Genomic DNA, 144,179 nt, shown 5'->3' with positions numbered 1-144,179 from the left:
AATGAGAGCAATGCAGATAAATCATGAAAAGCAATTTAGCAACTTGGTGAAAAAAATACTAAAAAATACTGAAGAAAATAATATGTTAAAAACCAGTGTAGACCAAATCGGAAAAAAAGCAACACAAAAGGCAAATGAGGAGAATGCTTTAAAAAGAAAAACTGGCCAGCTGGAAAAGGGGATAAAAAAACTCTCTGAAGAAAATAAGCCCTTCAAATGCAAAATGCAACTAAGGGAAACTGATGACTTTGAAAGAACTCAGGAAGAAATAAAACTGCACCAAAACCAACCCAAATTAGAAGAAAATGTGAAATATCTCATTGGAGAAACAACTGACCTTGAAAACAAATCCAGAAGAGATAATTTAAAAATTATTGGACAACCTGACAGTCATGACCAGAAAAAGAGCCTAGACTTCATTCTTCAAGTAATAATACAGCCAAATTGCCCTGAGATCTTAGAAACAGAGGGTAAAATAGAAACAGAGGGAATTTACCAATCCCCTCTTGAAAGAGATCCCAAAAGGAAAAACTTCTGTGATTGTTATAGCCAAATTCCAAAACTCCCAAGTCAAAGAGAAAATATTAAAGCTGCCAGAAGCAAGCAATTCAACTACCGTGGCTCTATAGTCAGGTTATACACAGGATCTGGCATCTACATTAAAGGCTCATAGGGATTGAAATATGATATTCCAGAAGGCAAAAGATCTTGGGTTACAACTGAGAATCAACTACCCAGCAAAATTGAACATCCTTTTTCAGGGGAAACGATGGTCTTTCAATGAAACAGGGGGCTTTCAAACATTCATATTTAAACAACCAGAGCTGAACAGAAAGTTTGATTTCTAAGTATAGGACTCAGGTGAAGCATAAAGGGAGTGGAAGAGAAGGACTAACTATGAGGAACTTAATGATGTTGAACTGTTTGTTTTCCTGCATGGGAAGAAGATACTGATAACTCATATGAATTTTCTCATTCACAAGAGCAGTTAGAGGGGGCGGCTAGGTGATGTAGTGGATAAAGCACTGGCCCTGGAGTCAGGAGTCCCTGAGTCCAAATCCAGCTTTAGACACTTAATAATTACCTAGCTGTGTGGCCTTGGGCAAGCCACTTAACCCCTTTTGCCTTGCAAAAAACCAAGAGCAGTTAGAAGGAGTTTGTTTAGATAGGGCCACAGGAAAGAGCAGAATACAATAGTATAATATGGTAAAAAGATGGAGTAACTGGGTGATAAAGGGAAGTACTGAGAGAAAGAGAAAGGAGAGGAAGAAGGGTCTAAGATATAAAACATAAGAATGAGTGAGCCTTCATTCTCATCAGAAATGGTTCAGAGCAGAAATACCACACACAAATAATAGGGTATAGAAATGTATCTTACCCTAGAGAGAAACATGAGAGGAAAGAGATGGGATAAAGGGGAATGGGGTGGGGGAGGGAAGAGGGGAGTAGCTGATAGAAGAGAGGGAAGATGGTGGGAAAGGGTACTCAGAACACTTTTCTGAGCAGGGACAAGATGAAAGGAGAGATAGAATGGAATGGATGAGAGGGAGGAGGAATAGAGTAGAGGGAAATCCAGGTAGTGATAGCACCTGTGGGGAAAATATTGAACCAACTTCTCAGGTGGCTATGATGGGGAAGGCAACTCATCCCAGAGACAGAGCCATTGGAATCTGAACACAGGCTGAAGCACGCTTTCTTTTTCTTTCTCTCTGTTCTTGAAGTTTCTCCTCTTTTTTGTAGAGGTGCGAGGGGGTTATGATTACACTCACAACAAGATTATTGTGATAATAAGCAAATAAACAGAATGACATAACTAATAAAAAGAAGAGTGGACATACATAACTGAAGCGATTGAATAAAAATAACAAGAATGAAATTGAGAGTAATTGGATAAAGCAAAGGAGAAGGATGAGGTCAATGGATAAAATCATAATATGTAAACTTTTCCCTATGTTGCTGACTGGATATAGCTGGTTGGTATCTGAGTTAGGAAAGTAATTACCTTACATCCAGGAACTTTTAAGATTCAAGAACCTAGCAGAACCAGCCAATATAATGATTGTACTTAAGCATAAATAAGCAGATGGTAGCAGAGATCACCCAGTAGAGAGCAGTGAGGCAGACATAACAGACTAACAGAAGAACTCAGTTGAGCAGGAAAAAAAAGTTATTAAATTGTCATGCCAACAGACAACTCTCCCAAATCATGAGTTATCCCCTTGACATTCATGTGGCAGGTCAACACATATATCCTATATATGCATCCTCCATGATTGTGTCTCAATACTTACATGCTTGTTCATATGTATTGGCTTGTTTCTACATATTTCCTACCCTATTGATTATATGATAATCTATGGAAAATTGAAACTTGCTGAGTAAATTGTAACTTTTCATTTATATTTCTATATTGCTAAATTCAATCCATTTGATTTTCTTATAAGGTGGCCTCTATTTGGTTAACATATGAAACCCATCAGTGGGGACTTATGAGTTATAATTTTGAGTGAATGCTTGTCTATACCCACACTATATTTCAAGTCAAGAGTAGCTTTCCCAGTCTAGGTGTGATAGCTACCTGAATAAGTCTTATGGTATGGGCACTGTTTGGCAGAAAGTCCGTTTGATCTAGCAGGTTATTGCCAGACAGCATAATGCTAGTCACAACACTAGAGCCCATATTCAGAAGATGATAACAAATTTGAAAATTCTGTTCTTGAGAATGTGTAATATTAGAATGATGTCTCTCTGTCATCTACTTATCCTCCTTCAAAAAAGTCTAAATAAACCTTCAGAACCACTTGAACTGCTTAAATTTTATTCTTAATATCATTCATTATAATATAATTCATCTTAAGCATAGCTTTTGAGGAAAGAAACTTCTCTCTCAAGTCTACCCCCTCTCTTAAGATCAGACTGCAGTAGTCTTAGGAGAGGCTGTACTGTCTATTCACATGGTATGCTAAGCATGACATTTGCTTAAAGGTCAAGATCCTGACTGCTCACTTTTCCAGAGTCACTTTATTTCTAAAGGGAGTTACTAAATTAACAAAACAAAAAAGAAGTTAGTTCACTGCTAACAAGTTATGTAAAAAAAATTGTCAACCAAATGCCTTTCTCCCTATATTGCTTACAGTGGAGAGTTGAAATGGTCAGATGGGAGTCATTGATTTGAAAATCAGGGTAGAATTCAAGGTTTTGGCTGTAAAGAGAACAGTACTGAAACTTGTTGATAGAAATACATTTAAAATACAAGTCATTTTGAACCTAGAACTCTAGGTCTGTCTTATTTTCTTCTACTTCTAAATTATAGTAGGAATTAACGTCACTGTAAAGATCTCTGGGCAAGTTAGGTATTGCTAACCTGAAGAAATTATGAGAAACAGTTTCCTTGAGAATGCTATCCTTAATTAAGACAATGGACAGCAACTATTTAGTTCATAGTTTTTGTTTCTAGAATGTGGCAATCACGACTTGGTTACTGTGCTCTGTTTATGATACTCTCATCTATAACCTAAATTTGAATTACCCATATTTATTCTTTGTATTCTCAACCCATTTGTAATTCTATAAATTAGTCAGTTATATTCCACCTAGTTGGAAAGATGGCCATGATACCTACTTGCTTGCCCATAGTCTTTTATGTATGTGAGTGATAAAAATGTTTTGTCTAACAAGGAAAACTTTCACAGAATTGAAATAATTTTTCAACAACAATATAACCTAAGATTTATTGTTTTAGTTCAATGATGCCTTTTGATTTTTATACCATTTATTTCCTATATTCCCCAATATAATATCTCTACCTTAACCCAAACTGAACCCTCACTTATAAACATTTTTTAAAAAGTGAGACAACAATGTTTTATGACCATACCAACATTCCAGAACTCTCCACCAATATGGCAAGAGAATATAAGCTCTCTGAGAAGGGGGAGATGTTTTGTTTTCGTATGTGCAGTTAGCAGAGGGTCTTAACATATAATAAATAATAGTTGAATTGAGGAAAGAATTTCATCCACTATTCTCCTGAATCCCTCATGACCATTGTTTTTAATAGAACAATAAAATTCATACTGTGATTTGTTCAACCCTTCCTCCAGATGATTTCTTTGAGCCTCCCTCCACACTATAAAGCAGAGTAACAGGGCTAAACAAACTCAGTTTGATCTGTAACATCTGTCTTCAACTCCCATATACTTGGTAATTAGACTGCTAGGTGGTGCAGGGGGGATAGAGTTTTAGGTCTGGAGTCAGAAAGGCTCATCGTTCTAGTCTCAGTCACATATAAGTTGTGTAATTCTGGGCAAGTCACTTCACCCTTTGTTGCCTTGGTTTCCTCATCAGTAAAATGAACTGGGAAGGAAATGGGAAACCACTTTAGTATCTTTGCCAAGAAAACACTAAATGAATGTGTTTAACATGATTATATATATATATATATATGTATATATATATATATATATATCTATAGATATAGATATATATATAGATATATGTAACCTATATCAGATTGTATGTTGTTTTAAAGAGAGTAGAGGGAAGAGAGGAAGAGAAAAAAATTGGAACTCAAAATATTGCCAAAATAAATGTTGAAAACTCTATTTCCATGTAATATGAAGAAATAGAATAGTAATAAGGAAAAAACTACAAATGGAGTCACGGAGAGTCAGACATAACAGAAGACGACTGAACAACAATAACGTCTGGTCTTTAGGAAATGGGTTGGGAGGTTTTGCTACCCGAAACCTAGAAAAGTGCTTTTGACATAATATAATTCTGACAACGGTTGGCCCAAAGGGAAAGTAACTGCCTTAAAGGGATACAATTTCCTTTCATTTTGTTCCTACCAGAATTTGTCATCACTGTGTGATAAGTCCAGGGTATTCCATTTTTCCTCAAGTGGGAACTAATGTTGCTTATAAGTTAACAAAATGTTCCCCAGGTTTAGATGGACTACTGCCTTTTTGACTCAAAGGTCACTAAAAGTCATCCCTTGTAAGGAGTTGGAATACTTCCAGATTGGTAGACATGTGAAGTCTGTAGAAGTAGGCACTCTATCCTTCTACAGACCTGCATGGAGTCACATTATAAAGGCTAAATCCTACTGTTTTTTTGTTGCATTGCCTTTTTACATTTCACCTAAGTAAACCTTGTGTTGATTATTTAGTGACTTAAGAATGCCTCATTTTGTCCCCAAATCAGACCTGAACTAACAAGGTTTCGTCATCATACCCACTTCTACCTTGAGTGATGCATTGGTCTTTAGCAATCTTGCCTGGTAATGAAAATTAAAGGTCTTTGAGAGTAAGTAGGCTAGTATTTAATCAGTTATGGTTGATTATTAGCCTCTTTCATTATTTTGGTCTTCACAGATAGATTATAGGCAGATCATTGTTTCCACAAAAATATTTGTCCTCCCAGCAAGATTCCACCTTGCTGAACATCCTTTTCATCTCAATTTAGGAAGGATGGCACTTTCCTTCTTTAAATGTCCAGTCCAACAAAACTACATGGAAGCACAGCTGGCACATGTCACTCTCTTTGCTTATCTTTCTAAAATTGGGGCATGGCTACCCATGAACATGATTCTTTTCCTCCTTTGTGCAATCTCTAATTTTATCGAACAATTGTCAGTTGGCAATGTGGAATTGCCAACTGGGCACCAAAAATAGAATGAAGGCAATTACCTCAGTAAAGATTAATGCAGGTGGTAAAATTGCACTTATGTAATGTTCATCTTCTGGCCATATGCCATAGCTTATAGCCCCATTCTGTGTATCTTATTCATAATATAAACAAGGGAAAAATGACCAGTATCCCTTTCATGGGAATTCAGTCTCTAAGATATATTCTTGTTTCAGTTTCCATAAACCTTTGCTCAGAACAATGCCTAAGGTGTAGTATCATTTTATAGCTCTCTTCACTGAAATCTTAGTGAAATGCTGAAAAGAAAGCAGATGAAAAGACATATTTATTATTAAACTGCCTTGGAGTCTGGAATCTGATCATCACTTAATATGATTCCAGGGATGAATAGGGCTGAACTTCCCATTCCAACTTCTAGGGAATTGGGTCAATGTAATCAGTGTGATGGAAGAGTAGTTATATGTAGTACTCTCCAACATAAATAACCTCAGACACAGGAATTATGGGTCAAGGATATAATAATTAAAACTGAATCCAGGGACAGCTGGGTGTTGCAGTGAACTGAGGACCATCCCTGGAGTCAGGAGGACCTGAGATCAAATCTGACCTGAGACACTTAATCATTACCTAGCTGTGTGACTTTGGGCAAGTCGTTTAGCTCCATTGCAACCCCGCCTGCTAAAAAAATCCAAAAAATTGAACCCACAAGAAGATGGAGAAAGTAAATAAGGTTAGAATTTCATGGAAAAAAGCAATCAACAGCACCCTGGACAATTCAAATGTCAAAAGCTCTCACTCAGCATCCTCATCTTCACATATAAAGACCAGATGGGAAAGAGACTGAAAACCCAACCTAGGTCAGTCATCTCCACATGGAGATTACTCTGGTCAATGAATCAGCCAATGAATCAGCTGGATCTTGGATCCTGATGGATCTTGGATCAGCTTGGATGCCTCAAACCCAAGAAGGACATTGAGCCTTAAGTCTGTATGGCAGCTGACAAGTAGAAACTGAAGAAAGGGGAATCGATCCAGACAAGTAAATGCAAGGAAAAATACAAAAAGAACAATAAAAGAGAAGAGTTCAGTGTAAGTTTAGTTTTCAAGTAGATAAGACAACAGTAAAACTCATAAATACAGATAGTAAAATGATGAGGAAAAATTATAAAGGCCACAAGATGATTAACCACCTATTTCAAAGGCAAAAATGAACCAAAACTGTGCAGTAACAAAAACAATTCTGTAAACTTCTCAGAACTCATGGAGCAGCAAACATGACATTTCAGAATAGTCCAAAAGAAAAATAATTTTTTTTCTTTTTTAGATTTTTCAAGGCAATGGGGTTAAGTAGCTTGCCCAAGGCCACACAGCTAGGTAATTAGTAAGTGTCTGAGGTCAGATTTGAACCCAGGTCCTCCTGACTCCAAGGCCGGTGCTCTATCCACTGTGCCACCTAGCTGCCCCCCAAAATAAAATTTAAAATGAAGATACTTGGATAGAAATTTATTAGTTACAAGTGTTTTCAAAGCAGAATTAATGAAGACAAGAAACCATTGTATTCTAGTGAAACTCATAGAGTTTCACAGAGAATATCTCCCAAGAATAAAGGATCTGAAAAGAAAGATGATCATTTTGTAATTCAAAAATACAGAAGTAAAAGAAAACTTGGTAAAAGAGAAGGAAAGGGTCAGAGATACTTTAGAACACAAACCTCAATGCCACATTGGAGAATACAATTTTAAAATTCCCCCAACTTTTGAATATAAATGAAAAAGTATTGATTGATTGTATCAATAAATCAATTCCAAAGGAAAACCCTATGCTTACATTTCCAAAACATGAGATATTTATATTTCAGAATTTGTCTCAAATGACAACTTTTGCAAACAGAATTTCAAATATAAAGATCTAGCTCTTTAAATAAGATAAGATTATTTCATAGCCATAAGAAATCAGGAAAACACATAGAATATTTCAAAAAATCAAAAAAGCTCAAATTATAATCTAGAATATCACATCCTCAAAAAGTTACACTTTATAATTAGGGGGAAATATTGAAATTCTACAAAAAAGAGAAGCATTGAAGGCATTCCTACCAACCCTTCATAATCCAGTTCTCAGCAGAACAGTTGACTTGTTAAAGTAGAAACTTTTTGATAAGAAAAAAAACAAGAAATATAAATAAATGCAATTATTAAGAAATTATCAGGCAATTAAGTTAATTTCTATCTTTTTACAAGGTATTTTTAAAAACTGAACAATGGGATAAAAGAAAGAACAAAGAAACATCACCAACAGAGCAAAAAGAAAAAAAAAACTCTAAAAGATATAAAATGGTTTCAAAGAATGACATCTATAGACATACAGTTAGCTATGTGTGTGCATAAATGCTATTGGATTTAATTTAGGAGGAATGGGTACAACATGAGAACACCTTACTCAAAGAAGGTTAGTGCTTCTCAGAACTGGATACCATGCTAGAAGAACAGATAAATGGCCAGAACTAGAAATAGACAAAGATAGAACCAGAGATGGAAGGTTCTCTCACCTTAGGATGAGGATGATCATTGTGACTAAACCACATGCCTTGGAATACAGAATAATTCACAATGTACGACATCCTTTCTTTGATAAATTTGTATCTATGAGAGAAAGGCAAAGCAGAAAAAGCCCCCCAAAAATTGCCCCCAAAGACTATATCTACATATTTGAAAATATGTCTATCTATATGTATATGTAAAAAAATATATGTAATTATATATGTGTGTGTATATATATACACAGACATACATACACATATTATGTATGAAGTTAAAGCAGGATGAAGTGACATCTTCAATTACAATAACAAGGGAAATATGCAAAGAAGGTGGTTCATTTTGGCATCTTAAAGCTCTATCTCCAAGAGTTACATAAAGAAAGAAAATATATAGAGCATGAATGGGGAAAATTAAGTACAGAGAAGGTTGGAGGGGAATAGAAATGAGTAGGATAACCAAATAACTTCTTCAGAGAGTGTCACAAAATATTTTTTAAAGCTAAGATGTTTTAAAGAGATAAAGGGAATATCTTGAAGCATATTCTTATCTTGTTGGGAGAAGGGTAAAAAAGGGGGATAAGACAAAATAGAAAAAATAAATGAATACCCACTACATGAATAGTTTATATAAATATATAAAATGTTAAGAAAGGAAAAAAAAAACATTTGATCTCCAACTGAAAAATAAAAAACCCATACTTTTCATTAATGTGATATAATATCATTATGAAAGAAATTATGATGAAAATTAGGGAAAGAGAGAAACATGGCAAGATGTGCTTAAACTGATGCAGTCATTTAGATTTATTTTTTACAATATAGATTCTACAGATTACAAAGAATGATATTGATTATATGAATCCTGCAATGAATATGAAAAGAAAATGAACTAGAAGCAAATGAAGAATATAATGGTTCCTGAAAATGGATCTTATCTCTCTGTCTTTTGTTTGTTTCTTTTTTTGCAAGGCAATGGGGGGTTAAGTGGCTTGCCAAAGGCCACACAGCTAGGTAATTATTAAGTGCCTGAGGCCAGATTTGAACTCAGGTACTCCTGACTCCAGGGTTGGTGCTTTATCCACTGTGCCACCTAGCCACCCCCTCTCTGTCTTTTCAATAGCAAGATCAGTGACTACTAGGGCATAATGTTGCATATATTGTGAAAAGCAGTCACTCTATTGAATGGCTTTATTTAAATGCTCTTCTTGGTTACAAGGGAGGGTCCATTGTTAGGAAATATTTCCAGAAAGGACCATGATGTTAAACAAAGAGCATCAATAAAATTTTAAAACACAAAAAACAAAACGTAGGGGAAATTTCTTAAAGGAAGTGAGATGTGATCTTGGCTTTGCAATAAGGCCTTGATAAGATTTAGAGATAGAAACAAAAGGCAGGAAATTTCAAGTATAAAGAACAGAGAGAACAAAAGCACAGGATCAACATCTTTCCTTTATAATAAGTGTTTCACCCAGCTGCCAAAATAACATTTCTGGGTAAAAGTTTGTCTCATGTTACTCCCCATTTTAAAAACTTTCACTACTTCCTTTTTCCTTCTAGGATAAAATACAAACTCCTTGGTTTGACATTTGAGTTCCTTTACAATCAGGCTCTAAACTATCATTTCTGTCTTAATTACTTCCCTCAAGGGCACTAAAGGGATAGCATTAAGATTGGCAATAGGAATAGAGACAGTCACAGTATAAGGATAAAGATAGTTATTGATTCTATGAATAGTTGTGATTGCTATAGGGAATTCCCAGGTGAGGGATTTTCCTCTTCCAGTACAGGGTGGCATCTTTTCTTTGAAACTTCCAGTCTTAGAGAGTTAAACTAGAGCATTGTGAGATCAAGTGACTTATTCAGGGTCACATATTCTCTATTTTTGCCAAACTGGGTAGACTATCTTTTGTCACCTTATATTCGAATAGTCTATCCTTCATGCTTTAAAGATTCTCCTTTTTTTCTCCACTTTCTTCAAGACTCAGTTTAAGGAACTCCTTGCAACTTTCCTTGGACCCTCCATCTTATGTTCTCTCCTTCCTCACACATTCTCAAAGTTCCCTGACTGGGGGTGGGGTGGGAAGATCCTATCCTTGGTTTGTTTCACTCTCTATCCTTTATTATACTTGGTGTTGTAGAGAACTACTGGATACTACACAATCCTGGATTATTGGAATCTCGATTTAGCGCTGCAAAGTCTCTTGGAGTTCATCTAATCCAATTCCTACATTTAAAATGAAGAAACTGAGGATCAGAGAAAGGCAACTCAAGGACATATAGATAATAAGTAGCAGAGGCAGAATATAAATCCAAATCCTCTGATTTCATTTGAATAAAGTTCACTACCTTTCAGGCAGGAAGAACTGGATTCTATATTTGATTCATTGATCTTTGAACTTAACCCATAGGGATTTGTTTGCCTTGAATATGTATTTTTGTTACAAGGGTTTTGTTTTTATTTTTTTTTTTCATTCAGGTAAAAGAGAATGAAGAGGGGGAGAAAAGAAAAAAATCTGTTAATTAAAAAGTGAAATAAAACAAAAATTACATATTGAAAATATCATCTCTGGCACTTAGTAAGTGGCTGTCCCTGGAAAAGTCACTTACCGTCTTTCAGCATCACTCAGTATCGGCAGTGATAACTGCAGCCCTTCATTTTGTTGTTCTGAAACTCAAATGGGACAAAGTAAATAAAACTGAACATACAGTTCTGGGATCCCTTTCTCCCCACTTGTCAAGTACACAGCAAGTTGGAGGGGAATAGAAATGAGTAGGACACTCAGAGAGAGGGTCACAAAATACTTTCTTCTGAGGACTCAGGGTGTGTTTGCAGGCACCTCGGTGGTATTAGTCGATTGAATGTTGGACTTGGGTTAAAAAAGACTAGAGTTCAAATCCTGCCTGAGCTTCAAGTCACTTCTCTTGCTCCAGGTTCCTCAAATGATGGTAATGATAATAGCATCCACCTTCCAGGGTTTAGATTTGATGAGTTAAACTATGAAAAGCATCTTGAAAACCTTAAATTGCTATATAAATGCTAGCTATCATCATCATCATCATCATCATCATCATCATCACCATCATCATCATCATCACCATCATCAACATCATCATCATCATCATCATCAGGACCTAGAAGTGCCCGAGGGGTTGCCTCACAAGGAGTGATGAATTTTCTGTCCTTGGAGGTCTTCAAGAAGATTCTAGATTATTTTTCTATATAATTTCTACATAGGTTAGACTAGATGGCCAATGAGGTTCTTACCAGCTATTGTGAGATTCTGATTTTGGTGTTTCCATGACAGAGATAACTAGGGTTTTTTTCTTTATCTTCCCATGGCATTGTTTCCCACTTAGTAAATTATTTAAGGTGCCATTAAATATTACCTATTATATAGCTAAAGATCTATATACCTACATATTACTATTATATATCTATATCTAACAAATATCTAGATATACATTTGTCTATAGATGAATGCTTACATTTATGCATATGCAACTATGTATATATAAATTCATATTTACATGATGTTGGTCCTTAACTCCTTGAAGAAGTTTATGACATCAGGGGAGGTGACACCATGACAAGTTCATGAATTGGGATTAGAGTGAGGGGGGCTTGTACAAAGCCCCCAACCTCACTTTCTCCTCCAAAATCATCTGGGTCCAGTGGCCGGATATGAATCAAGACAACTGGAGATGACCCTGGATATGAGGCAATCTGGGCTGAGTGACTCACCCAGCTCACATGTATCCAGTGTCTGAGGTTCCTGTCCTCCTGATTACAAGACCTGTGCTCACCTCACTGCGTCATCTAGACACACATGTCATTATGTCAATATGTATCTGCTTATATGAACATCCATATAGGCATAAGTGAATATGGATATGATTACATTTTAAATTATATGCCCTAGTATGCATATATCTAGATATATACATGTATATGATTGCAAGTATATAATCATTGCTAGCACCTTAAAGAAAGCATATCATTTATAGATATAAATATAATACTTTAAAGATGCAGATGGACAATAGGAAATATGCATATCATATGCAGACATGATTATCCATGCACATATATGCAAGTATATGTGTGTATACTGTGTGTAAATATGCTGAAATGCATGAAAAGCACTTTATTTAAGTGTTTATCCACTGAATGATCCTCTTGACATCCCCCTGCCTCTTTCCTCCACTTAACGCTAAAGTGCTTTACACACAGTAGGTCCTCCACCAATATTCATTGAGTTAAATCCAAAGTGTCTGGAACCACTTCCTTGCCAAATCCCTCCAGTGCCCTTTGTGTGATGCTAGGAAAAAAGTCTTAATATAAAAGAGAAAACCCACACCCATAATTACCCACAGAATTGACTCCCAGATCAAGTAACAAAAATATCCCCACTGGCATCTATAACCATTGAAAGCCAGAGAAGATGTCCGCCTCAGCAGCGCGGGGCTTAGATGCAGGTTTGTATAGAACGGAAGTATTTTCATAAAATACAGATAAAGAAAAAGGCCATGACAGAATCTCCAAAATGCAAGAACAAATAATTACTGAGGGAAGCCAGAAGGCAGAATGTTTGTCCACTTCTTTTCAACCTTAACTGTGAATGTTCTGCAGTTTTCACATCCATCTTTGGCTTTTCCTGGGAGTGTGGCCTCCGGAAACACACCAAATTGGAGTAACAAGAGTATTGACCTTATGTTTCTGAGTCAAGGCCTACATCTGGAACTTAGGAGGGAAAATTAAAACATCACTGAGCTCTTAAAAGGAAATGGGCCATGTATCAGCAGCTGCCTGAAGTAGAGTTGACTTGTTGCCATATACACAAATTATGATATCATATGTTTAGAACCAGAAGGATCCTTAGAATACATTCATCTCAAATTATGTTTGAGGAAATTGAGGCAAGAAGAGGTTATGTGAGTTTCTTAGGATGACACAACTAGTAACTATGTGAGGTGGGATTTAAATCGAGTATACATGACTCCAGGTCACCACTGCCAACAACAAACATTTATGAAACTTAGCATAAGCAATTCAAAGAAAGGCAAAAATGCCTATCTACTTACAAGCACCCTTGCAACAAGCCAAAGATTTAGTAAAATTTTGTTTATTCAGGCTTAAGAACTGGAGGAACAAAGAGGAGGAGGGGCAGGAACATGGGATGAGAGGTGGGAGTCTCTCAAATGGAGGGCTCATATTTGCTATCAGTTCATTTACCTGGTGTTTCGTGTCCCTGTTTGAATGAATGAATGAATCAATTATTCGATCAATGAATCAGTATCTATTAAGTGTACCTAAGTGCAAAAGGCAAAAAACTAAAAAGATACAGTCCCTGTCCACGGATCTTAGAATCGATAGAACCGGCAGATCTATAACACTACAAGAATAAAGTAACAATACTATACAAAAATACCAGGGATGCCTTATAGTATAGTATAAAAAAGAGAGGAGATGGAGTTCTCTCATTTGGTGACTCTGGATTCTTGGCCAAATTACTTAACTCCTCTGAGGCTCAGTTTCTTCATTTTTAAAGTGAGGACCAAAATATTTTCCTTCTTCCTTCCTTGATGCTTTATTGGGTTGCATTGGTGGTCCTGTTTTTCAGGGCAGGAAAGCTACTAAACTAGGAAAATTTCAAATGTGGAACCAGTGACAGAAAGGCTTCCAGTCATCTGAAAAAAATCTAACTTATTTAACATTCAGAGAAGCTCTTCACTTGGTGAGTAAGAAAGTGAGAGATTTTTCACCCTTAAGCATCTCTCAAAGACCATAGATCATCTACAAAATTATAAGATTGTAATAAGCATCAAGGAAAAGTGGTACCTCTTTCAGGACACCAGCCCAGACTGCAAACATCGTCCTGGAAACAACCCTTGCCGGAAAACCCCTGCTCAGGTGTCTCAATTACCAATGACCAGTCTCTTGTCACTTAGAAATAGATAAACAGTTCTAACGGAAGTGGCAATGTGACCTGAGGTTAAGAAAGAATGTCAGCATTTCTCAGGTGGATCAGACTGCCATCACTGTCTCAAAAATCAGCTCCAATTGGACCCTAGTGAAGATAGCCCAAGACCCAAAGGCACACACCACATCCACTCTTCCTCCCTCCAATCGTCTTTCTTCTACAAGGACATTATTGACAGTGAGGGTAGGTCACCCTTGTAAAATAGGCATCATTTATCCTTGCCACCACCAACATCATTTGCTGACCAAGTACCACTAATGGATTGGAAAACCCAAGGGCTTCTGGGATAGCAGTACCTCACCTGCCTAGGTATGTTCTAGCTATATCCTCAATGACATCCATCTTTCAGGATGTCATTGTGTATGATCTGTGAAGGTGCTGAAGGACTTTTCAGCAGCTAAAGTCTAGACTAAAGTCCTTTGCACTGCGAAATGGTTCAACATTAGAAATCAATACGATTTTATTCATTGATGAATTATCATGTATCTGCTTGGCCTTGGAATCAATAAGACTCATCTTCCTAAGTTCAAATTCTGATCTCAGGCACTTACTAGGTTTGTGACCTCAGGCCAACCACTTTGCCTCAGTTTCTTCATCTGTAAAATAAGCTGGAGAAGGAAATGGCAAGCCATACTAGTGTCCTTGCCAAGAAACCCCCAAATGGGATTACAAAGAATTAGACCTGACTGATCAGAAACCACAAAACATTAAGACTCAGCGCAAGGTCATCCTAAGAGCGCAAGCATTTACCCCCTCGAGGCATAGAGGCTAAAACCCATAAGAGAGTTGATTTCCCCATAGACTGATGCTCCAACTGGGGAGCTGTTGAAAATACTTGTCCAAGGATTTTCCACTACTCATGGGCAAAGCCTTTTCAATAGTTTGGTGTCTATTCTGCTAAGAGGGCTCAAGAACTCGATTACTTTTGCTTTTTTTTCTCTCCAATGCAGCTTGGGAGCTGTGACCACATCATCTCAACCCTGGCCTCACATTCAGCTGGCTGCCATCTCTGTTTCTCAATACTCAGAGCTAGCAGATACATGTCTCTAATTTGCATCTCTGACCTTGATCGAATGGGTGGATTCCCTTCTATTTAAATGGTAGCTGGAAACATTTCTTGAGTCCTAAAGTGAATTAAACAGAGTAGCTTCTTAATAACTAGTCGTCCTTTGGCCTAATCTCCACATCAACCTTTATTAAATGTTTCCTATATGGGTGCAAGGACATAGGAGTTTTTGCCTTTGGGGACTGAGTGAAATATGACAGATAAGCATAATAAAGAGTGAGGGAGAAAGAAGTAGAGAAGTAAAATTATGGAAGGGAGAAAAAAAGTTTCAGTTCAGAGGAATCAGGGCAATTTTCCCTTTGGAGAAGTGCTTAAAGGCAGAAACAGGTTCTAAAGGTGGAGGAGGAGGAGGAGAGAGTGAATTCCATAGTCTAAGGACAGTGTTGGGAGAAGACCTTTCGAGTTGCCATTGACAAGAATGTGAAATGGATGCAGAGGAGTAATGTGAAATAAGGCTGAAGAAATATTTCAGAGTCAAATTTTAGAAGGCCTTAAGCACCCAAGTAAGAAAATTGCCCTTGATCCTGGAGGAAATAGGGAGTCACTGAGGACTTTGTACAACTCTGATGCCTGCAGCCTTCAGGTCAGCTTTAATCCTTTTAGAGGACTGCTATCTGGTGAGTATCGCTTCCTTATTGAAGTTAATGTGAGCCCCCCACTTCCCACTGCTATGAGGATTGGAGCCTCCTAAAAATTCTCAGATAGTTTGAGGTCAATCTGTCTATTTTATAGGTAAGAAAATCATGTCCCAGAGAAGGAAAATGAATATAGTTCAAGGCAAAGAGGGTTACTAACAGAGAGCTATCTCTGCACTTTGTCATCAGATCAATAAGCATCTCTTAACTTCCTTCTGTGAGTCAGACACTTTGGGGAGGACTGAACCAGGAAAGGATGCTTTTCCTCCTTTCCTGTCTCCCTCCTTTCCTCTTTCTCCCTCTTTCTTCATTTTTCTTCCTCCCTCTATTCCTCTCCCTCCCTCCCTTTCTTCCTCCCTTCTAATTAGCAAATAGAAAACTAAATTTTAATCTATGTTAGCACAATTCAGTTTACCTAAGTTTTGTTCTCAGATAATTTTTTAAAAAATCTGCATTTACTTTTTAAATTAAGAATGGGAAACATAAAACTTTATTTTGATTATGTAAAGAATGACAAAAATAAAATTTAGGATCCCATATTATGGGCAGTTAAAAGGGGAGAAAGGGGAGAAAAGTGAGAGACAAAGAGACCTGCTGGAAAAGAAAAGGGACAGAGAAGATATGGAGGAAGAAAGAAAAAAGGAGCCCACTGCAGCAGCTAGAAAAAGCAGTGGATAGAGTTCTAGGCCTTGAGTCAGGAAGATTCATCTTCCCAAGTTCAAATCTGGTTTCCGATCCTTACTAGTGGGACTCTGGACAAGTCCCTTCACCCCTTTTGCCTCAGTTTTCTCATGTGCAAAATGATCTGGAAAAGGAAATGGCAAAGCCATGCTAATGTCTTTCCCAAGAAAATCTCAAATGGAATCACAAAGTTAAACAGGATTGAAACATAATTGAAGAATAAATGGAGAACAAGTCTGAAGGGTAAACAGAGAGGAAGAATAAATAAAAGTCAGGAAAAGAAATAAGAAGAAAGAGAGAGGGAGATTTACTAAGGGAGTGAGCAACTGAAAAAAATGGAGGATAGAGAAAGGGACAGAGGAAAGAAGCTGACAGATGCACTGAAAAAAGAGAAGGTGATAGAGATTAGAGAGTGGCTAAATAGTTTCTGAGCTATCATTAAGAGATCCTTCTGGTTATTTAGAGAATGTTATCTCTGGCCTTTGAAGTTTTGATTAGCAGATTAATAACTGTTCACAGCTCTTCAACTGTTCTAATCCCTAAATATTAAGAAGCTCTGCATTAAATGGGACAGTCACAGTAGCATAACAAAAGGAAAATGATCCTCTCTGTTAAAGCAGAAGTAGCCATAGCAATATTATTCCACAGATTATATGACATAAATCAAGGAGAGGGTCAAGGTTGGCACTCAGACTAGAATTAATCCAATACTGCTGTTCATATTGTTTTTGCCAGTAACCCCCTCCCCCCTTTATATGGGACTGATGTTCTTAACGCAGGAACTAGACTCCCTTATTTAGGATAGAATTCATATCTGACCCTGCCTCCTTTTGGTTTCATGGCTACACACTTTTTCCATCATTAAAACCGATTCCCAGGTCTACATAAGTTTTTATAAATTCTCGGCCACTCCGTTAGCTCATTATACTGAAACCCAAGTTTCTAATCCCTGGCAAGTGGACCTCATTTAAAAGCTACTGGAAAGAGGAACCTTGTCATTCTCTGTGACTGGTAGCCAATCAGATACTCTCTGACAAGTTCCATTCAAATCTTTTTTCCCTCTTGTGACAACAATTAGAGCCAATCAGAGACCTGCTTCGAAATAATATTCACCTTCTTGGACATGTTACCTGATTGACATAAAGCAAATTAAAATAACAACTTTAAAAGTGAGGGACAAGAAACCATCGTTAGGGTCAGACCTGCATAGCATTCACTTCAGACAGGTTTTATTTAAGCAGGAATAGACCAACATTATATCAGTTTCTGTCTCCCCCAAAATCCCCCAATTGTCTATTCAAAACATATACATCAAAGGATGATTATTCTCCATTCATGTGTCAGAAAGGCAATAATAATGTTTTTATGGCAAATATGGATGTTCCTAAACATTTTCAGAGGATCTTCCATCCATCCTCAAAAATTCTCCCATTTCAGTGAACTAATTAGCTCCCCTGTGCGGCAGGTGAGGAAGATGTTGGCATTCTAGAAAAGGAGAAAATGAGATGGAAAGTTGTGGAGATGTTGAATAAGCGTGAAACCAGCTTACCAAGATGCTTCTCATTTTGTTGAAATTAGCTCAAGGTACTGAAGGAAAAAAGCTGCATTCTCTAAAACATTCAAATATCTGTGAAACTCTCCAGTTTCTTTTGCCTAGGGAGTTCCTTGATCTGTCAACATTCGCATCTGGGGTTGGAGTTGCTATTTACAGGAGAAGGAAGGGTGCTGGATATATCAGAAGAACTGGCTTCAGTTCTGGATCAGCTGTGAGAACTTGTGGAAGTTACATAGTTCACCCCTTTCAGCCTGTTTACTGGCCTACAAGTGAGTCTAACAATGACATATCTCTTCCCATCCCCATTTCACAGGCTTGGGAGAAGAAACCATTTGTCAATACTTAAATGTTATGAAAATTATGTTGTTATGATCATTAGCATTGTTGGGTAGCTCTCTCCATACTGTCCTCACTCCACTTTGGCCATCAATTCCCTTCCATATCTACCTGAGGATGGAATTTAACCAGCGGTCACCCTGGGTGTGATAGGCCAGCTTCAGCCTTATATTTCTCTCAACTTACAAATCCTGGACATCTATTGTCATTCGACCTTATATTTGTACCCCTCTCCTTCTTCTATTTTGCTTTCTCTTGTTAGAATGTAGCTCCTTGAGGGGGCCATCATTGAGGTCTCTGGAGGAAGGAGTAAGGTTTCCTCAACTCTGCCTCACATGAATCGAAATCCACTGGCAAGTCAAGACATGACCTTCCGGATGCCATTGTTCCTCCAGGATGGAGGATGAACAACCAGATCCTTGAAGATGAGAACTTTTTTGCTTACTTTTATTTACATTTATTTTGTGTTCTATATATCTATTATCTTGTTGTTCAGTCATTTTTTTCATATATGTTCTACTGTTCATGATCCCGTTGGGGTTTTCCTGTCAGAAATATTTATTATTTTCTTCTCCAGTTCAATTTACAGATGAGGAAACTGAGACAAACAGGGTTAAGTGATTTGCCCAGGGTCACCCTAGTAAGTGTCTGAGGCCGGATTTGAACTTAGGAAGATGAGTCTTCCTGACTCCAGGCCCAGCATTCTCCACTGCACCACGCAGATGCCCCATCTATTATTTATTTATGATCTAATAATATTAAAGGTCCGCATAGTATGAATAAATAGAAAATAAACCCCGCATATATTAAGTATTTAGTATATATTCCATTGAAAAGTGCAACCCTCAAGAAGTTTACATTCTAATAGAGGAATGCATCACATATAGGGAAATGGTGAACTGACAAGCCCTTTTCCAAAGGCAATAGTATAGATGATTAGATTATTATTCCAAGAGTAAAGGGGTAGAAAGATAAGAGGGGAGGGAAGAGATATAATGCAAAGTGTGGTCTGCTCTGGGCTCTCTCAGTTTAATAATCTTGTTCTCATTTAAGATGACTCTATCTCAGGACAGTAATTCCAAAATTGAATAGAATAATGATTTACCTCCCCAGGGACTCAGAGTATGGATTCTGGGAGTCTTATTTACAGAAGTTTTGCTTCAGATGGGGAGAAGCTGGGCAGATGGCAGGATGACTTAGATTCCCTAGTTTAAAGTTGTTTGCAATACATTCTCAGATCCTCCAAAGCTAAGTGTCCATAGGGGAAACTATAACTAAGGCAGGGCAATAAGGTCTAGTTCCCAGGGCATCAAATTTAAACACTGATTGTCCTTTAGTAACATAGAAACAAAAATAGAACTTAGCAACTAGTTAAGAATAATTTTATAAACTAGCTTGCTACCAGATGGCAAACTGAGGTGGTGTTCCCTGCCTCATCGTAATTATCTAATCCTCACTCCATTTGTCTCTTGGGTGGCTCAGGTAACCCCCTGAGACACGTGACAGTCCATGTCCTCTGTCAACTTCCTATTCCAGGAATAGTCTGTGATATTTGCCCCAGGCAAAAAAAAATCCATAGTTACAGACACATGAAATTAAAGCATTGTGACAATTTGCTCAATAATTACTGCGGAAAGAGAAACATTTTAGCATCAATCATCTTGACGATTCAGCTGCAAGTGGGAGAGCTGTGAGAATGATTGGGACTTTTGCTGTTTCCTCCCTTTGCCCTGAGAGACTCTTCTGGGCTCACATGAGATTAGTTGAGCTGCAAGATCAAGTCCAGACAGGAAGAGGTCATTTTTTAACCTTTTATTTGGAGATGGATTTGGGTTTGCCCTGACTTCATTAAATTGGAAACAATCCCCAAGGGTGTGAACTCTAAACCAGAGCCGTGGTTTTGTATCTGTTTGATTTTGCCCCATTTTCAGATTCTGTTCCTTGGATATTTTAGTCCATGTGCTCCCCATTTCCTGCTTCTGTCTCTAAAACCTGCAAGTGCTGTCTGCATGTGTTCATCTACCACTGTATTTTGCATCATTTCTTCTGCTTCCTTTCAATATCCCTCCAGCCCCACATCAACATTGTCATTTCTAAAAAGCCATCAACCACAAATTACTAAGAAAGATATCTTCTAGAATAACTGAAGAGGGCTTTGAGGCAACTGAAATGACTTCTGTGTGGGTCTAGTGAGTCCTGCTTAGGGAAGCTGTCTTGTTTATAGCTCCTTGAAGCTAGAGAGACAGAAATAAAAATAATCAACTATTTTGCATTCATGTTTCATGACATTTTGAATACTATTATTAATATTTTAGTACAAAATCATCATTCTTTCCACAATGAATTTTTAAAAAATATCGCTGTTACATTGGTCATCATTAACTGTTTTTGAATCTCAGTTTCTCCATTTGTAAAATGAAAAATTAAGGTCTAATGTCCCTTCTAAACCAAAAACTATGATCTTATAATTAAGCTTGGGGGTCTATTTTTTCCTTTGGGGGACAAAAATGTCAACTTTATAATTGAAGTTCATAGAAAACAGTTCAAAATAGAAAACTTTTCTTTATAGGAAAATTTTTAGGAATGTATCAATCTGCTCCTTAAGCACTTTGGAAAAGCATCCATGAAAGGACCAGAGATTGACACCCACTGTATTTGCAGAACAGATGCAAGGTACACAGACAAGTTTTTCCTATTTAATTAAAATGACTTCACCTCTGACCCTGAGGAACACTGCTATATGAAGATCATTTTATCTCTGTGGTCCTTTCAGTCATGTCCTACTAATCAAAATGTGTCAAATATAAGTCTTGTTTCCTTCTTCCTCTTTTCTGTTGGATTCAAACACCAGGAAGACAACACATTCCAACTATTTATATTAACGTGTGATTTCTCAGTTGCCTCAGTCTCTGGTTACTACAAAACTGATCTAGATTTGGATGGGCTCCAAGCATTGTACCGGTCATGTAGTCAGCACTTAATAAATGCATGGTGATTGAATGATTCACAGGAAGAGAGCAACTCATCCACTTTCCCCTTCCCCCAATCATTTGGAGTGCCTAATGTTAAGGAAGACAACCAATGTATATTATGTCTTGGGGGAATAATATCTTGAGCTAGCTAGGGTAATTAAAATACCAATTCTGGGACTTTCTAATGTCAATAGCCCTCATCCCATCATTAAATTGTAGAATTCAAGAGATGGGGAGGAGCTTCAAGGTGAGTGTTTCAGAAGCCTTTGAGCTGGAAGGAACATGTAATCCAATTCCCTCATTTACAAATGAGAAAACTGAGACCAGGAGTTATCAAATAGCCTATCCAAGTTCACAAATATAAGTTACAGAGATAAGATTAGAACCCTGATCTTTTGACTCCTAAGCCAACAAGCTCCCACTCAGTGCTTATATTCTCACCTTTCAAGTCGGCCATATATGGAAGACAGAAAGTAGTAGGAAATTGGAGATTTTAAGTATTTCACTAAACTATTTCACAAACTCCTTTGCCTTTCTGCAGTGAAACACTTCTAAGAGAACTTACAGACTCATCCAGAAGCAGAATCTCAGTCTAAAGAAGGGGAAACTTGGCAAACTTTAGGCATGCATGACATAGGTCATCAGGTGATAGATCTTTGATCCTTCTCCTCTTGGAATGGCTTTGCATGAAGTGTCTGCTGAACATATAGCCTTTGTTTTATGACCATTCTCAACATTTCTTGCTTGTGTTGACTATGAGAATTAAGTATAAGGAGAAAGGAGAGGGAGGAGGGAACAGAAGAGAAAGTCCCATAGAACCCAAGAGACCTTATGAAACTTCAGAGGTAATTTGTAGTTGACATTGGATAGCTAAGTAAGAATGAAAGGGCTTCAAATGAACCATTACCAATAAATCAAAAAGTATATGATAGGCATGGCACTATGTGCCTTCAAGAAGCTAACATTCTATAGGGAAGATACTAGTGCCTGTATATATTCAAACTATTTTCATCACAGGCAGAAAAAAGCTATCCCATTGTCACTCAAATCCTATATCTACTTAGCTACTTGTACATATATAAACATATTCAGAAATATAGATATACATACACATGCATATATGTAAAAAGATAGCTATAGATATGTAGATTCAGAAATATACTCAGAAATATACTATATATTCAGAAATATACATACACATGCATATATATATAGAAAGATAAAGTTATATCTATATTCAGAAATCTACATACACATGTATATATATATAGATGTATATAATTATGTATAGTTATAGTTTTATATAGATGTATTTATATATGTAGATATGGATTAGTTATATATAGTTATATAGTTCTCTCTCTTGGTCTCTGTGTCTGTCTGTCTCTCTCTCTATATATAATATATATAGATGTATTTATATAGGTATAATTTTATACACAAAGTTAGAAATATATATATATATATATATATATATATATATATATATATATATATATATATAGTTAGAGATAATTATATAGTTCTCTGCCTTGGTTTCTCTTTCTATATCTTTATATATACCTCCCCTACATATATTGATATAGTTATATAGGTATAACTTTATACATGGAGTTAGATCTATAGATATAGTTAGAGATAGATATATGGGTATGGATATAGCTATAGGTCTCTCTGGGTCTCTTGGTCTCGGTCTCTATACATATAGCTATAGAAGTTCACGCACACACACGCACACACACACAGTCTCTATATGAATACGTATATAGACACGAATACTCCAATGACCAATCCTTTTATCTTTGCCTTTAAAGTTTGGAAGGAAAACTCATTTTTCTGGACCTGGGTGAGGAGTCTCAGGCGACATATCTCCTGAGGCTCGGCTGGTAGCAGGAAGCGATGGGATTAGTCAGAGCTAGATGAAGCACCCAGTCCGACCCCAAACTTGATGCTCTCGAGATTTCTGCCGGCCAGGTATGAACTTCCAAGAAGCGCCAATCGAGGCTTGAGCTTGGATCGCATCCAGAACACGTTTCTCCCGCACCCGCAACACCTCTTTTTTCTGTTTTTCAGCCCCATCTTCTTCTTTCAAATTGGGCAGGCAAACCTGAGAGCACTACGTAAATATTTATTGTTATTCATGGGATTAGGATTCCAGCGGGCTGCTTTTAAAAGCCCCTGGGCACGGGGGCTCTCGGGAGAGTGGGCCCACCAGGTGCCCCGGCCCTTTCTCTCAGGGAGCATTGGGCGGCGTGTTGTGGCTTGGCAGACACTGGACCACCCAGGCTCCTTGGGAGGGAAGGGAGACGCCGGACAACCTGCGGGCAGTTTCCTCACTCCCCCCCCCCCCATGCCCAAGCAGGGAAATGGGCGTAGGAAAGCCGAGGCCGGAGCAGGATGCCCGCTCTGCCCTGCCCGCTCTGCCCTGCCTGCCCCCGCCTCCCCCAGTCCCTGCTCCCCGCTAGCGATGGGGAGGAGAGCATCCGCTTGAGCAGCGCCCCTGCTCTGTCTTTGTCTCCTCCTTCCAGTCGCCTCCGGGTCGCGACTCTGCAGCAGCGGCGGCGGCGGGGCCGCACGGAGGCGGCGGCACAGCGCGCCCGGGCAGCCCGGGGCCGGCGGCCGCTGGAGCGAGCGTGCCCCGAGCCTCCTCGCAGCGCGGGCCGGCCGCCGGCCCGGAGCCTCCTGCGGGTCTAGGCGGCCCTCGGAGCCGGGCCCCGCGGCAGGGGGAGGAGAGGCGCGGGCGGCCCCCGGCCTGGCCTGGACGCGGTGGGCCGGTGGGCAGCAGCCATTGCACGCCCCCCGCTCGCACACGCACACTCACATACACGCACACGCACACACATACACTCACACACACTCACATACACGCACACGCACACACACACTCACATACACGCACACACACTGATATACACGCACACGCACACACACTCACACACACACATACACACACTCTCACACACGCACACGAATCCACACACACTCAGACACGCGTGTCCACGTCCTCACAGCCAGCCAGGCGCCCCGCCCCGCCCGCGCCCCGAGGCGCCGCTCGGATGGAGCCGCTAGCCCAGCCCGGTGCGGGCACAAGGTAAGGTGCGGCCGCCTGTTGCTCTTCGCTGCGCCCGGCCCTCAGCGGGGCCGCCCCGCGGGGCAGGCTGGCCGGGCGCGCCGGGCATCGTCCGCACGGCTCCGCGGGGCTGCGGGGCTCGGGCTGGGGGCGCCGCCTGAACTTTGGGGCGGAGCCGCGGGAGCGCGGCCCCCTGCACGCAAGTTAGCAGGTGAGTTGGGTGGGCGCCGGGCCGTGCCCACCCCCGGGCAGCAGGCGCCCCGCGCCCCGGGCGCGGCGCGCGCGGAGCCCCATGTCCGCAGGACTCCGCATTCGGGACCGAGGAGCAAAGGGAGCCCGAGAGGTGGGGCGGGGGGCCCGGAGCCGCCGGGACCCGGCGTGGGGGAGGGGAGGGGGCCGGGCCAAGGGAAGGCCAGCCTCCCCCCGTCCCCGACACCCATTGGCCAGCCAAGTTGGAGCGGTGGCCGGCCGAGCCTCTGGGAGCCGTGAGCAGGCTGGCGTGTGCCCGGTCAGTGCCAGGAGCCCACCGGGGGTGGGGTAAGTGGGTGCTCGGGGGCCGCGTCTGGGGGGCGTCTGGGGCGAAGGAGTAGGGAGAGGGACTGCTGTGCATGTGTGTGTGCCATGTGTGCGTGCATGTGTGTGCCATGTGTGTGCATGTGTGTGCACTGTGGAACCGCCGGAGGAGGGGGGCTGGCAGCCAAGGAGAGGAGAATCGAGAGTCACTGGACGTCAGGGCCCCGGAGCCAGGGGGGGGCTTCGGGCAGGGCGCGCACCTCGCCACCTTGGGAGGCATGGGGGGATGCCCGCGGCGGTCCGGGCGGGGCCGGGGGGCGCAGGGGCGGACTCCCCGGTAACCCAGCCCTGCCTGTCCCGGCGGCGCACCGCGCGTCCCGCCCCGGACTGCCTCTGGGCCCCTCGGAGGCCCCCACTCCCACCCCCGGGCCACCTTCCCGCGGCTCGCCGAGGCTCCCGGCGCCCCGCGCCCCCCGCGTCCCCGCCGGGGCTCCAGGTGCTTGCCCCGGAGCTGCGGGAGGAGACCGGGCAGGCGCCGCGGGGCTCCGAGCGCAGCCCAGCCGCGAGCAGGCCGGGGGGTCGCAAGTTCTCCAGCCGCGGGCTGCGGACCCGGGGATTCCGGAGGGGGCAGCGGACGGGCCCCCGGGGCGTCCTCCGCGCATCCCTGCTAGGGAGGCTCGCACCTGGGTGGGGACGGGGGCAGGAGGGGAAGGGCACACCGCCGGGCGGGGAGGGCCCGGCAGCGGGCAGCCGGGCGGCCCCTTCCTGGGCGGGGGCTTCTGCTGCTCTGCGTGCTCAAGTGGAGAGAGGGGCAAAAGGCGGGAGGGCAGAGGAGCGCGGAGCTGGCAGAGGGAAGGGCCAGGCGGGCAGCCTCTCCACGACGGGGGGAGGGCCCCTCCACTTTGTCTGCCGCCCTTAGTTGCAGCTTGGTACCCGGGGCCGGGGAGAAAGATGCTGCAGGTTGAGACTGAAAAGGCGCGGCCCGGGGCTTTCCCTCCTCCTCCTCTTTTTCTTCTTCTTCCTCCTCCTCCTCCTCCTCCTCCTCCTCCTCCTCCTCCTCCTCCTCCTCCTCCTCCTCCTCCTCCTCCTTTTCCTCCGCCTCTGTCTACCTTGGAATAAAAAGGCACCAATGGCACCAGGCGGTGGCCCAGGCTGCTGCAGGAGAAGCTTTCGTCGCCCCTCCTCCTCCTGCTGCTGCTGCTGCCCGCCGAACCTGCCACCTACCCCCCTCTCTAGAGGGGTGCCTGCGGGGCTCAGGTTCCCGAGCTGCCCCCCGGAGCTGGAATCCCCTGGGCGGGGAAACCCCGGGCGGGAGGAGAGCCCCCCCCCCCCACTCGGTTGCTCAGGGGAGGCGCACTTGCCTCCCTCCCCCAAACCTCTGGCATTTAGGTGTTGGAAGGATTTTTCTTGGAGGTGGGGGATGATTGGTGGCCAGGGGTGAGGCTTGTGTGCATCTCACCCCCTTAGGCTTTGCTTTGGGCTGCAGAGCTCTGCAGGCTGGAGCCCTCTCATGCCCACTTTCATTTTCCCCAGGGGGAACCTGGGCTGGGGAAGCCTCCCTTCCTCTTCCCTCCTTTCCTGGCTCAGTGCCAGCATGCCCCTGGCCCTTCTAGAAAAGGAAACCACATCTCCTAGGCCTCTTAAGAGGAATTCCATGGTTGCCCTCCCTCCATTTCAGTTTGAACCCCCCAAAGTGATTTCCTCATATAGGATTGCCTAGGCAGTTCATCGCTACTTACAAGTCTAGAGAAGTTGTGAGCTCCAGGAGGACCCAAGGAAGTGGGCAAAGGGGAATTCCCACTGGCTTTGTCTTTTCTCATTGTCTTTCCTGCACATAAACCTGATCTGTTCTGTCCAGTTTCTCTGTGCCCATCTTAAACCTCTCTCATTCAACCCGAATCCTGAATTACTGGGATTTAATGGAAGAAAAGGCCTGAATTATTCAAATATTTGCTCAAACCTCCATTTTTAACCTTCTCAGATTCACACTTGTACTGCCTTCTTGTAGCTATGACCCTTGAATAGCCTGTCCAGCACCCAGGACAGTAACTGCTACACGTAGGCACTTAATGAAGGATGACTGAATAGTTGTGTTAGTCACCTTGAAAATAGCCATCCCATTCTGTCTGTAAGAACACAGCCAGGCCACAGCTGATTCATGAAAGCAGACTTCTGGAGGAGAAGGAGCCTTAAATATCGGAGGCCAGTCCCTCCATTTTGCAGTCACTGAAATTGAGTCTAAGAACAGTTTTACAGACTTGCCTAGGACCATGCAACTGGGGATAGGTAGTTTAGCTATGAAGCCAAGTTCTACTTCTCAAAGTTAATTCCCAAATTCATAAAGCATTTAAAATAATTTAGTTGCTCTTCACAAACAATCCTGTTTAGCCTCCCCATTTTATAGATAAGGAAACAAAGTCAGAGAGGTGAAATCTTGTGCTTATGGCATCAGAAGTGGGATGAGCACTGGAATCCCTTGAATCCCCCATGGGCTAAGAACAAATGACTTCAATATTTACAGGGGATGATTTTGTAGGTGTGGATTAATTAGCTAAAATAGCCTCTGAGGACTTTGCTAACCCTGAAATTCTGTGGTCCTGACACCAATCCTCTATGGTCTGTAGTAACAACTAACATTTATATAATGCCTTAAACACTTTCAAAAGGTTTGATATCAGTGCTTTTGTTTGATCCTCAAAATAAACTCTATGAAGTACATTCTCCAGTTATCAGGTAAGGAAACCAAGCTTGGAAGAGTTAGATGAGGTGCCCAGGTTCCCCCAGTAAAGAGACAAATTTTGGTTTTCTAAGTCTCAATTTCAACCCACTTTCCAATACATCTGGCTGACTCCTCACTTCTTTGTGTGTGAGAAAAGGGGATGGAAAAGGCTCAGAGAATGGAACTCCTAAGTCTAGTGCTTTTTCAGATTTCTCATGACGTCTCTTTGCTTCCTTGCACAGCCTGTTGCCTGGCGGATGGGAAATTAGGTTGGTCTGGAATATGGTCTCTGGGGAGAGGGTCCAGAGGCAGTAGCAAACTCCCAAACAATGCCAATCTGGCAAATTAGTGAACATGACTGGCTATTTGCAACATGGAATTTCAGTTTTATATGTAGAAATGGCTCTATGCTGAAGTCACCTAGAGTCTCCCACCATACTTTACACTTAAGGACTCTTAGGCCAGAATGAGTTGCATTCACAAATTATAGGTGACTTCCAGACTTAAATCCATATCCTGTTCTCTGGTTCCTGGTTCTTTGTTCCTTCTTAGAATATGCTTATGTTTAGATGTGTTGTATTTCCCATAGTTGTTTTTAACATTTAAAAACACAATGGAAGCTTTTTTTAAAGAAAGGAAAACTATTATTCAGGCAATTTCCCTAATGTAAGTGGTTTGAGCAGGATAAGAAGGAAAGCCAGCCCTTTTGTCAAATCTAAGCTTTGGAAAATTCTGTGAGAATTTGTGAAACTGCCTGTGAAAAATAATAGTACATATAATCAGCAAAAATTGAGGACTCTCCTAATACAAAAGACAAATTTCACAACTATGTCAAAAAATCCTTCCCTTAGACAAAGTCCATTCCACCCTGCCCACCCCCCCCCTTTTAAAGCATCATAGCGTATTAGATCTAGAACTAAAATGAACCAGAGAAGACATTGAATCCAATTCCTTCATTTTACAGATGAGGAAACGGAGGCCCACAGAAGTTAATATACTTGCCCAAAGGTACTCAGCTTGGAAGTGACACAGTATTTGATCTATGGCCCAATGATTCTTCAATTGTAGCACTTTTTTCTCCATTGCCTTCTTTTTCCCTTACTCTATTCCCTTCACTCCTTCCATTTTTTTGTTGCTGATGGTGGGTGGGAAAAGGGTCTAAATCTATATAAGACACAATTCACAGACCAAGATTCATTTGAGATTATAGATTTTTTTAATGGTCATATTTATCCCTGATTCTGTGACCTTTAGTTTAAGAAAAGACTGAGACAAAAGTGAGACAGGATGTCTCTAAAGGTTTTGTGTTGGAAAAAGGAAGCAACTTTCCCTCTAAATTTGGAAAGAACTTTCTCCAAATAGCAATTTTATATCAATCATTCAGGTTCCAAGACCTTTCATGCAGAACTGGCAGAGACTTCAGAAGTCATCTAATTAAACTAACCCTCTAATTCTATAAGTGAAAAAATTGAGGCCTGAGAAGAAATGAGTTGTCCAACATATCTCATAAGGACTTATTTGTGTCCTCAGGTGTCTTCTGGGACCAAAGAATTAAGGTTCCATTGGGTAATTTCTGTGGGTGCTATTAAGATCCTGGTAGCAGTAATGTAGTTCCCCAGCTACAGGACTGAACTTCTTCCCTTGGAGCCAGCCCAACATATAGGTAAGCTGGGCTTCATGAGGAGAGTGTGGGAGGTGTTTGGGCCAGGTTCCTGTGGCCCTTATTTCTGCAGCCTGTGCAGAGAAGTGCTGCAAGAGATGGAATTTTTAAAAAGCCTCATTCAAAGATTTCTAATTCAAAAGGTTCAAGATAAAGGAGAAGAGTATTATATTTTAAAAATATTTTATATTAATTAGATGAGTTATCCCTAGTCCATGTTCAGAAACAGCCCATGGTAAGGAGTTCCCAATCTTTATAGTTTGTGATGAGGGTGGAGGACTTTAGGAATTACTAGCGGAGACGTTTGGTGACAAGTCATCCATTGGATTTTGGAGACTGGACACATCTGACTTCAAACTTCCTTCTTATCATCTCACTGCCAACCTCTTGTAGACAAAACAGCTAATTGTGGCTGACCTAAAATTAATCCTATCAAGACATGGAATCCTAGAACCCGACCTTGGAATCTGGAAGTCCTGGGTTCAGATCTCACTTCCCACATCTAATAGATGACCCTTTGCAAGCTACTGGAATTGCAAAATATAGCAGTTAGAGTTTATATCCACTATACTTCCTTTCAGTTCTAAATAAATCTGTTATCCTTTCTTTGATCCAGTTGTGGATAGATAAGACTCAAATTCAATTCCATAAGCATTAGATACCAATCTATGAATCTGGCATAACAGACAAAAATGTTTTGGAGTCAGAAAACTTGTGTGCAAATCCTATCTCTTCCATTGTTTATTTCTTATGTCACTGTGGGTAAGACACCCCAATACTTGGGTCTCAGGTTTTGAATTTGTAAAAGGAGAGAATTGGACTAGATATTTTCTAACACCCCTTCTTCATGGCAAAGTAGATAGAGTGTTAGAGTTCAAATTAAGCCTCCCTTACTTACTAGTTTATGACCCTGAGCAAGTCATGTAACCTTTGTGTCAGTTTCCTCATCAGTAAAATGGGAATATTACAGCACTCATCTCACAGGGTTGTTATGAGAATAATGAGATAATATCTGTAAGCATGTTGGCAAACCTTAAAGCTATAAAGAATTATAATTATTATGACATTTGTAAAGCTCTCTGAAAGTCTTAAAGTGCTATATAAATATTAGATATTATTAATGCTTTACTCTTAAATGTTATTTATGAACCTAAGTTTGATGGTGTGGTGACCCATCATTGATCATCTCCAATTATATTGAGTGGTGTCAAATTTTTAAACCTTAAAATGAATTTTAATTTTATTCCATTAAAATATAGACCTTTTGGAATGGAGCAGAGAACACTATACCATTAGACGGTGAAAGGGGATGACAAGTCACCTTGGATTTGCCAGGGTGTCACAACAAAATGTCCCAGAGACTAAATTCTTACAAGTTCCCAAAACTTTTACAACCAAAGGCCCCCGTTTTTTTGCAAGGCAGATAGGGTTAAATGGCTTGCCCAAGGCCATACAGCTAGGTAATTATTAAGTGTCTGAAACTGGATTTGAACCCAGGTACTCCTGACTCCAGGGCGGTGCTCTATCCACTGTGCCACCTAGCTGCCCCCAGGCCCTTTCTTAAAAACAATAATTATAACAACAACACCAACATGCCTTACTTCAGCTCTTCTGTTCCTTCTCTATTCAATCTGCCTTTTCCTCTTCCCCTTTCCTCTCCACAGATACCCCTGTACTTCAGTGTCCTCAATAAAGAATCAAGGTATTTCCCAATTTCTTGGTATTTGCATAAGCTTCAAAATATGGTACCAGATTGATACATCTAGAGAATTCATTGTAACTCTGTCTAATGGAGGAAAAAAGGATGTGAAATTGGATGTTTTCCCCAATTTTTCCAAGGTTTCCTTTCAGTTGTAGTACTACAAAAATAATTATCAAAAGCTTATACAAAATTCCCAAGTACTTAATAAATTTAAAAACTTTATTTTCTTTTTAGGTTTTTGCAAGGCAAACTGGGTTAAGCGGCTCACCCAAGGCCACACAGCTAGGTAATTATTAAGTGTCTGAGGCTGGATTTGAACCCAGGTACTCCTGGCTCCAGGGCTGGTGCATTATCCAAAAACTGCCCCAAAAACTTTATTTTCTGAGGGGAAGCTAGGTGGTTCAGTGGCTAGAGAGTGTATAGTTAGGAGGACCTGAGTTTAAATTGGATCTCAAACACTTAATAATTACTTAGCTATGTGATTTTAGGCAAGTCATTTAACCCCATTGCCTTACCTAAAAACCCTTCTCTATTTTCTGATGGGGGCATTAGGGTTAGTGAATCCTGGAAGGACACGATTGGGTTATAATAAATTCTTGCTACTGATATCATAGATAACATGGGAAGGGCTAATTAAAATTGCTCTTGCTCTTTTTTGTTACCTTGGTTTTCTGACCCTAATGAGGCCATGAAGAATAAGCTTCATGCTATATGACAAAGGTAAAAGTAATGGAAAGAATGAAGACCACCCCCCCCATTCAGGAAACTATATCTCCACAGTCTCTTTCCAGGCACACATGTCTTTTCTAATTCACATTTTTACTTTATTCATTTTTGAAAAAATAAGGAAGAAGAAAAGGGGCAGAGTATCTGACCTTGAGCTATTTTTAATAGAAAGACTTCTGAGAGCTTGGGTAATGAGGTTCTTAGAAAAATAGTTTAAAGAAGTTGGTGGGAGAAAAAGGAATGCAATTATTAAAACTGAAGTGGGGTTCTAAATTAAATTTGAATGAATTTGGTGACAAATGTTTTATCTTGGATTAAAAAATATAATATTAGAAGCTAGGTTAGAAGAAATAACTGGAATTGATGAACTTAACATGCATAACCTGCTCATTTTAACCTGGATAGTACCTATTAGGGTAAAAGCCTATGTATGCTTTTAATGGCTAATCATACAATAGTTGGTGTTTGCAGTTTCCTTTACAATAGCAAAGGGTTTTACAGGTGTTAGAGTTCTAGGAATTACCTTTTACAGGTTAGCTTTACAAATGTCTCAATAACATTTTCCTTAAGGCATCTTGAGAAGTGATGATGCATCTTCTTGTAAAGATATGGTAAACACTTACTTTTTAAGGATTTTTTTCCCCTAAAATATGCATTTTTCATGAGAATTCAGTCTCTAGGCTGCCAATCAGCTAAAGCTACTTTTCTTCCTCAAGATTATAAATTAATAGTAGGTGTCAAAGCCAGGTGATAAAGTTTTTAAAGGAATACCTTAGGAAGTTGAAGTATTCTTCCTGAGGGGGGGAGATTAACATTAGCAGAATTCATATTTTCTAATTGAAAGTTATTTCCTTGGAGTTTGTTAATAATCATTTGTGCTAATGTAAAATTTGTAAAACTCTTTGTGAACCTTAAATTGCTATACCAATGTCTTCTATTTTTATCATTAAAAGGTAGCAAATGAAATTATGTATTTAGAAATACTAATACCAATACTAATTAGCATTTATATAGGATGAGTGTAAATACTTTCTATATGTTATCTCAATTGGTTATCTCACAGTAACTTTGAAACTGATATTTTTGTGTGCTCACTATTTTAAAAATTGGGGCAGACTCACCCGGCATTATACAGCTAAGTGAGAAGCTAGATCTGAATTTCCTGAATCAATGTTCAGCATTCTGTCCAATAAACATCTAGGGTCAATCTCTCTCTCTCTCTCTCTCTCTCTCTCTCTCTCTCTCTCTCTCTCTCTCTCTCTCTCTCTCTCTCTGTCTCACTCTGTCTCTCTTTCTCTCTCTCTAACACCTACTGACTATGTGACCTGCCACAAATCCTTTAAAAGCTCTCCATTGGTGAAGGCAATTTCCTCATTTGGATTACTCAATCAAATCATTGATTTGGTCTGCTATGCTTCTCATATGATTAGTATATTAATATTATCCTAGGGAAAGATCCCTAGGATTACAGGCAGTTAGGCAAGTATTTTTGGTGCCTCTTTTGAGAAATAAAATTGGAAGTAATATTATGAAAGAAATAAATCATTTTAAGTTATACCCTGAAGGACATTTGACTGACTAGAGCAAACATTCTTGAAATTAAAGATTGGTTAAAACCATTGCAACACCCTTTTCCTTAATCGGAGAGATAAAAGTTTATCCATGACTAACTCCTTTAGAATCAATTTGCTTCAAGGAAACTTGAACAGGGGAGGAGGGTTTTCCTGGGATTGGTTGCATTTCATTTTGACCTGAATCACACAGTTAAGCGTCTAGGCAGATCAGTCCCTAGGTGATTCTACCACAGAACTCAGACATGATTAAGAAGTGCTGGGGGGGGGGGCAAAGTTGGATGCTTTTGGTCATTATGTATCTATTACCATTCCTTCTCCCCACAGACGTTCAAAGTTCCTTTTAAAATCCTGTTTTGTTTATATACTGAAATATTTGTTTGTTAAATTCCTAATAAAAAAAGAAAATTAAAACAAAAGAAAGAGGAAAAAAAGGAGGAAGGTGAGAATAGGAAAAGAGGAAAGAGGAAGAAGGAAAGAAAGAGAAGAAAGGAGGAAAAGAGAGGGAGAGAGGGAGGCAAATTACAGGCAGAGGACCTGGGTTCAAATTCAACTTTTTGTCATTTTGAAGCATTTGGACAAACCATTTACTTTCTCTGGCATTGAACTTCTTTATTTATTATATATTTTTAAAATGTTGGATGTCTGAAATTCTTTTTATTTCTAAATCTATGATCTTATAGAAGTCTAGTGATGTGAATAGAGAATTGACCTCATGGAAGACCTGGTTCAAGCAGTAAATGAAGAGGAGATAATAGTTTGGATTCTTGATACAAGGAATCTAAGGTGGCAGAGTATATCACTTGCTGGACCTGAAATTTGAAAGACTAGAGTTTCGATCTGTCCTCACACTTAACTGTGTGATTCAGGTCAAGTCTCTCAATCTCTCCCTGCCTCAGTTCCCTCATCTGAAAATGAGCATAAAATAGCTACCACCTCCTATGGCTGTTGTACAGATAAAATGAGCTTAATATTTGTAAAATCCTTTGTAAATCTAAAAGTACTATGTAAGTGTTAGCTAGCATTACTGTTATTATTCTAGAGAATGAAACAGAACAGGAGTGGGCTAGGAAGCAGTAAGAAGAGGTTTCTCACATGGAAGTAGAGGCAGAGTGGGAGAGATTTGAGAATTCACTGAGCTGTGTATGTGTGTGTGCATGTATGTGTGTGTGTGTGTGTGTGTGTGTGTTTAATATAGGCCAGGTATGAAAAAGTAAGTAAGACAAAGGGAAAGAGTGGGAAGAATAAAGGTTTCGAAGAGGCAGAGGCATAAAAGGGAAAAGAGAAAAATTTCCTGATCATTCCCAAGCTTTCCTTGCCCAGTGGAGCACAGGAGAATCCAAATGGTGGAAAGCCAACAAAATGATCAATTGTGTGTCATTGATTAGGAAGCTTGATTTTGTCCTTTATTTTCCATTCTTTGCTTTTTTCTTCCATTTAATTTATTTCCAAAAATTGAACTTAGCAACCATCAAATAAAACCTGCATTTCCATAGACGCTGTAGAACTGAAGGAGAGAAATGTATATGAAATTGTGCATCCCTCTTGTTGTGTGCTTTTTTTCTTAAGAAAAGCATGTTACTTTATTAACTTTCTTTTATTTTTGTAAGGCAATTGGGGTTAAGTGACTTGCCTAGAGTCACACAGCTAGGAAGTATTAAGTGTCTGAGGCTAGATTTGAACTCAGGTCCTCTTGACTTCAGGGCCAGTGTTCTATCTACTGTACTACCTAGCTGCCCCAGTATGCAACTTTCAAAGCCATCTTGTTCATGCTTCCTTCTATCTTGACATAGTCTCTTTTCATGAGAATTCAATAAATCTCACTTTTCTTATATTATCTTTTCCCTTGTTCCTTTTTTATAACCTGAAATGTTTGATCTATTCTTAAACAATCATTTCCTGGGTTGCTGATCAGCCTTCTGTTTTCACTTTCAGTTTATACCAGGAGACCTTTCCCCAACTGGTCATTGAGTCTTCTTCTTCTTTTTTTTTAATTTTGGTAAGTCAATGGGGTTAAGTGACTTGCCCAAGGTCACACAGCTAGTATCAAATGACTGGGGGCAAACTTGAACTCAGGGCTTCCTAACTCTAGGACTAGTGTTCCCTAACTGCCCTTGGCTGTGACTCTTGTGGAAACTCCAAGGTGATTTTCATTTTTTTGCTGCTTATAACTTGTGACCTGGAGAGTTGCCCATTACACTCTGATCCTCCCCCAAAGTTCCATGAAAAATTCCTTCTAGGGAGAAGAGGAAAGAGGGGATATCTCTTGGATCTCGTAAAACTTATGGTAGAGGAGGAAGTTACTATTCTCCTTTTCAATAGATAATCCCCATAGCATATAAATCTCACTTAGATAGACTGAGTTGAAAGATATTTCCAAATTTCTCATTAATAATGTGAAATTCTTAAGGCATAGTTATGAAGTGGTAGAGAACTGTTCTCTTAGGAAAACTCAGATTCAAAGCTTACCTCTCACAAATATTATCCATTTAACTTTAGGCAAGCTATTTACCTTCCCGGTAGCCTAGGCATCTTTGACAACCTATAAGTCATAGACTAAGTGCCAATAACTGATGGTTAAAGGATGTTTTCATATGGAGCTCCTTTAAGAAATGAAATAACAAGTTTAGCTTCCTATCCGAAGCTATTTTAATACTGATGGAGACTTATGTATTGTATATATGAATATATACACAGGATATCTTATAATAATGGATAGTTTCCTTTTTGTATACAATCATTGGAGCATTATGAATACTCAGTTGTGTAGATCTCGATTATTCTTTCCATTTTATGCATAAGGAAACTGAATCTGAGAGAGCTAATTGGCTTGCCCATGGTCACAAAAGCTATTAAGTGCCAGAGATAGGATTCAAACCTAGAATTTCCAGCACCCAAGGCTACATCCTTTGGAGTAAGCTATATGTTTTCCTCATCATATCATAATGCCATTTTTCTTCTGAACCCAGTTCATTAGTAGCCACATGGGCCATTTCTCGTTTCATCTTCTTTGCCACAGGGGACAAGGCAGTAGAACAGTGTGATAAAAAGACAGCAGGTAGCAGGAGGAAAGGGGAGGAGAGCAAAGGATCTGGTTTTTCTCACAGATTGGGTAATTAGCCCTTGAGTAATTGGGAGGGCACAGTGGTTATGCCATTTTGGTCATCAGATATCACCCAACAGATGGCTCACATTTGTCCCACTTTGAGGGAAAAATGACAAAATGTTCTTACCATTGAGGTTCCTTCATGTTGCTGTCTTCTGACAGGTCAAGTGGAGCTTAGTTAAAAGAAGACTGTGTTCTTCTTTTGGGTGACATCTGTTTCTTTTCTTTCCTTTTTTTAAGAATGGAGACAGGTACTTGCTTTGGCAGCACATATAGTAAAATTGGAACCATACAGAGAAGCTTAGGTGGCCCCTGTGCAAGGATGACATTCAAATTTGTGAAGAATGGAGATTAAAGGGGCACATAGGTATCGTAGTGAAGAGACCGATGACCCTGGAGTCAAGAGGATCTGAGTTCAAATCCAACTAAAGACACTTAATACTTATTTAGCTGTGTGACCTTGGGCAAGTCATTTCACCCTATTGCTTTGTCAAAAAAAAGAATGAAGACAAAGATCTCATTCACATGACATTTTTACTCATTGAAATGTAGGAGACAGGGTTTAGTGTTGACTTTGACATCACCTTGTTAGATCTCTATGTGGTTGGTCTTGAAAATGTCATCTAGCTTCAGTTTCTTAATCTGTATAATGAGAGAGTAAGATGAAATAAGGTTCCTTCCTAGTTCTTTCTAGTTCCAAGGTTCCCTCTAGTTTTGATATTTTATGAATTTTATAGCAGTTGTCATTTGCTTCCTCAGAACTTCCTAAGAACATGTGACCTCTATTTCAGGAAAAATGGAAAAGGTTGGATCCCTGTCAGTCAATTGTGTGCTTAAAGATGATTAATGTTAAAGGATTTGGAACTATAAGGGACTTAGGGATCAACATTCAATTCCTTCATTAACTCCTCCCAATATTTTTTGGTTTGAAAATTCACTGACCTTTCCTAATATATCCTACCCTCTCTGACTCCCTGAGAATCATTCATGACAACAATAAAAAAATTAAATAAAAAAATAACAAGTGAGAAAAACTAATTGCCCAAATCAAAAAATATAGGATTCCACATTCATGGTCTTGCACCTTTTCAAAGAAAGAAGGAAAGTTCATTCTAATGGTTATTTTTTTCAGGGCCAATCTAGGTTATTATAATTTCACAGCATTCAGTTTTGATTGATTTGCCATTGTGCCATCCATTTCTGCTATTTTTATCCTTGTGATATGATTTTCCTGGGTTTACTTTACTTTGCATCAATTAAACTAAGTCTTTCTCATGTTTCTCTGAATTTTTCACCTTCATTATTTCTTACACTATACTAATATTCTAGTTCATTCCTGGATATGTTTGACTGTTCATGAATTGATGAACACCTTTGTTTTCAGTTCTTTGCTATGATACAAAATGCTGCTATATATATATAGTTTGATGTATATGCTGCCTTTCAAAAATCATTGATTTCCTTGGGCTAGTTTCCTCATTTTACAGTTGAAGAAATTGTGACTTAGAGAATGGCAGTGATTTATCCAGGATGACAGAGAAATCAAGTATCAGAACTGGAACCTCACCCTCTTGCTTTGCTTCTTTTCTCTTGATGTATAGATGAGAGGCAATATGGCATAATGGATAGAAAAGTGAGTTCCAGATCTCTCTGAGACTGAAGTAAGTCATTTGCCCTCTCTTTGCTGTGGACAATTCACTAAGTGTTTATTTATAGAAAATTACCAATCTACTTTGCTGGAGGAGTCCCTATGCTGGCGATTCACCATACTGATGACATTGAACGTTCCATTTCTGATGTCCAATCCCCCACCCACCAAAGATATTCTGAGAGAGAATATATAGTGACTTCTCCAGTAATCAGTATTAAGGGGTTGAGGATATCGGAGTGTGAAAAAATTATACTCTGTTTTTTGAATTTGGGGTAAATTCTACTAAAAAATGTCCTGGAACTTAATTCTCAATATTGATAATATTTGTTAATAATAATTAAAATATATATAAATTTATAAAATAATTAATTCTCAATTCTGAGTATATATGTATATATCTCTATACACACTATATATATATGTACATATAAATATGTATTTGTATAAATCCATGGATCGATAAACATTTATTGTGCATCTAGTTTTTACTACACATCACACTTTTTTCTAATGATACAAAGTCAGAAACTGAAATAGTTTTTACCTCAGTTTTCAATGACAACAAAGAGGGCTTTCTAGCTTCTATATTAGGAGAGCTTAGTATCATGCAGAGAACTCTGGTCTTGAAAATAGCTAATATCTGGGTTGGAATCCTGCCTCCAATACTTGAGTATTCTGCCCAAAGATGCATTCTTTAGTCTCTCTGAATCTCAGTTTCTTTTTCTGTAAGATGAGGACAACACAACCCCAGTAAGTTATTTTGCCAATGTTGCAAGGATCAATGATAAAGGTATTACAAGAAAGTATTGGAAAGGTTTTAGCAGTTCAGATATGTTGGCTACAGTTGTTAGAATGAATCTATGCTAATTGCTGCCTTACAGCTCAGAAACAGAGTTTATATGAAAAGACCAGGGAACATCAGGAGACTTTCAGACCATATCAAAACCTGGTCTTCCATTTACTATTTTTATTCTTCTTTATTTCCTTTCAGTTTCAGACTCATTTTGATCATGCTCATTTTTCAGGAAATTGTCAGACTAACACAGATGAAAGCTTTTCAGGTGAGGCAGGGAATTCCCAGAGCTTTGTTTTCCCACTGAGTAGAGGTGAGGCCCTATGACCTGACTTCCGTGACTGGTCTGCTTGACTTGCTCACTCCTGGTTAGTAGGGGAGTTGGGTAATTGCTTCATAGTCGAAAACTTGAACCTCAGATGGGTCTTCTGCTCATCTTTTGTATTCTTTGTGGCAGGTCAGATTTGAACTTGACCCTGAGAAGCTTTGAGTCTATGGCAAGGCTCCAATTTAGAAACTCGTGACTTGTGAATGAGCAGCAGGTACCATCCTTTTGTCACTAGTAAGACTCCTTGCTGTCATTTGGGTCCCTGTCTCTGCCCTGATTCTTTTTCCATTGAGTTGTTATCAGCAACCATAGATGAATTCTATAAAATGGATGGATTTTAATTCTCCCCTTCCCAACCCTATGCCCTCTGTTCAACGTTTGAGCTCCTGGTAAACCCAACTTTCCAGCCCCTGGAACCAATGAGAAATCATAGATTCAGAGTCCTGGAAAGAACTCCTTGAAAATGCCATTCTTATATACCCCCCAGTGACTAGATTTGTACAATTCTGTGTCCTAGGAATATTAGTCATATCACTTTACTTTGCAAATATCATCCCCTTTTATCCTTTACCATAACCCCAGGAAGGATACACCATTATTGGCTCCATTTCACAATTAAGGAAACTCAGAGAGACAGGAGTTATAGGTGCTCATAATCATGTCACCACTAAGCATCTGCGGTCAGATTTGAACCTGAATATTCCTGATTCCAGACCAGGTGCTCTATCCCCCATGTTACCTAGTTGTCTATGTTATGGCTTGGTTCTTCAGTATCTTAGAAGTTCTATGGTATTGCTAAATCTGTGCTAGCCTGGGAATCTAAACCACCAATCATACTTCTGGAGGCAACATTATCAAGAATCAGGAAAGACCTGGATTTGAATCTACTCTCTTGATGCTTATTAGCATTCTGAATAGGATCATGTTATTAACCTCTCTAGGTTTTGATGTCTTTGTCCTGTAGAAAAGATCTGACCTTTCCACAACTGTGTCCTACCACTCAACAAACTCCAGTGACTCCCTATTCCCTCTGGTATCAAATAAGAACTGCTTAGTTTCTATTTCCCCAATAGTATAGTGGGAAAAGTCCCTGGCTTCAAGGAGAGGGTTGGTGTACTTCTTTAGTCATGTCTCATTCTTGGTGACCCATTTGGGATTTTCTTGGAAAAGATACTGGAGTGTCTTGTCATTCCTTTATCCAGTTCATTTTACAGCTTAGGAAACTAAGACAGAGTTAAGAGACTTGCCCAGGATCATATAGTGAGTGTCTAAGGTCAGATTTGAACTCTGGTGACTCCAGGCCTGGTGCTCCCTCCACTGAGCTACATAGCTGCCCAGTGTGAATACCTGGATTTAGATTTCCCCTTTGATGCCAACTACTTACTTGACCTTGGGCAAGTTACCTAATTTCAGTGGATCTCATCTCTCATCTGTAAATTTAACGAGTTGGACTTTGACTTCTAAGATTCCTCTTTATAGATTTATGGTACTCATATTATCATAATCATTACTCCAGTCCAGCTATGGAACATTCCCTTTGCCAGCCTTTGTGCCCAGTATACCTCCCATCTCAATGATGTAATCATTGGGTTCCCACAAGCCAGGAATGCACTGTCTCTTCCCCTCTTCCTCTAAAGTGCCTTCCTTATGATTTAGCTTAAACACTACTTTCCTCAGGAAACCTTGGTCAGTCTTCCTCAGCCACTAGAGTCCTCCTGTTCTAGGGTTCTCTCTAGCCTCTCCTGCCCCTCTTAGAATGCAAGCTTCTTGCTCTGTGTTTGTTCCTTGCATACATTATGAGTATAATAAATGCTTGTTGGTCTATTGATAGACTGTAAAATGAAAATAATAAATATACTTTCATCCCCCAAAGAATTATTGTACAGTTCAAATGAGATTATGTACAAAGCTCTTTTTAAACCATAAGGCACCACATGAATGTGAATCATTGTTATTTTGTTAACTTCTGTTAATTTGTGAATTCCCAGACAACCAATCTATAGATAGGTTGTCTGGTGTGTAGACCAGTTTGGAACACAACCTGTTCCTCATCTCGGGGCTGATTGCTTATCATTCTAGGAGGTTTTACATCTTGATGATGTCTCTACTCCTGTGGCCCCCTCCTCTTATTGATAAATGCCTATGTACAACTGCCATTTAGGTAGGTATCCAAGCCATCCATGCTCCCATCTTTGACTGCTCTCCTCTTGATTATATGGACTTTTCCATTTTTACACCCCTAGGGGACTTACCCTTCTCCATTTTCTGGGTTGTTTCTCCCCAATAGCATGTAAACTTCTTGAGGGCAAGGATTTTCTTTTTTGTTAATATTTGAATTCCGAGCATTTAGTATAGTTTCTGTACACTGGTAAGCATTTAATAAATATTTTATTAAGCTATCATTCTAGAGGCAGAAAGAGGAAAGAGACAGAGACAGTGAAAGAGAGAGACATCAAAAGACAGAGACAGTTGAATTGTGTCTGATACATAGTATTTTTTTCAAATAATTTATTAACCAAGAAGGATTTTTTTTTCCAATTGCCCTTTGGAAGTACACTGACAACAAAATCAACAAAATCAACAAAATCAGCATGTGATCCCACTTATTCAACAATCATTTAAATGTCTACTTCACAGTTAATGACAGAATCTTAGGCGAAGAAGAGATCCCAGAAGCCATCTGAATCATCTAATATCTGAACAGGAATCTCCACTAGAATGTATTGTACAAATGATGAATGAGGCTTTGCTTAAATACCCCCAGTAAGAGGAAACCTACTGTCAGAGCTAGTTAAGCCAAGAAGACCCAAGTTCAAATTCAGACTCTAAGCAAGACTTCTCTGTGTCTTGTTTTCCTCAGTTATAAATAATAATAGCATATTTTACATAAATATCTACATATATAATATTTATTATTGTACACAATAGTAATAACCTCGAAGGGTTGTTATAAGGATTAAAGAAGAAAACATATAAAACATTTTACAAACCTTAAAAGTGTCATGCATGCTAGCAATTATTATTAACAAACCTTCTCCTTTTGGATAGCTCTCACGGTTAGCTCTCCATCTCCTCTCAGTCAATTGGAGGAATCTTCCATAATAGTTCCCGATTCTTCTTTAGAGACCTTGCTGTTCTTTTTCCTCTGACCATGAATCAAATGTGGACAGCTGTAATGGCTAGGATTGTTTTCCTTGAATCAAACTGAAAACGCTCATTTGTAGCATCTGCCTATTGCTCTGCCCAGTGTCTTTTCCATCTGACATTTCTCCAGATTCTCAGGGATTAAATCTTTTCTTCTAAATCTCCAGGTTCTTTTCCCTCCTGTCTTAGGGACTCAAGGTCTTTCACCATTTCCAAGACATGCCGTACTTTGATTTTAATCTAGGCTTCTTAGAACCCATAGAGTAAATACACAGCAAATAACTGTAAAAATTGACCAGGGACTTGAATAGCTTGGGTTGTTAGAAGGAAAATAGCTTTGCAGATTATTAAGTATGTTATACATGCGATTTATGATTCAGGGATTCTTACTGGAAGGAACCTTAATGAGCTTAGCACCCAACCTTGCATGTACATAGAGTTGTAGGATCCTGAGATAAGAGAATGGAGATGGGGTGAAAGGAAGCTTAGAGATTACCTAGACCAGTGGCTCTTAGTCACGTTTGAGTCAATGAGTATCTTTAGTGTCTGAATGAGTACTGTCTCAGTTAAACTGTATTTTCAAAAGCCAAGGACTCCCATTATAGCCAGGGCCATGTCTAGTCATCCTGACCCGCTCCATATCTGGCCACTGGACCCTGATACCTCCAGAGGATAAAGTAAGGCTGGTGGTGACTTAGCATTCGCTCTAAATCCAATTCTCTTGCATGTCATAGCATCACCTCTGTGATATCATGTCTTCTTCAAGAATAAAGGACAAAGGGTGGCTAGGTGGCACAGTGGATAGAGCACTGGCCTTTGAGTCAGGAGTACCTGAGTTCAAATCCGGCCTCAGACACTTAATAATGACCTAGCTGTGTGGCCTTGGGCAAGCCACTTAACCCCATTTACCTTGCAAAAACCTAAAAAAAAAAAAAGAATAAAGGACAAACAACAACACAAATGAGTATTTATTAACAGTTTACTCTTTTACATCTTGAAACCCCTCTGGTCATTGGGTGACACCTCTGAATCTATTCTCAGAATCATATTTTTAGAAGCACCAAAAAAGATTACAAATGAAACCGATTTTACTGAAAAAACTATCAGCATTTAAAAATAACAACAGCGACTTTGGGAATTCCAATTTAAGAAAAGTTGATCTAGGACAACTCCCTTATTTTGAAAATGAAGAAACTGAAATCTAATTAATGGAAGTGATTTGCCTGTGTATTTAGGAGAATGTTCTTATGCAGTAAATACCAATGGACAGGAAAAACCACTCCCAGTGGAATGAAAACTTTGAGGGGAGGGACTATGCTCCATTTTTTTTTTTTTGTTTGTATCTCTAGCACCCAACATAGTAAGCTTTTAATAAATGCTTGTCCAATTCAATGAGCATCTATTAAGCATCATCGGTGTGCCAGGCAGGCACTATGTAAAGGACTGAAGATTGATTGAATGGTCAATTGATAGAACTCATCAATCCCGAGCAAGGTTGGGCTTAATACAATACCATTTTTTTTTTTTTTAACAAATAGACTAGAGCATCTGCATCTAAATGAATTTTGCCAAATTCAAAGTGGCTGCTTTTGAGGGTCATATTAGAAGGGAGGTCTAGTGGTTTGGGTTGAAAATCCCTTGCTCATCTTAGTTTTTCTTTAGTGACATGCAACTCAATCACTACCAAGAAGGAAAGGCTCCTGTGCCTTTTCCCAGTTTAGAACGAGAGAATGTTGACTCGGAATGATCTTCATCTTTATTCATACATCCATGCAGATGAATTCAGAACATGTGGGTGGGGGGTTTGAAGAGCCGGCAGCACTTAGGTAACAGTTGGTATGCCAATTGTGCAACGAGGAATCTATATTGACAGTTTTTAATTGTGGGATGAATCTGGTTTTCAGGGTTTTTAAAAGCCCTATTAAATTTCTGAGAGCTCCAGGCTGGTTTCCTTGCCAGGGGTGTTACTGTGTGTTGGGACAACAGTGTGGAGAAATATGGGCCTCCAGAATGGGTTGTTCTGTTGCTGCTCACCAGGGGCTTGCCAGGTGAACCCCACTTCACCATTTTTCCAGCTTGAGGGTTCTCCAGGTTTGCTAAATATAGAACTGTATTGTACTCAACTTTGAAGAGAAATCTGTAAAAAATACAGGTAAGATACATACACATTTCACAACTAGAGGAAAATAGATTCCTTGGAAAATCCATGGCAATGTTGTGAGTTATGAGAGAATAAGGGTTTGTTGCCTATCACAAAATTCTTTTAGTTCCAGTAGGATGTAAGATTCTTGAGGGCAGCATTGGAGGAAGCAGTGTGATATGACAGAAAAGACAGACATTGGAATCAAACTCCAATCAGGAACATGGGACTCAACTGTAAAATGATAGAGTTGGACTAGATGGTCTCTGTGGGTCATTTCTGGCTCAATGTCTAGGATATTCAGACCTGTCTGAGCCTCAGTTTCCTCACCTGTAAAATGGTGTGCTTTGGACTAGATGACGTTTGAGGTGCTTTCCAGCTCTAGATTTAAGATACAAAGATCTTTCTGGGCCTCAGTTTTCTCATCTGTGGAAATGGCTGGATTAGTTAGGCCTTCCAGTTCATGACCATTTTTTCCTGTGTTTTGTCTCTTCCATATCCAGAATGCCTTGCCCATACTACATAAGTCTAGTAGTGTTTGTTGAATTGGATTAAATTAGTTCATTGACATCTCAAAATGAAAGTTATAAGAAACAGTTTGTTTCCAGGAATTCCCCAGTTGTCACAATGCCCTTTTTTCTTTCAAAAATACAATCTTGCTCCTTCCTTTGTTTTATCTTTTCTCTATCATGTCAGCTAAGTAGGAAGATCAAACTCTTTGCTGGCAGAAATTCCCTCTTGGAGTATAAATATTAAAAAAGAAAGAAAGAAAATCAGATCAGTAAAACCCAACCAGCACATTTACTCTGTCTGATTTTATATGCGCTATTCCACACCCGTAGTTACCAAGTTTATACAGAAGGCAGGAATGTTCATTTCCTCAACACTTCTCTGAGGGCTAGCTTTTGGACTACATGATCCTAGAGACCTTCCCCTCCTCTCCAGACTTCATACACCTTAGGACTCCCCTCTCCACCTTCCATATACTCCACAATCCAGGAACTCTCTTGCCTTCTTTTTCACACAAGAAACTCTATCTGGTAACTCCAGGTCATTTTCTTGACACCCTCCCATGCTCCTAACATTCTCCTTTCTCATATCCCTTTCCTAGTTTTACTGGCTTCCATCAAGTTCCAGCAAAAGTCCCATCTTCCACAGTAAGCCTTTCCCAAATCCCTTTAATTCAGGCACCTTCCTTCCATTGATAGTCATCAGTTTGTGCTATCTATAGCTTCTTTGTCCATGTTATTTTGCACGTTGTCAGTCCTCATTAACTTCTCCAGAGCTTTCCTTTGGGCAGGCCTTAGTATAGTTCTTGGTACACAGTAGATGCTTAATAAATGTTTATCGACTGGCTCAAATATTTAAGATCTTGTCAAATCAAGTCAACTAGCATTTATTAAATGCCTACTTTGTACTTGTCATTGTTTTAGGCCCTGGGGGAGGTACAATGAAAGTCAAATCCTTACTCTAAAAGTTCATGCCATTCCCTTCCAGGAAGGAAGTGGTCACCAAGAAAAGCCTTCTAAGTCAGTCAGGGAGGCACACCATGGCTGATGGATTTGGGAGCAGAGAACATCTGAGCTATGATTATGCTCTGTTCTTTCCTTTTTTCCTTTTCTTCTTTCTTTCCTTCTTTGTTTGTTTCTTTCCTTCCCTTCTTTCATTCATTCTTTCTCTCTCTCTTTTCTTCTTTCTTTCATTCTCTCTCTCTCTCTCTCTCTCTCTCTCTCTCTCTCTCCCTCCCTCTCCCTATTTTTCTTTCTCTTTTTTTCCTTCCTTTTTGACAAACAGGGTTAAGTGACTTGCCCAGGGTCACACAGCTAGCAAGAATCCGAGGTCAGATCAGGTCATTGCTCTGTCCACTGTGCCCCCATGTGCTCATTTCTGCCATGGTTTAGGAAAGACATTGCTAGACTTGGAGTTATCGAGAGGAGGTCAGCCAGGTTAGTGAAGGGTCCTAATGATATGCCACATGAGGCCCAGTTGAAAAAAAAACTAGGAACATTTGACCTCAAGAGAACTCATGGGGGTGTAGGGCATATAATCATATTTGAAGTCCTGTTTTGTAGAAGAGGGATTAGATCTGTTATTCTTTTCTCCTGATAGAATAACCAGAAACAATCAATCTAATGGGAATATTCCCAACTGAGCTGTCCCAGAATGAGGTAGCCTGCCTTGGAAGTTAATGAGCTTTCCTTCACCGAGGAATCTTCAAGCTAAGTCGCCATGCCCACTTATTGGGTGTCAACAATTGTTCATTTACCTTTTGGATTATAGCATCAAAACTCTTGCTTATCTCATACTCTGGATATAGACACTCTTAATCTGGGGTCTGTGTGTATGTGTATAGGTTTATGGATATATGGATATGCATAAACAGACATGTATAAGTGTATGAGACATATCTCTATATGTGTATACCATATCATATTATATATTTGATATCTCACATATATTTATGCATTCTTTCTATATAGAATAGGTAACTCTTTCAAAATAATTTTCTTTTGTAATCCTTTTTATTTTATTTTATATCTTTAAAAACATATTCTGATAAAGGGTCCATAGACGGATTGCCATTAATTGACCAAGAGGTCCATGATATATGAAGGGGAAATCCCCTAGCCTTCATAATTTTTGTGAGGGAGGGAGGAAAGGAGAAAGTCTCTGAATGTTTTCTTTGGTTTGGTGCTTTCATTCAAATTGTACCTTACTTGGTTAGAAATAGAAGCAGAGATATGATTGACCTCAAGGTTAACCAATACTAATGGTTTTTTGAGGTTGTCTATGAGTATATGTGAACACATTCAAAAGATGCGCTCACCCATCTCAAGTAAGAACACAACCAAGAAGGCTTACATTTAGTACCAACTGAACAGTACAGACTTAGATATTCCCAGAGGGACTGGCATTATTTTGATGGATTGTCTGTTCGGTCCAACAAATCTGACAATAGTCCAATTCATTCAAGACTTTACAATGGCAGTCAGCTTCCTAGTTGAATGCTAACCCTAGAATCCGAAACGTGTGGGTTCATATCTTTGGCAATTGCTAGCTGTATGTCCTCAAGTAAGGCATATAATTTTGCTAAGCTTCCTTTTGTATATTTTTAAGACAGGATTGTCTACCCCAAAATATGTTGATGGAACACCAATGTTTTTGTTGTTGACTCATTTTCAGTCAAGTCTTTGTGACTCCAGTTGGGGTTTTCTTGGCAAAAATATGATAGTGATTTACTATTTCCTTCTCTAGCTTATTTTACAGATGAGGAAAGTGAATCAAGCAGGGTGAAGTGACTTGCCCAGGGTGACACAGCTAGTAAGTGTTTGAGGCTGAATTTGAATTCAGGTTCTCCTAACTTCAGAGTTGGCACTCTATCCCCTCTATAATGAAAAAATATATTTGAAGTATTTTATAGCTATCTGGTCTAGGCAGTATGAATCATTTAGTTAGAAGAGTATAAGTGTATCCTTGGGACTTTGCATAGTAGGTATTGACTTAATTTGACTTGCCTGCTTCAGTGGATATATGGTAGGGATGAATAATAGTTTCTCTCACCCTGATGACAAATTCTGACTATCTTGGCTTGGCCACTCCATACCATTGTAGACTGTCTCATCTTTATGACAGAGTTATCCAGAAGCCTAATCAAAAACCCACAGAACACTCATCATTTTCTCAGGCTGACATGACATGATGTTAGTGAGCTATTGGCTTTGAAGAATGGCACAGGACCTGTTCCAAGCAGTAATTTTCAATAATTTCAAAATATGGCTATTGGCAACAAATACACTGAACTAACATTGACTTTTGCTAATGCATATGGCAGCTTCCTAAAACTATGAAGTTTAGACAAAAGTGTATAAGACATAGCTGTTCAATGGGTGGGTGGGGAATGTTAGTATGATAATGATACTCAGCTTGGATTAGGGAGAGTTGGGTTCAAATTCTTGTTCTTAGGTTTCCTAATTCATATGTCTTTGTTCAAGTCACTTGACTTTTCTGGGGAGAATGATATTCACACTGCTTCAAATTGCTGGGAGAAAGTACTTTGTAAGCCTTAAATTATTTATAAACGGGAGTTGTTGTTTCAAAATAGAAGAAAGACTTATAGTCATTAGGAAAGGGAAGAGGAAGGTGACACATGTCTGCTTTCATTCTGGAAGAAAATTTCTTAGATAGAAACTTTCTCTATGCATGCAGATAAACAGTTAGAAAATGTAGAGAGTTGCTTGGAGAGTTGCAATTCCACTGAAAAGCTAAATGACTTGCTCAGGGTCATATAGTCAAATGTGTAAAAGCTTGTGCTATCTGTGTCCTCCTATTCTGTCTGCCTCAGTTTCCTGATCTGTAAAGTGTAGATAATAATTGCACCTACCCCACAGGATTATGAGGATCAGAGTAGCCTCATTCGGGGGCTAGCTTTCTGATGCCAATTATTTTCTTTATTTCACTGCCTCTCTGACTTTTACTATCTTCTCTGGTCCTCAGTTTCTTCATCTGTAAATAGGTACTAATGGCACATGGGCATTTTTCCTATATGAAAATGTTCATGGTAAGGTTATAGGATCATATCTTCTTAGATTTAAGGCAAAGTAAATATAGAATCAATTATGGAGTCAGGAAGACTTGAGTTGACATCCTATCTCTCATACAGGGATTGGATGAGCCCCTTCACCTGCTCTTCTCTCAAACTAAAAGTTACAGAGAAGTCATTGGCATTGGTAAAAGTAATTTTCTTTAATGGAACTTGTAATGAAATTACAGGTCCAGTCCCTATCCCCTAAATTTCGAGTTGGGAGGGATTTTAGGCTTAATTGAATTCATTTTATTGCTATGGGTGTGCCAGGCTGATACATCTCTTGGACAGCAGTGTTTCTGTGTTTGTGTGTGTGTGTGTGTGTGTGTGTGTGTGTGTGTGTGTGTATCTACCTGGGTGGAAATTTTTGAAACTTTGAGACAGCAGTTGGCAATGATACTACAATGGTTTGCTATTTCCTTCTCCAGCTCATTTTACAGATGGAAAAACTGAAGCAAACAGGGTTAAGTCTAGGGTCACACAACTAGCAATTATATGAGGCAAATTTGAACTCAGGTTTTCCTCACTCCAGGTCTTTGCACTCTATCCACAGTACCACATACTGGTAGTAAGTATTTCATGGAATTTGAATCCAAGTTCTCCTGACTCCAATTTTCCAAGTTCATCTGGCCTAAATCTCCTTCCATTTTACAAATAAAACTTGGGCTCATGGAGGTTAAGTGATTTAACCCTAGTCAAAGCAAGTAAATGACAGAGACAGGATTTGAACCCAGGTCTTCTGACTCCAAAGCCTGAATGAAACATTAATGCATCTCTTAGTACACTGGAGACATCCAATGCCTTTGGTAGCTGTTTTTTTCATGTTTTATTTGGAGCTTTATTTGGCTAATTCCATTTGGTCTGAAGTATTTGAATCCATCCCAGTCTCCAATGGTGAGAGAGTTCTTTACTTTTGAATCCCCATCAAGTTTCCATGGCTGGAAATAGTTTTTCTGATTAAAACCTGTGGGATTTTGGAAATGAGGGACTGATCTTGCTAATATGAATTGCAACCAGAGCCTGCTTACAGTAGTTTGCCTTTTCTGTGGGCACATTGTCCAGTCAATATTGAAACAATGCTCACCACTAAAGGATTGTCTCAATAAAGACTCAAGCCCCCTGACCATCGCCATGCCAAGTTGGACTTTTGAGAAATTTTCAACTGTCTTCATGGATCTTACCCAGGCAGACAGAACCTGCTGGGGCTCGGCTCCTAGCAATCACAGTTTCCTGTGTTCCTTTGGAGACAGCAAAGCTTCTGATGAAAAGTGATGAAGTGAAGCCAGGCTGATAATAGGTTGCCACATCTCCTGGACAGCAACGTGTGTGTGTGTGTGTGTGTGTGTGTGTGTGTGTGTATCTACCTGGGTGGAAATTTTTCAAACTTTGAGACATCAGATTTAAATAATGATGTAGCATGTTGCTTTGAAAAGGACTTGATTTAAATTGTGGAGGAAATTTCAGAAATCACAACCTATTATGCATGTTGCTGGGAAAAAATATATATGAAGAGACTTGAAGTTCCCTCTGCTGAAAGATGAACCATTTAGGGGACAGTTCTCTTTCTGATCAGAGCCCAAGTCCATTCCCCATTACATGCCTCTTCCTAGCACCTTTACTGGACATCATTTTTAAAAAGGAAATGGAAAAAGCAACAACTTCCTTTTGCTTTGTTGTTTTTAAATAGAAATTGAAATATGGCTTTCTAAAAAAAGGAATTTACTATGTAATTTCAGAAATTCACTTTGGCCATTAATTGTAAAGACTATATAATCATCCATCCCCCTAAACTCTGTAATAACCTAACAGCAATACTGATCTCAGTAAAGGAACCTTCTGTTTTGTAAATGTAGTACCATAGCTCACCATAAGGGACATCAGACATGGTCTACTTGCTTCCCACTCCCTGCCTCCATTTCACAGATGTCCTGATATATTAAGACTTGCCTGGTCCACACAGTTAAATGTAGAGCTGCTGGTTGAACCCAAAACAATTAATCAATCAAGGAAGCAATAAACATTTATTAAGTACCACCTCTTCTGTGGGCACATTGTCATCTAGTCTATTGAAACAATGCTCACCATTATAGGATTGGCTTATTAAAGAGTTAAGGCCCATGATCATTACCATGCCAAGTTGGACTTTTGAGAAATTTTCAGCTGTCTTCATGAATCTTACCCAGGCAGACAGAACCTGCTGGTTCTCAGGTCCCAGCAATCAGGAACTATGTAAAACCCTGGAATTATGGAAGAAACATGAAACAGTGCCTGCCCTCTGAGATCCTATACTCTAGCAACCAACCCCTCCCCAAGCCAGGGTTTTGTTCACCATACCTAGGTACCATCTTGCTTACCTCTTTACATAAATGCAGAGATCCAAACTGGGGTCATCCTAAGAGATGAAGCTTTGTTCTATGTTCAGAAGGCAAAAAGAACCAGCATTTCAAAAGCTTGTCCAACCAGCTCTTTATCTTTTTATGTGTGAAAGCATTTATTAAGCTAGATGTCTGAGGCCAGATTTGAACTTAGGTAGGAAATAAGTATTAAGAGCAAGGATCTTACTTCTATTACTTAATTAATTAGGTGGCCTTTGTCAAGTCACTGATTCCTTTAAAGTCTCACTTTTCTCCTTGAATGCATGTCCCATTTTAACTGTTTGCTTCCTTGTAACTGGACTTTTAACCTCCTATTATATTATTGGGGGCAGAAAAGCTTGATTAAACTCCTGACTCTGTTGTTATTAACTGAATGATCCACAGCAAGTCATTGACCTCTCTCAGCCTCAGTTGTTTCATCTGTAAAATTTTATCATTGATTCTCTAAATAAGCTTAGGTAAATGACTTCTATTTTTCTCATTGTAGAGATGAAGTAACAGAGGCTCACGAGCACTAATATTACTTGTACCTAAGTCAGTCTCATGAGATAAAATGTCTACAATGACTTATCAGCCCTAAAGTCCTTTTGGAATGACCCCTCTGATTATCTCTGGTTTTCCTTTCCTTATCCCTGAATCTCAATATCACTAGAATATTACTAGATTAATCTTTCCAAATCATGCCTCTGAAAACCCCACCTTCAGCACTAGTTCTGAAAAGATGTTGGAGATTTCTCAAGGTGCTCTTTCAATGAAAAAACAACAAACAGTAAAAACCAAATGATAACAAGAAAAAGTATTAAAGGAAATTAGACTGTAAGCATCTTGAGAGCAGGCATTTACAATATTTTTCTTATTCTTCTGTTAAAAGCATCGAATCCAAATGCCCAGTGACTTGACACTCAATTAGAATCCAATTTACATTAGATAGATTCAGAGCTGGAAATGACCTCAGAAATTGAGGCCAACTCTTTTACTTTACAGATGAGGAAACTGAGGTTCAGAGAGGTAGTCCACAAGCCCATTGGATTCTAATTCAATGTTCTTTCTATTGCCCCACACTGCCCTCCTTCCCCTATGTGATGATGTCTTTTCTCCAAGCCAGAACGATCTATTCATTGATCCCCTCCAATACATGAAAAGAGATGAACCAACAGATTCACACAACAGCCTTAGAAGCATAAAGGGAAAGGGGGGATAAGAAATAAACCTTTGTTAAGTCCCTACAGTGTGTCAACCCAGTGTTACATGTTTGATAAAATGGTCTCATTTGATTTTTCAATGAAGGCAGCATTAAAAGTGAGCAACATCCAGGTAGAAGGCAATATAATGATGGTTCCAAATGGTGAAAGTCAGTCAGTAGGAATTCCTTTCTGTAAATGAGCCTTCCCTCCCCACTCCCAACCCCTCCCTGCCAAGTCTTTTATGTTTCTGATGTGTGCAGGATCATCTTCTGGATTCTTGGAATCCAGGCAAGAACAAAACAGTCCCTGCCCTCATGGAGCTTACATTCTATTGGCATACACACCGGCATTGTAGTTTTCTGTTGTTCATGGTTTATATGGTTTATATTTGGGTTCTAAGACATTTCAGAAGATGCTCTGGGTCTGAAATGGTCCTTAATGAGTGAAAGATAAATGAGGATGAAATAATAACAATAGTTGAGATAATAGCAATCAAGATATGAAGAAGAAAAGCAACCATAAGAGGAATGGCCAGCATACTGGACTTTAATGTTTGCAAAACAATTTCTGATCATTATACCATCTGATCTCAAAAATCTTATTACTGAAGTAGCTTCTCTTTTTCCATTTTAGAGATGAGGAAACCAAGGCTCATAGGAGTTAATAGTATTACTTTACAAATATTATCTCATTTAATCTTAACAAAAACCCTGGGAGGTAGATGCTATTATGATTTCCATTTTATAGTGAGGAACCTGAGGAAGAAACAGGTTAATATGACTTGTCCTAGGTCACATAGCTAGACAATGTCTGAGGCTGGCTTTGAACTCAGTCCTTCCTGACTCCAGATTCAACCCTCTATCCACCATGCTGTGTAGCTGTAAGTAAAGTTACTTGTCTTGGGCCATGCAGCTATTAAATATCTGAGATAGGATTTGAACAATGGTCCTTGGTCCAGAAGATGTGAGTTCAAATCTGGCCTCAGACAATAATGAGTTGCTGACCTTAGGCAACTCACTTTGTCCTATTTGCCTCATTTTCCTTATCTGTAAAATGAGCTTAGAAATGACGAACTACTGTAGTATCCTTGCCAAGGAAACCCTTCAAAAGGGGGTCTCCAAAAGTTGGATTCAACTGAATAACAATGAAAACTTCCCTTGTTTCCAAGATCCTCACTTTATCCAGTCTACATCTCTGCAATGCTAAATCCACTGCGACAAATCCTTTAGTGCCAATGAGAGGGTAGCTCACTGGGAGTGGGCATCTCTTAGAGAGAATCATGGTTGGCTGTTCTTTAGAGACACTTCGAGAGCATTCTTCATCAAGAAAGGAATGAGTTGGTGATAACTCAGGGGACATAATAAATCCATGAGTCGAACTGCTTTGTGATTAACTCGTTGCTGTGATGACAGCCTTTAAATTAAAAACAGTAAGCTTTTACCCAGGAGAAGCACAGCTCTCTACCTTAGACTTTAATGTAATTTCTGTCTCTTTGCTGCCACCCAATAGTCAAGCCATTTCTGGTTGCTGCTATCCAAAAACCTCTAGGGTTCCCCCCCCCCCTTCTTTTTCCCCCAACTCACACATCTTTTAAGAATAAGCTCTCTCCTCTGGACCTTATAAAAATTTTATCTCAATATATAACTAGTTGCCATGCTTTTTAGATAGGTATTCATGTATGTGTTCTTTTCATCTACTAGACTGTAAACTCCATGAGGACAGGGGTGAGTCTAAACTCAGCATTTTTCCTATGATTGGTAGAGGGATCTGCAAACAGCTGGCACTGAATAAATGTTTACTGAATTAAAAATCTAATCCATTCAGTATTTTAAGTGCCTCCTATGTGTAATGGCTCCATGGAATGATTTGAATAAGATAACAACAGGCAGCAGCTTTCTAAGTACCCAGTGATTAGTCACGTTCCAAACAGGGGCCCAAGAAGAGGAGAGATCAGGTAGGAAAGGCTTATACTGTGAAATGAAGGCCGGGCAGAATTCATTGCCACTGATCGTGCAAGTTTGGCAGGAGGGAATGGCAGAATGAACTCCGACTTTTCTGCCTCTTGGGTTCTAGGACCATGGCCTGAGAGATGGAAGTAACCTTTTGGGAGATAACACATCATTTTGCAGTGGAGGAAGCTGAGGTTCAAAGAAACTAAATGTTGACAGAGATAGTAAGTATCAGAGCTGTCTGACAATGCCTAAGATTGTTTGTGATGGAGAGATAGCAGCAAGTACAGTGAAATCAAAGTCAAGGAGCCCTAAGTTCAAATCCCTCTCCAGACATTTACTTGCTTGGTGACCCTGCACAAGTTATTTATTCTTGCTGGGCCTCAGTTTCCTTTTCTGTAATGCAGGGATGATAACATCATCGGCCTTCCAGTTTGGGGCTTAGTGCATTGAAAACCTTACTGGACTATGTCCATGTGGACTATAATTATTTAGAGTTAGAAGGCTTGTGTAGAGAATTTCGTCCAACCAGCTCACATTATGATGGATATTGAGCTCTCTGAAGTGACTTTCCCAATGGCCTAAGCAACAGATGTGGAATTGGAAGTCAAATCCAGGGGCCCTCCTATCCCTGCACCTGATAAGCTATCTTGGATTTTCCTAATATATATATATATATATATATATATACACACTCACACACACATGAATGATTGTTTTAATTTCCTTCCTCTCTACCTTTCTCCTCTCTCCTCATTTTCTTTTTTCTGTCTCTGTCTCTGTCACTGTTTCTTTTTCTGTCTCTTATTTTTTCTCTCTTTGCCTATCTGCCTGAATCCATTTCTTTCTCTGTCTCTGTCTCTCTCTGCTTCTCTCTTTCTGTCTGTCTCTGTCTGTCTGTCTGTCTGTCTCAAATACACATACAAATTCCTTGGAATTTGTAATTCCATCTGAGACTGTAGAATTTGTTCCAATGAAGGATGTGGGCTGCCACAAAAGGCTCTGATGGTGGTCCCTCAGTGTGAACATCAGAGACAGGGAAACATCAGTGTTCTCTCAAGGCTTTCATCTTGATTTTTGTTTTTTTCTGACAAGCCTTCGAGGATAATCTCATATCTTGGGGTGCTCCACTGTGACTTCTGGAACTGTGACTTCTTCAACTCTGACCCAGCCTCCTCTGAGAAAAAAGTGGCTTGAGATCCTGTCTTAAATTTTTTTCCCTTTGGTTGACTCTCTTGTTTCTCAACCTGCTCTTGATGGCATATGCTGCTGGGAGGTGTCAGCTACAGCACCACAGCTGTGAACTTGGGGAGGGAGGGAGAGAGAGAGAGAGAGAGAGAGAGAGAGAGAGAGAGAGAGAGAGAGAGAGAGAGAGAGAGAGAGAGAGAGAGGCAGCTGAACACAAGGGAAGAAAGTGAGGGGAAAAAAGAGAATCATCTGGGTAGCTCCAGCTCCAACAAGGGCTGAAGAAATCTTGTCATTCACATTTTTAAAGGTTTAATTGATATATTTGTTTTCATATCACTTTTGTATCTTCCCATCCTGAAAGCTATCTTTTTTTGTTACACAGAAACACAAATAGAAAGGGGAATGTGGGGGAAGCAGATCTAAATGTAGGACATTTTAAATGTAAGATCTGGGTTTGGATCCAGACTTATATACTGTCTGATTTTGGAAATCTGCTCTTTAACCAAACTGGTTTTCATTTCTTGTGTGGAAGATGAGGAGGCAGAATGATTTCTAAAGTTCTAATTTCCATTTCCAAAATCAGAGGATTTGGGTTCAGATTCAACCTCAGATACTTACTTCAACTTAAGCGGCCTTGGGCAAGTCATGGTTTTCATGGGCAGGCTATGTTCTAGAGGCAATTCCAGTTGGAGAATTAAAATAAAGATTAACAATAAATTAATATATTTTCAAGGTTGCCCATGCATAACCTATATTAAATCACTTACTGTCCCAGGGAGGGGGAAGGTGAAGGAAGAGAAGGAGAAAATTTTGAAGTAAAAATTAAAAAAAAAAGAATGTTAAAAATTGTTTTACATAATTTATAAAAATATTGTTTAAAAACTATCAAGTTAACAACCATGGAGTTGTTAAATTTTCAAATGTTATATCTGCACCTGAGAAATTCACATACAAACTGGGGTTTGATTTACTGTTATGCTGACTGTCTAGACTGGAGGAAATATTAATAATACAGATTAAACCAAACGTGGGGGGCTCTCCTCTCCCCTCCCTAGTTAAACCTACCCCAGATTCCCCAATATTGCTCTCTACACAATGTTGGAGTGCAGAGGGAATGCAGTTAAGTAGAGGGCCAGGAGACCATAGGCTAAGAATTAATAACTGGCATTTCTATAATGCTTTAAGGTGTGCAAAGTTCTTTACATGCCTCCCTGTGCATAGATCTCATTTTCTTTCCCTTGAAAATGAACACGTTGGACCACAAGGCTTCAGAGGTGCCTTTCGGCTTTTAAAAACATGTTCTACCCTATCCGATTCATCATCAAAAAGAACCATTTACATCATTTTGAGTAGTGGATGCTTGGAATTGGACTATTAACAAATTTTTTTTCAGAAATATGGGAAGGGAAAATAGCTTTAGAGGGGTCTACCATGTTTTATTGAAAACCAAAGAAGGGGGTATTATCCAAGAGAGAATAACAAGAGAAGATATGAGAATATAGGATATACTTAGTGGGTGCCCCCCAATAGACTGTAAACTCGTTGAAAGAGGGAATTATTTTATTTTTTGTCCCATATCTCCATAAATGCTTAGCAATATAAGTTTGTGGTTGTTTGGCCATTTCAGATGTGTCTGACCCTTTGTGAGTTCATTTGGCATTTTCTTGGCAAAGATACTGGAGTGGTTTGCCATTTCCTTCGCCATCTCATTTTATAGAGGCCAACAGGGTGAAGTGATTGCCCAGGGTCACACGGTTAGTAAATTTCTGAGTCCAGATTTGAATTCCAGGAAATGGGGCTTCCTGCCTCTAGACCCTATGCTCTTAATAGTCATTAAGTTGCCCTTAATGAATTCTGATTGATTTGAACTAGAAAAAACCAATTTATAGTGATTAGAATGGTGTGGAAAATTGAGAAAGATGAAATAAAGCAAGGTTTAAATTTTAGCATTTGATTTTTTCATCTTTCTTAATTTTCTATTATAAACAATATAAACACATATAGAAAGAAAAAGGTAGAACAGTTATGCAAGAGGATGATTACAAGATAAAGATAATTACTTAATTTTAATGGGTGCTTAGTCATTGGATAAAAAAACACTCAGGTCTCTTTCCTGTTAGGTTTTGAGAATCCTGGTTTACTGAAATATCATTCCTCCTTCTATGTATGGTTGGCCCATTCAGATTCCCAGCTCAGATGACTTGGGATTCTTTTCTTTTCTTTTCTTTTCCTTTCTTTTCTTTTCTTTTCTTTTCTTTTCTTTTTTCTTTTCTTTTCTTTTCTTTTCTTTTCTTTTCTTTTCTTTTCTTTTCTTTTCTTTTCTTTTCTTTTCTTTTCTTTTCTTTTCTTTTCTTTTCTTTTCTTTTCTTTTTTTCTTTTGTTATTTTTGTCTTGGGGTTCTTAAGCCCGATTCCCTGTAGTGTCTTGATTCTCAGTCGTAGCCTATAGAGAGACCCCCAGAACACTACAGATTTAGGATTCTGAAACATCCCTGGATAGACCTATGTACAAACATGAGTTGAAAGACTCTCAGAGTTGGTGACAAATGACATTAGTCATTTTGTTTTGGAAAACGTGACATTTTGTCCTTGCTGATTTTCAGCCTTCTCCATGGGGCTGGAAGAGAAAGAGCCTAAAACAAGAAATTGGAGGTGTCAGATTGAAGAGCTCACACTGAGGGAAATTGGCAGTGTCCCTTAGACAATACTAGGATTACCTGACGTCTCACGGAGATTTCTGGAACATTGAATGATGCAGTAAAATCTGAGGCTTTTAAATCTCTGTCTGTGTCAAGGTATTTGCTTTGGCTGGGGAATGAGACTGTTTCACAAGTTATTGGATGTTAAACTGTTGGTTTTTTAGAACAGAGTATGGATATGTACACCAGGTCCATGGTGTTCCCCAAATTTCAGATTTTTTTTATGAATTCTGAATTAAAATTTTGGATCTGCATCTGTAATTTTAACAGTAAAGAGAACTCACTGTAGTGAAACTATCTCCACTAATGCAGATCAATCAGTTATTCAATAGAAATTTTAAAAGAATTTATTATATGTCTATTATGGCAAATAGGCAGCACATGCTTACAGCTTTGGCTCTGGAGTCAAGAAAACCTGAGTTCAAATCCGATTTCAGACACAAGATGTGTGATCTTGGGCAATTCATTGAACCCCTGCCTCAGTTTCTTCAACTATAAAATGGGATTTATAAGAGCAATTACCTCCTAGAGTTGTTGGGGGAATCAATGATACAATATTCATTAAAGTGTTTTATAAATGATTTTCCCCTCCCTTCCCTATAAGCTCCCTTGAAAGTCACAAATAAAACTATCACTTCCCTCAAGGAGTTCATATTTTACTAGCAAAACAATATGGAAATATATACACACACATACAAACATAGAAACATGCAGATAAGGTTGTATGTATGTGCATAGGCATAGGTGTCTATATTTATAAAAACTCAAATGCAAATATAATAAATACATGTAAATATATAACAAATATTTAAATCCAAAAGAATAGACCAAATAGAGGCAGGACCTGTAATTTCCTTAATTCTTGGAACATAATCCAGAACACATAGGAGCAAGGTCATATAAACCAGGTCATACAAACGGCATAAATAAGAGGCATTGCTGGTGAGATTGGCTCTTTCTCTACCCACCATGCCAATTCTAGACCAAGGGTACACAGAGGGATTCATACAGTTTGCAGAGGGTCTGTGAATTTGAATCAGAAAAAAAATCTTTATTTCAATATAATTGGTTACCTTTGTGATTCAATGTATTTTATACATTTAAAAACACAACCCTGGAAAGGAATTCATATGGATAGCTAAAATGGTCTATAATAAAAGAGGTTAAGAACCTTTTGGACCAAATAATCAAAAAATATTTATCAAGGGGTTACTATAGGCCAAGCACTATATATCTATATCTATATCTATATCTATATCTATATCTATATCTATATCTATATCTATATCTATATCTATCTCTATCTCTATCTCTATCTCTATCTCTATCTCTATCTCTATCTCTATCTCTATCTCTATCTATATAATTCTGGGTGGGGGGAACATTAGCAGATGAGGATGAATCTGAACTCAGGTCTTTCTGGCTTTGAGGCTAGTCTCTCTTAGCTATCCATTGTACCATACGGCTTAATATTTGTTTATTAATGAAGCATGCCACCTTGAATCTGGTGGCCAACCAAATCCATGGGGACCATTTGTTTTCTTGAAAGGGGAAGTGTGTTGCCTCCTAGATATAGATTTCTAGAAGTTGGTTTACCTTGCCTATACCCGGTGCTTCCATATGGCCATTTTTTTTTTCATTTCTAATTAACAAGCTAAAATAACCTTCCCAGCACATTCCACCCAAGCATGGACCTCATCCAAGGATTGGCTGGAGAGTAGTGATGGATTCCAGGCCCCAGTGCTCTGTTTCTGATGAGATAAACAAGAATGTAATAAGGTCTTGATTTAAAGCCATCAGAGACTTTAGGTAGCTTGGAATTAAAATAAAATAAAACAAAGCAAACATGTTGTACCTAGGCAACCTTGGGCCGGACCCTGCCCTCAGCATTACTTCTGAATTCTTGGCCACTCTCATTAGATGATAATTTCCTAATCCAGGGATGAGTCACATTCCCACACCAAGAGGTCTGCTTCCATCACCAGCTTCTGTGTTTTGGGGGTTCTTAAAACCCCCCATAAGAAGCAGCATTATAGGATTTTTGGATCATAAGTTTTAAAGCTAAAACTTAGTGAGGAGAAGTGACTTAATTGAGGCCAGATTTCAACTGAATTTATCCTGAAGTCCAATCCCTTATCTACCTATGCTACAGAGAAAGATATATCTCTGGGGAAAGAAACAAAAGATTCTTTTTCTCTCATTCTGTCTTCAGAAAAAAAACAAAACAAAACAACTCTCCCACTTACCATTGTTCCAGGCTAAAAAAATGCTCTCTGCTAATGTTTTTGGTGGGAAGATAAGGCAAATAATGAATGTATCTAATTAATCAACAATTAATCATAGCTAGCATTTACATAGAACCTTTAAAGTGTGCAAAGGCACTTTAGGATTACTTTCTGATTTTGTCCTCAAACCAAGGCTGGGAGGTGGGTGCTATTCTTATTAAGCCAGTGTTATAGATAGGAAAACTGAGGCAGAAGTTAAGTGACTCATAGTTATTATCTGAGGTTGGATTTGAACTCAGGTCTCCCTGATTCTAGGATTAGTATTCTAGGCACTGAGCCATCTAGCTGTATTTATGATAATATAATTCCTACTGCTAATTTGTGTATCTTAGAGAAGCAAATTGTAGATTGAACGTTAGAGGGAACCTTAGAGGTCATTTACTCAGACTCCTTCATTTTATAGATGAGGAAATGGAAATTCAGAGTGAGCCAAGGCTGACTCTAGGACATCAGAAAATCGATGATAGAGTCAAGATTCCTCTTTGTATCCTCATCTTTGAAATGTCATGCTGTGTCCACTGTTTGGTGTTGGTTTTGAGTAGTTTAGGGGTCAGGATGGGAGATATATATATATATATATATATATATATATATATATATATATATATATATATATATACACACACACGCACACACACACACACACACACACACACACACACACACACACATATATGTAGGGCTAGAGACAGGGGCTTGGATGTTGGGGGAGTAATCAGGAATTGGGATGTCGGTTAGAGAGAGAGACACAGACAGAGACAGAGACAGAGACAGACAGACACAGAGAGACAGAGACACAGAAAAGGAGAGACTGAGACTAAAACTTTTTGGTAGACAATTATGAACTGTCTGAAGATTCTGCCAGAGTTGCTTTGTAGAAGATTCGGGGTAGGAAAACAAGCCAACAAAACCAAACAACTTTCAGGACTTGAGCTATTGTCCCATTCCCCCTCCCTGGGGGAATTGGCAAGCTGCTTAAATAAATGATTTTGCTCCTTTTTGAGTTTTTTTTAACATCATCTTTAGGATAGGAAGGAAGACGGAGAGAGAAAAAAAGGCCAGGCAGACAGACACAGAGAGACAGAATGCCAAACCCCTAATACACAAGACAGCACCAGGCAAATTCGAAAGTTACTTCTAGGTTCCCACAAGGTCTTAGGCTGCCGGCATCTCTCATTACTGAACTTGGCATCCAGAAGTTCTGGGTTCAGATCTTGTTTTCCATACTCAATAGCTGTGTGACTCTGAATAGTCACGTAACCTTTCCCCAGTCTGTTTCCTCATCTGAAAAATGAGTATAATTAGGGTTGTTGTGAGAATCAACGACAGAATAGGTAAAATATTTCATATGCTTGAAATGGTATATATTTATTATGAAAAATAAAATAATAATAATAATAATAATAAAACTCTCATTATTCATATCAGCTCTATAGATTGAGACCTCCTGCTCAGTTATAGGAGTAGAAGGGGTTTGCCTGGTTTTTTATGACTGGAATAATACATCTAGTAGGCACTTAATAAATACTTATCTAATGGATCTTGACTTGTCCCTTCTTGGTGGGCTGCATATAATAGTTGCTCAATAAATGCTTTCTTAAATTGATCCTAACCGGAGATCTTGTAGGATTCAGTGACCACATCATAGATGTAGAGCTAGAGGGAACCTTAGAGTTTGTCTACTTCAGCACCATCAATTTTTAGAGCTGGAGCTCAGTGATAATTGGAGACGTTGCGATGCTCAAATTCTGAAGTAGCTATGAGTAACTGAGACGGGCTTTGAATCTAGATCTTCTCCCTCCAAATTCTAACTGTTCCATTGCTTCCCTAAGGAAACATATCTTGATTTAGATTGTTTCTTTACTTTTTTTACACATTGTTTTATTTTTTTAAACTTAAATACAAAAATAAGGGAAAAAACCATTGCCATGTGTGCAGCAAAACATAGGAGAGGATTCAAAATAGAGATAAATAAATTTATTTTAAAAATATTTCATTTATTTTTCTAACTACATGCAATGGTAGTTTTTAACAATCATTTTTTGCAGGGTTTTGAGTTTTACCTTTTTCTTCCTCCCTCCCTTCCCTCTCCCTTCCCCTGACAGAAAACAAGCTAATAATAATGTATAACCATGCTAAACAATAGATCCATGTTGATCATGAATATGAGAGAAGAATCAAATACAAATGAAAGAAAGAAAAACATTAGAGAGAAGAAAATGACATCATACATAAGTCAACTTTTAAAAATTGGAGATAGTAAACTTTGGTCTACATTTAAAGTCCACAGTTCGTTCTTTGGACATGGATGGTATTTTCTATCGCAGGTCTTTTAGAATTTGTCTATGATTATTGTGCATATGAAATGACCCACTACATTAGAGTGGATCATCACCCATGTTGCTGTCAGTGTGTCCAGTGTTCTTCTGGTTCTGCTCATTTCACTCAACATCAATTCATGCAAGTCGTTCCAAGTTTTTAGGATATTTCCTTTCTTAAAGTATTTACTAGCAGGTTTGAATAGAGAGGACAAAAATAAACAGGCATGACATTTTTTTTGTTAGTAATTCTATTTTGACAGATGCTATGAATGATGTGTGTTTTCAAATACCATAGTAGAAATTCATGATTCCCCAAAGTCAGTGTAAAGAAGGAATCTAGTCCAATAATCTTGGTTTCTTAGTCCCCTCCTTTGTCACCAACTTCCCTTGAGGGCTAGGCCCAACTGAGGAGCAAACTCCATCCTGAAGCTGGTGAGGTGTCTGCCTGGTGACATTTTGCTTTGTCTGTTATTGTAAGAGATTATTAACTAAAAAGCAATGGAGAGGCTCTTCTTAATAGTCCAATGACTAAGGGATTTTATTTAAATAGATGGGAATCTCATTTGGAATACTGCTCATTTCTGATCACAAACTTTTACAAGTTTGATTGACTAGTGAGTTTCTGGGTGGGGGGAGAGTGACCAGCATGCAGAAAGACCTTGTGATTATGCCATATGAAGTCTTGTTCAAATGACCTGAGATATTTTGCCTGAAACAAAAATGACTTGGGGTGCGGCAGAGTTATATGCTCTCTCCATGTTTTGAAATGTCTGTGATGTGAGAGAAGGGATAGATGATTCTGATTGTCCCCAGAATGTAGAACCAGAAACAATGAGTGAAAGTTATATTGAGGGAAATTTGTTTTTGCTATAAGGATCCTGGGATCATAGATCTGTTAGATAATCAACTGACATTTTTTAGGTGCTTACTAAGTTCAAGATACTCTACTAAGTTGTTATCCAGTCATTCTCAGTCATATCCAACCTTATTTCTTGGCAAAGACACTGAAGGGGCTTGTCATTTTTACCTTGAGCTCAGGAGGAAAAACTGAGAAAAACAAAGTTAAGGCAAATGAAGTGATTTACCCAGGGTCATACAGCTAGGAAGTATATGAAAAAAAGATTTGAGCTTGTTTTCCTGTTTCCAGGTCCCTGGTTGCCTCTGGAAATCCCCAAATAAGAAGAACAACCAGTCTTTTAAATGGGGGAAGATAGCACATAAAAAGAAGTTGAAATGGTGGTAGGCAAACTACTCAATACCATATCCAGGTGGAAGAATCTGGAGTGAGTCTTGGTGAAAAATCAATCACTATGCTAAGCAATACAAAGAGGCAAGAAGCTTATAGTCTAATGGGGGAAGATAACAGGTAAACAAATATGGACAAAGTCAACTCTAGGTATGATAGGAAATAATTACCCAAAGGAAGGCCTTAAAAAGGCTGGGATGGGCTTTAGTTGAATATCTAGTATTTGAAGGATGAGATCCTCAGTAGCCATCTGGTTCAATCCCCTTGTTTTACAGATGATCGCAGTGAGGCTTTAGAAAGTTATTGTAAGTATCAGAAGTAGAATGCAAACCCATGTCTTGTAACTTCAGTATCATCATTCTCTCCACTACAAATTAGAGTCTTTTTACTTTGACAGTCGGATGATTCCCTGGTGCACAAGTACAGAACTCGGAGACAGGAAGAAAGACCTGAGTTCAACCACTGCAAAGACATTTACTAGCTGTTGGACCTTGAGCAAGCAACTCAACCTCTGCCTGCCTCAGTTTCTTCATTGTTCAATGGGGATAGTAGTAGTACCCATTTCCTATGGTAGTTATGAGAATCATATGAGATAATTTTTGTGAAGCACTGAATACAATAGATGACTTGGGAGATGATTTTTTCAGGTATTAGTGATGTTCAAAGGAACATTAGATGATCCTTCATGTGGAGACTAAGGCATTCATTCTTGAGCATTTATTGAACTAATTGGATATTGAGAGCCCTCCTGAATTCCAAAGGTTAACATCTTGTGAATGACATAGTTAGACAACATGGTATGGGAGGCTTAGTCACATCCACGGATTGTGAAAGAATGTGCCATCATTCTTACACGCCGCCTGCTCATCTGTCAGGTTTCTAACAACTGTGTTTAATTTTGTCTATTGAGGGCTCTCTCACAGGTGTTTTCTCCTCTCAAATCTAGAGGAGAAAAGTGCCCTCCCCTGTTCTTTGCTGTAGTTTGATTATTGGCATCCTCATGGAAGCTCTGTTTCCAGCTATTTTGTGATTTGATCCAGGCTCAGTGAAGCACAGGTTGCTTCTATATCAAACGACTGGGTATGGCTCCACAGGAGAATTGGCTGGAGGGGAATAAACTGGCTCCCATTCCTCCTGTGTCGGACCACCATGAGCTGCCTTATTGGTCAACTAAAGTCTACCATCTTCTCTGTGTCGTAGTTCCTGCATCTGTAAACTCTTCTGGTCATTTCTGTTTCTAAAGTTCTAGCATTGCATTTGTAGGTCCATCTTAGGTGCAGATGGGACCTCAGAAGTCATCAGTTCTACTCGCTTCATTTTGCAGATGAGTATCTGTGACCCAGGGAGATTGTGATTTGCTCAGGGACACACAGGTAGTATCAGCATTGGGATCTTGATCCGGCAACTCTTCACTCCAGCAACAGTGTTCTTCCTTTATACTACACTGCTGTTAGGAATGGGTCAACTGGGAGAATCATTTTTTCTTCTGGTACCCAGCGATAATCTTTGGTGATCGATAACAATGTTTGTACTTCATTTTCGAAGAAGACCATGACATCAGAGCATGAGCACATGAATTGAATTTGAGTGGGGGGGTGCTGTGCTAAGTTACCAGCCTCACTTTCTCCTCCAGAGCCATCTGGGTCTAGTGGCCAGAAATAAATCAGGATGACTAGAGATTGTCCTGGATGTGAGACAATCAGGGTGAAATGACTTACCTAAGGTGACACAGGTAGTAAGAGTCAGGTATCTGAGATCAGATTCGAACTCCTGTCCTCCTGACTCCAAAGCCAGTGCTCTATCCACTGTGCCACCTAGCTGCTGCCATTTGGTGATTGATTGATTGTTTAGACTCCATTTCAATTCAGTTTTATAAGTATGTATTGAAGGTCTACTATATCCCAGGTTACTTGGTTTCCTATTCACCTCTGCCTCTTGGATTCCCTAAACCCTAAAAGACTCAACTAAAATTCTTTTGAAAATTTCCCACTTGGAAAGTTTCCCTCCCTCCAAATTACTTTGGATGTATTTTGTATATGTATGTATATATATATATATATATATATATATATATATATATATATATATATATATTCATTTTCATGCATATGGACACATCTATATTTAGATTTCTTTGTGTAAACATATACACATATGTGTAAATATTTGTATTTTTATACACATTTATCTCTATGCTGATACGCTGCTTCTCCCCCCAGAGAATTGCTTTATGTTCCTCTATTGATTAAACACCTACTGCATGCCTTTTGAGGACATTGACTTGTTTTTGGTCTGGGGCCAATAGTTCCCCCAGAGGATGGAGAGCATTCAAGGCAAAGAGGACAGTTTATATAAAGGCTTAGAGATAGGAAAGGAGTGTTATGTCTGGGGAGCAGGAAGAAGGCTACATTGTCTGGAACATGAAAAGAGAGGTTGAGGGCAGATTTCAAAGGACGTTAAATCCCAAACAGAGGAACTTGTTTTTAATTCTAGAAATAATAAGGAACCACTGGAACTTCTTGACTGTGAGAATGACATGATCCAATTTATGAGGACTGGAGAGACCAGGGGAGAGGCTAATGTAATGTTAATAAAAACCTGAATTATGGTGCTTGAGGTAGAGAGTTGAGATAGCTACAAGTCTTATTATGGAGGTAAAATCAATGAGACATGACATGAAATTGGATCAAGATTTGGATCTGGAGTCAGGAAAACCCTGAGATCAAATCAAGCCTCAGGCACTTGCTAGCTGTGTGACCCTGGTCAAGTCACTTAACTTGTATTTGTCTCTGTAAATTGGAGATAACAAAGGAACAAATAAGATGAGCTTTGTAAACCTCTTTGCAGACCTTAACGCATTATATAAATGCTAGTTATTACTATCGCTTAGCCATGACATTGAGAAGAATGAAGTCCCACAGAAGGTGACTGAGAAGGAGTATAGAGTGCCCAGAAGGAGGGAGTGGTAACCAAACTCAGATGCAGAGATCTGAGATAGCAAGAACTCTGAGGACTAAGAAAAAACCAATGGGATTTAGCTCCCTAAGAACCTTGGGTAGTGATTTCTTCTCATCATTAACAAAGCTTTTCAGCATTGGTGATTTTTCCACAGCCAATATACATTTATTTAACCCTTAGTACATAACCAGGGACATAACTAGGGACATAACTAAGTTCTACTAAGAGCTGAGGATACCAAGATAGGGAAAAAGATAGTGCCTCCTCTCAAGGAGCTTCCATTCTAATTGGGGAAGATAGTACTCAAAAAGACACTGAAAAGCAGTTAGTTGTGGTGAGGTGGGGTGGTGGCAACATCCAGAACTACTGACCCTATTCCCCAGCAAGTAGGGGAATCAATTTTATATGAGGAAACATCTGAGTTTTTCTAAGAAACCCTAAACAGACCAACGTGAATAATCATTATATACATATTTCCCTGTCATCATACTAGAATTAGAGAATTAAAGCTCCAGAGGAAATTTCATATAATTCCTTTATTTTACAAATTGAGATCAGTGAACAGGAAAACCTGTCCAGGATCACACTGCTAATAAATGGCAAAGCCACTTACAAAAGCTCTATGAGCTAGCTCATTCCTATTTAGCAAAATAAGAGACTGAGGCTAAGACTTGCTAATTGACTTGCCCTTGGAGTTTGTACCTTAGTCTTGTGACCATTGCAACCATGGCTATTCCCATGCCTGAAGGCAAACCCTTTAGCCTCTCTGGGCTTCAGTTTCCTTCAATCTAAAATGAACTTTCATCTGTAAATCCTCTGATCTTTTGGTTTCAGTTTTGTGTGTTTGTTTTTGTCTTGCTTTTGCCCTAGGCTTGTTTTATCATTGATATAAAGACTCCTTCAAAGCATTCAGAAAGTCCTCTCTTTGGTGGTTTGTTTGCCTGGATGCTGACAAGTGAAGTATCTTGCCTCAGTTTACCCCACCACTCTGTATCAGAGTCAGGATGTGAACCCAGGTCTTCTTGACTCCAAAGGCTGCTCTGTAGTTTCACCTGACTGGCCTCTTCTCTTATGAGTATTTGAAAAAAATAATAATTATGGAAAATGACATATAAGTAGAATTATTCACATTTCCCTCTGAGTATACAGAACCATATAAATTGGCCCCCAGTGATCACCCTTGGAGTTTGTAATTGCTGTGTCATTTCTTACAATTGGGGAGCGTTAGTCACCTCAACTGACGATTTCACTTTTTCTCCCACACATGCTGGGAACTATATGTATTTCTTAGTTTCAGGAGGAAAGAGATTGATTAAGTTGTTTTTTATTCCATTGGAGTCCCTTGATATTTCTGAATTCTAGGCCAGTCTCAGCTTCTTTCCAGAGTTACCTATTGGCCAGGCCTCCTACCCCAGAGGTATCATTGTCTGGCCTGGCTTTCCATTCACTCCTAGGCTCACCCAGCTCTGGATCAACGGGCCCAGCCTCTTATTCTTAGCACAGGGTAGGGTGACTCATTGCTTTGCTTCCCTGGGCTGTAGAGGGTGAATCGGTAGCTTCTTAACCAAGCTTTTATAAAGAAAACTCAAGAACTGTTAAATAAAAGCTCTAGTTAGAGTATATTGTCTCCCTGAGGGGCATCTCTGCTTCCTCTATACTGTCACAATGACCCTGCATTCTGTCTGTTTGAGCTACTTCCCGCAGCATACCTACCTGGTGCAAATATTAAATCTACTATCCATTAACTGTGTGACCTTGAGTAAGTCATTTATTAGGAGGGTAGATTAGTCTTTAGTCCCTTCCAACTTTAATAATAATAATAATTTATTTATATAAATGTTTATTTTTATTTATATGGCACTTTAAGGTTTTCAAAGTACTGTATTCTGAGAAATAGTTGCTATTATTATTCCCATTTTACATATGGGGAAAATGAGGCAAAGAGCAATTAAGGGATTTGCTCAGGGTCATAGTTAATCAAAGGTAAAATCTGAACATGGGTCCCTTGGCTCCAGATTCAGTACTCTATTATATCATTTAACTGCCCCGTAAATTTGTTATCCTATGAAGTCCCTAGAGTTTATTTTAAGCTGTAAGCTTTCTTATCATCTGCTTCTAAGCTGTACCTCCAACAAAAAAATGAGGTCATTTCTTCACCAAAAGGTCATTGTAAATTAATCCTTAGGGAAGGGCCCAAGGAAGTCCATTCACTAGAGAATTAGTCATGCCATTTTGGCTTCATTAATTTTCTTTTTAAATTTTCTTTCTTTATTTTCATCCATATGCGCATGTATATTTTTTAAGTTACAAAATTTCCTTCCACCCTCCCTCCCCCTCCCCCTCCCCTCAGGGAATAGTCAAGTTAGCTTTTTACATACATATATCTGTAAATATATTTACAGATAAGTTATTTTTGGTATGAGGAACTAGGATTAAGGGAAAGAGATACATAAAAGATAATTTTTATAAAATATTCATCAGATTCTGAAGGGTTTTTTAAAATGTGTTTTGTTTTGTTTTATTTTTCTTCCTCTAGATAGGGACAATATAGTTCACAGGCAGTCTAATATAGTTGTCCGAGCTCTCAGAACCGCTGAGGAGCCGCTTCCATGAAGGTTGTTCATTTCACAATATTGCTGTTGATATGCACATGGTCCTCTTGGTTCTACTCCCTTTACTCGGCATCAGATCCCACAAGTCATTCCATGTTTCCTTAGAGTCTGACCACTTATGGTTTCTTATAGAACAATAATATTCCATGGTATTCATGTACCATAACTTGCTTACCCATTCCCTAATTGATAGGCATCCCTTCAATTTTCAATTCTTTGCCACTACCAAAAGAGCTGCTATGAATATTTTGGAACATTTAGGACTCCCCCACTTTTTTTTTTTATAATTTCTTCTGAATAAAGACCTAGAATTGGAATTGCTGGGTCAAAGGGAATGAACATTTTTATTTCTCTTTGAGCATAGTTCAATATTGCTCTCCAGAAAGGTTGGATCTATTCACAACTCCACCAGCAAAGCATCAATGTCCCAATCCTCCCAAAACCTCTCCAACATTGATCATTTTCCCTTTTTCTCATCTTGATCAATCTGATAGGTGTGAGTTGATACCTCAATGTTTTAATTTGCCTTTCTCTAATCAATAATGATTTGGAGTATTTTTTTCATATATCTATCTCTATCTCTATCATCTCTCTCTCTCTCTCTCTCTCTCTCTCTCTCTATCTATGTAGCTTTAATTTCTTCATTTGAAAACTGTTCATATCCTTTGACCATTTATCAATTGGGGAATGACTTGGAACCTTATGAATTTGATGCAATTCTCTATATATTTTAGAAATGAGACCTTTATCAGAATTCCTAATTGTGAAGATTGTTTCTCAGATTTCTGCTTTCCTTTAACTTTGGCAGCATTGATTTTCTTAGTGCAAAAACCTTTTAACTTAATATAGTCAAAACCATTCATTTTGTAGTTTATAATATGCTCTAATTCTTGTCTGGTCCTAAATTTATCCCCCTTTCCATAAATCTGATAAATTTATCATGGTGTCGGTGTGTGAGATGGGCATCTATGCCTACTTTTTGCCATACTATTTTCCACTGATCCTTTATTCTATTTCTTAACCAGTACCATGCAGTTTTGATGACAGTCACTTTATAGTACAATATTAGTTCTGGTAGTGCTAGGCCACCTTCCTTTACATTTTTTTCCATCAGTTACATTGCTATTCTTGACATTTTGTTGTTCCAGATGAATTTTGTTACTATTTTTTTCCAGCTCAATAAAATAATTATTTGGTAGTTTGATTGGTATGGCATTGAATACGTAATTTACTTTGGGTAGAATTGTCATTTTTATTATATTAGCTCGACCTAGCCATGAGCATTTGAAATTTTTTCCAGTTATTTAGATCTGACTTCATTTGGGTGAGAAGTGCATTATAATTGTATCATACAGGCATCATTATTTAAAAAAAAATTTCAACTAAAGAGAAACCATAGCATAGTGATGAGAATCAGAAATCATTTGAATGAAGAAGTCCTGAGTTCAAATTCTATTCCTGATACATATTAGCTACATGGAAATGGGAATATCACTTAATCTCCCAATCATCTCAAGGGAACTGTCTCATGATGCTCTCAGAATCAATAGAAATTGAGGGCTTGCAGTGGATCTTAATATCCATATCGCACAAATCATAATGAAAGAAGAATTTCTACTATGCTGTATCTAAGAGGTCCTCCAACCACTGCTTTTTTAATTTAAATTTATTTTTATTAAAGATATTATTTGAGTTTTACATTTTCCCTCCAATCTTGCTTCCCTTCCCCCTCCCCCCCAGCACTGTTTTTTAAAGATAGAAAATCCAGAATTTTCCAAGAAAGTCCAAATCACTTGTCTACAACTCTAATTGTTAGGAAGTTTTTCTTTAATCCATAGCACATTTGCAATTCTTGAGAGGAGTCCTTCACCTGGACAAAATAATGTGGATTATACAATGTTATATAAATACAGACCTTATATTGAAAAAAAAATCACATAGGAGCTAGAAAAGAATCTTGTTCATTTTTGTAGATTAAAAAATTGGGGTTCAGAAAGGATAAAAAATTTGCTCAAGGTCATACGTATCACTGTGTCAGAAATCTGTCCACTCCATTCCCCAAATCAAATAAGATTTTTAAATTCATCATTTAACCACAATTGTCATGAAAGATCACCAGGTAGGCTCACTTAGTAATATAAGTTCAAAGGCTTATCCTGAAATGATGTTCATTGAAAGGTTGATTCACTTTTTAATAGTTGTATGGATGTACTACATTGGATAATTGTGGTTTTGAGCAAATTAGCTTGCTTCCTCTATCAAAGGTTGCATTTCCATTGGCAATTAGAGCCACAAAATGGAAATTCCAATGTGTCTGAGTAATACTGTGACCAGGACCACTGACCGGCATGCTGGCAGGCAGACAGGATTGGGCTTACAGCTGTCTACCCTCTATGAAGAGAATTGGATCTTTCCCACAGCATTTTAATTGAGGTCTCTGCTGGGAGATTAGATAAAAAAAGTGATTGGTCATCCACAGTTATGTAAATATCTTCTTTTTTTCCAGATCCAAATGAAAACATACAAAATAGTCATTTCTTTTTGGATCTGTTTTCAAAATTTGTAAAGGGAATATGAAATGAAAGAAAATAATCTATACTTATATTTATATGAGTTTTCACATATTACACTATTTGATCTAGACAATTACTCTGATCTCAACATGAATCAACAACCATTTATTAAATATTAACTGTGAAAGGCAAAGATGGTCCCTACCCTCAGCGGTCTTACATTCAAATGGAGGAGAGAACATTATAAGAATTATGTATATACAAGATACATAGAATCTTGATAAAGAGAAAGGGTCTTCAGATCCCAGATAAAGGGAAAGGGTCTTTAGAGAACTTCATTACACAGGTGAGGTCCACATGAAATCACAATGGCAGAGCTAGAATGGGAAAGCAGGTCTTCTGACTCCAAGGTGGATATTCTTTGAATTCCCAGAGGCTTATGATGCTGTGCCCATTTTACAGAAGGGACAACTCAGACTTTTTTTATTTTTTATTTCCAAGGGTTAAGTGACTTACCCAAGGTCTCACACCTGGGTATTAAGTGTCTGAGGCTGGATTTAAACTCAGGACCTCCCAACTCCAGGGCCAGTACTCTATCCACTGTGCCACCTAGCTGCTCCTCTCGGTGAGACTTGATCTGCCAATTCAAAGATTAGCAGGATCTGAATCCAGATACTCTTCTATTAGAATTCAGCCTTCCCATCTATTATATCATCTTACTCATTTCTTCAACCATGTACTTTGGATAACAGGCAAGGAAGAAATGATTTTGCTTGGTGGCTTGCATGAATGATATCTTTGTTGTTGGTTCCTTCCATTTACTTCACTCAGAGATTCTGAGAATAGATTTTCCATAGGGACCAATAACTGGGAAAATAGCTACTCACTCATCGAAGTCATTCCCATTTCGAGAAAGATTATTCCCAATAGTAGCTCCATGAGGATTGTCTCCAGGCAGGCTGGGATTTATTTCTGAAGGGCTTCTAGCGCCCATCAATATTTCCTTTGAAAAAAAATGTAATCAAGATTTTCCTTGATTTTCAGCCTATTTTCTTTATTTACTTTGTCAATGTCTTTAATGGTCAACCCAAATTATTTTTGGTCTTGTAGCTTATATCCTTTTCCTGCAGGTATTTCTCTCCAAGCTGAGTCGAGTATGTAAGCATTTCATAGCATCATAGAGGTCATCTAGTCCAATTTTCTCTTTTTTGCAGATGAGGAAACTGAGGCACAGAGAAATTCAGTGAATTGCCAAAGTCCACCAAGATGTAAATGACAGATCAATTCAAACCCCAGTTCCCTGATGTCAAACCCTATGCTCATCCTTAGGTAGTTTTGATGTTACATTATTCCTTTTTTATTAAATACTAGACTTCTTATCTGATCTCCCCAAATACTAATGACTGTCCAACATTAATTTGTATACATTTTATAATAATCGTATTGGATACTTTTCTCCCATGGAACATAAATCAGTGTTGTGTGTCCATCCTATATCCACTGGGAATAGCAGAGTGCCTTTCTCATTTTTCTTTGGTGTATATCTGTTTTCGTTCCTTACTCATGAAATCACCTCTTTTGTTGCAGTTCAATAATTATTCTGCTCCTCTGAAATGTTGTAAGTTAGTTTGGGACCTGAGTAGTCCAGTGACTTTCCCAGCATCATAGTCAAGACATATCAAAAGCGAGAATTAAACCCAAATCTTTCTGGGTTCTAAGAATGACTCTATTCACTATCCCAGTGGCATCCCACCTAAATAGAAAGTGAAGTCACTAAATTATACATAAGAATCTCTATGGGTCTCAGTAATTTCATTTTAATATGTAATATTACATTTTAATCCATGTTTTATTGTATTTTTATTTACTTTGCTAAATATTCCTTTATTACATTTTAATCTGGTTCAGGCTGCACTTGGCAAGCATTGTGGATTAGAAGTCTCTATACCAGACCAAATAGCCTCATGCTTTTCCTATAGAAGTTGCTTAATAAATAATAATTTGGAACACCTCTGTGCATTACTAGCCCAGAGAGGTCAGTTAACTTCAGTCCATTTGACTGTATCCTGAGAGAAATGTTCTCCAGGTAAAGGAAGGCAGATTCCACAAGGCTATGAACCAGACCACTGCACATCTTTATCTGGAAGGAGAATTCTTAGGTCTACTTTGTTTGATTTCTGTTGGCCACAGTCTCTGAACCTTTCCCTGGCTGTGTAATCAAGGTGGTAGGAGACTTAGTTTGAATGCAAATTCACGTTTGTTTGTGTTTGATTTTGTCAGAAAGCTTTGGCACAGAGAATAGAGCTATGCAAATGAATTTAAGTCCAGATATGTGACCTCTGCTGTTTGAATTTTTTTTCAATTAAATGTATTTATGTTTCTGGCCCCACCTCAGCTTCCAATTACTTCCACCATCAACACACCCCAGGGGAGAAAATCCTTATAAAATATGCATAGTTAAATAAAACAAATTTTCTCATTGATCATGTCCTAAAATGTCGTTCATCTGACAACTTTTGTGTTGTGGGTGCCATTCTTCACCATGGGTCTTCAGAAATCATTGTTCAAAATTCTTCATCCTTCAAGGCTGTCTTTATGTCCCTACTCTGGATTTTGTTGACCACTCTGGAACTTTCTGAAGTCCTTGGGACTTGGAAGTTTGGAATGTTGGGAATTTCTAGAAATTTTTCTGCTGGTTCTACTCACTTCACTCTCCATCTACTTCAGACAAATCTTCCCAGGTTTCTCCAAAAAAAAATGCCTTTCATGATTTCTTACATTCCAAGAGTATTCCATTATGTTTGCCTATGATCATGTGTTCAACCATTCCCCAAATGATAGATACTCTCCTTATTTCCATTTCCTGGCTAAAACTATTTTGGTTTCACCTGTACTTTTTCAGATTATTTGGAATATAAAAAGCCAAGGATGAGTTCAATGTGATCATCTAGTTATAATAAAAATAAAAACAATTAAAAAATAATAATTTCTTAGGATAAGAATAAGAATGATTTTACAGTTGATTTCATAAATTGAATTATCAAACCGTTATAATCACAGAACTCTAATTTTACCTACTCAAGGAGTCCTAACTGATTTTTTGAGTGGTTATTGTGGATAAATAAACCAGAATGGTACCATATGTATGAATGTAGATAATAATGAACTCATCTAGTTGGATCCCACAGTAGATATTTTGAACTAATTAATTCATTGAAAACAATTCCTCTTAGCCAATAAATATGTAGAACATCTTCCCAAAAACAATATTCCAGGGCTGCAATGATAGGTGCTTAGAATGGTTTTGCTTGCTCAGTTGAGGACTGTGTTCCTTCTGAATCTTGTGGGCTTAGATAACCAACTTGCTGGTTTCAAAATAGTTTCCTAAGTTTGAAATCAAATTAAATATTTCAATAAGCACTATTGTCATTGAAGTCCAGAGCATTTGGCAACTTTTAATGGGATTTCCTGTCATTGTGTTAAGGTTTTTTTTTTTTATTTTGAACTTAGACTAGCAAAAAAAAAAAAAAGAGTATTTCCATGAATACAGTAGAACATATGAAAAGATAGTAGTATTTCATACTGCTTATTAAAATATAACTCTTAAATATTATTTTCTATATATCCAAGTGTATTTTAATTGTTTTTAATAGTTCTCCTTTTGGCATATTGCAGGTATTTTATGTTTTCTTCTATTTTTTCGATATTTTGATTTGGTTACTAAGATTTTCTGCTCTGTCAGGGAGTATTGATCTATTTGATCTGTTCTTCTTTTGAGGGAGCCCTTTACTTGGGTTAAGTTTACCACCCCTCTTTATTCTTCAGTCCTTTTTCCCAGAGTTTTTCTTTCATTTTCTAATCCCTTACTTCATTTCTTCTAGGTCTTCATATAGTTCTTATGGAAAATCAATTTTTCCCTCTTTCACTACAGTTTCAGCCTTTCCACAGTTCATCTCACCTTCTTTTAGGGTCTCTCTAGATGTACAATAATTTTTTCCTTTGGTTGTTGTCTCATCTGTCCAACATTACTTGCTGATTTGGGGTTTTCAGATGGGACCAGTCTCTATATTCTGCTTTATTTTTGAGTAGCAGTGTCAGTCTTTCTAGTCTTAACCTGGATTCCTGTGCTGACCTTCATCTCCTGGGGTTGAGGCTTCCATGAATCTTTCATCTTCAGGGCCCTCTCTGGAATTTCAGTAAAGAGTTCTGGTAATCTGGGAACACCTGATGTTTGTCCTTCATTCTTGAAGAAAACCATGACATCAGGGAGATGATTCCATGGCATGCAGTTGAGATGGATTTAAATGAAGGGGTGCTATGTTTTTTCCTTTAGATCCATCTGAGTCTACTGAACAGATATGGATTAGGAGGATGGGAGATGGTTCTGGATGCAGGGGGAGACCTTGGCCTTTCAAAACTAGGTCTTTCCCAGGTTCCTATTTGACTGAGAACCTGAGAACACCTAGGCTGACCGAGTTTGATTGATTGTTGTTGCTCCTTGGGACTTCCAGTGCCCTTACTCTGGGTTTTGTTGTCCACGCTGGAACTTTCTGAAGTCTTTGGGACTTGGAAGTTTGGGATGTGTCTTTGCTGTTACTGCCTCTAGACACAGACCCCTATAGCTTGCCTCTGATTGAGCTGCAACCTGTCATCTTGTTTGCCTATGCTGATTCTGGCTTTGATGGTGACTCCCTTTTCCTGTTATTTGTGGGCTTCTGGATCACTTTTGTACAGTTCTGAAGTGAAAGCAATTTAGCGGTAACTAGTTTTTCCATTAGATTTCTATGATTCCATCTAGTATGATTTTGAAATTTTAATTTCTTTTTTGGACCCAGTATGTGGGAAGTGGGTGTTTGTCTCTATTCAAGCAGTCATTTGGCCAGAAGAACTCCACTGTTAACTTTTAAATTAGCTTTGTGTAGTGAATAGAGCCAAATTATCTGTATTCAAATTCAGATCTCTTAACTCCTGTAGATTTCATTTTCCTCATCAATAAAATCAAGGCATTTGATTTGTTGATTAATAAGGACCTTTAAATCTGAACTTTATGATAATGGTGCAGCAGTTTATAATGAGATATGCCTTCATGGGTTTTTAAGAAGGCAATATGCTGCTATTTTCTCTCCAGGATATTCCTTCCTCATTTCTAGTATGGATAGAAAAAGAAAACATTTAAATAGTAAAAATAAAACCACAATTTGATTATAATTATTGTATTATTATAATAATTTTAATAATAAGAAGAAAATAAGTTCAAAGTATGAAATGACTATGGTATATGTTGAATTTTATGAATCTCACATCAAACCTGGGACTTAAGTATAACACCTTATTTTATAGATAAGGCACCTGACGTTCACCAAAGTTCATTAAATTTTCCAGAGTCACATAGTTTCTAAATATTGGAGGCAAGATTTGTCCATGACCTTCCTTACTCAAGGAACAGGACTCTATTCTGCCTCTCATAATTTGTTTTGCTTTATTTGTAGGGAAAAGACTTCTCCTAAGAGCAGATATAATGAGTCTTTATGTCACCCATCTCAGTTGGTTTTATTGAAGAGTAATGCAAAGGCCCCCAATTACCCTCAATCTCAAGTGTTCTAGAAATGAATGTCCCTGAATAAATTCCCTTTTGTGATCAATGGCCATGTCTGAAAATGATACTGGAGGATCCGCAGATAAGTGACCTCTCATCACCATTTCCCCTCCGTCTCCCTAATGCCTGTGTGTTCTGTGAAGGATTCATTTCCATAAAGCAGCTCCATGGTTTTGTTTCCTAATGACACTTTCCATTGGCGTGTCTATTAAATATGAACCAGCCTACTGGAAGCCATCTCCCATTGCCAAGGGGAATGGCTTTATGAAATATCTCTACCTCTACTTCTAAGACAATGATTTAGTGTAAACCATGTAAATGCTGAGCCCATACTTCTGGATTCTGTTCTCATCAATTGACCAGCACTTTCCCCTTTACTAGGATCAAAAAAAAAGAAAAGACAAGAAGAAAAAAGAAAAATATTAGCTATAATGTAGCCAAATGATTGAGTCCTGGACTTGAGTTCAAATTCCACTTCTGACATTTATTAGCTGTAAGTTCTCTGAGACTCAGTTTCCTCATCTGTAACATGAGTAAAATTTATGTGATACTTCCCTCATAAGGTTGTTCTGAGACATAAAAGAGGTAATATATACAAAGTGATTTGCAAACTTCTTTTTTTGAGAAAAGCTCAATCTTCTCATAATGAGAAGCATAGCTAAAATCTGAATTTTCCAGGTTTGATGAACAGTGGCATATATAACCTTGAAACTTTACTTTTCCCTGGATCTGATGACTCTATCATCAATGAATGCATTTGTTCTAAACTGCCAATAATTCCTCATACTATGTGAGTATAATTATATCAGTATCTCTCTGCCAACAGCTTATGCCTATGTCTGTGTCTCGTGATCTTAAAGAGCTGTTTAACATTCAGAAAAATGAGTTGACTTGTCCATAGCCATATACCTAGTAGGACTAGAACCCAGGAATTTTGATTCTAAGACTAGTGCTCTATCCACAATACCACACTGCCTGCGTGTGCACATGTATATGGATTTCATATGTGTGTGTGTCAATTCAACAAACATTTATATAAAAGCCCTATTTTTTCCAAGCAACATTGCTAGGTACGAGTGGCTCAGTGGACAGAGTGCTTGGCCTGAAGTTAAGAAGACTCATCTTCATAATTTTAAAGCCAGCCTCAGAAACCTATTAGTTGTGAGACCTTGGGCAAATCACTTAACACTTTTTGTCCAGTTTCCTCAGCTATCAAATGAGCTGGAGAAGGAAATGACTTTTTATTTTTTATTTGGTTTTTGCAAAGCAATGGTGTTAAGGTCACACAGCTAGGTAATTGAGTGTCTGAGGCTGGATTTGAACCCAGATCCTTCTGACTCCAGAGCCAGGGCTCTATCCACTAAGCTACCTAGCTGCCCCAAAGAAAAGAAAACCCCCCAAATGGAGTCCTGGAGAATTGGACATGACTAAAATGATTGAACAACAGCAACACAGAGAGAAATATGGATAAATAAGAGATTTAACCTAAAGGACCATACATTCTACTTACAGAACATAAGGTATTCACTGACAGTTATGACAGGGGTAGAATGGAAGTTCCCTGAGGTCAGGGTTTGTTTTATTTTTATACTTGTATCCCTAGTGTTCAACAAAGTGACTGGCACTTGGAAAGTGCCTAATAGATACTTGCTGATTAAGTGCATATGAATTTAAAATACTGTAGCATCAGAAAAAGAAAACTCACAAAATCTCAGTTAGAAGAGAACTGAGAATCCATCTATTCCAAATCATATCTGAAAAAGAATCGTTCCACATACCCAACAAATGGCCATATTGCTTTTATTGAAATATCTCTAATGAGAGGGAACCCTCTGCCTCCAAAAAGCAGCCCATTCTTTATTTGGACAGCTTTTAATGGTAAGGAAGGATGCTACTCATTTCCAGAATGAAAGAGGGGCAGTAGGGGACTGTTGCAGGGGGAAGGGAGTCAAATCAGACATTTTGGAGTAGTTTGAGATGGGTCTTAAAAAATGGACAGAATAACATGTATAGCTACCCTCAAAAGACCTGTATCCTGGGGTGACATTAGGTGATGTTTGTTATTACCATTGTTTTGTTATTGTAGAAATATTACTATATTATATAACTTAGAATGATGTTATATACTAACATATTGATGTATGAAGATGATGATGATAATAACTAGTATTTATATAATGCTTTAACTCTTGGAGATGGGTGCTATTATTTTCTCTATTTTACAGATGAGGAAATTGAGGCAGAGAGATTAAGTGTCTTGTCTATGATCACATAGCTACTTAGCGTCTGAGGTGAATTTGAACTTAAGTCTTTCTGACTACAGATTTAGTGTTCTAGCCATTGTACCATCAAGATGCTATTTTATATAAATGCTGAGTTACATGAATTATCTGGGGAGTATCAGGAAGACCATGAAGACAGGCATTTATACATCAGAAACATATATTGTATTTAAGAAATGGGGCAGGACCCTTTTCAAAGTTTCATTTTTACCATTTTTACCATTTTCACCATTTTCACCATTTTCTCCCTATTCTCTATTTAGTCAGTTGCATTTTCTTTAGACTTGCAAGAATAGTGTTATCTTGATCTATGCAGATCTCAGCATTAATTAAGGTTGTAATTATTACTGTATCTGTGATCAATCCCTTTAAAAACACTAGAGCTTGAGGGGAGGCTAGGTGGTGCAGTGCATAGAGCTCCGGCCCTGGAGTCATGAGTACCTGGGTTAAAATCTGGCCTCAGACATTTAATAATGACCTAGCTGTGTGGCCTTGGACAAGCCACCTAACCCCACTGCCTTGCAAAAACTAAAAAAAAACCCCACTAGAGCTTGAGTATCAGTGTCCCATGATCCCCAGGAAAGGTTTCCAGGCTCCTTTTAATTTCTATAAAAACTGGAGAGTGTGGACTGCCTGACCAGGGTCCCCAAATTGGAAGAGGGTGTCTCATCCTATCAGATAACCAGCAGATCATTGTTGCTCACATCTGTGGGACACTCTCCAGGATCTTTGCTCCTGAAATCCCCAGAGCACCCTGAAAACCATGGCTAAGAATCATTTCCCTGAAATATGGCATCAGTGTGATGGGCCTCATTTCAGAAAGTCATTCCGACTGACTCTTAATGATAATAAATTATAAAACTCAGGTCTTGTCATCAAATCACATATCTATCGTACCCCTGAGGTCCTTCAGACTTTTTCCTTTTAGAGATGAAGATACCAAACTGGCTAATAATTAGAGAGGCTAGATTGAAACTGGGTTTCAGATTCCAAATCCCCGCATTGTTCCAGCTGCTAGCGAAAGAGAAATCAAATGGGAGGTAGAAGAGTTGATAGGATCAAATATTCCAGTACCCATCAAGTACATGGAAAAACCATGTGCTGAAGTTAGAATCATGAAAAAAATTCTTATAACAAAATAAAAAGTCAAACATAACAAATGCCAACAGGAGTCCATGTTGCACTTTCCTAAGTTCTTTTGAAAATGGTGCCCTTACTGCCAATCAGCCCTGCAATTGTCCTATTTTCCAGGTTGACTTGATTGACTTCTGTAATGGAGGAAGAATCCTCTTTAATTGAAGTCTTTTAACATCCAGCAGTTGTATTTTTTTCTGCTCTTGTGTTAATTTTTGAAAATCTTTTAAAAATTTTTTTCCCTTTACTATCTCACCAACTATTTACTCCTTTTCTAACAATTATTTTCCTACCTAGCTATTTCATCCTGTTTGCATTCGTACATTTTCCCTTGAAAACATCATGACTTTTTCTCTTCCAAATTCTAGAATCAGATTGCTATGACCCTCTCAATTTCCAAGAAATTGCTAAGATCTTTGTTTCCTACTTTCAGTAATCATTTTTAAAAAAAATATCCATTGAACAGAAAGTGCTTGCATTTTTAATGTTTGTTAATTAGGCAATCTGTATTATTCTTAATCAACACTAATGATTAGAAAGTCTTTGATCCCTCCCAGCATTTTCCAGCGACTCCTCTGAGCTTTGCTTTGTGGAAGCTTTCCCAAAGGGAAAGGATGACCTTTCCAATCCTTCCTCAGAGCTAGCAACAAACAAGTAGGAGTTTCCAACTGCCTCTAATCAGACATGGAGGAGCCAACCTAGGGTGATGCATTAGACCGGGAACCTTCGCTAATTGCCTTGAAGAGATGACCCTGTCTGATGATAAACTTGATTCCTCCTGGTCCAGGGTTCTGAGTCCCAGTTGAAAGGATTGAAGCATGTTTTGATTCAGATTCCAAGTGGGAGAGGTCATTGGGCTCTGGAGCCAGCTTGATCTTACTGCCACCTTTCCTCCCTCTTCTTCTCTCACCTCTTGCTCTTTCCCTAGTCAAACATACCTTCAGGGGGTCTCCCCACTTTGCTTTTAAATTATTTTTTCCTGCCCTAACATTTGAGCTTTTTTCCTCTCATGCTTAGAATGGCAAGCCACCTTCAGGTTACCTTTTAGAAGATGATTCATGATACAAGCTGTCAATACAATACATGTGTGTGTGTGTGTGTGTGTGTGTGTGTGTATAATCATAGTATTTATTTCAGTTTCTGATGGCAGCCTAAGTGGTGGGATTCAAGATCATATGACCTTAAAACAACAACAGCATTATAATAAAGGGTATCATTCAGGTAGGGCTTTAAAGATTTATGAAGATTTTAGACACATTATCTCATTTCATCCTCACAACAACCCTGAGAGATGGATACTACTAAGATCATCAATTTTCAGATGAGTAATCTAAGTCAGAAAGTGGTGAAGGACTTGCCCACCAGGGACATACTTCTGAAGATCTAGATTTGAACTGTAGTCTGATATCAGGTTGAACCCCAGACCGTACCACCTCACTGCTGCTAATGGAACTTGGATGACTTGGCTGGACAGAGCACTTTTCACATTTGCCATTAGAGATTCATTGACTTCTATTAATTTCTATCTAGTCTGATGAACTAGCTTTATAGGTGAGTGCACTAGGTAGAGTTCAGGCCTTGGAGGCAGGAAGACCTGAGTTCAAATCTTGCCTTAGAGACCAGCTTTGTGACCTCATGCAAGTCACTAAATCTATCAGCCTTCCTTTCCTTACCTGTAAAACAATATCTCCCAAGGTTGTTATAAAAAATGAATGAGATATAGAAAGTGTTTTTACAAATGTTAAAGGGCTATATCAATGCCAGATTTGATGATGATACCTGAGTTTGTTGGAAACTGGAAGCTGGGATTTGAACTCAAGTCCTTTCCCTTCATCCCTTTGGAGAAATCAATCACTAAGTATTTATCAATTGTACTACTAAGCTCTGAGGATAAAAGGCAAAAGAGAGCCCTTGAGAATCTCACAATCCAATTGGGGAGGCAAAAAAGCGAATAAATATGTACAAGCAAGTTATCTACAGGATAAATAGAAAATATCTAAGAGAAGAAGGATTAGAAAGTCAGTGGGTGAAACACCGAACTTGGAGTCAGGCCCCATCTGGGCCACCAGAGCCCACTTTGCCCCTGCACTTTTATGATTTTCCTTTGTACTGAATTTATTAAGTAAGTAACATTTAGGAAATATTCTTCTAATGGTTTTATGGTTTTTCAAAGCAAAATTTAGTGCAGTGAGGTGGTCCGGTGGCTAAAATGTCGGGCCTGGAGTCAGGAAGATTTACTGTTCTGAGTTCAAATCCAGTATCACTTAATAACAGAGTGACTTTGGGCAATTCACTTTACCCTTTTTGCCTCAATTTCCTCCTCTTTAAAATGAACTGGAGAAGGAAATGGTAAACCGTGTCAGTATCTTTGCAAAGAAAATCCCAATTGAGTCATAAAGAGTTGAATACGACTGAAAAAATAACTGAACAAGGCAAGGAAAGTGGGGCAAAGTGGGGGGGGATATATTTGATGACCTCAGGGATCTCTTCTATCCCATAGATCTATGACTCTACTCTCCCTAAATCCAGGTCAATACTCATTCTTCTGCACTAACACGCTCTTTCAAGAATCAACCTGTTTCCCTATTGAGGTCACTGCCAGTAACATTGAACATGAACTGATTTCTTCTCTCTCTTGTCTATTTTCTTCAGGCCTTTTTTTTTCTCCCTGGTTGCACCCACCCTTAAACATCTTTTATTGCTATTTAGATTGAAAAAGCAATGAGCAAGAGATTACATGAAGTCAATAAACTCTATCTCATGGTAGCATCATAGAGGCAGCCCGGTATAGTAGGAAGAGGTCTGGACATAGCGTTAGAAAAAGCTGGACTCCGATCCCACCTTAGACACTGATAAGCTTATGAACTGTTATGGAAAAGTCTCATTACTCCTCTGAGTTGTTAACAAAGCTGGTCAAGGGAATTCCCAACCTGTCAAAATAAGAGATGCTTGACAAATTGATATAATATAATAATCTCCCAAGACAAAAGTAAAAATGATCAGATGAGTTTGGCAAAAGAGCATGTTCCACATAGACAGCTTAAGATAATTTGTCAGTTAATTTAAAAAAAATAACAAAATAATAAAAAAGTAGTGGTTATAACTGGTAGGTGCGATGTAATTTATATACACTCTCATTTGATACATAAAACCAGGCGGTTTAGGAGGAAAAATTATACTCAATTTATAGACAGTTCAATATCTTAATGAGGAAGTGACATGCAGGTGTCAAGCCTAGGTGCTCACAACTCCAACTATAACTTAGTCTCTGTAATATCACATTGCTTCCCAACTATATAAAATATCATATTTTACACATAGGTAAACATGGAAATATAAATATGCTTTTATGTGTGTCCACGACATGGGGTGTAAGAGCTTAGATACTTAAAATGACTACTTCAGAATCAAGTTATGTTCTTTGTGGAAATTAAGTGTCAGATGAAAACTGAGCAACACTTTATTTTTACTTTGTGTCCATCATTGATGACTGAGGAAGGTGATGTGGCCTCCAGAGTCTGGGAGAAAGTAGGAGATGTATACTTACAACACCCCAGATCCCCAGAGGTTTTATCTAGCATGACCCAGGTCCTCCCATAACAATCAAGAGTTAAGGAAGCACATGGACCATGTCCAGTATAGTTATTGAGACCAAACATAGACTCAAATATGAATATAACCTGGCCTGGAAGCCTAAATGACCTTATGACTGACTCTGATACTTTGATCATATTCATGACTGCCTCTCTTCATCTCCCAAGCTTTTAGAGTAAGATTCATATAAGGTATGAGGTATTTGTCAGTAAAACACCATCTGCTATTTCCCTATGCTTTTGATCCAATGTCCACTCTGCCAAGATGGAAATGCCTTCACTGTGCTACCTCCCACACACAGTCATCTGTCTCTAGCTCACAATTCCCCCCCTCTACACTCCTGAATTTTCTCTCTCTTCATCTTTTACTATTTCCTCTGGAACTTCTCCTCTGCCTATAAACTACTCCCCATCATTCTGGATCTCATTATCTCATGCTCTTTCCACCTTCTGCGGATGGGAAACCTGGCTCTCTCCCTGGAAAAAAAGTGGGATCCAGGAGGTCACCAAGGTATCTATGAACTGGGTCGGGAAAAAGGTACATTGAACAACCCTTGAATGAAAACTTTAGCACTCCCTTCAATTAATATTAATTATAATGACAATAATAATAATAAAATAATAGTTAAAAAATAGCGACGGCAACTAGCGTCTGTATGGAGCAGGAACATTTGAAAATTGCTTTGCTTATGCTGTTGTGTTTGATCCTCAAAACAAGCCTGTGAGGTTGGTGTTATTGTTAGCACTCACTTTGCACATGTGGAAACTGATACAGACAGAGGTTAAATGATATGCCACAGGTTCACATTATTGTGACTGGGGCAAGATTTGAACTCAGGTCTTGCTAACTTTATATTCAGCAGCCTTCTATCCATTGTGCCATTAGCTGAGCATTCTGCTAAGAAGGTCCATGGGCTTCCCCAGACAGCCAGAGAGTCCAAAAAAAAGGGTTAAGATTCCCTGGTCTATATCTGTCCACATAGACCCACCCTCCAAATGCTTCCTGTAATCTACCATACTCACTGATCTTTCTGGTAATAACTCTCCCCTTTTGAATTGTTTTGTGACTCTCACTGCACTCCCAAAGATTTTTACATTCATGGCTATAACTTGACTTAGGAAAATCTGGCTAAGATTGTACTTTTTGATGAGTAACACTGGGAGACATCTTGCTTGTGCACTTGCTTTTAAGAAGATCAAGTCATTCTCTAGGTTTCCTGAGGAGGGGAGGGCCCTTATAGGAATTCAAACAGATTCCAAAGGGAGAGAAATCGATTGAGGAAAACCAGCAGCTCTAAAGAAATGTCTCTTAAAGAAGGAACATGGCTCATTTAGCCTGGAAAAAGCACGACAGGGAAACTTTTAACTTAACTATCTTCAAATATGTGATGGGTTATTCAGAGAGGATGATAACCCGCTGATGCTTATCTGTGTAAGGATAGAACAAATTTATGTTCTCCAACTCCAAATTAGCTGGCCTTCATATTTTTTGTCCTCCTTCACCTCACAATGGCAACGTCTGAATGTGTGTAGGCAAAATTCCCAGTGCCTTTTATCTTGCCTTGGAAAGGTTTTACCAGACTGCCCAATGAGTCCATGACACCCCCAAAGTTAAGAACCTCTGCTCTAATAGCTTCCACTTTCCTCTGGGATCAAATATTATTCCATTTTGATTTCATCCTTTTTATTTCTATTTTGCATGTATTTAATATGCACAACAGTACAATAGTATATATTCATATATGCATGTAACTTAAGCAAATCTACACATTGAGATAGTGTGCTCAATGTTTTTTCCTTTCCTTTCCTGTCTCTCTTCCTCTCTTCCTCCCTCTCTTCTTCCTTCCTTCCTTCCTTCCTTCCTTCCTTCCTTCCTTCCTTCCTTCCTTCCTTCCTTCCTTCCTTCCTTCCTTTCTTTCTTTCTTTCTTTCTTTCTTTCTTTCTTTCTTTCTTTCTTTCTTTCTTTCTTTCTTTCTTTCTTTCTTTCTTTCTTCCCTTCCTTTGGAGACTGAAGCTGCCGAAGCTCAATAAAACTTTAAGTTGCAGAATAGGTTCCAATTTACTTTTGAGGAGTTCTCTCCCTGAGATTTCCTTATACCAAGGAAACCCATTCAACTCTTGTATAAGTCTAATTGTTGGGAAATTTTTCCTTTCAGGAAGACTAAATCTTTCTCTTGGTAATATTCATCCACTGGCTCTTGTTCTGATCTTTGAGGATATGAAGCAAATGCCTCTTCCATGGGTCTTATTTCTCCCTAAAATGTCTCTCCTCTAAGCGAAATGATCCTTTTACCTTCAGCTCATTTTTCTTTGTTGATATCATAATTCCCTTTTCTAACCTGGTCACCTTCCACACTCTTTAGCTTCTCCATAGCATTGCTTTAAAGTTGTCTTCAGAACTGGACACATCTCTGAAGGTAGTCTGACCTGGCCAGAGGGCAATGGACCATCCCCTGTTCTGGAAACTATTCTTCTCTTAATTTTAGTCTAAGATTACACTTTAGAATTTTTTAAGATTAAGGTAATTGGTCTCTGAACTTTGCAGAGGAGTATGGAATGAGACTTTTTAGATATAATAACCTCTGGTCAGGTCAGGTGAATTATGAATTCATTAACTTAGAACTAAAATGAAACTCTAGCCAGACTCCTTTATTTTATAGATGTGAGTAGAACTGAGGTCTAGTGAAATGACCTGTCCAAGGTCATAGATTCAAATATATCCATGATATTCTGCTGTGTTCTTTCTTCTGGAGCCTTATAGGACTTGCCAAATTCTTAATGAAATGCAGCTTTCTCCACAGATTGTCAAGAATTTCAATTAAACAAAATGGGGCTGGGCTAACTGAGTACAATAAATGGACAGCTTAATTATAGAGACAAAGACTATGTCTGAACATTCCAGTATTCAAAGACTAAGGAGAGTCTGATATATCAACCACAAGAAGAATCACAAATCCATATCAGTGCTTTTTACTAATAATGATCACTGGTACACACACAATAATTTCAGGATGGCAAAAACTTTAAAATAAATCTCATTTAGAGGCAACTAGGTGGCATAGTAGATAGAGCACTGCCCTGGAATCAGGAGGACCTGAGTTGAAATTCAACCTCAGACACTTAAATAATTATCTGTATGACCTTGGGCAAGTCACTTAAACATATTGCCTTGCAGAAACCAAAAAATAATCTCATTTGATTTCTAAAATAATCTAGTGAAATGGTGAATATCAGTATTATTTTTATTATCCTTAACCTACAAAAGGAGAAACTGAGATTCAGAACATGCAAGTAAGCTTAATAAGAGATTTTTCCTAATGAAGATTACACATAATAATGATAATAATAACTGACATTTTTATGGTAATTTAATGTTGGTAAAACTCTTCTGATCCCCAAAATAAACTGGTGAAATAGATATCAATATTATGATCCTCAATCTACATAAAGGAAACTGAAATTCATATCATTTAAGTAAGCCGAATAAGGGATTATTTTCTTAATGATGAGAATAATTCACATTATAATAACTGGCATTTATATGGAAATTTCATGTTGACAAAGACTTTTAACTAAATTAATCTATTTTGCTTTCTAAAACAATCCATTGGGGCAGTAATTTTCAGTATTACAAAAAAACAAGGCAACAGATTGAGGTCATTTAAGTAACTCATCTAGGGTCACACAGCTGATATTTCAGAATCAATGTTTCCCAATCACAATTGACTTCAAGACCAAGATCCTATATGGTTGACCACGTAGCCTCACCATAGATAGGTTTTATTAAGAGATGTTTCATTCTCAGTCCAATGCTTTAAGTTCACGGAAAGATGAGGATGTGTAAAAAGAATCCATAGCTATCTTCTTAGAAGAGAACAAATTGATAACTTGGGAAATGAAAGAGATGTCTCCATTGCTTTTCTAAAGGAGGGGGAAAAACCATTTCACACTTCATTACTTTTCTTTCCCCAAAGTTGAGTCATTTAGTATTCTAAAGTCATGCATTTGGAGGTGGGAGATGAGTTCTTGGCTTTTTGATAAGCAGAATATGCCAGTCCTTACTGTTTTTTTTCCCCTTTCTTTGCTGGTACCTAATTGAGAGCTTAACATCATTCTTATTCCTTGCTCCATTAAATTTCTATCTTAATTGTATTTCTTTGGACTTGAAGGACTCTTTCTCCCTGACTCCCTTCTGCATTATTTTAGTTATTTTATAGGACAGAGCTTTTTCTATGCCAGATTGAGTTGACCCCAGGGCTGCTTAGTTCTAAGAAGCTTGATTGTTTTCCTCACTTAATCCCAACCCCTTCCACCCCTGTCACCAGTACCTATCTATATTGTAATGAAGAGACAGATCAATGGAATGTACCCTGTTGCATTTGAAGTTAGGGAGACCTGGATCTAGATGCTCCCTCTGATACTTCCTGGCTATGAGACCATGGACAAGTCATTTAAACCTTGCTGAATGCTTGGTATATATGATGCAGAACTAGGGGAATGATATTCACAAGGACTACAAAAAAGAACATCAAAAGGAAGTAGTTTCTGGAGGAATTATAAAAATTAAATAAAAAACCAATCTTTTTCTGGGAACTGAATCATGAAAACAATCTCCTTCCTCTCAACAGATATTCAGGTGGAGAAAAGGGGTTCATTGGTGCTGGGCTGGTACATACATTGCCCACATGGTTACTATATTGGCATTTTTTAGTTTTTTAATATAAATATTTTGTTTACCAATTAAATACAATAGTAACTTCTACCTATCATTTTTGTAATGTTTTGAATTTTACAATTTCCCCCCCAAACTTGCTTCTCTCTTTACACTCCCCCGACAGAAGGCAGAATGATGATCTTTACATTGTTTCCATGCTATAAATTGATCAAAATTGAATGTATTGAGAGAAAAATCATATCCTTAAGGAAAAAATTAAATATAAGAGATAGAAAAATTATATAATATATAAGACAACTTTTTTGTTAAATTGAAGGTAACAGTCTTTGTTTAAAGTCCACTGTTCTTTCTTTGGATATAGATGGTACTCTCTATTACAGATATTCTAAAATTGTCCCTGATTATTGCACTGATGGAATGATTAAAACCATCACTCCCATGTTACTGTTAGGGTGTTCAATGTTCTTCTGGTTCTGCTCATCACTCAGCATCAGTTCATGCAAGTTTTTCCAGACTTCTCTCAATTCCCATCCCTCCTGATTTCTAATAGAACAATAGTGTTCCATTACATACATATGCCACAATTTGTTCTTTTTTTAAAATTAAATATTTTATTTATTTTGAGTTTTACAATTTTTCCCACAACCTTACTTTCCTCCCCCCACCCCCAGAAGGCAATTTTGTCATTCTTTACTTTGTTTCCATGTTGTATGTTGATCCAAATTGAGTGTGATGAGAAAGAACTCATGTCCTTAAGGAAGAAACATAAAGTATAAGAGATAACAAGATCAGACAATAAGATATCTGTTTTTTTCTAAATTAAAGGGAATAGTCCTTGAACTTTGTTCAAACTCCACAGTTCTTTCTCTGGATACAGATGGTATTCTCCATTGCAGAGAGCCCCAAATTGTCCCTGATTGTTGCACGGATGGAATGAGCAAGTCCATCCAGGTTGATCATCAACCCCATGTTGCTGTTAGGGTGTACAGTGTTTTTCTGCATATATCACAATTTGTTCAGCTATTCCCCAATTGGACATTCACTCGATTTCCATTTCTTTGCCACTACAAACAGGGCTGCTATGAAGATTTTTTTGTACAAATGATGATCTCTTCAGGACATAGATTGGGGATTTTTAGAAAAAAAAAACTTTTTTCTGGTCCTAAGAGAAGGTTCAATCCCTAAACAAATTAGACAAGAATGAATCCAGAAATGATTTAAAAGGAAATCAAATTATTAGCAACTTTAAGAAAAATAAAGGGTGATCACTTGATATATGAAAATCTTTTATTAGGTTCCTAAACACTTTACAAATATAATATCATTTGATCCTCACAACCCAGGAAGGTAGGTGTTATTATCCTCATTTCATAGTTGAAAAAACTGAGGAAGACTGGTTATATGATGTAACTAGAGTTGGACACAGCTAGTGTCCAAAGCTAAATTTGAATTCAGATCTTTCCGAAGTCATGCCCCTTGCTCTATCCAGTGGTCCACTTCACTATTTCATACTTCCAAGGTGTTGTTTCCATCTTACTTGAAATCCTTCTAGGCAATGATTGAATGAATGTATAAAATTGTGTTATTTAAGCACTACTATATGTTAAGCACTGTGTTAAGTATAAGAAATACAAACAGGAAAAGAAGATGGTTCCTACTCTCAAAGAGATCACACTCTAATTGCAGGAGACAACACATACTGAAAGATATAGTTGTGGGGTAGATGGAAATGCCTGGTGGTCCCAAGGGTTTAGAGATAGGAAGAATGGCAAAGCCCAGGTATCTTGCTAACATCTTAAATAAGAAGCTGCTTCTTCTGACTTACTTATCTCTTCTCCATTTTTCAGGATGCCTGTTTGCATCCAGTCAACTTTTAATTATTAAAATCACTCTAACATATGCCATCTCCATCATTTTATCTCTCCCTAGGCTATTCCAATCATCAGTAAACATACCTGTTGGGGAATTTCCTTGCCCCATTCAGTAACATTCCATAGGGAGGGGAAGAGAAATATACTAAAGAGTAAAAGCAAATTTGGGAATTTTAATTTGGGGGGTATTTTATTTGGAAAGCTAGTGAACTCCTGAGACGATAGACTTTCACCAATGATCTCCAGGCCACTGATTCACAAAACTTTTGGATTTGCAAAACCTTGAAGCTACTAATTTTTTGCAATGCTTTTCTCTCAAAGTTAAAAAAATCCATGTTCTTATTTCTGACAATTCCATCACACTCCCTTGATATGATTGGTGACACTCATATGTTTCAGAACTGATGCTGAGAAACATTTCCCAAGACATTCCATGATCTTGTAGCTATTCCTCTGTGGTTGGAATTCCTCCCCTTAGTACTTGTCCCATCCTTTTTCAAAGTATTTGCATCTCTCTTCAGAAAATAATTTGTAGTTTAATAATAATAACAATAAATTAATATTTAATAATATGCAATAAAATTAATTTTACAAAAATTTTAATAAATTCAATTAAATAAATTTAATAAAAATAATTTAATAAATTTAATTTAATAAAACTAATAAATGTAATTTATTTAATAAAATTAAGAAAGTTAATTAATTAAAAAGGGGAACAGGGAAGGAGTAATAGAGATGGAAAGAAACAAAGAGAGGAAAGAAGAGAGGCAGACAAACAGTATGGTTTAGACAGTTTATGTCTAGAAGAAAAGAGATTCAGTTTTTCTTCTGCCTATTACTCAGTGATTGTCTTCCCAGCTTGAAAGACAGGAAAAGTGTGATAGAATGGAATGATAAAAGTCAGGAATGTCTGTTTCAGAAAGAAAAAATGGATAAATCACTGACTCTCCCTTAGGTTTAAGGAAATCTATAACACAGCACCACTCTTCTTAATGGGGTTTTCTTCATAGAGATGTTGAAAGCTTAATCTGATTTTCTACCTACTCTTGGTCCCCCTCTTAATATTCTCAAAAATATAGAAACTCTGAAGAAGCTCATTCTTTTTTTCTTGATGGGAATCAGTTAAAAACAAGGTTATAGCAATACCATGGTTTTTTAAAGCTAAATCTTCTGCTTGCATCAAGCAATATCATGATCCTCTGAGATTCTTGAATTGGAAAATGACAAAACCAAATGGTGTTAGCATTGAACATAAATGGACTCCATGCTCATTAGTTCTGAAGACATATTGGGATACCATTGGTGGAAGGAGGAAGAGGACAAAGAGTCATAGAATCATAGAGTCATAGAACTGGGAACCACCTTAGATGTCATTGAACTATGTTAGATTGGGTCAATATTATCAACATTTCCCTATTGACGGCAAAATCATCAAGATCATTATCTCCCTCTGGCCCTACCACTAGACCTTTGGAAAGTCATGATCTCCCTTTCTTAGGTCTCTTTCCATTCTATACTCATGAACTTATCATCTTTCAATCCTTTTCAAGAGGGCAGATCATCTTTCTTAGTTTTTTTAGTTCCCACTTAGATTCTTTTTTTTTAGGGTTTTTTTTTTGCAAGGCAATGGGGTTAAGTGGCTTACCCAAGGCCACACAGCTAGGTAATTATTAAATGTCTGAGACCAGATTTGAACCCAGGTACTCCTGACTCCAAGGCCAGTGCTTTATCCACTGCACCACCTAGCTGCCCCTCCCACTTAGATTCAACAGCAACCTGGATTTTACTAAATAACTCAAATCTTCCAAAACACACACACACACACACACACACACACAGACACACACAGACACACACACAGACAAATCAAAATGGCCTTATTTAAACATTTCAAGGGCTGTTATGCTTAAGAGGGATTATCTATTTTCTTGCTAGACCCAGAGGGCAAAATTAGGAGTTAATAGGTAGATGTTATAGCAGGGTCATTTAGATTTGTCAGAAAAATCTTCTTAATAAAGAGAGTGATTCCAAAGGGGAATGGGTTGTCAGAATACTCTTTCCTAAGTGGTTTTAAGAGTGGATGTCTAAGGACAGCTGGGTGATGGAGTGGTTAGAGCATGGGTCCTGGAGTCAGGAGTACCTGGTTTCAAATCTGCCCTCAGACCCTTAAAAATTGCCTAGCTGTGTGACCTTGGGCAAGTCACTTAATCCCATTACCATAAATAAAAATAAATTAAAAAAATAAAAAAGAATGGTTGTCCACTTGACATGGGTTTGGTAGAAAGAGTTCTTATTCAGGTACAGATTAGAGTAGATGACTGCCATGGTCCTTCCTTCCAAAATTTTTCCCCTACTCCCACCCCCACCCCCAGGAAATCTGTTTTCTTTTCACAAGCAATATTCTTTCTCTGTGTAATCAGATTAAATAGAAATTTTCTTACTGTATACATATGAGGATTTAGGAAAGTCCTTGATTGCCTCAAGTGCTAGGCAACTGGGGATTGATTTACATGTTCTGTTGGTAATAGAGCTGAGAGAGGGAGCAGCAGTGATAATTCTTTCACCTCTCCCCCTCCCCAGCCAGTGTGTGTGTATGTGTGTGTGTGTGTGTGTGTGTGTGTGTGTGTGTGTGTGTGTGTGTTTGAATAGTGACTTTCCAGTGACACTTAAAGGAAACAGGAGGAAGGAAAGATGTCATTAGACATTAGTTCACTTTCCCCAGTGAAAGAGGAAGAATTTAAGTCCTCAATAGTTTTGGAGGTTTTATCTCCTTCTATAGCAGAGACATGGAGGATGGTTCTGATAGTGTCTGAAATTTGAAGGCCTTCCCATTCTTCCATGACCCCAACCTAATTTTCTATTCTTTTCATGAGATGAGAAAGGCATTAGTGTTCAGGTTAGGAAAGCATGAAAAAAGCCTCATGCACTGGGATCAGTTTCTCATATTAGAAACCTCTAGACAAACATCCTCATTGGCTTGCCTCCCAATTCAAGTTTAATACAATAATTTGGTGCTATTTTGATTTCTGAGAGATTTGCTAAAGGACACTGTGTGCAAGAACCAAGCTCTAGATAGTATTATTCTGAAGCTGATTGCTCCTACCTATATTTATTTTTATAAATAAATCTCTTTTTCTGCAGGTACTATTGTGATCCTCTTTATTGCTATTTCAAGGAGGGGGAAATTTTTATAATGGATTTTTCACCTTCCTTAAAACTTATGTCATTTCCATTTTAGCATTTTCCTTCTTTGCTGAATAGTCAAAAAAATGACACAAAAAGATTCACTTTTTGAATAGTTTCCTGATGGCTTTTGAAATCATTTTATGAAGAAGTATTTATTGTCCTTTCTGACATTCTATTAAAAACAAATATCTCTTTGTCATTTTTTAATATTCAGCAGAATTTCCAGATGATAGGGTAGAATGAAGGCTGATGACTGTTTGATGAGCAGATGGTGCATAGTATTGTTGCAACATGAAAATAGCCTTGCCTCAGGAGTCAGAGGACTTGGGTTCAAATTCCATCTCTACCTGTATGACCTTGGGTTGTGACTTCTTCAACTGTATCCTCTGAAGTCATTCAACAACAACAAAGAAATCAAAAGCATAATTCACGATCTCAAGGAGCTTAGAGTCTAAAGAGGAGACAACATGCAAATAGCTATATACCAACAAGATATAAACAATGTTGTTTGGGAAAAAAGCAATATAGGGAAAGCACTGGAAGGGGATCTCTTCAAGATGTGACCTTGGATCCAAAATTTTTTCTGTTGATGCATACATCTTTGTGTGTGTGTGTGTGTGTGTGTGTGTGTGTGTGTGTGTGTGTGTGTGTGTAAATGTGTAGGGATTTACAGGGACAGCTAGGTGGCTCACTGGGTAGAGTTCCAACAAAGAGTAAGGCTCTTCTTTCTGAATTTAGATCCAGTCTCAGAATACTTACTAGTTAAATCCCTTACCCCTATCTGCCTCGGGTTCATCATCTCTAATATGAGCAGGAAAAGGACTAGAGTCTCTTTGCAAAAAAAAAATTCTCTAAGGGTCTGGAAAAATTTTACTTGACTTCATGAAGCAACTCAAAAGTGCCACAGTATAAAGTACACAAAACTCTTTTCTCACACCATTTCTGACATGGAAGGAGACTTATAGGATCAGAGATTTAGAATTGGAAAGGAACTTGGAGAGCCAAGGCCCCTTATCTTACAATTGAGGGGATGAGGCAACAGGAGTTGAACTGATTTGCCCATATGAGAAAGTTTCTGAGGTAGGATATGACCTCAGGTCTACGTAACTTCAAACCCAGCACACTTTCCACTGGGTCACTTTGCTGCCTATTGTACTTGCTGGGCAAGGGCTGTCTCATTTTTGTTTCTGTAACCACAGTTCTTCAGACCAAGTGCTGGCGTTCAGTCATTTTCATGTGCCCAGCTCCTCATGACCGCATTTGGGGTGTGCTTGACAGATGCCGGCATGCTTTGCCTTTTCCTTCTCCAACTCATTTGACAGATAAGGAAACTGGGGCAAACAGGATTAAGTGACTTGCCCAGGATCACACAGCTAGTTAGTGTCGTAGACACGTTGGAACTCAGAAAGAGGAGTCTACCAGACTTCAGGCTCAAAATTCTAACCATTCTGCCTAGGGAGCATATAATTAATACTTAGTGATTAATTCAAACATTATTTTAATGTCATAGTCTTGAATGCCTTCCTCAGGCATTTCGAATGAAAACCTGGCCTGGATCCACAGACGTGGTCAGTGGGACCTGGACAAGAGTTCAGAAAGAAGTTGAAGATCTCTGCCTCCCTCTATTTTTCTTATATGCATTCTGCTATTTCCAACATGTGTACTTACAAATATAGGCAGGGTAGCTAAGTGGCACACCGGGTTCAGGAGCTCAGGAGTTTGAATTCAGCCTCAGATACTTGCCACCTACTAGCTATGGGACCTTGGACAAATCACTTAACCCTGACTGCCTCACGTCCAGGGCCACCTCCAGTCGTTCTGAATCATATAGGGCCACTGGATCCAGGTGACTTAGCACAGCCCCCCTCACTCAAATCCAATTCATGTGCTTGTCATGGTATCATCTTCCTGAGGTCATGATCTTCTTTGAAAATAGAGGACAAGGGGCAGCTAGGTGGCACAGTGGATAGAGCACCGGCCCTGAGGTCAGGAGGACCTGAGTTCAAATCTGCCTTCAGACACTAATTACCTAGCTGTGTGACCTTGGGCAAGCCACTTAACCCCATGGCCTTGCAAAATAAAAAAAGCAATTAAAGGACAAACAACAAGTTACAGATGTAGTCAGACTTTATTTCAAAATGCAAAACGGACATGAATGAAGTTCAGCCAGGGAAAATTTGTTCAGTTTCACTGATTTCAGTTCTTTGGCTGTTTCTGCTATATACATCTGGTTTGGCTTAGAAACTGACTTTTTCAAGATTCTTTAATTCAGAAACCAGATCACAATCTACATGTCACAGTCCAATGTTCAAATTTATAATTTCTCTCCCCATTTAATGCAGATAGAACAGTTGGTGGCCATTGAACCCTCAGTTTCCCTTATGGGTCTTTTCATGTCTTTGTAGAGGAAAATTACACTTGCATATCATTCATGGTGTAACACAGTTCCCAGAATGCAGTGAGACAATCAGAAAGTGCGATTGTCTCCTGCTTCCCATACTATGTAATCCCACACGATTGTGTTGGCCCAGATGAGAGAAAGAAAACCTTTTAGCATTTGCAGGATATAAGTCATCCAACACAGCAAACAATTATTGAGTGCTTACTGCATGCCAGATAGTGTTCTAAGCATTGGAGAAACACAGAAAGGCAAAAAATAGTCCTTGCCTCAAGGAACACACAAGGAGGGAGGGGTTTAGGCAAATACTACATATAAATAATAAATTGGGGGTAATTTCAGAGAGAAAGCACTAAAATTAAGGGAGATCATGACTGTTTTGCCAAAAGTTTTACTTAAGGGAGCCAGGAAACTAGGAAGTAGATTGATGAGGATAAAGAGCATGGGGGCATGGAGGACCAACACTAAAATAGAAGATGGAATGTTGTCATTGATTTTTTTTTTTGAGAAATACCAAGGAGGATTTTCTCAGTGAACAGAACACATTGAACATCAGAAATTATGCTGTTGAATCATAGGTTATGGAACTTCAGGGGTTTTAGAAGGTTCTTCACCTTTCCTATTTCCAGTACCCTTTGGTTTTCTGTAAGCCTTGCCACATCCCCCATTTAATATTAATGTAAATAAATTTTATATTTACAAATAAAAATATTCAAATGAGTTTAAAAATATTAAATATATAAATTAACCTCATGCTCTTTTAAAACTCTTTAAAAATGTTTTACAATTAAGCTTTATCTTTAAATTTTAGCCTTTTGTTATCTTATTTTTCTTCATTTCCCCTAAATAAGATTTGTTCCATATATTATAATTTGAAGTGAGGTATGTGAAAATTTAATTGTTGATATATAATAAATAATATATAAATTTTATGCATCTTACAGGACTATTAAGGCCTATTTTTATGTACCTTGGATATACCATAGCATCTTAGAAAATCAAAAAGGCTATATATCACACCCTTCTGATATGCACTGTTATCGCAAATGTGATCTTAGGTAAATCTCTTAAACCCTCAGTTTTCCAAACAATCTTCTTTGATTAAATTCCAAAAGAACTGCCAATCTCAATGGGAACTGCTTGCCTTGAATCATAACAAATGGGGTTCAAGTACCTTACCCGAAACTTCCATTTCCTTCTCATTTCTCAGAATTGGTGGTTAACTAAGAAATTCCAAAGCCATTCTGCTTTCGAAAAGGACATTTCCTCATCAAGAGCTCCTATACCTATTTAAAAAAAAAAAAAACTATTCAAAGAAACATTCATACTGATTCAAGTAGAAGATGTTCCCATTTTCGGCCTTGGTGGCTGACTAGATGATTATTTAATATTTGGAAAATGTTAATTTAACCTTGATTATAGTCTTCATTGCTTTACGTTTAGCCATTAAGATACAAAGATTGAGCAGCATTCTTCTCAATAAGCAGTTTCTTTAAATGTCTTCCGAACAGAGAGTTTTTAATACAAAACATAAAGGGGACAGAACTTCTGCTGACTCATCTCTTTTCCTCCTTATGTTCTGCCACTGACCTAATGTTCTGGCTTGACTAGTGCATGCTTTTATCTTTTCACTCCCTTCTCTTTCAAACTTCCTACCCTGATAGACCTGGCTCAACTCCATCCTTTGGCAGAGGGCTTTGACCTTTCACCATTCCCTTATGGTGGATATGTAAGCCTCAGTTATATCACCTATAAAATGGCTTTGGATGCCATGACCTCTGAGGTCTCTTCCAAGCCTAGGTCTTTGACTCTAACCTAACCTTGACATGTAGCAGCATTTCCTCCTCCATTTTGAGTTTCTATATCAAGATTTCATTGCATTTGACTTCAGCTTCCTCCACTTCTGGCCTCTGTCATGGTCAAAGACAGCTGTTCCCCAAGCAATATGGGGATGTACCTTCCAGTTGTTCTTTTCAAAAACCCCATATTTTCTCCTGCCCCTTATTCTTTCCTGAGATGCTTAGAGCACTCTAGCTCGGGGAAGAAGGAGGGGAAAACCTCAAGCAAATCTTGGTCCTCCCTTCAGGGAATAGCATTTGGCGAATGTTGTCACCAGCTGGGGGGCATTTCTTGACTGTGTATCATGTCTGTTGCTGACAGAGCTTGATATGTAGTCCTTTGGGCTCACCCGCCCTGGTATATTCAATCTCTTTCTGGTTGAGTTGACTACACACATGCCAGCTCTGCTTGCGAATCAGCTGATTTTAATTATTTGTCCAAGGTTTTCAGTTGGGATCACAGACTCCTGAATATGTCCCTTACAAATACTGCTGTCTCATATTCTCTTCAAATAATGCAGTGGTGTACAAGGAAAAGCCCTGGAATTAAGAGATATAGTCGAATGTTACTTCAGACACTTATCTACCTTTGGTATCTTTAATACGTCACTCAATCTCAATTATTTATCCATAAAATGAAAGGGTTGAAGTCAATAGTTTTGAATTCAAATAGAAAGTGGTCTAGAAACAACACTGACTTGTGTGATTATTTTTACTTATTTTATTAAATATCCCCCAATTTTAAACAAGCCTGTGCAGCAGTCACGAGTTTTTGTGGAATCTCCAGGGCGCACCATGATTTTATACCTCTGAGAGATGACCTGTGATGTTCCTTCCAAATCTTGACCTATGACATGAAATTTGAGGAAGGACTAATGAGTGCTTTTTAGACTATAACTTCTTTTAAGGAATAACTGCACCATAATGGGAAAAAATGCTTATATTTATAGTCAGTGGGCTTGGGTTTGATTCTTGTTTAACCTTGCAATAGAGGATTAATCACTTAGGGCCTCAGTTTCCTCATCTAAGATGAAAGGACTAGACTTGATAACCTCTGAGGTTCCTTTGAGCTCTAAGTCTGTGATCTTATAAAAAGGTTGGGTACCAGAATGTTCAGCTAGAGGACAACAAAGGAGGACAGTGTCTTAGTGTCAATGATGGGAGATCAAGAGAGTTGGCCATTAAGTCCTAATTTCTGCATATCATATTTAACTACCCTCTTTCCTTTCTCCCATCTTGACCTTATGTAATAATAAAAAAATAATATTTATATATTGTTGTAAGGCTAATAGATCCTCACAACAATCCTCAGAAATAGATGTTATTATTACCACTATATTATCAATGAGGAAACTAAGTTTAAGTAACTTGATTAGTGTCACACAGCTTATAAATGTCTAGACTCAGGTCTTCCTGACTCCAAGTCTTTGGCTCTATCCACTGCACCAAGTTGCCGCAATCATAATTTTATGAGTTCATGGAGATTGTACGGCTGAAGAAGCATCATTCTAAGAAATGAGAAAGATGAAATGGATGCCAAGGAACCAAATGAGATGTAAATTTAAAGAGAGCCGAGCCTGGTGCATAGTAGAAACTTTATAAATGTTTACTGATTGATTGATTGGAGGAACTCATGTGAAATTATCCTGATATGGAAGCAGGCAGTAAATTGACTGTGACCTTGCTGCTGCATGACCCCTGTTTTTTTCAGGTGTGTGATCTTGGATAGCAGGTGAATAACTAAGGGGCACAGTGGACAGAGTGCCAGGCCTGAAATCAGAAAGACAAATCTTGAGTTCAAATCTGGATTCAGATACTTACTGTGGGACCCTGGACAATTCAATGGATCCTGTTTGCCTCAGTTTCTCATCTGTAACAAACGTTGTAGAAGTGAATGAAAAACCACTCCAGTATCTTTCACAGGAAAACCCCAAGTGGGGTCACACAAATAGTCAAACAAGACTGAAATACAGTCAAACAGTGGCCATGGATAAGTCATTCAACAAAATTATACCTCAGTTCTTTATTTATGAAAATGAGGGGCCTGGACCATATGCCCTCTAATATCTCTTCTAGCTTTCAATCAAAGATCCCATGATTCAGTTTCCAGAAGAATGTGCCCTTGATTTCTGGATCTTGGAAGAGAGTATTTCCAAGCCACTTTAAGTGGTCATTGAGTGATTTATGTTAATTAAGCGTGTTTGTTCCGTACCTTTAAAGGTAAGAAAATGGATAGCTTTGGTTGCCCTCAAATCATCCTTTGGTGATACTCTTAGAATTCCATTCTTGGACTGACTCATTAAAATACTTCTCATTTTCTCATATTCTTTTCAATAACCTCCATATAGCTTTAATTCATTAAATGACACTACTGATAGTTCTAGCATGTATGAAGTATCATTGCGTTTGCTAGCCAGGGGAAAAGGCTTTCTGAACACTAGCTCCTTGTTTGCCTAGTCATTCATCATCTATCATAAATGAAGATTTGTCACCTGAGATGTGCATTTATATAGGAAGGTCACACATCAATGGACAAATCTCAAAGTTATAGTTAGCCTGAGTGTAGATTCTGTCAAAGTATGGCTTACTCTAGTGTACACAGATATGCAGCGACAGAGTTTTAAAACTTTGTCTGAGGTGGATCTTTTAAAGATTGCTTAGGAAGAAAGAATCTAAGAAGAAAGAAAAAGAATTAGGCAGGTCTAAGAGAAAATTCATGAATAGTCTTGAGATGTCCTTGAACTGAAGAAAACAACAAAGGTTGCTTACTGCTTCATTTGCTCTCCCATTATTAAGCCATCACTGTATACAAGGCATTGCATGGCAAGCCCTAGAAATACAAAGCCAACAAAACAAAAATGGATCCTGTTCTCTTTGTTGGAGGAAGAGGTACTGAATCTGTTGTTCCCTTGATGTAGGAAACTAGCAGGCGAGGAAGCTTCCTCTCCCAGTGATTTTTGGCACCTTTTCTGCAGTCTCAACTCTTAGTTGCCTAGGAGCCTCCAGAAGTGAAGTGACTTCTCCAGGGACATACAGTTTGTGTCAGAAAATAGGTCTTGAACCCAAGTCTTCATGGTTTTCCTATCAGTTCTCTAACCAGTACAATACATTACCTCTCCTATATCAGGGTTCCTCTCAGATAATTGAGTACAAGATGATTTGAGGTTCTGGTAGCACTTGAACTGTGCCTGGAAAGGAGGTTGTCTCAAAGTGCATGCCATGCATGGAGGACTTCCTGTGCAAAAACATAAAAGGAAAAATCAAAATGCTGAATTTGAGGGAGAACAGTGACCAGTTGACTAAAACATCCATTGCTTAAAGGGAGATAATGTGAGATAAGTCTGGCAGGTAGCTAAAGCCAAACTAGAAAGTGCTATAAATACCAAGTTTCATTTGGTCCTAGAAGCAATATGAGTCCTTGAAGGATCTTGACCTATGGAGAATTAATAGTCAAGCATCCAAGATGAGGAAGTAGGGAAAAGTTTTGGAGGGGGGAGTAACTCAAACCCTTTGTGATTTTCCTATTTCTTCACCACCTTTGCTCCCTCTAAGAAAGGTAATAAAGATACCAAGAGAATCATGGAGAAGTTTAATAATTCTTTCTGCCAGATACTCTTCCTGAGAGACACTAGACCTCATCTTCATCTTCTATAAAATGGGATCAAATGGAAAAAAAAAATATTTGCCTGACATTTCTTTTGTGGTTTTGCTAAGAATAAGATTTATTTCACCTTTCTGTGCCTCAGTATCCTCATTTGTAAAACAAGTTCTCAATTGGAAGTCTAAGGTTAGGAAGATTTCACATTTTGTTTTAGCCCTAAGCCCTCATGAGTCTTTGTAATGCTAAAGACCATGTAGTATTAATAGGACTGTTTGTATGATGATCTCAGGATTTGATCTGGGATACTTTCCCAAACTTCCCTTTGCAGAAAACCTTCAAATAAGCCCTGACATTTCTAGGCTTTGCTTCATATCATAAAACTCATACTGGAACTTAGGAATGCTGAGCTAATTTGATTTCTTTAAGAACATCCCACTACGTTTAAGAGAGGGTTGTGGTTTGTATTTCTTTTCTACCTTCATCGTAGAGGTACTACTACAGATTCTGCATTACTCATCATGGAAGAGGGCAAAGGATAGAATGACTAATACAAATCTGAAGAGGGTTTCACTTATTCCAAAATTTGTAGGGAGATTTATAAGAAACAAGAAAATCAATTTATTTTGTTTAATTCCCGCCTACCCTCTACTGGAGTGATAATGAGCAGGGAATTGACCTAGAGAAGGAAATGAAAGAGAGGAAGGAACAAATTATATGGATAATTTACAAATTGAATAACAAACCTTTGAATCAGTAAAATCAACCAACCATTGAGGAATGGTGGATATAATATTGGATTTGGAGTCCAGATAGGGTTCAAATTCTGCCTTGGGCACTTATTACTTTGTGATCCTGGATAAGCTGTCACCACTCTTAGCTCCATTTTCCTCATCTGATAATAATAATTATAGAATGATTAGCAGGTTGTGCCAGGCTCAAATGAGATGTTGTCTGTTAAATCCTTCACAAACCTTTAAGCACATCTTTGGACCAAACATTTGTTAAACTTCCATCAAACATAACCAGGCAGAGTACTAGGTGTTAGAACTGAAAAGGCAAAATGAAAGAATTTCATAGTCTGGCAGCTCACATTCTACTCTATCAATGTCAGCTATATCACAAGAACAAGAACCAATAAAATATTTTAATAATATATATTATGATATATATAGAATTTATGTAGAAGATTCAAAATTAGTTTGTATATATGATCTCATTTAATTATCACAGCAAAATTGTGAGCTGGATGCTATTGCTCTCTTCATTCTACAGATGCGAATAATGAGACTGAAAAAGGTTAAGGGGATAACAGCTATCTCTCTCTCTCTCTCTCTCTCTCTCTCTCTCTCTTCATCTATCTATCTATCTATCATCTGAGGCAGTATTTTAACTGGAGCTTTCCTGACTTCAATTTCAATATGCAATTCACTGCATCATCTAGCTGCCCACTATGCTCCAGGTGCTTTGGTAATATTGGAGATATAAATTCACAATAAGAGTTCTTGCCCTGAAGAAGTTTATAGCCTCCTGTATAAATGTCACTTATTATTACAACCATTCAAAAAAAATTGTGAAATTTGATGGCCTTGGTAAACAGTTCCATTATGGGGCCCAGAGCATATCTCCTTTCTTTCAAGGAATAAGAATGGAGAGGACATGTCATAAAAACATTAGGTCCCTGTTTTGCATGTCTCAAAAAGATGGCTTTTCTGGGCCAGTGAAGGAGAGTACAGGAGGAAGAGGAGTTGAAGAGAAATGAATGCAATGACTTGTGTCTCTTCAAATCCTGTCATCCACTTCAGACTCCCAATATTTCCAGCTTGTCAAAGAAGACTTAAAATCTCACCACATATTCAAATGATGTGTTGTTCTCTAGAGAATGGAAATGGAGACACCCTTGAGATAAAAGATCTAAATGGAGACATCATACTTAAGACCAGGAGAGAAATGCAATGTAGAAAATGGGGAAAAGGGTCTAAATATGAATTTAGGCAGGGGAATGCAGGGCAAGGATCCTCTCCTTGGGAAATGTTATTTTGAGGATTTTCACCTCATTTGAAAATATTGACTAATGTAGCCCTGTCTTCATTATTGGCCATTTCTGAGCACAGTGCTGGTAAAAAGTGGATGCTTAATAAATGATGATTGATTGATTGAAACAGATGCTCATCTGTATCAAGACAAGGACAGAAGGCACCTTCCAGTAAGAGTTTATGAAAATCCATCCATCATATGGATGGTCTCTCAGTTGACCTGTGTTATTTAATCTTCATAGGAATGCAGTTTTAGAGGTGAAAGGGACCTTTGAAGTCATCATGTCCATAATTCTTATTTTTATGGAGGGGAAAAAATTAACTTCCTAAAGAGGGGAAGTTAATTATCTCTGCAGCTATACAGTTATCAAATACTGGTATGAAACAAGAACTTTTGACTTGACCCTTCTCTTTGACATATATCCACTTTACCTCTCTAAACTACCTGACTATCTAAAGTATCTCCTTCTTTCTTCTTCTCTTCCTCCTTCTACTCCTTTTTCCAGTTTTCCAGTTCAGGAAACTGAGACTGAGAGAAGTTAGTTAGTCCAGGGTCACATATGTAATAAGTTCTGAAGGAATATTTGAATTCAAGTCTTCTGATTCCAGGTTCTATCCATTGTGTCACTTATCTGCCAGTATATTGTATTTACCAGAAGAAGGTCAACTCCTTGAAGTAGGTCAGATTCAATATTCAATCATCTCTTGTGGACACCAGACACAAAGACTTCCCTCACACATCATTATGACATTTTACACAGTTGCATAAAACTGAATTGAACTTCTCCATCTGTTTAAAGCTATTGGGTGCTTCCTAAATTCCTGATGGATAAGAATTAAGTGGTAGCACTTAGGGTTTGAAACCTGTTCCCATGACTCCATTTCTCTTCCTATAACACAAAGGCATTTCAAATTTAATATGTTAGCATATGAGTAGGAATTCATTGGACAAATTGGGCAAAGGAAGATATCCCTATCATAGGGAACAGTATAAACCAAACCACAGAGGTGAGAAATCACCAGACCTGTCTTGGAATAGAAAATAATCCAGTTTGAATGGAGTATGGAGCAACTGGCAGGAGTAATAACAGACAGTGCTAGAAAGGTAGGGTGGCAAGTAAGCCTTCTGTTTGGATCCAGAGGGATGAATGAGGAACACTGGGTGGGGGCGGGGGAGAAAAATTAAGCTTGATGTTAGAAAGAACTCCCTAATAATTGGAACTGTCCATGGTGGACAGGTGTGAGTTGGCTTGCGTGATCACTGAAATTCCCTTTTATTGTGAGATTCAGGGAGGATATTGCATTAGTAGAAGCAAAGAGACATGAAAATATTTAGGTAGGGATAGGATCACATAAGGGGAGATGGAAGGAACTCCAAATGGCATTTCTAGATCTGAAAAGAGCTGCTTTGTAGATATTTTCTTCTGTGTCTTTTGATCTATTCTCTAATTTCTCTGCTTTTCTCCCTCTTCTCTTCCCTTTTCTTTGTTTCCCCTTCTCCTCCCTCCTTCCTCCTTCTCCCCTCTCTGTCTATTTTTCCTGTTTCTCTCTCTGTTGCTCTGTCTCTTTCTATTTCTGTCTCTCTCTGTGTCTGTGTCTGTCTGTCTGTCTCTATCACACACACACAAACACACAGACACACAGACACACACTCACACATACAACACCACCACCACCACCAAGCACAGATGAAGTCAAGACCTAGAATTTCTCATCTTTAGAACATTAGACTGTAACCTCCTAGAAGACAGTTGGTTTTCTGTCTTGTCAGCCCACCATTAGGAAATCCCTTGCAAGTTAAAAAAGATGGAGCAGGCATGGTGTAATTTTATTCTGTCTTTTTCTTCTGAGGGTGATTCTCTCCTCACTGATGATCCCCATCCTCCTTTGGGACACCATTATCTCTATGTATTATTTCCTTAACTTTACCTTCATCTAGATAAAGTGAAGGCTCAAATGGAGAAGTTCAGTTCAGTTTTACGCAACTGTGTAAAATGTCATAATGATGTGTGAGGGAAAGTCTTTGTGTCTGGTCACAATTAAACAAGACTGGAAAGTTTCTTTTGGTTTGTTGTTGACAAAAACTGGGTCCCTCGGTGGTTGTTAATTTTTCCGGGTGGTTCCCGGGTGAAAACCATGTCTAACTTGGAGGCTAGTGGCTCCCTATAGCATTGGGCTGAACTATGACAAGATAGAAAGGATAGGCTCTGCATCTCCCTTTTTATTTTCCTTTTGATTTCTGTCTTTTATGGTTTAATAGAGATTTATCTGGTGCAGAAGGAAGCCAAATGTGACTTTGGGAGGCAGGGGGCTGAAGTGGGAGGGAAGGGGAGAAGCAAAGTAAGCCTATTTTTAGAACGAATCCCCTCCATCTGTCGGGAAGTGCTGACTCACAGGTATCCAGAGGAAAGTAAGCTGTTAATCTTCAGTAAGGAGCAATTCAGGTAGTGGTTCCCCATCCTCAGAAATTTAATTACTATTGAAAATTACCAGGTGAGTTCTTTGTTATTGCTTTATTACTGTTAAGAAGTGATTTAGATATACCTTTTAAAAAGTTTTTAAAGTGAAATTGGGAAAAAAAGTCCTCCCAATTGATAAGGGGGGAAATGCAAGGTTTGGAAACTGATCAATTAATCCTTCCTGGCTGAATAAGGAATAAGGAAAATGAATTTGGGAGGGCTACACCTCCTTCCCTCAATACCACCAGAAATGAATGAGGCATATGACAGTTCAGAGGAAAGCAAGGGGCTGAATTTGGAGACACAAAGACTTCTGGTCAAATCCCTATCCTGTTCCTTATACTTTGGACTTTTGACAAGTTACCTGTTTGGGTCTCAATTTTATCAATAGGCTTAAGGATCTTAAACGTCCCTTAATGTTATCATTTGTAATATTATTTCCTGTCATGTGAACCTCTCCAGGAGTTCCTAACTAAGGAATGGGAGAATATGAATAGACTGTGAAAGGAAATTCCTTTTTATGGATTGTTTGACTGGTCTTCACTGACTTGGGAGAGACTCTTTCCTTCCTCCCTCACCTGGCCAGCCCCACTTTAATACACACACACACACACACACACACACACACACACACACACAAACACACACACACAAACATATACACACATATACAAATCACAGACACACACACACAAACCACACACCACAACACAAAGTAGAGCTGAGCTGAAAGGAGTTTGACCAGTAATTGCAAGGAGGGTTGATCACATGAGTATATAGATGTGTATTTGAGCTTGTATGTGTATCTATGAGGGAAATATGAAGTTTTACCTGAAAAGGGGGAGTCTTGGAGTAGACATAATGGGTTTCTTCCAACAAGTAAAAGTCTATTGTGGGAAATTCAAGAAATTCAGTCAAGAAGCATTTGCAAAGTTCTTTCTCTATGCTCTGCCCTGCCCAGGGAAGAGACTAGAGATAAACAACTAACTATTCAGAATTTTTTTTTATTGAATTGCCTTCCTGTGTATCATGCAGCATGCTAAGTTCTAGAGATTTAAAAAAAACAGAAAAATGAAACAATTCCTGCCCTCAAGAGACCCAAGTTCTATTTAGCAGGAGACAACATCTACCTACAAGTGGAGACAAAATTAATAGATATAAGCTTGAGGTCAGTTTTTGCAGGAGAAACACTAGCAATTGAGGAAGACAAGGGTAGGCTTCATGTAGGAGATAACATTTTAAGGAAAACGGGGAGTTGAAAAACAAAGATGAGGAAGGAAGAGGAAAGAAGATATTCCAGGCACAAGGGGTAGCTAAAGCACAGATGAGAGATGAAATGTTGTACTTGAAGATCAGCAAGACTTCCAAATTGGCTACCCCAAATAGCCTATTAAATGGAGTGACATATGTATAGGAAAATCATAGCCTGGTTCTGATGAACTTTAAATGCCACAGAAGTTTGTATTTAATTTTAAAGGAAACAAAGAGCAATTGAAATATTTTGAACAGGACCGGACCATGGCTTGGGAATTTCCCTGGCAGCTTTGTGGAGGATAGTTGGGAAAGGAGAAAAACTGGAGCCTGGAACACCAACTGGAAGCTAATTGCAGTTTTGTAGGGGAGAAGTGATAGGTACAAGTTGTAAAGAAGTCTAAGCCTTGTCTGGCCTTGCACAAATAAGTTCTCTGGGCCTCTATTTTATCATTTGTACATTGAGGAAGACTGTAATGTCTCTTTCAGATATAAATTGCATTACTGTGAACCTCTTCAAGAGTTGGTGTCTAATTACCTAGCTGTGTGGCCTTGGGCAAGCCACTTAACCCCATTTGCCTTGCAAAAAAAAAGAGTTGGTGGCTTAGGAGGGAGATTTAGATTCAATGTCAGGAAATTTTTAAAAATATTTCCTTAAAATTATACACATTAAAGTGAATTTGACTACCTCAGGAGGTGGTGGATTCCTCCTTATAAGATATTTTCAGGTGGTCTAGATGACCATATGTTGGAGATGCTAGAGAGTAGACTCTTGCCAAGATGACTTTTGAGGTCATTTCTAACACTGAGTTTTGTGACTGAGTGTGAGTGTGTGTGTGTGTGTGTGTGTGTGTGTGTGTGTGTGTGTGTGTGTGGCTAAAGTGAAATTTAGATATCTAAAAATGTAATCCAGTGATTCTCCTCCTTTTAGGCTCAGATCATGGAGTCATTTCCACTTGAGAGGGCCCTCCTAGTTTCTAGAAGATCACTGGATTTTGGGAGATCTCTCAAGATCTGTAATCACTGACTCTCTGTGGGATATAAATTTGTTAGTTAATTTCAATCCAACTTCCTGGAGGCAGTACAAGTCTGAGATTTTATTTCTCTCCTTTGCTTCCTACATTACTCACAATAGGATTAAATTTTGGTGTATGCCAGGATAGTTCTTACAAGAGTGCCTGTCTGTCGGCTCACTGGATCATTGACTCTGATATTTTACACAGGCCTTCTTTGGAGTGGTTTTATGTCCAAGAAAGGCATTGAAAAATACCATGTTCAGCATTACTCTCGATCCATAAAACAAAAACCAAATGTTGACCTTTGGGTCTGCTCACACATCTTTCTGTCTGAAAACTTACTTGGTTTCTGCATGTCTGAGCTGCTGAGAAGTCACCACTGAGATCTCTGAAATAATATGTCAAATCATCGTTAGAACAGAGGTGCCCAACCTTTTTGACTACAAGGACTAAGCCTTTTAAATATTGAGAAATTTCATGGCCTTCCTCTTTCCCTCTCACCAAGTAATATTTCTATTACCTATCATTCCATCTTCTTTCCTTGGACCTTTGGATTGCTTTTCCCTCATACTTGGAATGCTGTCTAATTATCTCTTGTAATCCATTCCTCCAAAGGCTCAGTTTAACTTGAAGCATTTCCTGACATCTATTCCCAGTTATATTTCTCTCTCTCTCTCTCTCTCTCTCTCTCTCTCTCTCTCTCTCTCTCAAATTATTTTGTATTTCCTTACTTGTCTATAAAATTTTTAGTGCACTTTTAAACTTTAAGGTTCAAAACTTTTGGGACATCTGCTTTGAGACAAAGACAATTTAAGTTTTGTATCCCTAGCTGCGAACATACTGTCTTGTATAGACTAAATATTTAATTAGCACTTGTTGAATTAAATTAAATTATATTTTACTGGTATCTTTTAACTAAGGACACAAAATATAATGATTTAACAAAGCAGTAATTCAATAACATAGGCAAAATCAATTGAAAAATGGAGTGGGTAAGGTCTGAACCATAAAAGTTTTGAACTTTAAGAAACTTGGGTTACCTTGGGAAAGTCAATACTTCATCTGTCAAATGAGAGATTTTTGATTTGATGGTCTCAAAGGTCTCTTGTCCTAAAAAGTGTAATCCATATCCAACCCCCTCATTTTATAGATCACAAGGTCCTGGATTTAGAGCTGGAAATTGACTGCCTTCTGGTCTAATGCCTTCATTTGAACAGATGAATTAGCAGCGACTCAGGGAAATTGGAATGTGTTAAAGTTCACTAAGCTAATGAATGGCAGGAATTAGTACTTGAACCCGGGAATCTGGCTCCTGATACTTTTTCCCGAAACTTCTGCTGCCTCTCGGAGATAATGGGACTCTCAGAATAAGGGCATACTAACTTCTAAGTTTGAGGGAAAATGTCTTAGAGCATTGCCCTCCTGTTGGTTCATTGAATCCACATCTTCAACTGGGCTTACTTTTCAATGATTCTATATTGGGGGAAGAAACTAAATATGTATTCCTTACTGATTCCTGAGAAAATGATTTGTGTCAATCATTGACTCTCATTTCAAGTCACAGGACTGTAGACTTCAGAAGCAGTGAAGGGGAAATGGTACAGCAGGATCAGTTTTGCAATGGAATAGGCTCATGTGCCATCTTTGGCATCACTACCTCTTTTAAATACTTCATCTGATCATATCTGTTATGTAGGGATGCCATATCTGCTTCACATCTTGAACTTATTTGGGGTCATTTTGGGGAGATCTGACCTACAGAGCCTTCAGGCTCTCTGCTTCCTATCTCTATAATATTAAGAAACACAGATCAAAAATTCTTAACTTAAAGATCATAATTTTCCTGAATGTTTTTAATAACTATGTTTCAACATAATTGCTTCTTATGTAATCCTATGTAATTTATTTTTAAGCTATTAAAAACATTATTCTCAGAAGGGGTTTGCAGGATTTCATGTCAGTTTTGGCACGTGATCTCTTGATTCAGAAGGAAAGTAATTTATTTTCTTTCTGAAACATATATATTAAAATAAAAAGAATAGTGTTTATGAGAGAGGAGAGAAAGCAGATATCTGGGTTCTAGTAACACGAACAGTTCCTGCATCTGTCACAAAAGCTTGCATTTATAGAACATTTTCCTACTTCCATAAATCTTCATATATATTAGCCTGCTTGAAACTCAGAGGAAAGTTGTGAAGTAGACATGGCAGATATGATCCCTGGTGTATAGTTGATGAAACTCTGGCTCAGAAAGGGCACATGTCCAGAGTCACAGAGAAAGTTAGCGGCAGAGCTGGGGTTAAAACAGAGACAGTGACTGAAAGGACTTTGAATTTGGAGAGACTTGGGTTCACAACTGCATTCTCTAGTTGTGTGAGACATGAGCCTACAGGGAAATCACTTGATGTCTCGGTGACTGTTTACTTACCAAAGCTAAATCAAAAGACTGGACCTGTGTTCAGTTCCTGAATGGGGAAACCCTTACTATGAATTCTGGATCAGCACCTTCTCTTCAGTTTGCCATCTTACTGAGCTTCCTAGAGCAGTGCTTTTCAAAGTGAGGTCCAGAGACTCCTTGGAGATTATAAAACCCTTTCAAAATATCTATATGGTTAAAATTATTTTCAAAATAGTACTGATATTCTACTTTCTAATGCAGTATATTGATAGCTATAACTCACCTAAACAAAAGCCCTTTGGAGAGGCATCATGAGAGATTTTTTGAGATTGTAAAGGGTTCAAAGATTCCCTAAGATTCTGTGCAGTTTAGTGTCTAGAATTACAGAGCCAGGATGTCCTGAAGGTAAAACTTGAATCCAGATCTTCCTAGGTTTGAGGATGACTCCCTATATGTTACTCCACATTGTCTCTCAATCCTCTCATTTATTAAGATGATGAAGATAATGATGGACTGTAGTTTCAATCTCATGGGCTTGCTGTAAATATCAAATAACTTGCTGTATAAAAAATTCTTTGCAAACCCTAAATCATTCCATGTGCAACTGGTATATCACTGCGAATTGTCCTAACCTTTGCATTGCTTCCTTTTCTTATTCTTGGTTTTTGCATCTTACAAGTGAAAGGGTTGAGTTAGTTTATTTCCAGATAGTGCTAATATTGTAGCATTCTTTGAGCAGCTCCTTCACTAATTATCCCTAAGAAAGAGCAATTCTGAGCTTCGAAAAACATATTCAAGGCATTTTCTGAAAACAATTTCTCTCAGAAGTCTATTTATTATAAGCTTGACTATTTCAGGAGTTGCCAAGGGAAGCCTTTGCAAAGACCAATGGGAAGGTAGTAATTTTGTGAAAGGGCAAAGCAGGATCATTTTTCAAAATTGCTAATTGTCTCTCCTTATATACTACAGAACACCTTAATCCATCATGGACTGGTTATTCCAGAAGTAGTTTGTGATATCATTTCTCTGAATGGTATATTTGGAGGTTGAGGAAACATTAGAATGTAAACTTCTGGGAAGCAAAACCCTTTTTTGTATTTCTTTGTATTCCCAAGAATGTAGCTCATTGTTTTGGCTTAATAAATGCTTATTAATTAATCTTTGAGTGATTGAAAAAACTCATGTGTTGGAAATTAGAAAAGCTAGATTTAATTTAGCTATCATATATAAGCTATGGAATGTTGGTCTAGTCGCTAACCTCTTGGCCTCTATTTCTATGAATTAGACATTTGGATTCTGTGTTTTAAAACCCCTCCCATTTGTAGACTCTAAGACCACACTTGTCTTTGAAAACACAATAGGACCATAGATTTAGAATTGGAAAAGGTCCCAGAAATCATAGTCTAAATCCTTCATTTTACTAGTGAGGAAACTGAGTTCCAAAAACCATAATCATGTTGTTGTTGCTCAGGTGACAAATGGAAGGATCAAGATTTGATTCCAAATCTTAGGTTCTTTTAACTGTTCTTTCTTTGCACCATTCATGTGTTAAGATTTGAAAAGGCTACAAGCACCTGCTGGGAAATAATAATAGGGTTGCAAAAGAAAACAGAGCAACAGGAGGTGGATGGGTCCCTAGGACGTCTCCCAATTAATGTGTAACCTGCTAAATAGTAAATATAAACATTAGCACAGAACTGTGTTTATCATTCGTGGGAGAGTGAAGGGCCAAGAGGAACAGTGACAGTGTGCTAAAGAACCCTTTTTTGGTCTGCTTTTCTAGGGAGAAAGAGTAGGAGGAATTTATAAATTTATAAATTTATAAAATTTGAGGACATTTGGGAAGAAGAAATTTTATTTACTGTAGAAAATTTAGGTAGAAAATTCCTACCCCATTCTATCTTTCTAAGTCATGGAATTGGCTTAATTTCTTTCACAAAATATACTTCAAAACAGGGAAAACACTTACGTTTTTTGTTTTTGAGGATTTTTTTGCAGCCCAAAGAAAATTCCCTTCCCCCCAATGAAGATCTATAACTTTTTTCCAATTGATCTGTCTGAGAAAGCTTCCTGAGACACTGAGTGAAATGTGATAAAATCTGAAAAATGCTTAGAAAATATTTGGAACATAATAAGTTCTTTACAAAATGCTTGTTTCCCTTCTTTGGAGGTGAACTGACTTGTCTATGGTGACCTTGAACCTAGACCCTCCTGACTCTGAAGCCACGTTAATTACCATGATGCTCTACAGTTTTTTGATCTATCTCATATAAAGTGCTAAAAGTCTGCTTTAAAATAGTCCAATAATGTTATGGAAATTAAATCTAACTCCCATCCACCTCACAGAAAAGCTGTGGAGGACAGTGACAGATGTCTGCCCAGTACTGCTCAGAAAGGCACTTGATTATTGTTCTCATTATCACCAGCATTATTTTTATTGGAGCAAATATTATAGTTCTTTCAACAATGCATTGCAATTACTTTATCTTTCCCATTCCCACTCCTTATTCACAATCCACGTTGGAAAAGAAAAGATTAGTAGCCTTCATAATTCAGTTGACTTTGGATAGTTCACATATACAAGAGTGGAAAATATAGCCTTGTTATCCCCTTCTAGCTTCAGACTATCAAATATCTGATCCCAAATCCTTCACTCTGCAGATTGGGAAACTGAGGCCTAAAGAAAGGAAGTGGGTTCCCCAAGGTCACATAATGGCAATTAAGTAACAGAACTGGGAAATGAATGTATGTCTTCTGCCTCCAAACTGAGCACTTTCTACTATTCCGTATGATTTCTGTGTATGTCTAGATTAAGCCTCCCATAGGCCCTCATGAGATTGATTGCATGTAGAACCTTTGGAAAATGTACTTTACTAGTGTAACTCATTTCCCAATGAAAAAAATATCACACTGGAACCTTGCTGTTAATATCTTTGAGTTTAGTAGGGAAGATTCATGTTAGCACGGCTCTCTTTGCCTCTTTGCATCAATATTTTATCCTTGAAACATTCATGTATAAATATATTGTACATTTATATTGTAATTATTTATATGGCATATACACACATACACACACACACACACACACACACACACAACCACATTGGGATGCATAAAACTATTCCAGTTCCATATTATTAACCAAAAGAAGTGGGGGGGATTCAAATTTTTTTTATGGGTTCTATAGTTTTCATTGGTCCAGAGTACTGGTTTACTGTGCATGATGGAGAATGAAGCTTTGTCCATGGGACTTGGAGGAATTATTTCATCTTTATGGGTTTTGGTTTCTTCATCTATCAACTGGAGCAAGGTTTGAGGATATGAACTTCAATGTCCCTCTGGGTTCCCAATTATGGATTCTGTGATTTCCTACCTTGAGAAGAGAATAGCTTCTTTTTTAGAATCATCATTTTAGAACTGAACAGGATGAGTGGTCATTCAATCCACTCCCTCCTCATATTAAAGAGGAGAAAATTAGGGCTAAGAGCAATTAAGTGAAATGTTCAAAGTAACACCGGAGTAAATAGCAAAGCCAGGATTCAATCCACAGATTCTAATGCCAAAGAAAAATTCTTTACTCTGGGCCATACTTACTATGTTTCCTTTCTTCTTTTCTGTTTTTGTTTATATCTGTTGATTTAAAAAATAAACTTGTATTGCTATTGCTTGTTTTCATTCTTTTTATATTTTATTGTATTTCTCACATGACAGCAAATATTTATTAAACACCTACTGTGTGCTGTATGTATATTGAGGTCAGCTATCTCTTTCCCATGGTCATTCTGGTTCTTCCTTCTATCATCATCATCATCATCATCATCATCATCATAGGCATGATTATTGTCTTGAATGGCCTACAATCTCTTGGCTATCTTGAGAATAGAAGGGAATGCATTATGAGGAATTATGGGTGAATTAGAATTGTTTAACGAACAATAACTACTTTTACCATATTAGTGGTTTCCTTGACTTTGTGACTTCCTGACTTTGATCACTTGTCCGACTTTTTCAGTTATGTCTGATTCTTTTTGATCCCATTTGTAGTTTTCTTGTTAATAAATCCGGAGTGGTTTGTCACTTCCTTCTCTAGCTTATTTTACAGATGAGGAAACTGAGGCAAACAGGTTTAATTGATTTGCTCAGGTCACACAGCTAGGAATTGTATGAGGCTGGATTGAATTCAGGAAGATGAATCTTCCTGTCTCCAGGCCTAACAATCTACTCTGTCACCTTAGGAAACAAACCAGATTAAAGTTCCAAATGTCCCAGAGTGGGTGGTCCTTGGAAATGAAAGGGAGCTCACCAGACCACCCTGTCCAACTCCTTCCTTCTGCAGTTCATGAACTGAGGCTCAGAAATAGTAAGGTACTTTTAAAGTCAGATGTGGGATAGCTACTTTCATCCATTAACTCCATTGCCATTGTGTCCCATCACCTAGAAATGGTGTTAGTCAATTCTGTCTGTCTCCTCCTCAATGTGTATATAAGTGTAAAAATTCAGAACACTTCCAAATTGTCTTGTAAAGCCAGTAGAATGTCAGTCAGTGTATTACCCAGATAAAGTCATTTTTAGCAGTCTAGACATCCCTCCCCTCTAAAGAAAGGAAGGGTGATGTTGAATTGAATCAACCTTCCGAAGTACACATAGACACTTCAGTCTGAACTGAGACATGAGGTATGTGAGGCTTGTAGACCCACCAGCTGCTCCGCCAAATAGTGCCATCTGGAAACAGAGAGTATGGGATACTTCTCTTCTCCGAGAGAAGTAATATGGAATGGAAAAGACAGTGCATTCTTTTAAATACAATCAAAAGTCTATTTGCTGTCTTCTCTGATGGAATTTTAGCTTCATGGGGCCAGGGACTGTTTGCTCCTTAAATTCCCAGAACTTAGTGCAGTTCCTACCATTGTAGCAGTTTAATGAATGCTTGTTGTTTGAGTCTATGATGTGGAAGCAGAGGAGCTGGATTCAAATTCTGATGCTTTTTGCTTTTTTTTTTCTCTGTGACTTTGAATGACTGGTTTAATTTCTCCGGACCTCATCTTCCTCATCTGCAAAATAGGGGTAGCTCTGGGGTACCATCCAGTTTTAACTTTGCAGATGCATCCTTTGTTTCCTATTTAGTTGTTCTTCCTGCCTCATGCTCATTCACGCTATGATTTTCTGTCTCTCTGTCTCTGTCTCTCAGTCACTCATTTTCTCTCTGTCTCTGTCTCTATCTCCATTTCTCTGTCTCTGTCAGATTCTCTGTATCTGTCTCTCCGTTCTTCTCTATTTTTGTCTCTCTCTCTCACTAAGACACTGAGTAGCATTTCCAAACTCACTGCAAAGCTGATTTTGAAAGAACAAGTGGGAGGGAGGGAAGCTCTCTATGCAGATGAATAGAGTGGTTGATGGATGGCTCCATACACTTCCAGGTCCTTCTTCAGCACTCTATGGTATTTGGTAAAGAGATTCTGGTTCCACCAAAGTACTGCTACTTGGCTTTGCTTTAGCTAATGTCATTTTTTTGATGATTAACAACTCAGTTCATTATGTTTTCATCTCACATTAATCTCTACTTTTTAGAGTTTGGTAACATTTCTAGTCATTTCACCTCCATATTTATCCATCTTGTAACTTTAGAACAGAAAATTAAAAAAAAAACTGTTCACTGCTCATTCCTAAATGGGGATGGAAGTGCAGTGGATAAGTAAAAAAACAAAAACTGAGAAACCCTAACCAAACTTAGGACTTGGAAATTCTGGGTTCAGCTTATTCCTGTGTGACTTTGAGCATTTTCCTCCCTGGATTTCAGTTACTTAGCTAATAGTATTTATATAATGATTAAAAGTGATTTATAAAGCATCTTACAAATATTTATCTTATTTTATCCTCACAAGACCCCTGAGAGATGATTGTTATTATTCCCATTTTACAAATGAAGAAATTGAGGCAGGTTAGAATTAAGTGACTTGCTCAGGACCATATATATATATAACATGTGTCTAAGACTCTAGATCTAGTGTTCTATCCATTACACAACCTAGTTATATCATTAGGAGAATGAGGGGAATTCAAAAGTTCCATTCATCTCTAAAAATCTTATAATCCTTTAGCTCAGTAAAAATATGACTGGTTTCAAAGACAGGAAGAATTGGATTCAAATCTCAACTCTCCAACTTATATGTAATTTTGGGCAGTTTTTTTTAAATCTGACTACACCTTCTCAGCCTCAGTTTCCTCATCTGTAAAATGAGGGAGATGGAATTCTTAGGTTTGTTTTTTTTATTTTTGCAAGGCAAATGGGTTTAAGTGGCTTGCCCAAGGCTACACAGCTAGGTAATTATTAAGTGTCTGAGACCAGATTTGAACCCAGGTACTCCTGACTCCAGGGCCGGTGCTTTATCCACTGCACCACCTAGCCGCCCCCTTTTTTTTTAGGTTTATTTTTTTTTTATTTAAGGGAGATGGAATTCTTAATCTATCAGGTCCCTTCCAATCCTGGTGCATCCAAATTATAATTCTTTTAGACACCCCCCGCCAAAAGGTATCCTTCTAATGAAAACAGGCATGTTCATTGTGTCATGGTCATCGGGCAAGCAGAATTCCTCTGAAGCTGACCCTGTAGAAGATGACAGTTGTCAGAAGACTCTTAGCTAAGAGTTAAGTAATTTTTATCTAGGGTCAAAGGAGTTTTCTTATTGCCCTGGGTCAGCAATAAATGATAACAGGTAGGGATCTATCATAGGACACTGAATTTAGAATAGATAAGAACTCCATGTGATTTTGCATTACAGGGAATTGAAAATGTTGCATCCGTTATATTGGCTGATTTTTTCCTTGTGACAAAGGAAGGTTTGCAGAGATGAAGAGGGGGAAGAGAATAAATCTGGAGATGTCGAGTCGTTTTAGAAATAGACTACTAAAAATAAATAAAATAGAAGGGGAAATTTGTTTTATGTTGTTGTTGACAGTGGTGCAGTCTTTTGGCAAGCTTGAAAAATCATCTCTGTTGCAGGTCAAATGGTCAGTTCCTCTAGTATCCGGGTAAAGATGTTATTATTACCTTTATCGATCCTGACGATTTTCTCCAGCAGTTTCCTGAATAGAGGTGACTCGGCATTCTGGGAGTACTTTGGGAGAGCCACCTCTGGCTGATCTGACCAATGAATGAAAACTTTCATATTGTTTTTATTGAAAGTTTCCATAGAACTTTATATTCATTATCTCCTATGAGCTTCATGACAGCCCTGGGAGGTAACGGAGATAAGATTTGATCTCCCGGAAGGGAGAGGAACGTAGATTTCGAATAGGATGTCTGTCTGCTCCATTCACTTGATTTTACAGACCTGGCTTAGGTCCAGAGAAGAGGATTTGACTCCAAATCATGCTATTCCCTTGTATCCTACAGGTTTTTGCCACACAGAGAGCTTTACCTACTTGGCTGTGGTCACACAGCCGGCACGTGTCAGTTGGGATTTAACCTCAGGTCATCCTGACTCCGAGCATTTTTTGCCAATAGACTAGATCTCACTTGTCAATTTTTTTACAGTAAAGATTCTCTCTTAAGTCTTAATATGGCCTTTTCTATTCCCCCTTTAATTGCATCAGTGCCACCAGAGGCAGCAACTCCCCCAAAGAGAATCAGAGTGGGAGAGTAGGCAGGGAGTCTCAACTCTGCTTCAGCAGGGTGAGGTGCCAGAGTCATCCTCAAATCTTCAACTTGAGAATGCCAACCTCATTGTTTTCTAGGAGTGGGGACTATTTAAAATGCTTCATTCGTATCAAACCTTCCTATTTGTGACTCAAAGCATCAGTCAGCTGTGAAGGAGGAGAGCCTTTAGCACAGTTCTGTGTCCTGTGGGGTAACTGACCCATAATAAAATAAAATTCTAGTGTGTGTTGGATTTTAAAGACCATGCAGGCCTAGTCGGGTTACTGAATCCTGCCTGACAGAGTCCTTCCTGGGGACAAGGTTCCCTCGAGGGAACCATAGGTCAAGAGCAACCAATGACTGGGCTAAAGTGGACTCAGACCAAGTAAGCCAGTTTAGGGCAGAAGAACATAGACCTAGAGAAGCCCCCTGTGCCTCCCTCCCCCATGGATACAAGCTTTCCAGAGGATGTGACTCGGGTTAGAGATCTCATGTTGGTAGTAAATGAACTGGCTTCCTTGCTATGAACCATGACAAGGTCATTAGCACTCCTTTCCCATCCCATCCCCATTCCATCCCCACCCTCATCCCTACCCCTGACTAGATAAGAGAAAACGAATTCTCAGGAGAAGAGATTGTTTTCTGTTTTTCAAATTCAGCATTTTCAGATTTGCTTTGCTTTAAAAACCAGGTAGAGATTCTGAAATATTTCAAAGATTCCTGGACCCCTTTTGTTAGTCAATCTGGGGAAGCCCATAGAGCATATCTCAACAACATGTTTTTCAGTAATTGAAGAAAATGCTAAGCATCAGCTAGAAGTGAGTGATGATAAAGAATTTTTTATTCAAGTTAACAATCTCCTTGAAAACTATTCACAGGAGAGAAAGAGTAAATGAAGAGGAGAAGAAAGGAGAAAGGAAGATAATACAGAAGAGAAAAGAGAAAAGGGAAGGGGAGAAGGGAAGAGGGGACAAGAGAAAAGAAGAGGAGAGGACAAGAGAAAATTCATAATAGATGAATAGAAAAATAAGTATTAAAAAGTCATCCTAGATGGGCTTCTATCTAATAGTCTGTCTATACCAATTTTGCTACATCTCTGTTTATCTCTTTCCTCCTTCCTCTATTATACTTTTCTCCCCTCAAGAACCCAGGAGTTGGAGTCAGATGTCTTTGACTCAAACAGTATCTTCTGCACTTATTAGTTCTTTGACCTAGGGCATACCCTTGAATCCAAGTCTTCAGCCCATAATCTATGAAATGAAGGTGGTGCCAGTCCTGGTTGCTCTCCGTGCCTCAAGGGGAGTCTCTAATTTGATCCCCTAGCTTCCCCCTTTGGAAACCTAGTGATGGCTTTCCCTTGATTTCATTTCTGATAAACCTTTCTCAATCTCAAAAGATAAGCTTCATTTCTTATAAAATTTTCTCTCTTTGTTTTTTAGGTTTTTGCAAGGCAAATGGGGTTAAGTGGCTTGCTCAAGGCCACACAGCTAGGTCATTATTAAGTGTCTGAGACCGGATTTGAACCCAGGTCCTCCTGACTCCAGGGCCGATGCTTTATCCACTGTGCCACCTAGCCGCCCCTAAAACTTTCTCAATCTAAAAAGATAATCTGGGTTAGGGGTAATTTACACAGGCAAGATTTGATCATAAAAACTTTGGAAATAGCAGGGCAGGATAGAAAGAAGCTTGTTTTTGAAATTAGAAAACATGGGTTCCTGATTGGGGCTTGCCATTTTAGTAGTTGTATGACCTGAGTTGAGTTCCCGGCCCTTTCCTGAGCCTCATTTTCTTAGTAAAATGGGAAAAATAACTTGTTTACTTCACAGGTGAACTATCTGCCACCACTGACATATATTGACTTTGATCCTGCAAAGTGCTCTGTTTACTTGATTCAACATCAACAGTTAGGATTTATGTTATACTTTAAAGTTTTCAGAGTAATAATTCATAACACACACACACATACATATATATATATATATATATATATATATATATATATATATATATATATATATATATATATATATATATATATATATATATACAGTATTATTTGTTCCTCATGATAATTCTTCAAAGTGGAGCATTAGCACCAAATTGACAGTCAAAAGAGAGCTCTAGTTTCAAATCTTGAATTGACCAATTATTAGCCCTACAACTCTAGGCAACCCACTTATATTCCCTTCCTTATTAGGAGGTGGATGATGTCAGTGGTTTCAGAAATTCCTTATGGCTTTGAATCTGTGATCACAAGTTAGACTATCTATGTTACATGTGGGTGAAACCTGGCGTTGCGCCCTTTTAAATATCCCTGTTATCTAAAGACTGATTCGTTACTTTGGGGGGAGCATGGGTAGCTCTTAAGTCATTTTGGTCAAATACAGTCTTCCCCTTCTACCAGAAGGATTCAGATTCAGATCGTCATTGCATCCTGTTGACTCTAGCCTTAACTAGGAAACTTGAAAAGGCTAAAGAAGTCATACTTTGTAAAATGCTTAAATCATGGAAAACTGACTTATCTTCAAAAACTTCAGAGATGGGGCAGCTAGGTGGTGCAGTGGATAGAGCACTGGCCCTGGAGTCAGGAGGACCTGAGTTGAAATCTGACCTCAGAGACGTAATAATGTAATTACCTAGTGGTGGGAACTTGGGCAAGTCATTTAATGCCATTGGCTTAATAATTAAAATTTTTAAAAAATCAGAGACAGTGGATAGTTGACCAAGAACCAACCCAGGGCCAAGACCCTAAGGTATCTGCCAACCTCTGACATATATTGCCTTTGATCCTAGAAGAGTTGCTTAAGCTCTCAGTGCCAAGTAGGTCCAGATGTTGATTGATGACGGGAACTTCCTTACTGTGATTTCCCTTCTAGATCAAAATCAAAGGTCTGATCCCCCAAAAGGTAGGGACAAGGGAATCAATAAAGAAGGATAGCATGGTATAGTAAGTGTTTGGAGTCTTGAAAACTTGAGCTCAAATGTGACCTCCTATAGGAGATTTACCTAGCTTTGTGATCTTAGGCAAGTCATATTCCTTATCTGTAAAATGATTGGACTCAAAGACCTTCTGTTTCTAAATCCACCATACCATGATTCATTTTTTAGTATTTGATTTCCCCAGTTGCATGTAAAAACAATTTTAACATTCATTTTTAACACAGTTTTGATCCATTCTTCACTCGAAGGATTCCCAGTTGTTTAGAAATTCCCACACTCTACCATTGTTCATTTTATGTTTCCAAACCTCACTCCTTCCACTTTAAAAATGACATACTTTATCTGTTAAAATTTCATAATGATTTAAACACTTTTTTGAGACATCATGATATCATTGTGAATGATTTGACCATTCCCTGGAGAACTCTTGCTGCTGAGCATTGTTGGTGGGAGTCAGTCTCCCATGAACACATAGAGCACATGAACACTACCCTCATTACTCACATAAACACTACCAGAAGTCAGGGTTCTGCAAACTTCCTCACATTCTGTGGATGTTTAGAAGGATTCCTCTTCCTAGTGGGCCTCCCTGTCTGTCATTTCTACATAAATATACTTTACCCAGCTTGAGCTGCCGTCTGGATACAAAGGTAGAAATGTATGGTGCTGCCACAAATAGAAATTCATTACTTTATTTAAATAGGAAGACACAAATTTCTCTTGTTTTTGAAACTTGATAGGCTGATGGTGCTTAGTATTCGTGTTACATAATTCCTAGTGCTGAGAAAATTATAAAGGTTTGTGGATCTCTAACATCTGAACATTTGGTTAGGAAGAAAGACATACACGGTTTAAAAGGGATATGGGATTCTTTGGGAATAGAGAATTCTCTTTAAGCCCTTGTACAAAGTTAGTGACCCAAGGGAAAGACTTCTTCAGCATATGCTGTTATCCAATAACCTAACATTCACTGCCCTTGTTCATTCTTTAATTCATTTAGTGATTCATATATTTAAAAAACTCTTTCTAGGGGGAAGCTAGGTGGTACAGTAGATAGAGCACTGGTCTGGAGTCAGGAGGACCTGAGTTCAAATCCAACCTTAGATACTTAATGACTAAGTGTGTTACCTTGGGAATGTCACTTACCCCATTGCCTTAAATAAATTAAAAAAAAAAAACCTGAGTTCAAATCCAACCTTAGACACTTAATGACTAACTGTGTGATCTTGGGAATGTCACTTACCCCATTGCCTTAAATTTAAAAAATAAAAAACCCTCTTTCCTCAGTTAAAATTTCCATATCTATTCTTAAACAGTTACAAAGTATTCCTTTCTGTGATCATAAACCACAAAATATTAGTGTGATTTCTCAGTATTATCAAAATACAAGGTTAAAGGGTATTGACATATACATTGGTTGTTTTGAGAAGGAGAGATGGCAGGGGAATGTCATTGGATTTTATTATTCTTGTACTTTGGTGATACACGGGATATGAAGGGGAAGGTAGAGAGCCACAGCAGCCTACTGTAATGGAGTCTAATCAAAACTATATAATTTAGAAATGTTGTCCTTTATTGATGACTCTGTTAGGGACCAGATATTCATATGGGAAACTCCCATTATATCGATAACTCCCATTGGCATTGATGAAAATCAGCTATTTCATGGTCTTTCCAGTCCATATAGAATACCAGATTCCTTGGAGCATTTTAAAATTGTAATCTGGCTTCTGGAATTCTCCAATGGAAAGAATACTGACCTTTGAATCAAAGGACTTAGGTCATTATTACTCCTCCTCCTTCTCCTCCTGCTTCTACTATAATCATCCCCATCACTATCATCATCATCATTATCATTTATTTTTATTAATGAACTTCACTATTACTAAAGATCATGATAATAATAATAATAATAATAATATTGGCCAATGTTGCATACCATTTTAAGACTTGAAAACACTTCATCTTTATTATATCATTTCATCTTCACAATATCTATAGGCAGAAGCTATTGTTACTCTCATTTAACCAATGAGAGTTATAAAAAGGACTTAGTCACACAGTTAGTAAATGTCTCAGGTGGAATTCAAATTCAAGTCTTGCTCTCTGACTGTTAAAGTCATCATTCTAGAGCTGTATCTCTGATCTACCCATGAGCAACTTGAACTTTCAGCCTCAGGTTCCTCATCTGCAAAATGAGGGAGTGAGGTACTCAATCCACAAGCTTTGAAATAGGCACTGTGCTAAGTGCTGGGTCAGTTCATAAGCACTTATTAAGCAACTATTATTTGCTAAACACTACATAAAATCCTTGGGGATGGCAGAGGTTATCATGTCTAAAAGACACAAGGCAAAACATGAATGATGTCTGAAGGTGTTTAAAATCCAGCCAGCAGTATCAAGTACCTATAAGTTCAGGGACCAACAGATTTAAGGTGATTTGGGGGGAGGTCCTAGAAACTGGGGAAGAGGGAGGGTCAGGAAAGACCTTAACATTGGAGCCATGCCGTGAAGGAAGCTCATGACCTCTGAAGTCATCTCTAGGTTTATATTTATGATGCTCCATGATCCTCCCTTCCAAAATGAACTAATTGCTTTTGATTTTTTTTTTCTTCAGATATCTCTGTAAGGAGGAGGAGAGCAAGGAAGACGCACACACGTTGGCAGCCTATTGATCCATTAGCTAAAGCAAGGAGGCATTCTTTTGACTCCGGCTGGACCCTTTGCTACCTTTGTCGGGGTAAATGAGGAATGGGCTTGTGATTATGCTGACGTCCCAGCATGCATCTGGTAGACCTGTGGTTAACTCGTTCCCTCTCCATGTGTCTCCTCCTACAAAGTTTTGTCCTCATGATACTGTGCTTTCATTCAGCCAGTATGTGTCCCAAAGGCTGTCTTTGTTCTTCCTCTGGAGGTTTAAATGTCACCTGTAGCAATGCGAACCTCAAGGAGATCCCCAGAGATCTTCCTCCTGAAACAGTACTCCTTTACTTAGACTCTAATCAGATAACGTCCATCCCTAATGAGATTTTTAAGGACTTGCATCAGCTCCGAGTTCTCAATTTGTCCAAAAATGGTATCGAGTTTATAGATGAACATGCCTTCAAGGGGGTGGCCGAGACCCTGCAAACACTGGACTTATCTGACAACCGCATTCAGAGTGTTCACAAAAATGCTTTCAACAACCTGAAGGCCAGGGCCAGGATCGCCAACAATCCCTGGCATTGTGACTGTACTTTACAGCAGGTTTTGAAGAGCATGGCATCCAACCATGAGACAGCTAACAATGTCATCTGTAAGACTTCCGTGCTGGACGAACACGCCGGGAGGCCTTTCCTTAATGCTGCCAATGATGCTGACCTCTGTAACCTTCCCAAAAAGACTACTGACTATGCCATGCTGGTCACCATGTTTGGCTGGTTCACCATGGTGATATCCTATGTGGTATATTATGTTCGGCAGAATCAAGAGGATGCTAGGAGGCACCTAGAATATTTGAAATCCCTGCCAAGCAGGCAAAAGAAAGCAGATGAAGCCGATGACATTAGCACTGTGGTATAGTATTGGGAATGACTAACTTTGACACAGAAATTAGTTTTGGGTTGCATTAAACCAAATGGTTTACCGCCCACCTCCATTGTATACATTTAAGACTTTGCATTTCAGTTTAATTGAATTATGCCACTGTTGGGCTTAAAAAAAAATCTAACATTAAAATGATTTTAATTTTGGTGGCCTACACCATAATGTTTCCTCTGGTGGTATATTCCTAAGTAAGCTACTATGTAAACATTAGTTAGATTCATTTCACTATTTAATAATGAAATTTATTTTTTTAATTTAAAACCAAATAAAAACCTAACTTTGAACCATGTAAAACAGAGTAATTTATTGGACAGAGAATGATGCTATGGATTCACTTGCCTTTTCTATACTCAGAGTTGACTTTTATGGCCAAAAGCTCTATCATAATGAAAGATGCATTAATACAACTTTCTGTAAATCGGGGAGCTGTACCTTAAGCATCTGCTGAATAAAAATTCTCTCTCAGTCTTTTTAAAAAAAAGAAATAAATTTTTGTTGATAAGTTTTGTTTTTGCATTGCCTAAATATCCCTCATGTGTCCTACCCTCTATTTGCTCCCAGTGACTAAAATACTGACCCACCAAAGAACACCAGGTTCCTTGTCAGCTTCCAACCAAGATCTGAGAATTTTCAAGCATCTACTTTTCAAAACCACGTATATGGGAGAGGGGGCTTGGCACAGGAGTGAAAAAATCTGGATCTGGCGTGCCAGGACCTCAGTTCACATCCTTGTTCCGTTACATAGCTGCCTGAGTGACCTTGGAAAAATTAATTAGCATTTTTGACCTCAGTTTCCTCATCTGTAAAATGAGGGATTTGGAATACATGTCCCCTGCCAGCACTAGATGTCTGGTTCTATGACCTCTACTGTTCTTTTTGACCCTAAAAATCTGCATCTATACTTGATCCTATTTGGTATACTTCCCCCTTCCCCATCTCCTCATATTCTCAAAACAGAAAGTAACTTCTGGTTCCATAGAATCAATTTATCAGAAAACCCAAGGGTAGCAGTGATAGTGATGGGATGGCCTGGACCTCACAATCCTTTCAGCTTGTGTAGAGTGGGGGAAAGCTGGGGTGGGGGAAAGAGAGCATGGGGGGAACACAATCATTTTGAGTTGAGTCTGGACAAGCACCTGGGCTCCATAACAAAGCCAAGGGAGACCGTTAGGGAACCTCAGAGGTCATCCTGAGACCTTGGATGGGACTCTGGAATCATTCTAAATCCAATAGGAGGAAGCTAAGGCTATCCCTGGAGCACAACTATCAACTATCTTGGAAAACATTACTAAGAGGTTGGTGCCCCCTGGGGGCCAGCATTATTAGGCAGTTTTGTTAAAGTATATGTGAGCCATGAAAAGGAGCTGAGAAGTATTTAAAGTGATTTTCCATACATTCATATATAGAGTGGGGTGGGGAAGCAATCATTTTTGAATGAACCTAGACATATACATATATGTAAATATATGGAGATGTATGGGGATATATATATATATATATATATATATATATATATATATATATATATACAGATATGTTTAGGTTTATATATACCTGCACATATGAACTTATAATATGTGTATATATATATATATAATATAATATAATTACCATGTTAATGATGTATTTCCACATATATCAGTGTTATTCCTTATCATAACTGTTAAGTTTGAGGACTTATGATTTGTGCTGGTATGAGAACCTCGTTCATCTATTGCAATCCACCAATAATAACTCCTCTTAGGATATTAGGACTGGACCTGGAAGAGACTTCAAAATCTATTTTCTGATTTTTTACAAATGGGGAAGCTGAGTCCAAGAAGGGACCTGACTTGCCCAGGGTCACAGAGTAGTAAATGGCAAACCCTAGGTTTCTTCCTGTAAATCTGGCTCTTTCCCCCACTGTACCTAGTTCTGATTTAGAGAGTTACCATAGTAGTGCAGCTCACTTGTAACCATAAGCAGCAAGGTTGGAGGCTGAATTCAAGTATTCTGTCTTCATTGCAGTGTTCTCTCGCTCCCTCTTTCAAAGAAGATTTTTAAAAAAAGCTTTAGTTTAATTTTCTCTTTTGAGACTTGTTTCTTTCAAGAAGGAGCTTGAAGAATAGATATCTTTATGCTCACATTAATAGGGACTTATTTTCCTGACCACGGAAAAATTACATGAGCATTAGCTTGGTGGAAGTACTTAGAAAGGCCAAATCAAATTCCTGAATAATGTTGTAAATCCCATCCTATACTTGCTAGCATATGGAGGAAGTTACAATCTTTGACTATGAACTTTTTAATTCTCTGTATTTCTACCTCAATCTTATTACATTCAGGCTACATTAACTGTTTAACCTTGTACCAAATACTCTTTCTGAAATGCTTATGTAACATGGCTAGAAACTGGAAATAACAGCAGGTTCAAAATGCCCAATTTATTTTTACCTTGATAGGTGCTAATGTCAATATTTGGGGGGGGATCTAGTGTGAGATCTGTTTTCCATTCTGTTGTTCCATGATCAGCTCCAATAGGTCATCAGGCAAGAATGCTGGTCATTTGGTCAATTAAGTTCAATGAGGAACCATAGGAGGAGAAGACGGAGGCCAATTCTGGTATCAAATCTGATGTGCTTCTGGGATCACTGGCTCTTTCCTAGTTTTGATTTCTTTCCTTCACTAATGCCTTAGAGATGTGTCTTTTAAGAAAAACATTTTGAGGCATAGGAGACTGGAATCAGAGGGCCTGTGTGAAAACTTTAGTTCTACTTGCTCCTTGTATGACAGACAATTTGCTTCCTCCCTTGGTTTCAGTTCCTCCTTTGTAAAATAAGGGAGTTGAAATAGAACATAGGATTTAAAATAATAGATTTAAAATTTAGAGAAACCTTTGGGATTATCTAGTCTGGCCCTCTCATGAGTTTCAGAGAGATGAAGCAACTTTGCCTAAGGCCATATGCCCTACAAAGGGTCAAAGGTACCATTTTGAAAACACGTGTTCCTAGTTCCTCTTTGGGAGAACTATTCAATATTCTTGTTTCCTCTAACTTTCCATGATCTGGGGCTCTTGAGGTTTGGCTATTATCTAGCTCTATCAAGTCCAAGCCACTTTCTACAGTCATTCTTTTTAACAGCCCAAGTTATTTTATTTCTCTCTTGTCCTCATCACGTTTTAATTGCAAAAAACCTTTATGCATTTTAGTTCAATCTTCTTAAACTGGGCTTACATTTAGGATGAATCTAAATGTAACATTAAAAATTTCATCCAAAGTGGGATATAAAAACTTTTTTTTTAAATGATAAATGGAAAGAGGATGCATAAGAGATTTAACTTCTGAGGATACTTTGGTAAGTCATTATGTGTAAATGCAGAGAACCAAGATGTTATCCCATGTTACTTTGACTCATATCACTTGTACCATCATTTGATCCTTCTTTCTTGCACTCAATAATGTTTCCTGGAATAATTAACACATGGTAGATTGTAGCTAAAATTGGTTTATTAGAAATATTTTTTTCTAAGCTATTATCTATAAGACTAACCCAACATCGATATCAATGGAATTGGCTTTTCTAATTGAAAGAGATATATACCCAGAGGGTGTCAACTATGCCAGTGAAGGCCTCGAGCTCATAAATGCCAGGAAAAATTGAACAAAATGAAAATGTATAACCTGAAAAAGAAGTGACATATGATGGCACATGGACTTCTTGGAAGGATACCACTTGCCTTCAAGTATCTGGAAGATTCTGGGGACATGGATTCACACACACTGGGCAGGTAAGAATGGTTTTCAGTCAATGACAGTGAAGGAAATATGCATACTGATAAAATCCAAGATTCATGGTCATATTTCAGAATGACAAAGAACAGGGATTAAACTGTTTGTTTCCAGAGAGAAGACCTAGGAGCAAGGAGTGGTGATTAAAAGGGGAAAACTTAGGTTTGAGACACAGAAAAGGTCTTCTCACAGTCTTCTGTTGTAAACCACTCAGACACTGAGGAGGGAACCTTCCTCCACCATTCTTTCTCCATCAAACAACTTAATAAATTTCTTTCCAAAGCTAAGACAAACAAAAACAATTATGCTTCTGCAAAATTGGAATGGGTTGTCAGGAAAGGTAGTTGGCACCCCTTCATCAGAATTCTCTAAGCAGAGGCTAGGTTCTTTTTCAGATATGGACTAGAGTAAGTATATGAGCACTGAGGTCCCTTATTACTATGAGATTATATATATATATATATATATATATAGATATAGATATAGATATATATATATATATTGGGTTACCAAATTTTGAAATAAAAAATATAACAAACTATTATATATTATGTTATATAGAATAAACCTTATTCAGAATCTCACATCAAATCACATCACAGCCTTAAAAATTAGTGTTTTATATATTATTATAAGCAATGAATCTATCACCTAGCAGCCACCCTTCTGGGAATGAAACTTTTCATCTTTTCCTAGGTAGGTCTTTGGGCAGCAGAAGTAGCCTGAGATTGTACAGTCTGTCGCCAGGATTGTACTGAAGGCTGTTTTGGTTTCATTGGACTCATTTGCACTTACACCTTGTCTTTAAGAACTTAGGGCCAATTATAATTGGACTGAAAAGTGCGCTATGTGCCGATGAATAGAGGTTTCCTGTAGCTAGCAGAGCAAACAAAAGCAGCTTTTACTTGATTCATGAAAATGAGGAGTGAATTGAAATTGATTAACTACATTTTCACAAATGGGTTTTGGCTTTGATGAAAATAATCTGAGTGCACACAAAACAATCATGATTATAGTAAATTTTACACAGAAAAACATATTGTGGATTTCTGATTTATCAATGGAGCCCGGAAGCAGATCACAACCCGTCTATAATTTAATCTTTTAATCTTAGAGTGCTGTCTGAAATTCAGTTTGCACATTAGTGACAGAATTTGAAGCCAGACCTCTCTGATTCTAAGGCCAGTATGCTATCTGCTATAAAATAATACTGAACAAAATGTTCAAATCACTCGTAAATGTAGGAATTAGTATCACTTATTTTTCCCCTAAAGATTCCTGGTAGTGTAGGAGTGAAAAATCCGTATTTCCTGAAAAATCTTCAATGGATGATAAGTCTTAGGGATAATACTTAAGAAGGCATGGTACTGCTAGACTTTCTATGGGAGTCAACTTTTTCTTTTAGATTTTTACAAGGTGATGGGGTTAAGTGACTTGCCCAAGGTCACACAGCTAGGTAATTATTAAGTGTCTGAGGCTGGATTTTAACTCAGGTCCTCCTGACTCCAAGACTGGTGCTCTATCCACTGTGCCACCTAACCTCCCTGGGATTCAACTTCTCAATGTAATAAATTGTAGGGAGAATCTTAGTGGGGTTGGCTATTCTTTAAGGTGTTCTTTTTTTCTTCTTTTTGGCAAGGCAATGGAGTTAAGTGACTTGCCTAAGTTCACACAGCTAGATGATTATTAAGTATTGAGGGCACATTTGAATTCATATCCTCCTGACTCCAAAGTTGGTGCTTTATCCACTGTGCCATCTAGCTGCCCCAAAGTGTTGTTTTCTTCCCCTTTTACCAATTGTCTTTACATAATTTTCATGCACCTCCCTCATTTCTTTTCCCAATTTTCTACTATTGCTTCTCTCTCTCTTTAACTTTTCCAGGAATTCTTGTTGGGTTTGGGTCCAATCAGCAGCATTTTCTTTGAGGCTTTGTAGTAACTTCTTTGGAAAAATTCTTCTTTTTTTTTTTTTTTTTTTTTTGGTTTGGTGTTGGTTGTTGTTTTAGTTTGCTTATTTTTTTCATCATTTTCTTAATTTTTCACTTTATGTAAAATTGAGCTCTGGTCACCTTGGGGTGGGACACACTGTCCCAAGACTGAGGCTTTTGGTGCTGTACTTTTCAAACAGTTCTGGGGGTCTACACATTTTTTGTACTTCCAAGGTGATGTGATCGAGGAAGAGATGTGATCATTGCTTTCCTGGTCTTTGCTTTTGTCTCTCCTCAGGGAAGGCTACTGTTTTCCTGTTACAATAAGAACTAGTGCTTTTGTGTATGTTGGAAGATTGACCCAGATGCAAATGGACAATAAAATTGTCAATAAGCATCAGCTATACCCAGTACCAGGAAAGGATCCCCTGTAATCTCATTTTGATCAATTGTCTATCCCCCTTACCATTTCTGGACTAAGCTTTTCCAATCCTGCTAAGGTGGTGGCCACAATTTTAACATCCATCTCCAAGGTCTATGACTAGTGCTGCTGTCATTCTTTGGGTCAACTTTGACTCTGGTATCAAAGACCTTACCTGCCATCTCTTTGGTTGTCTTAGGCTGGAACAATGACTCCCCCAACCTTGTGTTGATGTGTTTACTCTTAGTATGTGACAGCTTAGAGTCATTGAATTCACATTAAGATTCTGATTCTAAACCTGTTTAGAGGTAGTATGAATGAATGAAAAGTGGGTTGGATTTGGGGGTTAGGATTTTTATTCAGGAGACCTCTAAATTTGACATTCACTAGTTAGGTGATCTTGGGAAGAGTAACCTCATCTCTCTGACCCTGTAAAATTATGTGAAATTAAAGAGCTGAAATGTTTACCTTCTAAGGTCCATTTAAACTCTAGCATTATGAACTTAAAAGTGGGAGAATGGGTAGATTTTTGTGCTTCATATTCCAAAATCTTATCTGGCCATGCTTGGAGGGAGATGCTTAAAGCAGTTATGTGAACAAAAAGTCAGGATAAAACCAGGGAAGAGAAACTTCAAGCAAGAAAATTAACCTATATTAATTGAAAATTGGCTATCCTTTGTTTTCATAATTGAGCTTGTCAGCAGTAGGACTCTCTTTCCTATAAAGGAAACCTTCTATGTTAGCAGAGTTAGTCACTTTTCAGGCCTAATTGCAGATTGTCTTGTTGAGTTTTGATGTCTGAAATTCTAGTATTTTATGGTCTTCATCTCATTATCTACCCAGTTCAAATTAGAAAAATGATGTCTTAAATGTTATTCATTTGACTTACCCAATCACATCTCTGTATTTGTCAGATTCAAGATTAGATAAAGTTTAATGGTGTTTGGGAAAGAATCATCTTTTGAGGGACCCAGCAATAATATTACCCAGAAAGAATGATAATTATAGCTGACATTTAAGACTCATTGACCGCTTTATGTATGCTATCTTATTCCATCTTCATGGAAACTCAAAATACTGATTTCAGGTCTTATTCTCCTCATTTTATAGTTGTGTCAAAGGGAAGAGAAGGGAATTGTCTAAGATCACATAGCTACCAAATATAAGAGTTAAAAGAGACCTGGGTAAAAGTTTTGTTCCTAAGCCTGACTCATGTTTCCTCTCACTCATCTTGCTTTCAAGAATTTTAAAAGATAATAGAAAGGGAAACATAAGGATAAACATGATAAACTTCATCAGTTTTGATACTTTGCTTTGGACTGGACTGACCTTGACTTGGAGTATCAGGGAAAGTGGTGATTAAGTGTTGTCCAGACAGAGAAGTAAGTGAAACAAAAGCCCCCCCTACTCATATTGGTTTGCCTGAGGTACTTCTTTGAATGCTTATCTGGGTTTTCCTATGTTCTATCTTTGTTCATGACTTCAAAGAAAGCAGCCTAGTCAGTCAGCTTCCCTGTGGATTATTGGCATCAAAAAGGGGAGGAAAAGGCCTGCTATCTGATTTCCTGCTTTTTTTGAAGGACAGGGCTGATAATAAATAGGTGGTCTTTCCAGTGCTAGCATTGAAAGACATGTTCTTTTTCCAATAAATAATCCTAAGAAGATAATCCTAAATATTGCTTTTGGCCTGAAGATTAATTTGCCATCTGTTGAGTTATTGAGCTAATAGCATCCATTATTGGATAGATTTCTAAGAAAAATAACCCACGGGGAATAGAATGCTATTTATTGACACAAATTCTCCTTGGTTGAAACTGTTCATGGTTTTGCTTTTGGTTTTCTTTTTAAAGAATGTGTTTTCAATTTCCAGAAGATGCCTGTATGGCTACTCCTGGGTTCTTTCTCACTACAAACATAGTTGCCAACTAACAATCTTCCTGTGAGGACCCATTTCAGTAATGGGAGGATGAGGGAGGAGTTCCAAATGAGAAAATTATTATAACAGATGTGGGGGGAGTGATTTCAGGAATGGCAGAGAGCATGATTAAATGAATAAAGATTGGGGAACATAAAGTTCCCAGTTAGGTTGAAACATAGAATATATGACAGGCAATGGAACAATGAAGTATATTGCAAGCAAAGAGGACAGATTATGCAAAGGCATGGTGATGCAAGATGGAATGCTGAGTAGTAGACTCTGGTTGGATTGTAGAGAGCAGCAAAGGGAATGGTATGTAATCAATCCGGGAAAGTACACTGGAGTCCTTGTTCAGGGCTTGAAATGTCAAGCAAAAAATGTTTCTATTTTATCTGAGGGAAAGGTTTTTAATCCAGTGGAAGTGAACATAGTTGTTCTTATATTTTGATAACTGTCACTTAAATTGACTTTCTCTTCAATTCTATTTATTATGTTTCACATATCTAAAAGCCCGATGCTAAGAAGGGAGTCCGATGGGCGTCTCCAATGACCCTAAAAAAAGTGAAGAACTCTGGCCCTAGAGGAAATTGTAGATTTTTTTTTTATCAAGGCAGTGGTCATGCAAAACCTGTGCTGCAACAATATCATTTAGGCTTCCATGGATCTTTTCAACAACCTTGTTGTCTTCTCAACAACCTTGTGAGACAGAGATACAGTGCAGGAATCATTTTCCCCATTTGACAAATGAAGAAATTGGGGCTCAAAGACTTGCTGAGGGTCACACAACTAGTATCAGTGGTAGAACTAAAATCCAGATCCCTCTGACTCCAAGTTCAACACTTTCTAGTAGCATAGTATCTTGAATCCTTGGTAATTTCTCCTAATTTATATTTTTTCCTTTTGAGGAAATAGTTAATTCTTGTTTTCAGAAAATATAAAACAGGAGCTTCACTGCATGTTGATATAAGGAACATAGAGGTTTACCATGGCCCACTATTTCTCAGCACCTACTCTACCTAGCTGAACTTTGTTTGCCTGGTTTAGGCTCTTATTTAGATATTTGTACCAAGCAAATGTCTCATTGCCAAGAACTCCATCCAGCTAATAACTATGGGAAATAAGACATTTCTGGTAGAAGTGAACAAGACAGACAAAATTAATAAACGATCAGCATTACAGAACATATGTAGGCGATAATGGCCTTTGGGCAAGAAAGAATCTTAATCGTGAGAATAGCTAAGCACTTCTCCCCATGCTTTTTTCATAATTATCTGTATTCCTTCTTCCTTTCCATCCTGGAAACACTCATGTCCTTCACGTTCCCATTACCAGATCCATTAAAATAAGGCCTTTCCTTCTCAGAGAGATCCTAAGATGGTCCCCAATCCTCTTGTTTTTCCTTTATGGAAAATGTTAGGTTGGATTATTAAGGGTAATTACATCTTTGGTTATTTCAATATCTATCTGACAATGGCAACAGGTGTTTAATAGATGTTTCTGGAATTATTGGGATAATAGAGAATACATTGAACTTGGAGTTAGAAAGATCTGGATTCAATTCCTATTGTAGATATTTTTAAACTGTTACAGAGTTCTGAACAAATCATTTCACTTCTTTTTGAATTTGTTTCCTTGTATGTAAAATAAAGGAATTAGACCCAATGATCTACAGTGTTTATTACTGCTCTAAATCAGCTATCGTATTGTGACCTTGGGGATCTTAACCAAATCACTTCCTCTCTCTAGACTTTAGTTTCTTCCTTTAGTAAATGAAGGAATTGCACTAGACAGCCTATCTAAAGTTTCTTCTTGCTTCAAGTCCATCATCCTGTCAATTATCAATTCAATAGCTTCAAGTGAGGAGACAAAACACTTGTCCTTTCCTCCCACCTCACTTACCAAGAGCTATCAAGACAATGACACTGGAATCTATCTTTTGATAAAGGAAGAAACTGGAACCTAGGGAGCTGAAGTGACTTGTCTTAGGTCACAAGGGAAGAACGACAGCATCATAGATTTGGTGCTAAAGACTTCCAATTGCATCCTCTCACTTTATTTTTTATTTATTACTGATTTTTCAAAATAGTATTTTTCAATTACATGTAGAGACAAATTTCAATTTTTCTAAGATTTTGAATTACAAACTTTTCTCCTGCCTTCTCTCCATTCCTCCCTCCCCAAGGTAGAAGGCAATGTGATATAGATTATACCTATTCTCTCATATAAACAATTTCCACTTTAGTCATGTTATAAAGGAAGAAATAGAACAAAGAAAAAAGGAAAAGAAAAAAAAGAGTGAAAATAGTATGCTTTGATCTGTATTCAGACTTCATCAGTTATTTTTCCAGATATGTATAGCATTTTCCGTCAATAGTCTCTTGCAATTCCCTCATTTTATAGGCTAAGGAGAGGTAAAGTGATATGACTGAAGTCACAAAGACATGGATAGAGCTAGGAAAGAAGGGGAAATGAGAAGAAAGAAAAGTAGAGGAGAGGAAAATTATGGGGCATTAAAAACAGACAAGGTGAGGGAGTATGAGATAGTAAAACCTATATAAAGCTGCATTAAATGATCTAACAATATTTTTATAATGTTACAATCATTGATTTTTAAGTTTCCTCAAATACATCATTCTTCTTTGATGATCCAAAAGAAAGAACACCCCCATTCCATCTGTTTTGCAATATAAAATGCAGGACTTATTTTGAATACCAGGTCAAATGAGGTTTTGGCAGTAGAGCTGAACTCTTTTGATTGGGCATTAAGGAGATGGATTAGATGAAAAGAGAAATATGGTAGTGTACTGGCAAAGACACCATGGAGACTGCAGTGACCCAGAATATCTTCACTGTCTCCATCCACAGGTACAAGTCAATGATGCTCCATGATTTGGTTTTCCCTTAAAATGAAATTGTTCCATAGGCATAAAACTTCAAGTATCCTGGATCATCACCACCTTCATGTAGTGACACTGAAGGAAGATTCTGTGGAGGAGCATAGCAACCAACTGGTCAGCAAACATTAATCAAAACTCAGCATTCTGTGCTAAGACTTGTACTATGTGTCAGCAATACAAAAACAAAAAAGGAAACGAAGTACATGTAGTGTATTGGTAGAGACAATATGTAAACATAAAAGTACATAGAAAATACATACAAGATAGATTCTTTAGAAGACACAGATCAATAGGTCATATATATATATATATATATATGTATATATATATATATATATATAATATTGTGACAAAAATAAGGGAATATCTACTTATATTCCTACATATAAGAATGTATAGTATATCTAAACATAGATATGTACATATGTATAAAAGCACTGTAGTGTATGAACATTTATGTTTGTTAAACATCTATAACATTCACAGATGTAAGCATATATAATATATATTATCACATGCATTCATGTATAAACATATGTGTTGTATATGAGTAGATATGAATAGATAGCTGTATATGTCAAGCATGTGTAACATATAAGCATGTGTGTTTACAGATACATGCATGTTTTGTGTGTGCATATGCATGTATAAACACGTGTGTAATATAAGCTTATATAATGTATGATTCAACAAACATGAGTATATGTGCACATATATAAGCAAAAATAGGTATATAAACATATAATTTTAGATGATATATAAAATACATGTAACAAATGTATATTCAAGCATCTCTAGACCATATGTATATACACACTTCTCAAAGCCTTATGACAATTCCTCAATCAATATCAAACTACTCTTCTTGTTACATTAAGTTGTTCCTAATTTAACAGAGACGTGTTTGCAGGCAAAAGACAAAGTTGAATTTCAGCTAATACTGATAACACCATGGATGGGTTATCCCTCCCCCACTTCACATGCCTCCATATGGGTATAATTTCTGAGTTAATAGACCTGTTTGGCTGTGATATTGGTTTGAAATACTAATAAAACCCAAGGAACTCTTTATTGATGGGCAAACCATCTTGTTAAAAGTCCTTGGGAAATGATAAATGTTTAAAGCTAAGATATAGAGATCAACCGAGCAAAAAGTTCCCATCTGTAGAAATAAAACTCACTAAGATATCAGTATCTTTAGGATCCAGGCCAAGCTGACATTTTTGTTAACCTTTCTAATTGATACGATGATTCTGGAGTGCATTAATTACCTGGAAGTTATGGCAGGGTAATTAAATGATTTCATTTCCTTGTAAGCAATCATGTGCAAAGTGATCTCAGGATTGCAAACTCCACTGTGCTCCCTACCCTCACACGTCTGCCTCAATACAGCATTCTCCTCATAACCAAGAGATGAGATCTGGTCTCTCCCAATAGTAACCAGAAACTGAATATTTGGCATGTGCTTTCAACCCAGTAATTTAGATTGGATTGGGCATTTAACACCTTCCTCTAGAAGAAGCTCCTTAGTGTGCAAAGGAGAATAATAAAGCTCAAAACAATTTTATAGTGTTTCAAGGTTCATGAAAATGATTCTACTAATAACCCTATTATTTATATAGTATCAGTATATTTGTCCAAACTTTACAGATGAAGAAACTGAGTCAGGGAAAGATTAAAAGATTAAACCTATTTTTACATTTGGCCATTAGTGAGGTGAGCTTTGAAGCATGGTCTCATAATTCTAAGCAATCAGTCAATTTGAGAGGAAGGAGGGTACAATACAAAGGAGGTTTTGGAATCAGAGAAACTGAGTTTACCCAAATATTTCTGGCCATTTTCACTGCATGTTGCCATGCTTGGAGTATTCTTTCCCCAAACTCCATCTCCCTAACTTCCTCTAGGTCCCAGTTAAAATTCCACCTTCTGCAAGAAGCCTGCCTTGATTATTCTTAAGATTAATATCCTTTGTTGAATACTGCCAATTTCTCCTATATGTATCTTGTTAGTATATAATTGCCTGGGTACTGTCTTTCCCATTAGACTGTGAGCTCCTGGAGGATAAGCATGGTTTTTTTGCCTTTCTTTGTATCCCTAGTACAATGCCTGGGACATAGTAGGTGTTTTATAAATGCTTGTCGACTTGAATTTTCAGCTTAGTGACCTTGGACAAGTCACTTTTTCTCTGTGCCTCAATTTCTGCATTTGTAAAATAAGGGCACTGAATTATTTGTCCTCTGAGATTCCTTTTGACTCTAGATCTATAATTCCAAGCCTGTTCCAGAGCTTCTGGAACAATTCTAAACTTTTTTGATAGAGCAAAGGACCTGACATTAGGTAGATATGAGTTCAAATCTTGTCTCAAACATTTAATAGTCATATGATTCTAAGTAAGTCATTTGACATTTCTTACCTGTTTCCTCATCTGTGAAATGGAGACAATAATAGTATCTATCTCACAGGGCTGTTGTGATAATCAAATTAGTGAATATAAATGACTTTGCAAATATCAAAGCACTATAGAAATGCTAGTTATCATGACTATGGTGATGATGATGTAAAAATTGGAGTTTTCATAAACAAATTAGAATCTTTCAAGATTTTCCTATGCCAGATGATAAATGTAGTAGAGATTCTTAACTATTTTGTTATGGACTCTTCTGGCGCAGTCGGATGAAACTTAGGAACCCCTTCCTAGAATGTATTTAAGTGCACAAAATAATAATGCTGAGAATATCAAGAAAACAATTATATTGAAACCAAAATGTATTTTTCCATTCAAAATTATAAACATTTCTAAGGTTCAGATTCCCCAAAGGAGTTAAGAATCTAGAAGTATTCAGACTCTTGGAAGTCTCTTAGTCCTGCTTGGTTAAGGGAAGGGAACCTTGAGCGTAGATCAGACCCATGAACTTCCTGAACCAGTTTTGTTCCTTGTTTGACCCCCTTTTAGGTAGCCTTAAAGTTTTTGAGTCACTTTTGACATTAAAGAGGAATGATTCAGAGATGGAAAAGTTCATTCCTTCTCAGAGGATGTGTTTTTGGTGCTTTCAAAAGAAACCCATTATTCATTTAATCAGCCCCCACATATTGATTGAGCACCTCCTACATTAACTCACATTTATATAGTGTTTTCTTTCAGACTACATACCTTATCACAAGACAATATCATATCTTCTGCTCACAGCCTCCATTGGGATAAGACCTATTCATCACATTGCCTTCAGGTTATAATTGTAGAGAGTAACTTTAGGGTTCAGAGAGTTTAGTGACTTCTATGGCTACTAGGTGTCAGAAATAGATTTTTGCACCCAGATATTTTTGTTGTTAACTTAGTGGGATCATAGATTTCAGAATTGGAAGGAACCTCAACACTAATATTATCTGACTGGTATCATTTTAAAATATATGATAAAACTGAGGTTCAAAGAGGCATGACTTGAGCCCTTAATTGTTGGTGCTGTCTCACTTCCAGTAATCACTCATACACTTATCTGTTTGCATAAGGCATTCTCTCCTCTCCAATAATGAATGGAAGCTCCTTGAGAGGAAGGATTGTTTAATTTTTGTATTACTATTTTGAGAAGCTAACATATTATCTGGCACATAGAGAATATTTAATAAACCCTTGGTGAATTATGTTGTCCGATATCACATGTAGTAACTTACAAGACTAGGACTTCAACTCCTGTCTTGGACCTTATAGACAAAGGTGCTCCCCAGTAAACACATGGCCTCCGTAGTCAGGGATGCTTCATGAAAAGAGGTGGTGATTCGGACTTTGTCTTGAAGGATTTGGATTAGTAGAGAGAAGAGCCAAGGAACCCTAGGTGCAGAAGTAGGAGAAGAACCAAAGTGGAGACAGCAGAACAAGGATAGACAGGCAACACTGACCATCACTATTCCCGTATGACTTGCTAGTTTGCATGAGATGCAATGATCAAAATAAGCAAACAAAAGCATATTCGGTGATCAAGCCTCCTGGAGATGAGCATTTTTTCAAATATCCAATGAATATCTCTAAGTGTCATAGACATCTTCAACTAAATATACCTATGAATGAATTCCTTATCTATCCCTCCAAGTCCTCTCCTCTTCCTAACTTGACTTCCTAACTTGTTGTGGTCAGGCTCATCTTCATAATCAGTTTAGGCTTGCAATCTAGGAATCCACTTTTACTCTACTCTATCACTCACCCTTCCCAGATCCAATCAATTGTCAAGAACTGTTACTATCTCTTAGATAGCCCCCCTTTTTCTTTTATAACTCTGCCACCATCCTGATGCTGGTCTCCCCACCTCACCACCCCAATGTCTGCTCTATTGAAACAGACACCTGATTGGATTTTCTGTCTCAAATCTCTTGGTACTTCAATCCATCTTTGGTAACTGTGATCCTCAACAAGTCACTTAGCCCTATTTGTCTCTGCTTCCCCATCTGTCAAATGAGCTGGAAGAGAAAATAGCAAATCATATCAGTTATCTTTGCCATAGAAACCTAAAATGGAGTCACAAAGAGTTGGACATGACTGAATGAGAAAACATTAATAACCATATTCCTTTCAATTATCAAAGAGATCTTTTAAAAATATATGTCTCATCATCTCACTCTCCCTTTCTCCTTCAATGAATCAACTCTAATGACTCCCAATTACCTCCAGAATCAAATATAAAATCCCCTGGTTGCCTTTTACATCCTCTATATCATGGATTCTTCTTACTGTTGCTTCTGATAGTTTTATTGCCTTCTATGTACTCAGTGGTGCAGTGATATTTCCTTCTTATTTCTCTTACAAGCCAGTCTATCTCCTCATCCAGACATTTTTCTTTCTGTCATCCATATTTGGAATTCTCCTTTCTCTATCTCCCTCTCTTGACTTCCTTAACTCCCTTCAAGTCACAGCAAAAATCCCACTTTCTAAAAAAAAATCTTTCTCAGTACTCAGTGCTATGACCTTCTTTTGTTTATGATCTAAATTAATTTATCTGGGACTGGATAATTCACAGTGCTTTGCATGTTGATTCTCTTTATTAGACTCTTGGAGCTAGAAATGTGTTTTGCCTTTCTTTGTATCCACTGAATGTGGTGCAATGACTGATATTATTGGTATGTTTAATATAGTATACATCAATACATCAATACACAATTATTAAGCCCTTACTATATTCCAGGAAGACTGGTAAAAAGCTGGAGAAAGAAGGATAATGAATACCTTTTGAAAGAACAAATGGCATGTTAATGGTCAGATTGTGCCTTCAGAATGGGAAAGGATCTATAAATCTTTGTTCTGTTGTTTTGGGAAGATGGGTGAGCTAATGTAGGCAGTGAATATTGTCTGAGGGGAAATGAATATAAATCCTACAGAGTCAATCTTCTTATGGATGCCACATTGCAGTTATGCAAATGGAACTGAAAGGACATTTGTGGAAAATAAGGAAGAAAGCAATGATATTATTCAATTTAGATTTCTTCTAAGGAGAAAAGTTGAAATTTACTAGTTTTGTGGATCCTGGTTTAGTCATTTAACTTAAATAAGCTTCAGTTTCCCGATTTTCATATGAAAAGGGAAACAAAGGACCTGGATTACAGACAGTCCTTTAACATGAGTCTTGAAGGCTAAATCTAGGGAACTATTATTGCAATTTTCATTTTACTGAAAACCAAAGAATCTAGATCTGTGCAACTCTTAGGGATGGGACAAAATAAAATCTGCTAATTTCCAGGAAAATGCAATGGTTCTCCTACCCATAGGATTGTTTATCAAATTAAGTACTGTCTTCTGCTTTGTTTTGTTTCGTGACTGATATTATTTGAATAATACACTGACAAGTGATATCCTACAAGATTTTCACTGTCATGTTGTCTGTGGAGAGAGATGTATTGAGTGCCCAATTATGAGTAGTATAATGCTGGGGGTGGAACAATGACCTTGGAGGCAGAATACCTGAGTTGAATTCTGGCTCCATTGGCAGCCATAGTCTCTCTCTCTCTCTCTCTCTATATATATATATATATGCCTATTTGTGTTAATTTTGTCTCCCCCCATAAAAGGTAAGCTCTTTGAGGACAGGAACTATTTCTTTGTTCTTTGTATTTCTAAGGCCTAACATAGTGACTGACACAAAGTAATCATATAATCAATCCATCACTTGTTGAGTGATCCGTAAAAGAGCGATTGTAATCATACTGGGTCTGTAAAAGACAGATGGTAACCATACTGCTTACTTACTCCACAGGCAACCAAAAATGCATGTAACTTTTTGTAACCTTTGAAAAACAAACTAAAGATCCATTATTATTATTTTTCTTCCTTTCCTTCTTTCCTTCTTCCCTTTCTCCCTCCCTCCATTCTTTCTTCCCTCTTTTCTTTCCTGCCTGTATTATGAAGGTATTGTTGGGTCTATAATCACTATGTCAGCAGAGCAGTAGTTGCTCTGGTAGTGGTAGGAAAGAAGAATAATTACCTTATTGAAATGGCTTTGAATAGGAAACCAGCCCCAAATCAGAAGACAAGGCATCCTAAGTTCAGAAAGATTCAGACCACAGTTGATGAATTGCTTTGGCTATAACCATTCAAAGCATGGTTTACTAAGGCACAGATGGTCCATGATTTGTTTTGATGGCAGGAGTATGCAGACTCGTGAAATCACAGATCCTAAAAGTACTAACCATAGTCAATATTCTGTGTGATTGAGTCTCCCAGCTCAGAAAGAACATGTGGTCAGAGGAGTTCTGGATATGCTCAGAAAAAGGACATCGGTCCCAAAACATTGGCAGCAGTCCTAGGGACCCCAGGCTCTACTCCACCAATTACCAAATAAAAACTTATTTAGCAAAAAGAAAAGTTAACTGTGAAATGGTGAAAGAGGAAAGACATTTTCTCTTCTTTTCAGGTATTTAGAATGTGATTGCATCTCTTCCTTCCAGTGAGGCATAATTCTGGGAGAACTGCTTGGTAGGAGAGGAGTGAGGAGTTAGAGAAAAATCTTCCCAAGAAAATTTAGAGTTGTTGCTGCCCTGTGAGAGCAGATCTTACTGTGCATTTGAAAGCACACTATCTTATAAATAAATTTTTTTCTCTAAAATAGGGAAGATTTTAAAATTTTATGTTTTTTTCAACTTTTTTCATGTACTTCACTCATCTTGTGCCTGAGGATTCATTCTCAATTTCTTACTGAGTGTCTATTCCATTTTCCTTCTCATGATTATTGCATATGTTTTTCCAATGAAACTAAGGAGCTATTTTTAATTGCTTTCCTTGAAAACTTTTATAAACTTTTAAAAATGACATGGCACAGCTTGATAACC

General features: G+C 38.2%; 1 protein-coding gene, 1 long non-coding RNA gene and 1 other non-coding gene across 4 annotated transcripts; 2 read left to right on the top strand and 1 right to left on the bottom strand.

Annotated features, from left to right (window-relative positions):
* The first annotated feature begins 24,176 nt into the window (after positions 1 to 24,176).
* LRRC3B (leucine rich repeat containing 3B) lies at positions 24,177 to 126,943 on the top strand. Of its 2 annotated transcripts, none has more exons than XM_074195054.1 (2): positions 24,177 to 24,505; positions 124,973 to 126,943. In XM_074195054.1, exon 2 carries the CDS (start codon positions 125,137 to 125,139, stop codon positions 125,914 to 125,916), a length of 780 nt encoding a protein of 259 aa, XP_074051155.1. In that variant the 5' UTR covers positions 24,177 to 24,505; positions 124,973 to 125,136; the 3' UTR covers positions 125,917 to 126,943. The 2 variants fall into 2 exon arrangements, with proteins under 2 accessions (XP_074051155.1, XP_074051154.1); XM_074195053.1 differs by lacking the exon at positions 24,177 to 24,505 and adding an exon at positions 24,952 to 25,021.
* LOC141494652 (U6 spliceosomal RNA) lies at positions 36,733 to 36,838 on the top strand. The gene has a single exon (XR_012470539.1). It is a non-coding gene; the product is annotated as a U6 spliceosomal RNA (small nuclear RNA).
* Positions 99,763 to 105,742, bottom strand: LOC141494466 (uncharacterized). Its single transcript, XR_012470456.1, has 4 exons — positions 105,681 to 105,742; positions 102,135 to 102,256; positions 100,843 to 100,891; positions 99,763 to 99,868 (listed from the first exon to the last, which is right to left on the bottom strand). It is a non-coding gene; the product is annotated as an uncharacterized LOC141494466 (long non-coding RNA).
* Positions 126,944 to 144,179: the final 17,236 nt, after the last annotated feature.

The sequence above is a fragment of the Macrotis lagotis genome, chromosome 7 (assembly GCF_037893015.1).
Source record: "Macrotis lagotis isolate mMagLag1 chromosome 7, bilby.v1.9.chrom.fasta, whole genome shotgun sequence".
NCBI lineage: Eukaryota > Metazoa > Chordata > Mammalia > Peramelemorphia > Peramelidae > Macrotis > Macrotis lagotis.
This window is presented reverse-complemented; position numbering and strand designations above follow the sequence as displayed.

Excerpts from the sequence above, each read along its gene's own strand:
- LRRC3B (XM_074195054.1), top strand. The coding sequence starts at position 125,137 with ATGCATCTGGTAGACCTGTGGTTAACTCGTTCCCTCTCCATGTGTCTC.